At 37.4% G+C, this 123,164-nt stretch overlaps 3 protein-coding genes and 1 pseudogene across 12 annotated transcripts; 3 read left to right on the top strand and 1 right to left on the bottom strand.

Moving 5' to 3' along the window:
- Positions 1-22,910: 22,910 nt before the first annotated feature.
- On the top strand, positions 22,911-29,315 carry LOC306883619 (disks large homolog 3-like; annotated as a pseudogene). The gene is made up of 6 exons (XR_013785922.1): positions 22,911-22,987; positions 23,378-23,428; positions 24,929-25,053; positions 26,881-27,050; positions 27,357-27,493; positions 29,100-29,315. The product of XR_013785922.1 is annotated as a disks large homolog 3-like (transcript).
- Positions 29,316-31,046: 1,731 nt separating this feature from the next.
- Positions 31,047-62,083, top strand: LOC306883403 (disks large homolog 3-like). Of its 5 annotated transcripts, none has more exons than XM_079438629.1 (14): positions 31,047-31,197; positions 40,289-40,445; positions 41,636-41,738; positions 46,804-46,918; positions 49,618-49,794; positions 49,900-49,975; positions 53,128-53,227; positions 54,949-54,990; positions 55,248-55,298; positions 55,929-56,030; positions 56,141-56,313; positions 56,446-56,555; positions 60,194-60,285; positions 60,412-62,082. In XM_079438629.1, exons 1-14 carry the CDS (start codon positions 31,052-31,054, stop codon positions 60,516-60,518), a joined length of 1,551 nt encoding a protein of 516 aa, XP_079294755.1. In that variant the 5' UTR covers positions 31,047-31,051; the 3' UTR covers positions 60,519-62,082. The 5 variants fall into 5 exon arrangements, 4 of the variants coding, with proteins under 4 accessions (XP_079294755.1, XP_079294756.1, XP_079294757.1 ...); XR_013785352.1 differs by having other exon boundaries at positions 31,063-31,197; positions 56,403-56,555; positions 60,412-61,350; XM_079438630.1 differs by lacking the exon at positions 31,047-31,197 and adding an exon at positions 38,045-38,248 and having other exon boundaries at positions 60,412-62,083.
- A 1,243-nt stretch (positions 62,084-63,326) lies between these two features.
- tex11 (testis expressed 11) lies at positions 63,327-74,620 on the bottom strand. Of its 5 annotated transcripts, none has more exons than XM_079438344.1 (29): positions 74,427-74,620; positions 74,102-74,214; positions 73,815-73,899; positions 73,533-73,612; positions 73,322-73,402; positions 72,987-73,106; positions 71,140-71,220; positions 70,930-71,015; positions 70,716-70,773; positions 70,320-70,415; positions 70,113-70,194; positions 69,938-70,016; positions 69,696-69,847; positions 69,531-69,616; positions 68,799-68,936; positions 68,613-68,715; positions 67,889-68,013; positions 67,638-67,723; positions 67,457-67,510; positions 67,333-67,373; positions 67,154-67,240; positions 66,993-67,063; positions 66,740-66,856; positions 65,690-65,762; positions 65,436-65,585; positions 64,815-64,923; positions 64,579-64,684; positions 64,038-64,205; positions 63,327-63,691 (listed from the first exon to the last, which is right to left on the bottom strand). In XM_079438344.1, exons 1-29 carry the CDS (start codon positions 74,452-74,454, stop codon positions 63,620-63,622), a joined length of 2,727 nt encoding a protein of 908 aa, XP_079294470.1. In that variant the 5' UTR covers positions 74,455-74,620; the 3' UTR covers positions 63,327-63,619. The 5 variants fall into 5 exon arrangements, with proteins under 5 accessions (XP_079294470.1, XP_079294469.1, XP_079294472.1 ...); XM_079438343.1 differs by having other exon boundaries at positions 64,579-64,699; XM_079438346.1 differs by lacking the exon at positions 72,987-73,106 and having other exon boundaries at positions 64,579-64,699.
- A 5,267-nt stretch (positions 74,621-79,887) lies between these two features.
- Positions 79,888-120,486, top strand: LOC306883703 (vascular endothelial growth factor receptor kdr-like). Its single transcript, XM_079439114.1, has 30 exons — positions 79,888-80,369; positions 89,495-89,591; positions 90,878-91,074; positions 92,437-92,561; positions 93,499-93,661; positions 93,791-93,927; positions 94,082-94,253; positions 94,353-94,470; positions 94,628-94,797; positions 95,533-95,689; positions 97,328-97,442; positions 100,548-100,656; positions 101,857-102,144; positions 102,839-102,985; positions 103,119-103,244; positions 104,108-104,214; positions 104,642-104,777; positions 105,414-105,518; positions 107,626-107,739; positions 107,846-107,934; positions 108,021-108,174; positions 108,795-108,892; positions 109,386-109,508; positions 109,891-110,002; positions 111,953-112,052; positions 114,591-114,696; positions 115,402-115,523; positions 116,160-116,238; positions 116,344-116,444; positions 118,743-120,486. Exons 1-30 carry the CDS (start codon positions 80,300-80,302, stop codon positions 118,918-118,920), a joined length of 3,915 nt encoding a protein of 1,304 aa, XP_079295240.1. The 5' UTR covers positions 79,888-80,299; the 3' UTR covers positions 118,921-120,486.
- The last annotated feature ends 2,678 nt before the right edge of the window (positions 120,487-123,164 follow it).

The raw sequence follows: 123,164 nt of genomic DNA on the forward strand, positions 1-123,164 counted from the left end.
TTTTACTTTGATAAATCACTATCAAACATTATATACTTAGATCAATATAAATGGATTTGAAAATATATCAAAGTTTGGTAGTATGTATGTAATGTTAATCGTTATGTAAAGTAACTAGATTTGAACATTTTCTGAGACAATGTCCTTCTTCAATAGGGAGATTTTGGGGATTTTTTAAATCCATTTTTATTAGAGGTCGAGAATTGTTTTGAAAAATTGATCACTTAGAAAAGTAATAGCACATCTCTCATCATCAAGCTGCGTGATTTGAAGCATCATTTATGTCTGTAGCGCAAGCGTGTGGGACGAGTTACGCATCAAGTTTAATTACGTAGGGTTACTGGTTCTGTGTTCCTCCTTTGTGAATACCACTATTAATGTTATTATAAAGTGTCACTAATTTATTTTTCATATGCAGCGTTTATTCCACCTTGCCTTATTCGGCTCTCAGATTGGGAGTGTTCAGGCTACATGCGTCCCATAGTGACTCATGTCAGGGCACACTAATGCAATCCAGTTTTTTAATCAGATCTTAGAGGTTAAAGCTGTTATGCTTTTCTAACACATTGCATTGGCTTCATTGGACATTGGCTGGATGGAATAATAATGGTTTGCATGTATACATCCACTTGCACAGAGACTTGCTCACTCACGCTTCCTCTCCAGAGAGATACAAATCAAGCAGAACATCCCTGATATCTGAGAGTCCCAGCTGCCTCAGGCCACAGATACAAGCGGGTTGTGCCGAGCCTGTACAGATAACGTGCTGGATTATCGGCCCGCCGTTACATGGTTTGCAGGCAGCGCGTCTGTGTTTGATTTAACACTTGAGTTTTACGGAGGGGTTGTCTTAATTCATTTACAGCTCAGCTAAGAGCTAAAGGTAGAGTTTTGTATGCAGGTTGATTGCCAATGTACTTTCAAGGAAATGCTTGATCTGATCTTGTTTTTTTCTTATTCTTTTTATTCATGATCCAGTTTGGGACATTGCTACAGTTCATTTAAAATCAAAGCATTTCAAATGAATTCATCTAATTTAAATGATCAACATTAAATGATTTCAATACAACAGTATTTAACATGCATGTATATATCTTACAGTCTGTATGCAGAAACTTGTGACATGTTGGCAAGAAGCTGAGATGCTAAAGCACACACTAGATGCTTCTGCTGTATTTTTGTCTTGCAGACCTAAAAAGCTTTATTATTTTATATTAGTCATCGCAACTTCGTGACAGTGTGGCTGTACTGGGAAACAGAAGAGTAAACAAAACAAAACAAAAAGAAAAGAAAGCACCCATTAAAGCGATTCTAAAGCATTCTTTGCTCTATTAGCTCTGATGTTATATTAATCTTGTTTGATTAGATATAGCATGATTGGTTGTTATACATGTTAAATATAATAAGTATTTGAACTAAACATCATTTAGCATGGCAGTGATATTGATTTTTGACATTTAGATTACCTTCATTTAATAATCAATTAAAAACTGCATTTAACATTTTCATTAAATTGAAATAGGCCTAATGTAATACTGTTACATAAAATCTTTAGTAAATCTCAAAATTAATATACATTTTTCACTTTGTAGTACATTATAATATATATATTTATACTAGATATTATAGCATTTTAAAATCTGCTATTTATTAGTGGCCATTACGTGAAATCTGATATCAGCTAGAATTATTTGTGACATTATTTCAGTGCATTTACAAAGCCATTTTCTTTGTGGGAGCACTTGGCTGTGATTTCAGGTTTATTATTTCAATGTCCCCACAATAATGGTAAAACATGACAAAACTCCACTCACAAAAACACATACGTACATTCATGAACGCTTACGTAAGCTCTTTAGTGCATTGCAGGATAATCTCGTTGCATATTAACCCCCATGGGAATTATTATTATTATTATTATTTAGTCATTTAGCAGACGCTTTTATCCAAAGCGACTTACAAATGAGGACAATAGAAGCAATCAATTGTAGTATTAAAACAAATAAAAACAGATCCAAAACTAAAAGCTACAACTTTATAAATACTACCTATACACATTTTAAAAATAAAGATATTAAATAAAAATGACAAATGCATACAACAAAATTTCAAAACTTAACATTTAAATGAAAAAAATAAATAAAGCTAAAAACAATTCAAAATATTAAAGAACAAAACGTATAAGAGTATAATAATGATTCTAACATAACACTAAGCCAAACACCAAAAAAACAACAACTATATATATGTATATGTACAACCATACATACACACATACATACATATACATACACATTTATAAATTCAATATATATGTATATATATATATATATATATATATATATATGTCATTTCATTTCCATTTAGTTTGTTGAAGTATTAAAATAACTCAAATGAAATAAAACTAAAACTTAATAAAAGACATATACAGACATAATAAATTCAGACATTATTTAACTAAAATTAAAATAGATGACAAATACAAATCACGACAGTATAGTTTATCAGTAATCCTAAGAAATAACACTGAGCCAAACACACATGCTAAAAACAACAACTTACTTACACATAGAAAGAAATGGTTATAAAAACTGAAACAGAAGTGAAACAAGTAGTAGAAAAGAGGAGAAATAAAAAGTGATACTTATATCCTTTGCCGGTGTCTCTGCCCGGTGGAGTCGCACAGTAGAGTCGATGGTCTTTACACTCTTCTGTCTTCACACTAGGAGGCCTTCACATGACAACTGTCGCGGTAAACTAAGCTTTTTATACCCATCTAACAAAATACTAATTGAATTTAGCTGGACACACTTTCCTTATTTTTCCACAACAAATGGCCAAGCAAGCGCAGACACTGACAAGATACGTGAGACAGAACGAGACCAAACGCGAATGCCACTATATTGTGAGTTTGCACTATTTTAGTATACTGACTTACAGGAGTGTGTGGCTTGTGTAACACAGAGAGTCGCCGCGCTTTGAATAGGCTGCTGAAGTCGCTCTAGTAGATCCTGATCAGACAGCTTATAAAACTGAATGTGGGCCCTCAGTGGATTAATATTCCACATTAAAATTCTAATTATATAATCAGCCAAATCCAAGCACTGCATATGTTCATCAGAATCGCTGCAGAACTCATGATGGCGAAGGCCAGCGTTTGAACCTGAGAGAATGACGCAATAGAGGTCTGCTTACCATGAACACTCTAATATCACTTTTGCCATTGGTGTTGGGCTGACTGTGTGTGGTCATTCACAGAACATCCCTCACTGAAGCAGTGACAGCATGCCAAATGTTTAATGCTTTAACCTCAGGGGACGTGAGGCCCCCGTGACATTTTGAAACTCCCGACACCACCCTGAAAAAGAGCAGCACTTTGCATTTTCTATGACTGTTCAGTGTAAGGAAAGGTGATTAATGTCATGAATTATGGGGAATGTATGAACCTCCCAGCATGTGTCTGTTTAAAAAGGCTGATTGCTTGACGGCTCTAAATACAATTTACATCCTCTGAGCATTCTCTCGTCAAACCGTCCACTGAGAATATGGAGTAATGAGCAAGAGTCATTTATGTAATTACTTTTGGTTTATGAGTTATTAAATAAAGCTCAAACCCAAGTAAAAAGACTTTGAACAATGTAGGAGAGTTGCTAGCTTGAATAAAACAGTTTGCCATTGGATCCGTTGAACAAGTGACCTGGGTGCACGTGTAGAATTGAGTCTGATTGTGTTTGATTGGTCTTTTGAGGTATTTGATCTCTGTGGAGATTGTTTTTTATTGTTCATCCCATCTTTCATGATTTACTGTAATAATACGTTTCTAGTCATCTTCTAATGTCCTTCCTTTCCAATCATAAATCCTTTGCCATTTTGATTGGCTTTATTTTAGTGTTTTTTTGTGTGATCCTTGCTTATTTGGTTGTCTAAGGTTGAAAGTTGAATAAATAATTTTAACTGCTTAATACGCTATTCAAAAAGCTGTGTTTTTTTTTTTTTTTGTAAGATATGCTCACCAAAGCTGCATTATTTTATCAAAAATTTTATGCATTATTCCAGTCTTCAGTGTTGCATGATCATTCAAAAATAATTATAATATGTTGATTTGCTGCTCAAGAAACATTTCGTATTATTATCAATGTTAAAAACATGCTGCTTAATATTTTTGTGGAAACTGTGATTTTTTTTCAAGATTCTTTGATAAATAAAAAGTTCAAAAGAACATAATTTATTTGAAATAAATGTTTTGTAATGTTATAAAAATCTTTACTGTGATTTTTTTTTTTTTTCAATTAAATCCATCCGTGCTGAATAAAAGTATTAATTTCTTTTAAAGATTAAAAAATGAAAAATCTTGCTGACTCCAAATATTTAAAGACGCTCATCCAAATTTAGCCCAAAAGTCTTATATCATTACCTATTCAGAGGTTACAAAATTGTGCGAAAAAGTGAAAAGGTGTAAAAGTGCAAAACATTTTCAGGTATTAACCCTTCCTCAGTGCCACGTGCTTCCAAGCAAACACCTGCGCTCATTAAAACATGTATTACCGTAATATACTTAATATTTACAAATAAATACACATATCTCAAAACATATATCCAAATGCAACAAATACATTTACAAATCATCCAAAATGATCCATATTCAACTATATCAAAAACGTATACATAGACAAATATACCAATAAAAATCTCATGACTCCAAACAAAAGTTCTTAGCATCAGTTTTTATATATAATAAGCTAAATTTCTAATTAGTGGGCTAAATTTGGATGAGTGCGGATCTCCTTCGTCTTTATACCTTTTGTATTTTTTGGATCTACGCACCTTATATTATTGGCCTATACTGGACTTTTGGATGAATGTTTGGCGCTACAACCTTTTCTACTTGTTGACTCCAAATATTTGAAAGGAAATGCAATTTCTATAAAATGGGTAGTTCTGGCTGTAAAATACAATTGAATGAAAATACCCAATATATATCTGTGACTGTACATCAGTTTGCATAGTATCTTGACACATTATTTAAAATAAGGAATTTTATATTTTTATTGCCAGGCAAGATGGATTTATTTGTATATTTATTTATTTATTGGAATTTTCTGTGCTGATTTTATTTTGTGATATGCAGCCATTAAACATGTTAAGGCATAAACAAAATATTTTCAGACTTATACACAAGGGAGTTTGTGTGGAAATGTGTGAATGTCGGATGTTCCAATTCTGTGGAAATTTGCAAAGCTTTCTGCTGAGTTTTGTGCTTTCTCCATATGGACCAGGTTATTACATAACAGAAATAGATGGTGAATACTGTAAATGGCTCTGAACAAAATAAAATTGTGTCTCTACATGTATGAAATAGGCTGATATTAGAAGTCCATTCAATTTTAGATCAGTATATACTTTCCTTTTACCTAACCATAACACCCGGCCCACGTCACCTCTCTGATGGACTGAATCGTATTCTCAATGCATCGCACGAACAGTTCCTCCACTTCTGATTGCGAACGGTCAGTGTGTCCTCAGATCAGTGGGCGTGATAAAAATGTGAAAGTCAGTGACGGTCACTCCAATCACAGTGGAGATCTTCGCTATGGGGCTTCAGTTCTGATATTCTGTCTCCTGTCCAAGGTGTGCAAGAGAGACTGCAAATCTGGCCTCTCTGTGGGAGGCAGATTGTTTTGGCAATTCCTGATGTGATACAAACATTTAAAACAAAGCCTCTTTTCACTGCTATTTGGCAGTAAATATACCAGCATATGGACAAACGTCCTCATGAATGCATTCATAATTGCGCACAGAAATTAGTGGCACAGCACTTGTTTTTCTGCTGTCGTTCTTGCCGTTGTCCTACTTACAAGTAATTATTCACTTTCGACACCTACACAAATTGGTCAGTCAAACTGAAGGCAGGCACATGAAGTGAATGGAGCGATGTGGGTGTGATGGAGTTCAGGGATGTAGCCCTGATCCCATAGTTATGACTTGGGAAAGTGTAGAGAGAATAGAAGAGAGTATCATGGAGTCAGAGGTGCCCTTTGTCATCTGTGTTTGTTGTTTTAACACAGCTCTCAAAGGATTTTACTGCGTTCTCCGTGACCCCGGCGCTGCTCCTGTGCGCTCCGGTGCCAACTGTATGTGCTCATCTCTGTGCTGCCTTCAGGTGGCCTGAGCTGCTCGCAGGAAAAGCTTACAGAGACAGTAATGTGTGAGCCTGTGAATCACGTCTGCTGCACTTTTGCCCTCTGCACAGAGCGTTATGGATTGCCAGAGTGACTGCTGGAGATTTAACATGCAGCAAGGTCATGATGTGAGAGGATGAGGCCTGCCAGAGCAAAGCTGATGTCTCATAGACATTCGCTACATGGAAAATTACAGTCAGTATTGCAGTTCATAAAGGAATAAAATTCCCTTGAAAATGAAAATTGTGATTACTCACCTTCATATCTTTTGATACCTGTACACTACAAAAATGTGTACTTAACTTACGAAGTAAACTGTGTAAGAAAATAAGTCTGGTTTAAAGAATTTTGCTGGTTCATTAAGACTTATACGTAAAACTTAAAAAAACTAAAAACTCAATAACTTAATTTAAAATACATTCTTTCAAGTCTTAAAGGGGTCATCGGATACAAAATTCAATTTACAAGTCGTTTGAACATAAATGTGTGTTGGAAGTTTGTGTACACATCCATCATATCATGATAAAAATCCACCCAGTGTTTTTTTTTTAAATCCCTATTTTAAAATCTCCTTTCTCAAATCAGACTGTTCTGAGGTTCCTGTCAGAATAACGTAGTACTGTACAGGTTGCTCCCACGATAGTTGATTGACAAGGCCGTCTTACCTTAGACTCACCCTGAGTGAGCTGAGAGCTGTCCGCCATTGTGTCGACTCCGGGGCAGGGAAAGACAAGATGTCTCAGATTAAGCGACTGAGGTGTTTTGTTGTTTTGAATGTAATAATGAATATAGCAGTCCTCATTAACTCTCGACATCTGAGAAGCTGAAGAGGATTAACGTTACTTTCGTTTTGAAGGGAATGCGCCGATCCCTGATCTGCCTAAATGTGTCTATGTTTGTGCGAATCATTCGTGGTCCAGCTTCATCTACAGAAGAAGTGAGTATAAGGGTTTTTACACTACCACTGAGAAATTTAACCAAAGTATGTTATGGACTTTTCATTAAGACCCTAAAGAATCATATCAACTTGTGGAAAATGGGCATCTGATGACCGCTTTAATGACTGAGGCAAGTTGCTTCGTCAAATGTGTTTGTATTTCACTGGAATATACATAAATAACTTTTTATCATTATTAAATAATTATAATAATTATAGATACATAATTTCTATTTTATATATATATATATATGCACAAGTTAAGTAGGTAAAAGTTATTTGTCCTTTTTAAAGGGGTCATATGATGCTATTTTAAAGATCATTATTTTGTGTATTTGGTGTAACAGAATATGTTGACATGCATTAATGTTCAAAAAACACATTATTTTTCAAATACTGTACATTGTTGTAGTTCCTCTATGCCCCGCCTCTCTCAAACGCGTCGTTTTCTACAAAGCCCAGGGCTCAAATTGAGGGGGGTTACCTGGTCAAAAAAAAGACAAAAAGGATCCCCTCTGTAAAACCACCATCCCCCCTTACCATCCCCTTTGGATTATTAATTTTGTGTTTTACGTAAAATTGATCATGCACATGAAATGTTACAATTCTCTACTTATGATCAATTACGAACTAAATAACGGCGATTGGCCAATCAAAACTTGGTACTGTAACAAGTTGCGCACAAGCAGAGGCAATTTAGTCATTTTTCGGGCAAAATGGTTCAAGCGCAACTTTTGAAGTTCTTTAAAAAGAAGACAACAGAAGGTATGATTTTTCCTTGATTAGAATTTAAAGACATTCAACTGACAATGAATGTGTGACTGTGACCTGACATTATCCAACTTTGAGGGGAAAAAAAAACACGTCTTGAGCGTCCAAAAGCATTCACTGCGCGATGAAGCCCATTAGAATACAGTTAGAATGCCCTTATAATTCCAGCAATGAAACAAAAAATACCCATGTATGAGTTTTTACGTTTTTATAATCATTGCACAAGCAATGTACTTTACTGTATATCAGCACGTGCGTGAGGCCACGAGCACAAATGTGCTATTAGTTTTATACAACAGAGCATAGCAACATGGTGTTTCAATCCGTGAATTAATCAGTTTTTGAACGAATCGCGTGAGCCAGTGATTCAATGGTCCATTCAGATGGTCTCGCTTGTTTTGTTTCTATTGAATCAGCTGTTTTGAACCAATCGTTTGATATGAAGGATTCAGTAAGTCATTTATTAAAACAGGGACTTGCTGCCACTTACTGGGGGTTTTATTGTCATATTTATTTATCCATGACAGACCTAAATCAGCCAAGGTGCCAGCACAAAAACACATTCAGCAAAATATTGTTTCATTATCAATATTGACCAAAATTCCTCTATTTCAGAGATGGTCCTCACTGCAGAACACAAGATCCAGGGGGTGTGGTTGGATCTAGATCCAACTCCTCCCAACGTACATATACCTAAACCTACCCATCTCCACCCCCTGATCCCTAAACCCACCTATCCCCACCCCTAAACCTACCCATCTCCACCCCCTAGATGTGGATCCAACCCCGCCCCCTGGATCTTTGTTCTGCAGTGAGGGGCTACTGCTATTTCAGGCCCCAGAAGGAAAAAAAGCAGCATTACGCAAATATTTCCACATTGTGATGTAGACGTGTGGGCATGTTTGAATGAGCCGTTTTAGGGGGCGTGGATGAGTCTTAACTTTTATAAAGAATATCTCTTTGGGTTTGAGACTTTAGTCTTTGCATCATACTGTATGACCCCTTTAAAGCTTGGCAGTACAATAAATTTGAATGTTATTAATATGAATTTTTATATTATGTTATATTATATACCTGGAATATAGTTAAGTAGGTACTTTTTGGCCTTTTTTAAAGCTTGGCATTACCTGGTCACCTTCCTTTTTCACTGTATGGAAAAGAAAAGCATGGACATTCATCAAAAATGTCTCATTTTTGTTACTTGAAGGAAATTCATTTTTCCTTGGTACAATATGATGGCAGAATTTGCATTTTGTTGTGACATCTCACATTAAAATGCCTGAAGTCACATTTCTCGTAATGACAGCTAGAAAACACAGATTTCAAATAATTAAAAAAAATTCTGATTGAATATATTCCTTGTTTTTGGCACAGGACAGCACGCAGAGGAGTGGGCACAGCTCTCAGCTTAGCAACAAGCGGTAGCAACCATCCAGTAGCAGAGAAGAAATGAGCATTGGACTCAAAACAGCACTTGTTATTCATTTCATTCATTCTATATGAATGTAATGAAGTACGGTAGTATTTTAGTATAAATCTCCACAGCAGACGCAGTGGCGTATCGCATCGCTGCATCAGATTCTCTCTCAGCCTGTTGTGATAGAATGCAGAGCACTCTGACTTCTCATCTCAATGGTGACTGAGGCTGTGTTCACAGTGTAATGATAGAGATGATTACAGCACTGCTGCGGCAGTGGTTCACGTAACCTGGCAACAGTGTGATCAGACAGGGCAGGGTAGATTGAATTATTAACCCGTATTTTGCTGATGTATTCCTCGTCAACCGGCTCCCGCTAGTCAGACTGACGCTGCATAACTCGCCATATATTACACACCGTAGACGCTAAAGGCACACTTGTTTGCACACTCGGGCTAGCTTGGGTTATTTATAGCCCATGTAATATTTAATATCATCATTTAACACTAGTTGAAGGTCAGATTGGTGACCTCGCTGAGGCTCATTTGGAGCTGCTCACCATGACCAAACAGAACACACAGCCAGGACATGCTTTAGTAACTTTGTAGAAAGGATACAGAAAAAAACTGTTTAAGGACCTTTTACAATCACAGTAATTAAATTCATAAAGAGCCCAAAGTGAGGAATCTGTCATTATTTACTCACCCTTGTCGTTCCAAATTTGTGTGCAGCTTTTTTTTTGTGAAATGAAAAATTGACATTCTTCAAGAATTATTACCTGTAGTTCTTGCCATATACTGTACATAAAGATCAATTGCCATATACTGTACATAAAGATAAACAAAGCAAAAATATTTGATATATATATATATATATATATATATATATATATATATATATGTGTGTATGTATATGTATATATTATAAATTATATACAGTAATATTATCGTTTTTTTTTTTTTTTTTTTTTGCTCAATACATACGTATGTTTTGAAGCCCTAGGAAAGGTTTACATGAGAAACAAATCAAAATTAAAGCCATTATCCTCTACCGAGGCATGTATCTAGGCCATATTTGTGTTCAGAGTCCAAAAAATGAATTATGTTCACCATAGTACTTAATATTACTTAACATATCACTATATTGCTATTACTATTTTTATTTATTTATATGTTCCATCAAAAAATAACAGCATACCAGTTTGTAATGACAGTAACAGATGGAGATATATAAATTATGTCCAAACTATACCCTTTATTCAGTTTATTTACAGTCAGCGGTGTTATGGTAACCCCGACTTGATTTCTGCATTTTGCCCTTATGTGTTAAATCACCTGTAACATGTTTCTGCTTGTGCTTGTTTTAGAGTACAAACAAAACAAAAAATCTTTCAGATGTCCATCTCTCCTCTCCATCACATACATTCCTGCGTCTCTGACTTTCCCCTTCTGGTGTCCCTGAGCACCTGTACCCTAGCGCAATGTTGGGTGCATAGTAATTAAGTCTTATTGATTGAATTGCAGCGTGGCTTATAAAACCCACTGAGGCTTAACAAGAGAGTATCTAAGAGTATAGCTACTCCTCTGTCTTAGTTTCCTCTCTACATATTCAGCATAAAATCTCTGCTTTTGCATTAGGACATCAACTAAACCAGCTGTATTCAATTTAGATATAGGAAAAGTTGTACTTGTTTGAATTTAGCATTATTTTATTCTTTTCTGTCTGGAATCAAATCAGAACAGACCTGTGGCCTATTTGTGGGTTCCAACCCACCAGTTGTGAAAATTTAAATTCTACAGAATTACCAAATGACCACTGGAACCAGTTGAGACCTTACAATCTGACTTTGCTGCAGTTGGAATTGAACTGAGGAGAACTGGCCCCCGACTGAGCCTGGTTTCTCCCAAGGTTTTTTTTTTCTCCATTCTGTCTCTGATGGAGTTTTGGTTCCTTGCCGCTGTCGCCTCTGGCTTGCTTAGTTGGGGACAATTCATTTCCAGCGATATCGTCGACCTGATTGCAATTATTATTTTTTTTTTTCATTTTACACTATTGACTATTTACTATTTTTTTGGATATTGTGCAGTTGCTTTGACACAATTTACATTGTTAAAATCGCTATAAAAATAAAGGTGACTTGACTTGACTTGACTAGACCCTCCTAGGTGTGCTGTAGTTTTTAGCTCATGAAGTATGAGTTAGAGGTCTGCATTCCCGCGGCTGTCCCGTGGGAACCGGGAAACCCGACCAGATTTCTTGCGACGCGGGATTAAATTCCCGAATAAAACGTGGCAGCGGTCAGTAACTCTGGTGCAATTTGAACGGGAGCGGGCGGTCTAACAATATCCCGTTCCCGATGTCCTTTCAGAACAGCATATCTGCGCTTTATTCAAGCCTGCACTCGACTGTTATGCACACGCTACAAGGGATGGGCGGATCGATCCTAAAATATCGATACTGATGTTGTATCGAAATGATTGATCCTCACATAAAAATTCTAAAAGTGCTTTTTTTTTTAACCACTAATTTATTTATCAAGAAACTTGGTGCATAAGATAAGCTTCTAATTGGAAAAATAGACTATATTAGCGAATAATTGTGTTGGATAGAGCTATTTCTCCTGCTCATCAGAACACACGCAAATGCTGAACGACAGAACCAATCAATCACAGACCGTGCTCGCTGCTGACGCATGGCTCAGTCACAGTGTTTGTTCAATCTGCGTTTCCCAAAAGCATCAGAAGCATAAGTAGATCTTAAGAAACCATTGCCACATTATTACATTTCTACATCGTTATATATAAAATTAATTCTGAAAGATGCATCACGGTTTCCACACAAATATGAAGCAGCAATAATCAGAAATGTTTCTTGAGCGGCTTTAAAAAATATTAGAAATATTTCTGAAGAATCATGTGACACTCAAGACTGGAGTAATGATGCTGAAAATTCAGCTTTGATCACAGCTGCATTTTAAACTATATTTTAAAATATATTATTAATAGTTATTTTGAATTATAATTCACAATGTTGCTGTTTTTACTGTATTTTTGTTCAAATAAGTGCAGCCTTGGTGAGCATGAGACTAAAAAAATATTACAAAATCTTAATAACCCCAGACTTTTGTGTACATGTAATATTTATTTTAAATAGGCTGGTTTGTGCAAGTCAATTTATTTAAGCTGGTTGGTGAAAGTTCAAATCGATTGTGCTTTGTTTTCTAAGCTGTTAATTATCTGACAGAAAAAAATATGCTAAAGTTTCACCTTTAGGGGTACAACAGCCCCTGTTATTACAGTAACCACAGTTTACCACAGTATTTGTAATAAAACTGCAGTAACCACAAATTTACCATGGTAATAATAATAATAATAATAATACATTTTAGCACTTATGTAACACCATGTTTATTTTTCTTGAGGTACACGTTATCTAAAGCATGCATACTTGTATGGTACTAATATGCTCCCTTTTAGGGGTATAGGTGCACCTTTGAGATTTCTGCCCCAGTAAACAGCTAAAATACAATTTTAGTATATTTATTTCTGACAGTGTAAACAAAAAAAGGCTTATGAAATGTTAAAAAAATCAAGGCTTTAAAATGTAATATTAAGTGAGTATAATTACTGATTATATTGTTTTAATAATTAAAAAAATCTGTTTAGTTTAGCGGTATCGATATCAATGCTACTGGGCTTGAAAATAACGGTATCGGATCGAAAATTAAATAAGAGTTATCACCCATTCCTACGCGCTGCACGCATGAACCAGTGCTTCGTGTTATTCGCGGGTCTGTGTGCAGCATGTGCATAACGATGCTCAGAGCAGCCTAGCCTATCAGTGGTGAATATACGGCCCGCAGACAGAACAGGCAGGTTGTCAATGAGTGACAGAGCAGAATAAAGATGGAGCAAAGTGTGGATGCGCTGTCCTTGAAGAATGTTCAACTCGGTTTTGTTTATATTTTGCTTAGCCTATAATTTTAAATAACAGATGTCGAATTAATGTATTCATTTATTTTTCTTCTGCAACACTTTTCCTGGGCTACTGTGTTTACAGCAAGATGTTAAACGAATTTAATATTTTGACAAGACGATTAAAATTATAATAGGCCATTTTTGTACACCCTACATTTTTTCCCCCTCTGCGACACTTGTTCCTATTGTGTTGTAAAGGTAATTGTATCCTAACAAGACAAATAAAAATAAGGAATACAATTTTTGTATATATTTATTTTCTCTGTGACACTTTTTTTTCCCTACTGTGTTGGCAGCAAAATGTTAATCGAATTTTGTGTCTTAAGACGGTCAGGTCGAGAAGAAAATTTTTCAAAGTAGACAGCGGGTGAACAAAGAGTGAATATATCGCGGGAGCGGGTGGGTGCGGGATATAACCTGGCGGGAGCGGGACTTAAAAAACAATCCCGTGCAGACCTCGGAGTTATTCACACTCCAAATGAATTATATATGCTACTTTTTTGATATATGGTAGGCTATATATATGGATGTGTGTAGTTTGAGTGGTGGAATTGCAACTGTTTTTATTTATGTTCAATAACCAGCACAAAAGTACCAAAGTTTGCACGTACACACACATACACACACATATCCCTTGCGTTGTGCTGAAATTCCTTCACCTACTTTGGTGACTGGCCCTTTAAAAAATTGCTTGTAAATATCTCATTATTATCACTATTATCACCAATCTTGGATTGAATCTTTTTGTCACCTTGTTTTTTTTCAATTAGCACAGTGGTCGCATCGATCTGAGCTTATGCACTTACATTTATGTGTGAAAAAAGCATTATTTGTTGATATTTTTTGTCCGCATAAACTCAGATTAATGAGGCCTATGACCAGTCAGTTCCAAAAGGAAATATAAAAGCAAGTTGACAAAAAGACTAAATCTAATATTTGGCAATAATAATAATAATAATCTAATATTATAATAATTATAATGTTATAAAAAATAATAATATATTATTATTTTTATTATTATTGTATATGCAAGCTTCATGCAGCTTTGATTTTTATTGAATATCCAGGTAGGAGTGTAATATAAAAGTGTATTCAAATTTGTATTATTATTATTTAAAAGAAAAAAACAACAACATTATTTAAATTTTTTATTTTTATTTACATAAAAATGTGTGTGAATGAGGTCAGAAAATAAAAAAAATAAACCAATTAAGTACTGAAAAAACATGTTGTTTTCCCCTATAATTATCCTGTCCCGTGTGCTCTTTATGAAACAAGAGCTTTCATTTATGTAAAGGGTTATGTTTAGAAATTAAATTGATATGGTTTAAAATGTCAAGCACGTGCTGATATGGAGCACGGTCATACCTAAAAACTGTCTGGCACTGAATGCTACAATTGTTGAGGCTTGAGAAACGGTGAGATTGACAATAGCCAGTACCTATGCCGTGCGATTCGAACAGATCCGAATGGGACTGGGTGGGCATGTTAATCCCACTCTAGTTTGTGGCTAGAATGGACCACTGTCATGGCGTCATCGCCAGCGTACGTCCTGAGAGAGATGAACGAGGGAGGGCAGACTCTGCCCGCTCCTTCCAGTCAATGCAGAGGCCAGAGTAGCCGTTGCCATAGGAACACATTGATTATTTAACAGTTTGGATGAAGCGCTTGCCCCGGTGCTTGCCTTGATTCAGTGAGAGCCTTTGTCGGATTGCGGTCCCAAGGGTCTCTGGCCAAGTCCAATTAGGAAAGCCTGACAGGGGCAATTGCGCAGGGAGCTAATGCAAATTCACTCCTCTAATGAGCAAACTGAAGCTACAGCAACAGTTACAATAAATGAGCTGCCTATCCAGAGTATTGACTCGAGATACAGAGACATGTTTATTCATTGATTTTCCTAGGTTGCAACAGATGGAGACAGATCTGGCAGATGAGCCATCAGTGGACACACATGGAGATATTACAATTTGACAGCAGTTCTGTAGATGTTACAGAGGTTTGTTAAGAGAAAGAAAATAATCCAGTGTGAGAAAACCAAAGAAAGAGTTTGAATAAGTAGATGATGAAAGTCAAATTGTGTTTACAGTACTTGGATGTTCAGACACGATGTGCATGTAAGTGTGTGTGTGTGTTGCAGCTAGAGATAACAGTGCAGTGACAGCTGGCTGATAAAAAACAGCCTTTAATGATTAGACTTTGAATTAAAAGGAAATTAAGGGATTTATTGTAATCTAATCCAGATTTGTCTAATCCCTCTCGTACCCTTTAGTCTTTCCCTTCTGCCACATCTGGACACCCTCCAGCCTTGTGCTGTTTGTCACTTTTTCTTCTTACCTTTTCTGTATTCTCACCTCTCTCGAGCCAGTCTTATGTGACTGCAAGCATTTGAGAACTTCTGGAATCCGTCTGGATTCTTGTCTTGGGGCATCACCACTGAAAATATAACATTAAAGGCTTAGTTCACCCAAAAATCTAAATTATGTCATCGTTACAAACCCTCATGTTGTTCTATAGTTTCTTTCTACTGTGGAAAACACACACACACACACACACACACACACAAAATATTTGGAAGAAAGATATTTTGGTTACCAAACTGACTAGTATGGAATATATATACAGTGGTGTGAAAAAGTGTTGGCCCCCTTCCTGATTTTTTATTTTTTTTTGCATGTTTGTCACACTTTAATATATATGTATATGTGTGTGTATTTTGCTAATATATATTTGAATATCTTCGATATTTTTAAAAATATCTTCTTCAGGAGAAAGAAATTCATATAGTTTTGAAATAATATGAGGGTGGAGAGTATTGAGCGACAGATTTTTCTTTTTTGGATGAACCTGCCCCTTTAATATGTAAAAGAGTCCTTTTAAGTGGAACGTTTTGGCTAAATGTGAAATATTTATTATCTAATGAGGTTTGCAACCCATTTTATTTCTGTAATTGGACATATTTCAGAGTGAAACAAGATATTAATGAGATAAATTTATGACAGGACAGGATTTTAACCACCTGTAATTGACTGGATTGAAGTGAGTGTTATGTACTTGAATGGAGCCAGATGTTTGGGGGGCAGGTATAAAAAGTACATTTATATAAAAAAGTAATGAAGATATTTTTTTACATGTGCAATAACATGCACTGATGAATCATGCACAAAATGTGCATTTGGAGAGAAAACATAATTTCTGATTCCATGCCACAATTTGACAGAAAGAAGCAATAAGGAAGCCATTTAATGTTTGTAATTCTTGTATTCTTAAACGGATAGTTCATGAAATGAAAATCATTTACTCTCCCTCAAGTCAACGCAAACCTGAATGGGTTTTTTCCTCTGCTTTGGACATAATTAAGAAAATAAGATAATTTGAAAAATGTGTCAGTGATTTTTATGTTTTGAACATTAATTGAATGCACAAAATAATTGAAACATTTATCAAAATGCCTTCTTTTGTGTTCTGAACATCAGATAGGTTAGGAGCAACATGAGGTTGAGTAAATGATGACAGAACTTTCTCTTTGAACTTTGAGGTGAACGTTAGCTGTATGATTAGCTGTGGCTAGTCTCAGCCAGCTGTGGCACCACTTGCTCACCTGCCCCTGTCACAGCGATTTGGCTGGCTCAGCTGAACCTTCAGACCCGGTCTGCTCAGAGCATTAAGAGACTGTCACTACCGCTGCTCCATCATGCTTTACATAGATGTGCTTTTTTTAAAAACAGAATAACCATTGTATGTACACAGCACCGGGCTGCATGTTGCTTTTGAATGGACAGCAGCGGTTGTCTAGGGTGAAAAATAGATTTAAAAAAAACATTCTGTATGACTTTACCCCAGAAAGCCCAGGGCTGGTGACGCCCCTGTGTGACTCCACCACCTCACCTCTCCGTCATCCCTCTGCTTTTTAATCTGGGTTAGAGAGTTATGAGCAGTGATGGTATAAGCCTCTCTTCAGGACATGGACACTTCAGGTCACGTATCGCTGTCACATAGCTCAGTGATACCGCTGCACATTCATCCACCGGCTCCTCCAAAGACAGCGGCAGCATCCTGGATTACTGTCTGAGATTATCATCCTCTTTTATCTTGTGCTTTTGTTGTATGATAGAAACATAGAGATTAATGCCCATATTCCTTAGACCAGGCAAGTAAGTTTGGCATCGGGCCAAGAAAAAAATCTCACCACTAGATGGCGAGCCAAAACATAATCAATGGATAATTTAAGATATTAATTGATGAAAAATGCAACCAGAATTGCCTGTGACTGACTGTTACAGTGTATTTTGTAACTGGTAGTGAACTGTTACTCTGTGTAAAATCCTGTGACAGTCATTAACAAAAAGCCATGTTTGTGTGGTGGTGTCCGAACAGAGTATGTGAGCGGAGTGGAGCGTCAACAATTCCCCTCCGCGCTCCGAGCATTTAATAATCACTCCGCTCCCGCTCCACTCCGAGCTCACCAGCTGGGTTTCCATCACCCTGTTTTAATGCGCAGTTTGAAGTATTGCATGAGAAACCAGTGATTGAAACGGCAAATTTCTAAAGTTTTTAGCTCGCTTGAGGTGGTTTTTGACTTGTGCGAAAAAGGGTTAATGCGAATAAAGGGTGAATGAAATGCATTTTGCGAATAACTTCCTCCAAGCGCATCAAAAAAGTCATGTGACTTTGCGCTATGAGATGGGATAACTTGACTAGCAGCGGACTAATCTCGTTCCACAGCATCTGAAATGTTGTTATGGTCGTTCTGAAATGCCTGAGCAAAGTCTGTCATCAAAGTATTTCTGTATAATTGTCTTTGACTGTGTTCCCAAACAGCAGCATTCACCTCCGAAAGCAATGACAGCATTTACTATGTTTCGTCTGCTCGCTCTGAGGCGCAATTCATTTTTCATATAGCCTATGAACATTATTATATTCAGTAGCTTATCCTAGTTTTCTATAGGTTATTTAGTGCCAGTTTACCAGGAAGTGACGATTTTGTTCTCTTTGACTCGTTGGATGGAAACGGTGCTCGTTCGCAAATATTTTATGCGATATTCCAATTTTGCGCTAAATTCGCAGCTTTGGATGGAAACCCGGCTACTGGTATCAGAAACACCGCTCTGCGTCTAAAGTATTTCAGTATGTTTGAAATATCACAGTTCTATGCCCGTTTCCGCCACTGAATAAAAAATAAAAAAAGGTTATTGCGACTTTTTAGCTCACAATTCTGACTTTCTTTTCACAGAATTGAGATAAACTCGCAATTGCGAGTTATAATGTCAGAATTGCGAGTTAAAGTCCAGTTTTGAGGGGGGAAAAAGACTTAGTCTTAGAAAAAGACTAAGACTTTTTAACTCGCAATTGCGAGTTTATATCACGCAATTCTTAGAAAAAAAAAGTCAGCTTTCAGCTGAAAATATTCAGAAGGAACAAATAAATTCCTTGAGAACTATAGCTTCCCGCTCATGTCCACTGCAGTCATGGCCTTCACATTCTTTCTGATTTGAGTGGTCCTTTTCTATCTAGCTAGCTAAATATGTTTAACATGTGAATTCTTGCTTAATATGCAGTTATATTACGGGTCGTTGGCATGAATTGTACTTGTGATGGTGGTGGAGTGCGCTTGGAGCGAGTGAAAACCATGACGCTCCGACTTTTAAAAATCCGCTCCTCGCTCCATTCAAAATCACACCGCTCCACTCTGCTCCCATACTCTGATTGTGAGTAACTGTTGCTGTCATGACAGATCTATTTCAGAACCAGCCGCTATCAAAATAATCTGGCTACGGGCACAAGCCAGATATTATTGCTGGCGGGCCGCCTGTTGCCGACCACTGCCTTAGACCATGACGATGGCTTTTTTCTGATGGGTTTAAGGGGACAATAGCGTAGGAGGTCTGTTGTGTTATTACCGCAACACATTTCATGCTTAATTAGCATCTGGAGAGTTAATGGTACTGTATGGCAGGCTGTATATTCACCTGTTTCCTTGCATCACTTTCTCTGTGCTGGAATATCTCCATGGATGAGAGAAAAGGAGGGCACTGATTTTAAAACGCTTCGGCGTTGTCTGTGGCGCCTCTGTGCTCAAACGTGCCAATTTGCGGTGGCATATAAAGTATAATTTATTGTCCAAGATGTTCTTACATGGTGTACAGAAGCATTGTTCATACATTTTGCACTTATGCTTTGCTCTTTTGCAACTATACAAGGGGGTGTATATAATTCACTTGTCACAGAGGCCTTTTCACAAACATATCAAAATTATGTCTGACTGAAAACACAGTGCTGAAGATAAAGTGAGTTAGTTTCTTTTGTTATTGTCATTTTGCTCCCGGTTTATGCTTACAATTACGATTTGTGCATAGGCTGATGCACTCAGGTGTTAGTGCACTGTTTTTCACAGTTCTGTCTATTTTTGTCAAAGGGTTCTCATGTCTGTTTTTAAAACTGGTGAGCCAATTAACAATAGCAAATAGTGAGAAACCTGGACTTATATACGGTGTAGTGTGAAGCAGACTTTAAATGAGTTGATGATGATAGGAAAGATGTTTATAGTGTGAATTTGCTGTTTTATTAGCCCACATACCTACATCTGAGATTTTAAGAATGGACAACTACTAACACCACTCTAATATTTAGCTGTCTGATCGCGGTGTACAATACCATTGATCATTTTGGGTCTGTACGTTTTTAAAAAAAAAGAAATTAATACTTTTTGTAAGCAAAGATTAATAAAAACTGATGGAAGGTGACAGCAAAGATGTATAATGTTTGATCATGTTGTTCTTGAATTTTCTATTGGTCAAAGAATACTGAAATAAAATGAAGGACAATTTCCATTAAAAATATTTAGCAGTGCAGCTGTTTCCAACATTGATAATAATAAGAAATGTTTATTGAGCATCAAATTAAAAAATTCAAATGATTTCTGAAGAATCACTGAAGAATGGAGTAATGATGCTAAAAATTCAGCTTTGATTTCATAGGAATAAATTACATTTTAAATAGACTATATATATATATATATATATATATATATATATAATTGTTAGAACATCATATCATACTTGTTTTTATTACTTTATCTTATAAATGCAGTCTTGGTGAGCATAAGAGACCTTTTTCAAAAGCATAAATCTTACCAACCCAAAACTTTTGAACAGTAGTCTGTGTTATCTCATATAAGATTGAATTGATTGGTTGACTTTCTGTTTTCTGTAGAACACAAAGCCAGATATTTGGAAGAATAAAATAAAATAATAATCCATGATAAACATGAAAAAGCAACTAGTCATTGCATCTAAAATGTAATTTCCTTCAAGTGAAAAAACAAAAAACATTTAATATAAAATGACACTACTCTTATAAAAATCATACTCTCTGGCAGAGTACATCGTGTTTTGTGTACAGTAAGTACAAAGTGTATAGGGAAGCAACTAGAATCAGTCAGCACTCAATATGTAAATCATATTGAATTACTCACTTCTGATTTCCATGCACAAAAATAAGCGATGCAAAAGCACAAGTCTTATAATATTGCATTTGCTCACCAATGAGATTGTTCTAGACTTTAAGAGCAGCTCTTTACCCAGTGTTCAGAGGTCTAGATGGAGTTGCCGCTGCGCTAACCTCTCACGCTAGAGAGCTAGCTGTACCTGAGTGCTGTCTGCACCTGTGAAAACCTGTCACGAGGAAGGAAGAGTCAGGTGAAAATAGAGGTGGTGACGTTGGAAACACTTTTAGAATATGTTCTTGTAACTCAAATGGTCTTTTCAGGTCTTTACTGGCTTAGAGAGGTGCAGAAATTATTCAGGGTCTGCAACCGAATCGCAATCAGCCGCAGCTGCTGTGACAACCACAAGGAAAGTGAGTGGGGTAAATATCTGTGCACTATAGCTGAACGTTATATAAAGCTGTCTGCAGTAGTTCTACCCATTTACACGTTCAAAATTCTGAGCGTTTAAAGCATCAGTGCACGCAATTGACATTTAGCAGTCAAAGTGATCTTAGAAATGTGTGTTTTTTCATGTTATGTGTATGTGGATTATGGCAAGGCTACTAAGAAAGGTAAATTACTTATTTATGATTGAACCAAGCAAGAAAATTATTTGCCAATTGGGTAAAAAAAAAAACTTACTTCAAGATATATTTGTAATCTTACAATATTTTGTTTCTTGAGTGAATTCATCTCATTTAAAAGATGTTTAGATATTTTACTGGAAAACAATGTGTGTGGCGTGATTACAAGAGGTCTATGGGATTTAGTATGAATTGTAGTGATAATCTAGTGCTTCACTCCTTAAGTACTAAAGGGGGTGGAGAGGTAGTGACCATCTCCTCTCTACTAGTCACCCGGCGGCCCTGTCAGCATCACCTCGCCACAGATCAATCTGATCAATACTCACAAACACAACAAGCTTTGCATGTGTAAGGCCATGAATGTCAGTTGGTCCACAGCCTCATTCATCCATATGGTTTGTTAAGAGCATGGACTATTCTATGAACAATACCTAAAATGACAGGAGGACATGAATTTGTACATTCCCACTTCTTTGTTATATATTAAAGGAATGATTTACCAAAAAGTCTGAAATTTTCCCTATGTGGTTTGGCTCCAATTCTATTTTCTTTCTTTTGTGTAACACAAAATAAGATCATTCTGCAGAATGTTCAAGATGCTCTTGTTTATATGAATGTAGATGGTGACTGTCACACTCCCAAAAGTTCTTACGTTTTGGTCTTTTTCCTTAAAGCTATTGTATGACTTGAAATATAGCACACGAGTCAAATGGACTACACTGATGGTGCTTTTTTGGTATTTTGAAACGTTTTAGAGCTTGACAGCTCCTTCTGAATCTCTTGCATTGCTTTATGGAAAAAAAGATTCAGAATTTCTTCTTTTGTTAAAATTAACCCACACTGGAGATATTTTCAGTACAAGACTGAAAAATAAACAAAATAATTTCATCTATTGTATCTAAAATGCAAGACTAAAATGTTACTAATTGTAAAAGCAGTAATAATATGAAATATCATTACAATTTTCAGCAGTCGCTACTTAAATTTGGTACTCAAGAAATATTATTATCATCAATACTGAAAACAGTTAATATTTTAATATTTATAATTATATAATAATTATAATACTTAATATTTTGTGGAAACAGTAATGTTTTTTCAGGATTCTTTAATAAATAGAAAGTTCAAAAGAATAGCATTTATGTGAAGTAGAAATATCTTGTAATATTATAAATGCCTGTCACTTTCAATCAATTTAATGCATCTTTGCTTAATAAAAGTAAAAAAAAAAGTGTAATCATATAGCCATGCTGATATTTATGCAATATTGCTTAAACATGAAAAATTTAACTAGCCGGAGGGCAATAACACACATAGTACTGTCTCTCCTTGGCTCGACTGCAGTTCTCTTTCAACGGCAGACCACAGGCCGCCTGTAATCTTCACACCTCCAGTCCTGTCCTCGCTCTTCCCCCTGAAGCGTCACATCACGGTGATGGTGTACCATGCTCTGTTGAGACCCACTGTTCCCATGGCATGCATTTACTGTCTCCTCATGACAGCGTGTGTGTGTGTGTGTGTGTGTGCATACGTGTGAGCCACCAGCCTCACACACTGAGGTAATGTGCATCTCTTCATCTCACAGGCAAACCCTCCCCCCATCATTGTGAACGCAGACTCACTGGATGCAGGCCCTTATGTAAGTATCTGCTTCATGCTCTCAGCGCCTGCCTGCCTGACTGCCTGCCACGTGGAATTATCCCCCTCAACCCAGTCAAACCTTTTCCAATGTACATGAGATAATAACAATAAAAATATGCACAGATTAAATGACAGCAGATGTGGACTGTAGCTTTAATGCCGAGTGCAATTAGTATTTAACCGTTATAATGAGTTGTCTTTGACTGTTTATCGGCCCTATGCCTTGTACGTGATTCATACCACTCATTCTTATTGCGCTGAGTTTATAGCGTTTCTGCTTTTACATAATTAATTATAGTTGTGACCTTCTTGTGTATAATTTGTTGGCATTACATCACGTCTAATGACTCTGTTTATGAATCTGTTATTTTTCTTTTCTCTATTACAGGTGAATGGGAGTGATGGCATGTATAAATATGAAGAAATCATTTTGGAAAGGGTAAATATCATTCAGCTATTTTATATGTCTGTTTTTTAGGGTCTTGTCAAATTTGCCAATATTCTCCTCCAAACATTGATACCTATGGGGACCTGGACACTAGATGGCAGTAAATGTTGAGCTAATGCCTGAAATTGAACTTTAAGCAATGTAATTTGGTACATTTTCAAAACACTAGTCGATTGGAAATTATATTAAAAATAATTTGGTTTAATCTCCAAAATCATCTTTCAGTATTGTTCATCTAAACATCAGTTAATTTAGTAGTAAAGATTGGTGCTGCTGAATGAAAAATGTTAAAGTATAATGATCACTCATCACAATTAAACTGACATAAAATCCATAATACATGTAACATCTATTCAATATATATTTAAAAGGTGTGTTCACTGGAGATATGATGCTAAAATTAGGCTTTCTGTCAATACTTTGGGGAAAACAGTTGTCAGTACCTTAGAAACACATATAATGGTCACACCATTTGAAAATCTATAGATATACATAATTCTTTGTAGATTAACCATTAAAATCATTATGATTAAATAATAGTTGGATTAAATGATAGTCAAATGTATTGAAATGAATGAAAACATATGCAAATGAAACGAAAGACATGTTTAGACGTGTTATGATTAAGTTGCTTTGTGATTTTGTTCCTTGTATTAAGTCAGTTGAAGATAATAATTAAAAAAACTACTAAAGAGTACTGAAAATGCACCACTTGTCAGATAGTACCGTGCAGTTCATCATGTACAGGTGCTGTTCTTATCGAAATGTTCTTAAGAAGAATTATCATAGGAACTATCATGGTTTTAACATTGCAAGGTCTTTTCATACTTGAAGTTTGTTCAATGCAAATGAATCTAAATCCGTCTGCATAGGCCATTCATTAAACAGCAGTGGATGTTGGATTTGGGTGCATCTCTGAGCTTTCAGCATAATTGCAGGGCTGTTCTCTAAGTGCCATTTCTGCACGCTGAGGCCTAAATAAACTATGTTAAGATCTCACACGTTAAAAGGTCCGTGGGTGTGTTCGCTTCTTTAGTGGGAGCTCTCGCAGTGGCTCTGGAGCAGGAAAGGCACACTGGGATGTCTTAGCTCCACTCTGTACTAATTTGCTGCGACCGTTGATCATTAATTATAGAAAATAATAAAGTGAACTCTTTTCTGAGCTGTCTGCTTTAGGGCCTGTCTTTTGAGATGTGACTGTCAGACAGACCAGCCTGTCTCAGCTTTTTGGCACTGGAATGAAAACAGCAGTGTAAGAAGTGATGATGTACGGAGGGAGGAAATAGGCGGAAACGGATAAGATTTGTGGATTCTTGAAATGCGCACCATTCCTCTATTTAGCAGCAGAAAACTGTTCATGCCTAGATAGTGTTTACAAAGTATTGAGAGCCAGGTGTCTTCCGAAAAGCAGATGCAAACTTTTTTCAAAATCCTTATGAGAAAACTGCATTTCCTCATCTATAATAATCTACTCATGTATGTTGTCAATAGGGCAACTCTGGCCTTGGGTTCAGTATTGCTGGAGGTGTGGATAATCCACACATTCCTGATGATCCAGGAATCTTCATCACCAAGATTATCCCAGGAGGTGCCGCCGCCATGGATGGGAGACTAGGGTGAGTGATACTTCTCTCAGGATCTAATATTTCTTTGTGCAACTCTATCTTTTTTCCAAAACCTACTGAGTTGCTTACATAGGCAGTATTTTAAAGCATCATAGGCGGACTCCCCACTCAATGGCTGTTTCAAAAGTTAGATATCTTAATTATCCTGACTAGTTTGACCAAATTCTAAGGCTGCATCACATGTATCCTTTGGTGGCGGAGGCAATGATGGCAGATAATGGTGAAATATCTATAAAAAAGTTATTTGTAATTAAAAATGTACTGTTTTCAAGCATTTTTATTCTATTAGAGTATCAGCTTAGCAGCTAACTAACAATGTCAGCTTGACAATATGCTAACGCCAAACTATTAAAATTGAAGTTGAGTACCCAGCTCTATATGTTGCATATGGAGTTGCTGTCAATTTTACAGTTGCTTGGAGAAGTTTTAAAGGGCCCCTATTATGCCATTTTAAGGTTCCTAATATTTTTTTTGGGAGTCTCCTAGATAGATATACATGCATGCAAGCAAGGTCAAAAAACATTTTGGTTTTCTCAAAATATGACCTAATTTTCCAACGATTCCCAACGATTCATTCAAAGCAGTTCTAAGATTCAGTCTCTCTAAACCCCTCTTTTCTGTAAGCCTACTCTGCTCTGATTACTCAAATGGCCCAGTCTGTTGTGATTGGTCCACGATGCGCCCTTTGTCATTCTGTATTTTGAACAAGTGTTTTGTGAATCCCACGTTGAACTCCCAAAGATTAGAGAAGCCGGTGTCAGTAGAATGGTGGGAACAAAAGAATTTACTTTCACAGCGTAGGACACAGCATCTTCTTGACTTGATATTAACCACACAAACAGTGTTTGATGGTGGGTCAAGTTATCTGTGGCCGGCCAACGTAGAACATAGATTTGAATTATTGACAACTCATTTAGGCTTTTCAGAGTTTTATTTTGGGAAACAGTAACTTTATTTGTGTACTTTCAATTTTATAACTTTGCAGATCATTTACATTATATACAGCTGCTTTACGCACTGCATGAAAGGCAATATTTGAAATGGCATAATAGGGGCACTTTAAATCCAGTCATTTCAATAGGAGTCCATGCGACTGGGAACTCTGCATAACAGCGGAACATTTCCCCACACGTTCAAGTTTTCATGTGAATTTGGCAAGTTGACCAACAGGGGGAAGTCGTGGCCTAATGGTTAGAGAGTCGGACTTGTAATCCGAAGGTTGCGGGTTCGAGTCTCCGGCCGGCAGGAATTGTAGGTGGGGGGAGTGAATGTCCAGCGCTCTCTCCACCCTCAATACCACGACTGAGGTGCCCTTGAGCAAGGCACCGAACCCCCAACTGCTCCCCGGGCGCCGCAGCATAAATGGCTGCCCACTGCTCCGGGTGTGTGTTCACGGTGTGTGTGTGTGTTCACTGCTGTGTGTGTGCACGTTGGATGGGTTAAATGCAGAGCACGAATTCCGAGTATGGGTCACCATACTTGGCTGAATGTCACTTCACTTTTCACTTTAACAGAATTCTGCTTGGTTTGAAAGTGACTTCTGTGTATATGCTGCTTTAATGCGTCACTACACTATTGACAGTGAACAATGATTTCACGCTAAAAAATTATTTCACTGTTCTGCATGGGGAAATTTACCATGACATAAAATTTTGACAATGTGACTGCAACTTATGGTGAGGTTCTAAGACAGTTGGCAGTTAGGATACTGTCGTAGAAGGAAGCTGCCGATATAGGCCTCAAGGCAGCTCACTACTTTTTTGTGTATATATCCATTACATTGCTTTATTATATTGCTTTATCCTTCTTGTGTCTCAGGGTAAATGACTGTGTTCTGCGGGTGAATGACGTGGACGTGTCGGAGGTTGTGCACAGCAAGGCAGTAGAGGCTTTGAAAGAGGCCGGACCAGTGGTCAGGTTGCTGGTACGCAGAAGACAGGCTCCTCCTGAGACTATTTTGGAGGTCAACCTACTCAAAGGGCCTAAAGGTTAGAGGAGCTAAATGTGCACACCAACACATTTGAGACAGATGCTATTATGTGTGGTATCCCTATTATAGCAGTTCTGAATTATTTTGAACTAGTTCTGAATACGGATTGACCCCCTTTACTTCTTAATGTGCACAATGCATCAGTGCACATTTTTCATAATATTTGTTTTCACTGAATTGCTTCTCATGGAAATATGCAACATTAAGAAAATAAATTGGGTTATGAGTGCCATTTCGTGTTGACTTCAACCTCGTAAGATTTGATTTCCTGGTTAAAAATTTAACTCCATACCATTCACTCAAGGTCTTGGCTTCAGTATTGCTGGCGGTATAGGCAACCAGCACATCCCGGGCGACAACAGTATCTACATCACAAAGATCATCGAAGGTGGGGCGGCACAGAAAGATGGACGTCTGCAGACAGGCGATCGCCTACTGGCTGTAAGATTTCACCTACACACATGCATCTGTGTACTTCACTATATGTAGAGCCACACATTGCATATCTTTGCAAGGCTTTTTTTTCAGTGAATTACTTTATGCTTCAATGAACGCAGACACTGTTGTAGGCTATTATGTTGTATTGTAGACGATATATCTCATGTGTGAAGGTTTATGGGCCACAGTGTGATTGATGTGAAGCTGAGCGCAAACTCAAACAAGGACACAGCTGTGATAAAGAGAAACACTTGCATGGCACGCAAGTGCCAGGGACTGAGCAGGCTTTGACATGGTCATAAATGTCATAATTAAAAGGCTATGCATCAATCATAGCCGCTGTAACTGCAGACATGTAAAGTGTGCCATTACTTCCCTTTCTTTTCTTGAAAATTATGGTTTTAATTCAGTCGGGGACTTTCTGAACAGAATACAGTTGGTCAAATTTTAATTATGTCTCTGTGTAGTCCATCTATAAACCAGAGCAGATCCTGCATCAGATAACACTATTTATCCATTGATTTTATTGGGGATGGTGCATTGCAAGAACATAGGATCTGAAAGTGATGCTCTGTCATGTGCAGGCCAGGGTTGGACAAAATTCTTTTTGAGTTTAAGTATTATCTTCCTATTAACTAATGAGTTGGAATTTGTGATGAATTTAGCTACTTTAGCAATAGCTTCTTAGATGTTCAGTTTGCATCAAACTGTTTTGTTTTTAAAACTTTGGATAAATTAACTAGGGTAAAGAAATTAAATAAAATCTTGCAAAGTTTCTCCACTTGGCTAACTTGCTACTTTACTAAAAAGAATAAATAAATATTTAAATATATATGATTAAATACTCTTAACTGATGCTTTTAATACTTATAATTTCTGGATGTGCAAATATTGATTATTAATATCTTAAATATTATACCATTTATTATACCCATTTTAAAATTTAATATAACTAAATTTTTTAAAATTAAGGATTACCTTATAACACTTTAAAAATAAAGATGTTATTTGCTTTTGTGTATTTTTCTATTTATTTATTTATTTATTTATAAGTAATTATTTTATTGATATATTTTTTTATTTAATTTTAAAATTTGAATATTTATTTAATGTTTCCTGCAGTGCTTGTTAGTTAATATGTCTGTTAGTTAATATATAATATATAATTAATAATAATAATAGTTTTTATTAATAATAAATAGTTATACATATAAAACTCTTCTCTGGTCGTACAACTAAAGGTCGTACAACCAATCCGTTTTCATCTATTGACCTCCAATGAGAGTTTCATAGAGACGTGTTCGGTTGCGAGTCCACATCCTCAGAACAAATCCGACACATTTTTACCCATCAAACACTCTGTAGTGTGTAGGTGCCCCTACAAAGGAAAAAGCAATACGCCTTTCCAGCTTCCCCTCCCTCTCGTCCTTCCTTTTGTGACCGGACGGCTGAGAGCCGGAGAATGGAGCGTCGCCGCCGAGTGTGGGGCCATCCGGCCTCCGTTCCAGTCGCTTCCTTCCCACATCTTCAAATGTGCTGTCGTGAACATTCTGAGTCACGCTTCAGAGACCAGCCGATGTAACATGCGTGTGTGTGTCTGCCTTCGCAGGTGAATAACATTATACTTCAGGATGTGCGTCATGAGGAGGCTGTGGCCGCCCTGAAGAACACTTCAGACATGGTCTATCTGAAAGTGGCCAAGCCGGGACCAGTACATCTCAACGACATGTACGCCCCACCAGACTACTCTAGCAGTACGTACCTTCTTTTGCTGATCTTCATCCACCTTATGCCCTTATACGAGCTTAAAATCTGTCCATTTTAAAGCTCTAGCATATGACTATTTTTACTGCATTGATAAACGTGAAAGGGACTTGGTGTTTGTGTCAATTCAAATATAACCTGCGTCCCTATCTGCTTTTATCTTTAACCCTGTAATGAAAGCGAGTGGTGCAGTGCCTGCGAGTGCTGTAGAGTTTTGTAACAGTAGTGTGGTGTAGCAGTGGGCGCTGTTTTCAGACACCCACACACACTGCACTGCTGCTCCTATCACAGCACCAATCCCTCCCTCCCACTGAGAGACGAGGCTTTCACACAATCCACCTGCACAAATGCACACAGCGGCCAAAATTAACTTTTTGCTACACCTGCCAATGGTGGCTGAATATCTCTTATTGGCCATATTTAATTAAAATATTTTATATATTTTGGTCAATTGAAAAGATAAGATAAGCCAATCTCTTAATGAAAGTCTCTGAATGAAAGTACACCTATGATATTGTTTCTCATACGGTATTCTTAATGGTTTCATCCAGGAATATTGTACATACAGTAAATTGCCCTCCAAAACGCTAAGTGGAATTATGGCCAATATCAGCATGAATCCTTTTCAGACATAAATGCATTAAAGTAACCTGAAATTATAATTGAAAGCAAGCTATAATGATTTTCTCTTTTGATTAGATAATAAAGGACATGCACTACCGTTCAAAAGAGTTTTTTAATGAATACTTTTATTCAGCAAGGACACATTAAATTGATCAAAAGTGACAGTAAAAACATTTACTATATTATGTTGCAAAAGATTTCTATTTCAAATGAATGCTGTTATTTTGGTCAAAGATCCTGAAAAAATGGTTTATTGTTACCTCATAAATATTGAGCAGCACAACTGTTTTCAACACTGATAATAAGAAATGTTTCTTGAGAATCAAAACAGCATATTAGAATGATTTCTGAAGGATCATGTGACACTGAAGACTGGAGTAATGGCTTCTGAAAATTCAGCTTTACCAATAAATACATTTCATTTTAACTATAATTTTAAAACAGGAAACAATAAGGAATAAATATTAAATACAGGAATAAATATTTCACAATATTATGTTTTTTTTTTTTTTATCAAATAAGTTTTCTATATTTTGTATTGATAGGTTTCTGTATTAATCAGTGCATCTTTGGTGACCATTAAAGACTTCTTTCAGAAACATAAAAAATCTTACCAACCCAAAACTATTTAGTAGTGCACATCACAATCAGACATGCTTTTTAGCATCTGTGATGCCTGATAACTGGATTACATTTGACCGAGGTTTCTTAAATATTATATTTGTATTTTATGAATTTGTATTTTTTATATATCGATAACATGTTTTCACAGTTTTGTAGTTCATAATATTGTCCCTTATCAATCAAAAACAAAAAGGACTTATGCAGACAATGTCTGAAAGCCTTACTTGGGTATTATATATTAATTTGAGCTGATAAAATGTAAAAACTGTAACTTGAATGCAATGTAAGTCGCTTTGGATAAAAGCGTCTGCTAAATGCGTAAATGTAAATGTAATTTAGAATGCTACATTCTTTAGAATAATTTTTGTTTGATTTTTAGTTGTGCATTAACTTTTAGAATTAAACTATGTATGATGACGCTGCTGTATTACACACATCTACAGTCCCAACCACATCTTAGAGATAATCTGGTCCTTTGTAACTGCCTGGTTAAATCATCTGCCTTTTTTTCCCTTTACTGGTCTCGGCCTCCCTCCAGCCTTCCCCACCATGGTGGACAACCACGTCGGACACAACTCCAGCATGGCCTACATGGGAGGCATGGAGCCTAAACCAGTGTACCCGCCACCCCAGGTCACCCCCTCGAGGTACTCCCCAGTCCCACGCCACATGCTGGGGGAGGAGGACTTCACCAGGTCAGAGTCATGGACTTACTCATCTATTCACTCACAATCACTCACTTCTTCACTCCAGGGTTCCCACGACCATGGAAAATCTGGAAATATCAAGGAATTTTAACATTTCCAGGCCTGGAAAGTCCTGCAAAAGGAACGGCTAATATAGTTTTTTTTTTTTAATACTTCAGCTCTAAAATATTTAATGAGTGAGAAATTGTGACCAAGTCAATTGTAAATCAAATTCTCATGGAAACCGACTAGAAATGTATTGGTCAAAATGGGGGAACCCTGTCACTCACTCAAATGCCACTTTTCAAATGCACTCATGCACAAATAACAAAAAACACTTGCATGTCCATATATATATTTGATTTAAAAAGAACATTGTTTTCCCACAATCTGCGCTACAGTTCTTCAGCTTTAGTTGTTTAATTTCTTTTTGGCGATACTGTTCACAATTTCTGATGTAACTGGGCAAAGACAGAACAAATAAAAGTGATTTTAAGTAGGTGTCGAGTGTGGGCTGAAGAACGTCTACGAGGTGTGTAATGCCTCTCTGTGGTGGTGTGTTTGTGAACATTGCTTTAACGAAACATGACTGGGTGTATAAAGACTTCAACACGAATCCCAACACGGCAAACAAACACTCTGGGTATAAGAGATGCTTCTGGCATGGGGTCAAATATTTTGAAGTCACGGCCACTGTTGCCTGGAGGTGAGATGGGTTTCCCTGGACCCTGTGAGTCAGTCCGGGCCCCAGAGCTGACTCGTCCCTCTCTAGCCATCCAGCTGAATGCATCCTCACTTCTGCATGTGTGTGTTTGTCTCCGTCTGTGTGCATGTGTGTGCCGTACATGTCTTCACAAAGTATGTCTCTGTGTCTGCTGTCTCTGTGTGTCTGAACGCGCCCCATTTACTGTGTGATTTCTGTACCTCCAATAGGGCCGAGCCCATTTACAGTGCCATCCACAAACCTCATGGGGACACCAGCCCTCCCTCACCCCATCTGTGCAGCAGGGGGTCTGGGGATGTGGGCTGCAGCCCCGTCCCTCCTGCTCTGTGTCAAAGCCTGGTCCCGTACACCGGCAGGTACTAACCACTGCTTCTCGCTCTGCCTGGCTTAGTTTAGCATAGTCTAGTTAACCTGACAGTTAGCCCCCGCCCCGCACGGCCACCCTCCTTTCCCCTACCTCAGCGCAACCTGCAGCTGAGGTAGGGGTTAAGGCCTTGAGGCGAAACCGCTCCCTGCCTCGAGCCATGTATTCCTTTACACTGTGGAGGAGGATGGAGCACATTGTTAGCTTGTGGTATTAAAATCCTTAAGGCCTGTTCACACCGACACGAATGTTTGGCAGAGAAATTAGGTCTGAATTGTCAGTTCAGACCAATGTGTAAAGGACAGGAGATGGGTTAAATGCAAATGCAGATTCACTTTCTAACAGTAGGTGCCACATTTAGAAAAGCAGAAATACCCTGGTTATTCTGAGACACAATGCGCTATGAAACGGTACATGGATTCATCTATTCACTCAATCACTTCTTCAGTCCTGGAAAAAACCTGGAAATATCAGGGTATTTTTTAACATTTCCAGACCTGTAAAAAATCATACAAAAGGAAATTTTTACAACAAATTTAGTCTTTTTTAAATACATTGGCTCTGAAATACCAGCTAGAAATTATGAGTACAATCTATAAAATAATCAACATTTCCTGGAAAACAACTGAAAAATAATCATGGAGATTGATTCAAAAAGTGTGGGAACCCTGTCACTCACTCAGATGTCACTTTTCAAGTGCACTCATGTACAAATTACAGAAAAATCCTATTGGATGGCCAGTTTTATTCACTGTAAGATGAAATGTAAATCAAATTAGTCGCATTGATGTCATGCAAATGTTGGTGGCGGTCTGAACAGACACATTAACATTCATTCAATTTAAAATGTTTATCGCACCGAATATTCACACCGGATATTTGTCTTGGTGTAAACAGACCTTTAGGCACCTTTAGAGTCAAAAAAGTCACAAATGAATGAGGGCTTTCAACTTTTTACCCTGGTCTAGCCGTGTCTGTCGCATTCTCAGTGTGCAAATTATTCAGGAGGGTACTTTTGGAACACAGATAGTTCAGGTTTAAAGGGATAGTTTCAAGAGATTGTATTCAAAAAGGAAATTTCTGTCAGAATTTCCTCACCCTCATGTCCTTTCAAACCTGTATGACTTGTCACTATGAAGATATTTTAAAAAAATGACCTATACAGTGAAAGTCTTTTAATATATATTTTTTTTGCGTTCCACAGATGAAAGAAAGTCATACATTTTTTTTAGACTGTCTCTTTAATCTTGCCCAACCTAAAGTAAATAGTCTTTTGCTGCTCCTACAGTAGCATCTTAAAGACATTTTATTCAGAAGAGTTAATTTTGTGACATGTATATCCACAATAAAGTGATAAATATTGCCACTAATTAAACAAAGGTATCATTCCATACTGATCCCAAAGAAAGCGCTCAAGTAGTCCACTATTGTTTTCTCTTTAGAAAATGCAACTATAAACAGCCTTTTGTTTTGACTTTATTTGACAAGTCAATAGCATACAATTTGTAAAAAGCACTATATAAATAATGAATAGAGCTCAGCACCCCAAACTTCCCCTAATTCGTACCCTGCCCCTTTTGTACATATGTATAATCCCAGATAGTATGTGAGTCTAAGCCATCCTCCTTTACCAGCCCATATAATGTCCTGGTGTTTTGCGTGTGCTCTTTGAAGCAGTCTTAGTCTGAGTGATGTACTGTGACTGGCTGTCTGGGATGGGTTTCGTCCACTTTACGTACCACTATGTGTCATTGCTTGTTGTGCAGTCCTTGCATACATACTGTACTGTAGTACAGATTCTACAATATACCAGGCTAATCATTCAATTTATTTTTCAACAGCCCTCACTCAACATATTAACCTTTAGCACATAACTCATCAGCAGCTGATCATGCAGTTTATTGAAAAGTATGCACAATTAGCAGATAAACCTACAATTTATGTCTGGTAGAATCCATATGCTTACATTGAAATACTAGAGCCATTTAGAGACCATCAGAGACACTATGCTTTTTTTTTGACCCAGAGATCACTTGCAGTACCCATACAAGTGCATAGAAATGTGCTAAAAAAAACCTAGAACAACATTCAACACAATAGGAAGGATACTTGTTTATATGCAGAGCTATTCTTCCACAAGGATGTGTGTGTGTGTGTATGATCATACATGTATATAACAGTACTGTCCTCCTGCACGTGTATGTTTGTATGCTCATCATCGGCGTGTATAGTTGGTGAGACTTGATGTATTTCATAACTAAAAAGTGCCACATGCACAACAGGGTGAATATGAAGCCGAATAAATACAGGTTGGGAATTTTGGGAAAGAAAAAAAATTATTAGATGGAACTGTTTGCACAGAAAGTGCTGAAGGGTAGAGGTGCACCAACCATTTGTAGGGTCTTTATTTTGGAGTTAAAGTCCACACTAGGGGCTTAGTAACCTTTATTAGTCACCTAGTTTACCTCAATTAATAAGCAGTCTTTAAATTTGTAAGCAGATGTAGAGACGAAAGGCTGTGCATTGCAGTTTATCTGGTTATGGTTGATGTTGCAAACTATAATAGATATATAAATTAAATAACGCAATACATAAAAGGTTATTCAATAAAATTATTTGTATATTTCTTTTTCAATAAAAAATTATTTGTATATTATTATTTACATTATATAAAATGTAAATAATAAGTGTTAAAGAATGGATGATTCAAAGATTTTGACAGTTTTAAAATGTAATAATATTTTAATAAAATTTTATAATTACATTGTTTTGTCTTGCATACACAAGTGAAGTATGGGCACCATGGGAACATTCATTGTTAAGATCAGTTTCATGCAGGAGAGCAGCTGTGAACTTATTTATTCACTTAATATTCTCTCTATAATATATAATGGACCGGTTTCACAGACAGTGCTTAGCTTAAGCTAGGACTAGGCTATAGTTAAATTAAGATATTTAAGCAGCTTTTATAAAAATGTCATAGAAGAAAACGTTACAGGTGTGCATCTTGAAACAGAGCAATGACACTGACATATTTTAAGACATGTCAGAGCAAGATATTTTTAGTTGAGAGCTCAAACATGCATTTTAATCTAGGACTAGCCTTAAGCCTTGTCTGTGATATGCACAAGTGTGTGTGTGTGTGGGGGGGTGATATACACAATTCAAATATTTAGGTTACATTACATTACATTACATTTATTCATTTAGCTGACGCTTTTATCCAAAGCGACTTACAATTGCTATATATGTCAGAGGTCGCACGCCTCTGGAGCAACTATGGGGGTTAAGTGTCTTGCTCAGGGACACATTGGTGTCTCACAGTGGATTCGAACCCGGGTCTCTCACACCAACGGCATGTGTCTTATCCACTGCGCCATCACCACCACCCAATTAATTAGGTTAATTGAGAATAGATTTTTTAAAGAAATTAATACTTTTATTCAGTAAGAATGCACTGAATTGATCAAAAGGCATTTATAGTGTTACAAAAAGAGTTCAAATAAATGCAGTGTTTTTAAACCTTTCTATTAAAGGACCTGAAGGAAATGGCATGGTTTCCACAAAAAAACAAAAAGCATATTTATGAGCAGATTATCATATAAAAATTATTTATGGATTTTTTTTTTTTACATTTTGAAAAATATTCACATAGAAAAGTTGTTTTAAATTGTAGTCATATTTGACAACATTGCTGTTTTACTGTATATTTGATATTTACTTTACTTACTTACTTTACTTTTGTCATTTAGCAGACGCTTTTGTCCAAAGCGACTTACAAATAAGAAAAAGTAACTAAAACTAAAAAGTTACAACTCTATAAATACTATCTACCCACATATTTAAGAAAATAAAGAAATTAAATAAAATTAACACATGCATATAACAACAACATTTCAATAATAAACATATCAATGAAAAAATTAAATAAAAAGCTACTACTATCCCTTGCCGGTGTCCCTGACCGGTGGAGTCGCACGGTAGAGTCGATGGTCTTTACACTCTTTACTTTTTTACTTTTGTCATTTAGCAGACGCTTTTGTCCAAAGCGACTTACAAATAAGAAAAAGTAACTAAAACTAAAAAGTTACAACTCTATAAATACTATCTACCTATCTATCTATATTTGATCAAATAATGTTGCATTGGTGAGCGTAAGAGACAAAAAAAACAAAAAAAACATATGGAGCCCAAACTTTTGAAGGGTGAATTTATGTCATTTCATCTGTCTGCCATGTAATTTCAACCATTATTCCTAGTTAGAGGTTTTGGTAAATTTGGTTTATATGTATGGTTATGTTTAAAATACTTAGTAGTACATAAATTTGCACTCATTTAAGCTACCAGGGTAACTTACAGCTGAAGCAACCTTTCCCATAGTTAAGCTTCTATTTCTCAGTATTGACAATTCAGAATCTAAATCTTTACAACATCGTAAAAGCAATATCATAATTTCATAATTTGTCATTAGATTTAGTTTATACTGTGCAAATAACAGGCAGGATTCAATATGATTGAACAGGGGTACTTATTGTAAACCTGATTGTAAACCGTTGACACGCTTGGTTTATTCTTAGCTGCTTGGAGAGGCTGGAAATATCTTGAACGTCTCTTGGCGTGAAGTCAAATGGGACTGAAGTAGTGTGTTCTGAGGAAGAGATCGGTGGTTTTACCCAGAGTTTTGAAAACATGGAGAAAAGAGGAAGAGAGAGCAGCCCATAGCAGCCATGAAAGCCATGAGCCTGTGATCCTGCCAAAGAGAACATGTTTTCCATTGAGAATTATGTCTCTGCGTGTTTCCGGAGAACATTATCCACTGTGTCCACCATTAATCACCCAACCAGAGCCAATTACTTAGAGCGGAAAGAGAAGCAGACAGACTGCACAGGGGCATTGCAACCCTGTAAACCTCTGAGCCTTGTGGTCATCCTTCAATGAGGTCGGGAAATTTCATCCTGTGGCACAAAGTTGGGGTGGTGGTGTGGTGTGGGGCACATATGCCATAGAGATTATTGGAGAAGAAGTGACAACAATAAACACTCTACAAAAGTTGATATCCACCATATCCACCTTGTTCTTAACATAAGAACAGGCATGGTCATTTGTGACTTGAATCTTCTAGTGTCTTCTAGTGTCAATTGCTCTTAGTTATTTTTAGCTGTACAAAATAGCTCGTTATGCTGCTTGATATTGCAAACAGGTATTTCTTTTATTATTCTAATGTATTTTCATAATGCAGACACCCTTTTTTCGCACAGCCCAACAGTTTTAATGTTCATTCACAGAAAATAGGTTACCCTCCACGTTGCAAAATAAGGTGGATGAGACAACATATATACAAAAGAGACAACTTTTACTCTTAATGCACATTTCGGTCTTATACTAACCGATTCATTTTTGCTAGTTATTGCAAAGAAAAACAACAGTCTTTTTAATCTTTAATTACAAAAAAAGTAACTTGCTTTCTTCTCTGAAGCAACTTTCCTTGTGCCCTGGCATCACTTAGGCCACATGGACTAATGTTGACCAAATAAATAGCTTTTTAGACTTTTACTTCACATGCATATACAATTACTCATTTACGAATAAGCTTTTCATGATCCAATCAATTCCTGATCGATAACTTCAAAATCAAGGATGTGTTATTGTGTTGGACGGTGGATGGTTGGAGTATGTTGATGTGGCTTGGTAAGAGTCAAGTCTTACCCTGTTGCTGCAGGGGTGACAGCGTGACAGGCGATGTGGTGCAGTTTCCCATCACTCCCCCTACACTTAGAGAAAGCACACATACACATACTGCACTTTACCGCTGGTCTGGACTGAGATACAGAGTCCTGGGATAATTTTCTTCATAACTCTGCCGGGTAGCTAGCGGCAGGCACCATGTTCAATGTTAGCATCTCATCTTCCTTGCCAATGGTAAAGTTCAATGTAGAGAGACGAGGCCGGACAAGCATCACCCTCATGAACAGGTACAGTAGGTCCAGGTAGTGGTTTGAGTGAGTGACTGTTTGCATTTGATAACTGCTTTATCTTGTTGTGCACCAGGAAGCTGTGAACTGTACAGCTCTGCAATAGCAACATATTTGCTGTTCATTTCTTATTTGCTTTGGTATAAAAGGAATGATTTATAAATAAATTCTTAGTACTAACCTCCCATCTTTTTAACAAAAGCATATGTTCACTTAATTTAGTACAAACTTTTATTACTAGACCTAATAAGTGTTTGATCTAGACATTAATAATAATTGCCTTTAATGAACTCAGTTAACATAAAATCAGTTTCATATGCCTCTGTTTTCATTCATTTTATTACTTCTGATTATTATTTAATCAGCCTGATCTTAGTGTATAATCAACAAAGCATTTGGTATCCAGGTTGTTTGCCATTCAGAAATGAATTAAATTTAAATTGAGGTAGCAAACATAGAATTGTAATTTGAATTTAAGGAAACTCAAAGAAATTCACATGACTTATTTTATAGCAAGAATGTATAGAATAGAATGCTTTATAGAAGCAATATTGGCTTGACAAAGTTTTCTTGAAAAGGGTTTGGATGCCTGATTGCCAAATGCATTTAAATTCATCTTCAATTCATTTCAGCTTTCTGTGGAAATTCGATTTCTTGAATTACAAGGGTGCAAACATGTTCAGTTTTGAATTATTCACAACCCTGTCTGGTATTTCTTAAGGGTTTTAACAGGTTTAATTATAATGTTTGTTAAGTATCAACCTCTACATTGCATGTTCAAAACAGGATAACCAAACTAAAGTCATTCTTGTTCCAGTATTTCCAGTCAATCAATCACAGATGTTTAGCATACATGGTCAAAATGAGTATGTGTGTGAGAGCATTTTCAATTTGTCATCTTACAGCAGGGATAAGACTACAATAGAGAGGAACTAAAAAATAACATTGTGTACAAGAGATCCATTAGAGAGGCAGAATGCAGGGAGCTGTTGTGCAGGCCATGGTTTTACAGTGTGTCATGTAATAAATAGAGGTAAAAAAAAAAGGTGATTAAAATCTGTTTACCACCTTCATTACATTTATGGACATAAGATTCTCAGTAAATTGATTCACACTCCAATACACCACATTCAGTTTGTATGTTCACTATGTATGTTTCATATATGGACAAAACACTTTTAACTCATCCGCTCCTATTAAAGTGCTGTTTTCATCATCATAAAGCTGTACCATGGGCAACGGAGGTGGAATGGCTCATGTCGAGAGCCAGCCGAGTTCTGTGGTAGTACAGAATTCTAATGAGAAACATGCATACTGCACTGCTGAAAGCTGGGAGTCACTACAAACGTGGATGTGTGTTGCATTTTAGGGAACTGGTTTTCGTGCGTTTCTGCAGTACATTCGGAAAGGGTTTTTGACAAATGTAGTCGAGTCTTGCTGTTGTGCCAGATCTGGGCAGTCTGGAATGCCTCTCTGCCTGCAGATGAATCACGGCTGCTAAAATAGTACCGCAGTCCTGCACGAGGCAGGGATGAGCTCAATGTGTGAGCGCATTTTTGCCTGAGTGAGAAAGTGTGTTAGTTATCGGTGTGTATGTGTTAGTGCTCATTTCTGGAACAAATCTGGAGCACTTGCTGTTTAGCTTTGTTTTGAATGAAAGTTTGCCAGTCTCCTCTAGTCGTGACTAGAGCGTTGTGTGCTCTCATGAATCTGTTCATCTCAATTTCCGCTCTCTGTAAACGACAGGAGGAAAACGAAATGCAAAATAATAATTTACCTTCTGGCTAGACTGAAACATTATTTTTGTTCCTTTGCCCTCTGAATTCTCATTCTTTCGTGCTCCAGTCTGGGATGAATGGAGCTTTGTGAATACTTTTGAAACATGTCTAAAAACCACCCCACTCTCAAACTTCTTAATGTGGTTTTTGCACTATATATTTTTTTTTTTATTGCACATACGTGTCTGTCTTTCGTCCTCTCCCTGCTGCTGTGGTGATCCGAGTCCATCCTGATCTTGGACACTATCGTTTTGCTTTGCAGGGAGCCACGGAAGATCCTGCTGCACAAGGGTTCCACAGGTTTGGGATTCAACATTGTGGGCGGGGAGGACGGAGAGGGAATATTCGTGTCTTTCATCTTGGCAGGTGGGCCAGCCGACTTGAGCGGAGAGCTGAGGAGAGGAGACCGCATCCTGTCGGTCAGTAATTGTCCGTGACACTCGCGTTCAATAGTGAAGATAGACAGCATTAAAATGACAAGATATGTCTTGTAAAATGTCTAATATGGTAGCCAGTTTCCGCCATGGAATAAAAAAATTTAAAGGGTAATTGCAATATTTGATCTCCTAATTCTGACTTTTTTCTTTTTTATGCCGAGGCGGAAAGCAGCTTCTATAGTTTTATGTTCACCAAGGCTGCATTTATTTAATCAAACATACTGTAAAAACAGAAATATTGCGAAATATTATTAAATAATATATTAGTTTTTAATTTTAATATATTTTATACATATGTGACCATTGGACCACAAAACCAGTCATAAGCATAATTTTTTAAAATGTATACATCATCTGAAAGCTGAATAAGTAAGCTTTCCACGATGTATGGTTTGTTAGGATAGGACTAACTATTTAAAAATCTGAGGGTGTAAAAAAAAAATCAAGATATTGAGAAAATCACCTTTAAAGTTGTCCAAATGAAGTCCTGAGCAATGCATATTACTAATCAAAAATTATGTTTTGATATATTTACAGTAGGAAATTTACAAAATATCTTCATGGAACATGATCTTTACTTAATATCCTAACGATTTTTGGCATAAAATAAAAATTTATTATTTTGACCTATGCTACAAATATACCTGTGATACTTATGACTGGTTTTGTGGTCCAGTGTCACATATTTCATAAAATGTAATTATACCTGTGATTGCAAAGCTCCAGTCTCCAGTGTCATATGATCCTTCAGAAATCATTCTAATATGCTGATTTGCTTTTAAGAACTATTTGTTATTATAACTGCTGTCAACAAATGTGTTGCTTAATATTTTTGTGGAAACTTAAAAAATTTTCAGGATTCTTTGATGAATAGAAAGAACAGTATTGATTTACTCCCACTTTCAATCTATAATGCATCCTTGGTGAATAAAAGTATTCATTTCTTTTAAATTGTACTGACCCCAAACATACAGGTCTATACAGGTCTTTAGTGTATATTATATGAAAAGAAAGAGGAATTGATTTTTTTCATGATTCCTAATACAATCTGCTCTTTAAATTGGTATGAAGTTTTAGAGCTAACATTGCATCATGTTTTAGAGCTAACATTGCACATTTGCGTGAGTGTGTGGGGGTTGTTGTTTTAATCCGTTACCATGGTATTGTCCCAGGTGAATGGTGTAAACCTGCGCAATGCTACCCATGAACAGGCTGCTGCTGCACTGAAGAGGGCTGGACAGACGGTGACCATTATTGCCCAGTACAGACCAGAAGGTAGAGTGGCTCTTTCAGTTTGTATCCATGATGTTTGTCACTGCAAAAGAAACTGTGCTCCCTAGAGGACAATGCATGAGATTAACAATGACAAGAGATTTGAGCTGATGCATGCAAGTTAGCTTTTTATAGGGTCTTAAAATATGCAATGATTCATTTAAGAGCAATAAATCACTTAAAGTGTGATTCTAAGAAAAGATCACCTTTGTACTTAGAAATATTATGTGAGATTATTGCATCAAGACCCCAAACCGCTCACTTTCTTCACACACCCATGTGTGCCTGTTGTGTCTTGCCTGCTTCTGTAATCACTCCAACACAGCGGCATACTACTTACTGCATGTCCCTTTAAGAAAGGTGAACTACTTAGCCTCACCTAGTTTTACGATAAAGAATCCTTATTTGCAAATGAGGACATTCAGTAACTGATGATTAGTTGGCTTTTGTAGAATTAAGGGGTCAGATTTTTGTTTGACATGCTCTGCTCAGTGAAGTGTTCAATAATAAAGCTCTATCCAGAACTATGCATGGAAACAGCGTGACTGCGTTGAAGTTTCTTGGAATTCACTGGAATGAATCCTAATTTGAGTCGAATCTTTTTAAAGAATGGTTCACTATGATATTTAGCAAATGATATTTAGATTCTAAATATCTTTTTATAAGAGGAATCACTGCTGTAACTTTTGAAGTAGGAGTCTTGGATTTTGGAAAAGTATTTATAGCCTATTATTACTTTTATTAACGAAACTAATCGGAAATAGGCCTGTGTGTGGCTTGATCGCCATAAAAGAATCACTGAATCCGGTTCTTCGAAACGAACTGTTCAAAAGAACCGATTCACGGAAATGATTCGCACTTCCCAACACTAGTTCATTCGCTTGAATGAAAGTACTGGGATGAAACTGTGCCGAAGTGGGAGGGATCAACCTGAGAGAAAAAAAAGAGGGGGGAAAAAACTAAATGGACTAAAAACAATAGCGTGAAGGAAGAGCCTGACTTTACCGTATCTGAAAGCTTATTGTCGGCGCAGAGTCAGGTTTTGATCTACTGAATCACAAGAGAGTCTCTCTGACGGGAGATAAGGAACAAGTGCGCGCTGGTCGCGTGAGCGGGACGGATTGAAATACAGCGTCTCGAGCGCGAATGGGACTCGGTTTTAAAAGAAGGTGCCGCTGTTGGAATGGGAGGAGCGAAGCAGGACAGACCGAAACATTTTCATTAAACTCTTTACTATTTATTTACCTTTCTTATTGATTCGAAACTTAAGAAAACTACATTTTCCTCCTCACGCCGATGTGCGGCATTCGTTAGTTTATTCTTCATTGTTTGACTCGTTTTATCTTAACGTTAGCCTAAAATGTTTTTGGAGTGAGCTGGACATCGAGAGGTTGAGCTGAACACACGCCGGGTAAGATCACCTCAACTTCTATTCATAGAGTATTTTCAGGAAATATCTGTGTAAATTATGGTAAATACAGTGTGGTTTTATTATACGTTAAAGTGGCAGTATAATTGCTTTATGTGCTTCAATATGCTGTGCTGAAAAGGGAAAGCGTCGCTGTTTGTGTTCACAATGTATTTCTGTTGTCTCGAGTTACATGTTCAGCATAGTGTAGTGCGTTTAAAGATGAATAAAAGTCATGAAAACAACTTATGAAGCTGCTCAGCCGTTGGGCTGACGCCATGAAGGTTGTTTATGTTTAATTAGTCAGTGAAGGTTTGTGTTGCTGCGCGACGGAGGTAAACTGTTTGCTCGAGGATTTCGCGAGAAATGCTTTATATACAAACCATAAACACGACAAAAGACAGCAGCAAGTGCTTCATATCTTATATTATCAAAAGCAATATGGTGCTTTCATTCTGTAAGAAGAGTAGGGTAGTTCACCTTTGAACTAAACTTCAGTTCTGTCAGATCCGGCATGATTGCACTTTGAGGCCTGACGCTTCTTCGTTATGTTTGTTCAATGCGTTATTATATGGAGCTTGCTGCAGAGATCAGGTGCAGGGAAGGGCCCATTCAGGAAGTCACTTCACCTATGAATGCTAAATATTACTGTCAATTTGTAGCTCAGTGGGAACTACAACACAAAACTATTGTTTATCTTATTTATGTTAAATGTGTTGCTGCTGCTTATTATCATTTGACACTTTCAAATAATTTCTCTAGACCAATAACATCATGTGTCAAAGATGGTGTTAACTATCTGTAAACACTAATCAGAAAACGTGGATGGATTTGACTGGCACTGAGGATAGGAAATCAATTATAATCCTTGACAAGGTTTGAAGTGCATTAATAGCCACTGTAACTAATATTTAGTATGTCAGTGCATAGTTCATTTTCTGGTGTCTATGTGAGCAATGACAGGAATGTTGCCGTGTAAGTTATCTGTTTCGGCACGCTCTCTCCCATATTCCTCCTTAGTCAGACGTTCCTGGAGTATAAATGTCCTGCCTCTCCCTCCCAAGGGCTGTTACGTCTACATAGAAAAAGAAGTGACACATTAATTTGTGCCAGAATAGCTCATTGAATTAGGTGGGAACCAGCACTATGAGAAACAGTAGAAACAGTGTGCTTCTGTTAAAATTTGACTTCCTCTTTTCATACATTAACTTAGGGGACAGTGATTGAACTTGAACTGTGAAGCATTTGTTTCTAGCAGGGACAAACGTTCACAACATATTTTCTTATTTGTCCTTGCATTCCACGTTAAGCACATAAATGACACCTTATATATTTTTTAAACCAAATGGAAATTTGCCCTATATTTGTTCAAATTTCATGCTATTGATCTAATTACAAACTTATTGCTAATTTAAAATAGTTTTTTGACCTTGTACTTTTTAATGAATATCATAAATCAATCTGGCGGTGAAATGACAAACTTCTCCAGTCATTTCCTCCACTTAACGCTGCCCCTTTCTTACAGTCAGCTGTAACCTCATCTAATCAACAACCAATGAGAAGATTGAAGTCCCCAGTCTGCATTTGTTTTTCTTTTCGATAATTAATTTAACTTTTAATGTACGTAACGATGCAGAAAAGATTGTCACTACTTCAGGTTGCATCTTTTTTATTTAATCGATACATAATGCACTGGAACACTAAGAGCAACCAAAACTTGTTAATTTGCAAAATAGCTGTTATAGCTCCATGAAAAGAAAAACATTAAATAATCTGGACACCAAAATAAGGATGAAAGCTCTAAACAATGAAGGCACTTTTTCAAACAAGTTTTAGTATCGTGCAGTTTAGTTATTTTTTTAGGGATATTATTTTTATTTATTTATCTTTAGATATGTATAGTATAATTTTTTTTTAGGGATGAATAGTATGTCTGAACTATACTGGCTGCTGACTGATATTATTTATTTACTTTTTATGAATATTGATTGTATATCAACCGATAGTGATTGGCTTTGCTGTCATCTAATGCTCACTTAAAGTAATCTTCAAAAACGAATAATTTAATGACAGTCTTAAATCTAGTCTTTAGCAAATCACAAAATGAATATGCATTTTCTTTTTCACACTGTACATCATTATAATAAAATGTCTTTTCGCATGGAATTGTGAGATGTTACACATTGCTCATTAATTCAGAAATCTGACTAAATAATCAGAACTCAGTATAGAAAATCTGTCTGTGGTGCTAACTTGCCTGTTAAGAGGGCTGTACTAATCATAACCTAGTCCCTTTCACGTTGAAAGCACATGGCTGCAATATTATATAACTGCATTGACAAAGAAGCAGCCTGCAGCCAATCCCCACTCCCCAGAAATAAAAGCCCTGAACATAACGAAGGCAAGTGAGGCCATGTGAGTGTGAGGCAGAGCTGGCCCAGATTCTCCCCAGATCTTGTGTTGAAGGGTCACACTTAACGAAGACCTTGCGCTTTAGCATTAGCCTTTGAATGTTGTGAACTGTGTGTCTGACAGGCTGAGAGGACCCAGCTGTCTGTGTCGTCTGTCATATGTGTATTGTATTACCCGTAGAGTGTCTGACCAGTGGGGTGAATTTACTGTTTGCTTTATTCTTTATCAGAGGAGTGCAGTGGATTTGAAGCTATTGATGTCTAATTAGAATACTAAGCTTTATTATTGCAAACAAGGTTCTCTCTAATGCAGTACATTTAGCTTCTCTTTTTTTTTTTTCTATAATTGTTTTTTCAAGAAGTTTATCAAGCCATTTCCTTCCACCTCTGCTGGGGTGTTCCCCTGGTTACAGGCAGGTGGTGTCCGGTTACTTTACCTTGCCCTGTCATTCCAGCATGTTGTTAACCCGTTTGTGATAGACAGGGCGTTTACAGAAGAGCTCCCTGCAGGTGCAGTTTCTGCTGACAATGAAGTCCAAGTTTCGACTTTGCGTTGACTTTAGAATTGGAGTTACTGCCATTAAGTTTTCACGTTCTCATATTCTCATAAAAATTTGAATTCCTGCCTCAGGATCTGTTTTTTGGAAGATCCTTGATCCTTGGATACAAGGTTACGGAGCAGGTTAAAATCATAAAGTCTTTGTTATGGATGATCTATATTGGACTTACAAGGTAAATCCCACTGCTTAAGAAAACAATAGTCTTTCCTTGGCTATGTGTTATCATTGTTTGCTCGTGCATTTCAGTGTGTAATTCGGTTGCTAAACTTGTGAGTTGCCTGACCACACTGCAGCAGAGGTGTACTCGTTTAATTAAAAGCCCGCCGAACAATCGGCCATCATGCTTCAGTGCTGCTCCCTAAAACGAGAGCCTTGTTCACTGTGAAAAATTATTATGGGCCCGACGTTTGTTGGAGGTTTTCATTCCTTTATACTGAATAGTGCATGTTCTACTTAATTAATATGCATAATTAATTATCTGGCAGGAGATATTAGCGTATAGCTCATACAGATACATGATTAATATCCATCTGTTCTCCAGGTCATTAATCAGTTCTCAATAAGCTGCTGAGCTTTCCTTCTCTGCCCTGCGCTACAAGCACCTCCACTCATAAAACTTGGAGCAAAGCCCGGAATATCACTGTAAATATAGGTGTTGCTGACGGATTGTGTGCCTTGTCTCTTTCCAGAATACAGTCGCTTTGAGTCCAAGATCCACGACTTGAGGGAGCAGATGATGAACAGCAGCATGAGCTCTGGCTCCGGCTCCCTCCGCACCAGTGAGAAACGCTCCCTCTACGTCAGGTATCCTCTTCATCTGTGAATAATTTCATTCAGTTCTACTGATATTTGATAGATACCTCAATTTATAAGAGTGCTTTTTCATTCAGAGGAATCTTCATGTCGATCAAACAGTCAGTACAAGTAAAATTCTAGTCAAAATAATCAAGGCATGTTTTCAGCAGTTGAGTATCATTGTTTTTGCATTTAATACCAATGAGGCAACATTTATTGCTAAAAAGAGTTCATTTATAAATTTTTGTCATCAACACATGCAGTTTTGTTTGCAGTGGAATTTGAAGCTTTGGAAAGAACATACATTTTTGTTGTACAAAGATATCCTAAAATGCCTGGATTATATTATTGGTATTTCTGGGAGAGATTTTATTTGATAATTGTACCATAAATAATTTCACCATTGTTTACAACTTTATGGTAAGTATTCCATACTTATTCAGCCAGATTAAATTAAGAGAAGTGCGGTAAAGTTTAGGGTTTATGGGACTGTAACATTCAGCCCTGTGTTGGAGATCTGTAACCAAGTCATAAGTCCTGAGTTCTCCAGCAGGATAATTACCCCAAACAGGCCTCAATAAACACTTAAGAATGTTTGAAAATAAAATTCTGGCGCGTTCTGAAGTGGCCTTATGAGTTTGAATCCAATTGAACGTCTGAAACTAACAGCTGGGAGAAGCACCCATCAAACCTGAGAGAATGGAGCAATTTGCCCACAATGAATGGGCAAAACTACCAGCTATTGATTAGGTTTAATGACAAGATCTCATATTAAAAAGCAGTTGACACTTTGATATCTTCTAAAGAAATTGTCAATGTCTGATAATAGTTTTAACTTTGCATATTACATAGTAAGTATAGTTATGTTCATAAGAAATATATAATTCACCTAATGAATGTGTGGCCTCCTGATGATGGCTTGCACCTAAGGAGAGCTTTGCTTAACGCTGCATTCAGCTGCTGCGGGTTCGTGAGTAAGCTGACCACATGTGTTAATGTTAAGTGTGAGATCTCAAGGTGTTTTCACATTCCTGCGAATGCAGTGATGAGATAAAAGTGTGTCAGATTGGTACAGACGTGTCAGTCAGTGCTGATCCCACCCTGTGCTGCTTCATCTTAAAGGGGTCATATGATGTGATTTCTATTTTTCCTTTTCTTTAGTGTGTTATGTAGCTGTTTGTGCATGTATGTAGCTGTTTGTACATGTTTGTGCTCTGTTTCCCTCTTGGGCTTGAACTGATGGTAAAACTAAGGACATTATTAACTTTCTTTATATTTATTTTGAAAGCTGATGCTCGTGATTATGGAAAGGGGCGTTACATTTCCGATGCGTGCTTGTGGTGTTTGGCCAATCAATGCACTGGGTCAGCTGGTCAATCAGAGCAGACTGCGCTTGTCGGAAGGAGGGGCTATGTAGTTTGAGAGAGGCGGGGCATAGAGGAACTACAATAATGCACAGTATTTGAAAAGATTTTGATCATTAAAGCTTGTCAACATATTCTGTTACACCAAATACACAAAATAATGATCTTTAAAAAAGCATAATTTGACCCCTTTAAAACAGAGGCCTGATGCTGTCCTCAATTTAGCTGTGTAGCAAACTATGTGTGTGTCTCAGTGGGCTTGTAATTAGTGTGTCTTAAGAGAAAGGTATGTAGAAAAACAGGAAGAGTTGCTCCACTGGTTTTCCTCCTTTCATTTGGATTTACCTGTCTGACAAGGTAAAAACATTCAGCTTAGAACACAATGCCTGACTGTGTTTCTGTACTCAATGTCATCTGCCATCTGGTTTCTCTCTCATGATTTTATGTGGATCTTCCATCACTATTGTGCCCTTCTGTGCTTAACCCCAGGTTGATCTGGGGGACTGACTGTGCAGGGATGTAGCAATGATAAGAAAAATAGGGGGAACATTTGGCCAATAGATTTACTTTTATTCAACAAGGACAAGAAGTTGATCAAGAGATAGAAAAATATTTTAAAAATGTTACAAAATAACATTTATAATGCTACAAAATATAAAAATGTCAAATAAATACTCTTCTTTTGTACTTTCTATTAATCAAAGAATCATATAAAATGTATCACTGTTTCCACAAAAATATTAGGCATCACAACTGCTTTCAACTTTGATAATCAGAAATGTTTCTTAAGCATGAAATCAGTACATTAGAATGTTTTCTGAAGGATCATTTGATGCTGAAGACTGAGTAGTGGCACTGGCTGCTGAAAATTCAGTTTTGCCATCATAAATTGCATTATAAAAATATAAAAATAGTTATTATTTTAAATTGTGATACAATGTGACAGTATTACTGTTTTACTGTTTTTTTTTCTCAATTAAATGCATCCTTGGTGAGCATAAGAGACTTTAAAAACAATTAAATAATTGACCCCAAACTTTTGAACAGTGCTGTAAATTTAAATGTAATCTTGCAAAATGTGGGAGGATGTACATATATTTCTAAAGTGGTTGCTATTGCTTTGGTAGGAAGTGTATTGTAAGTTGCTTTTAGTGAGAAAGCATATGCTAAACAAATTTAAACAACAAAAAGGTGCAGATGTCCAATGATGTACTGTTGTCTGTGTATGTGTATTTCCACACCCGTCCTTTAATCAAACACAATGGATGTTTTACAATGAAACCTGAATACCCACTCTTCTAGCGCACTGTTGATGTATGTATTGTTTCGTTTTGGTTTTCCCAGGGCTCTTTTTGACTACGACAGGACCAGGGACAGTTGCCTCCCTAGCCAGGGCCTGAGTTTCTCCTATGGGGACATCCTGCATGTCATCAATGCCTCCGATGATGAGTGGTGGCAAGCACGGCTGGTTACACCCCATGGGGAGAGTGAGCAAATTGGGGTCATACCAAGCAAGAAAAGGTACAGTACTGCCAACAAGCCCAGACAGAATTACAGCATTTCCCCTATAGTAATGGAGTGTGTTCATTGCCAAACATACAATTTTTTTTTTTTTTTTATCCACAGGGTGGAAAAGAAAGAGCGTGCACGGTTAAAAACAGTCAAGTTCCACGCAAGGACGGGCATGATTGAGTCCAACAGGGTGAGTGAGTCATCCTCCTCCTCCTGTGAACGACTCATGGGAGCTGCCCCCCTGAGTGTGGGAATTGGTGGCTTCTCATAGTATCCTGGAGGCTCCTGTTACTGAGAATCTCATTTCTCACAGCCACACAAACAAAAGCGTACAATTACAAACATGCACTGTGCCATCATAATCAGCTATGATGGTCAGATAAATTCTTCTCATTTCTGGTCCTGGAGGCCCCCCAATACTTCAATGAAGTAGCCAGTCTTAACAGTTTATGTGATCCGGCTGTTGATTTTATTTATTTTTATTTCTTTGCCGGGAGGGGGAAAAAAGAAATGTGCACAGTAGTAAGAGCGTCTACGGTAGGGGCGTGAATTGTCACTGGTTTCATAATTCGATCCGATTATGATTATCACGTCAACTATTAGATTCAATTCAATATCACGATGCATCATGACTATATAACATTTATTTTGGGTATTTTTATTAAATTATAGAAGCAGGCTACTTTTTAAAATAATAAAATTACTAGTGATAAACAAAAAGTAATTTCTGTATATGAGAGTGCTTCAAGTAGGGTTGTAACGGTATGAGATTTTCACGGTATGATAATCGTCTTAGAAAATATCACAGTTTCACGGTATATATTAAACAATAATTCTTATCAGTAACAATGACTCTTATAAGAATAAGAACAAGTTATTTGAGTGAACAAATCCTTTATTGCAACAAACTTGAAATCATTTTAATGAAAGTAAGCCTTTCTTCTGAGGAAAAAAAACAAAAACAAAAAACACTTACAAAATAAAGCCATACGCCTTATGTATATCTATATCACACTTTAACATTTTAATTAATGTTTTAAAATGTTAGCAAATGAAAATTTAACAACTTTTATTTTTGGCAAAGTGTTGCACAACAGAGGTATTCTAAGTTAAAACATGGACAAACATGATATTCCTTAAAAATGTTTAAATTAATTATTATAAAGAATATTATTATTGTTGTCATAACTTTTAAGTACATTGTACAATGCTAATTTATTTCTGTCAGGACTTCAAGTGAAATTGAACTTTTATTTTGACGGGTTGTAGCAGACCTTTGAGTTTAGTATATTTGACAATGGTTTTTCTTACATAAAACTGGTTTTCTCTCAGAGCAGCTCTGCTGATGTTCATGTTTATGTAGACGCTGAAAACACCATTAGTGTCATGCATGCATACTTCAGTATGTAGTGGATAAAACGGCGCCACTCATATCTACTTTTGATTTATCCATCCATCAAATTGCACGTTTTAAGTGACAACCTCGTTAACGTTATACTGTAAATCCCATGTTCACGACTGTACCGGGATTCCCTCTGCATCATGGAAATTATACGGCCTTATAACTTGTTATAAATGCGACATACCTTTATCTACAAGGAGGGATGATGTCCGTGAATATGAGCGAACATGTTGGATGTATTGCCTGCTTTTGCAGCCACTTTGCGTCCACATTTTTTGCAAATTGGATTCGTCCTCAAGGACAACCCCACATTCGTGTTTTTTTTTTTAATATCCAAAGTATTCCCATACTGCAAATTTAAACTTTTTTTCGGCGGGGGATGGAGATTAGATACAATCTCTGTCTCTGTCATTTCAGCAGAGTGAAGCAGCTGAAATAAATTGCATATGCGCGGGTGAGATTATTATATATATTTTTTTCATAATTTATTTTTTAAACCGTAGATATGCAAATGTTTACAATATGATAACCGCGTACGTTCAAACTGCGATAGACCATCATACCGGTATATCGTTACAACCTTAGCTTCAAGTATCCGAAAGTTTACAGACAATCATAGTTGCAGGTTTTTCTTTTTTCCTCCGCATTATTGCTGTTTGATTACTGATGAGACATTATTTTTATTATTATTATTATTATGAGATCATAGACAGTGGCAGCTTTAGGCTAATAGGCTGCATTCACACTAATGCAAGATCTATTTCGACATATCAGATGTTTTGTCCTGTTCTGAAAACAAATTGTCGACAATCACAGGCATTCGCATTCGGACAGGATTAGTTTTCTCAGAGGACCACAGAGTTATGACCTGAATTGACTGTTGGGGGCTCTCTAGAACCAGGATTGAGAAACACTTTATTGTATCTTAAAAGGGTAGTTCACCCGAAAATAACAGTTGTCATTTATTTACCTTCATGGTATTACAAACATGTGTAATTTTCTTTCTTTCATTAAACACAAAAGGAGATGTTTGGCAGAATGAACGACATAAGGGTGAGTAAATAATGACCAGATTTTATTTTTGGGTGAACTAAACTTTTAAGGGTGAAGTGTGTAATGGACGGGTCAGGATGCTCAAACAAACGGCAATGTTTTGAATGTATGCAGTGTACTTTCTTTTAAAAAATAAAAAAAGTCTCCATATGGCTACTTGTACACTGCCAATCAAAAATACAAGGTCAGTATGATTTATTTCTTTTTTTCAAATAAATTAATACTTTTAGGACACATTAAATTGATCAAAAGTGGAAGCTAAGACATTTATAATGTTGTAAAAGATTTCCATTTCAAATAAATGCTGTTCTTTTAAACTTTCTATTCAAATAATCCTGAAAAACATTATCATCATTTTCACAGCTGTATTCGGCATTGATGATAATAACAAATGATTCTTGAGCACCAAATCAGCATATTCGAATGATTTCTGAAGGATTGTGAAAAATCTTTCCGAGCCCAAACTTTTGAATGGTGGTGTAGTTGACTCTGCACATTTAACCGGAAGACAAAAAAGTATTTTAACAAAAAAAACAATTGCACACTTCACTTTTACTTTCACTTTTTTTTTTTGCCGGTGACACCCATGATTTTCGTCTCCAATTTGTGCAATGAAGATATTTCACATCTTTTATTGTTCTGCTATGTATTCCCACTGTTACATTCACAATTAAAATGTCAAAACTTAAAATGAACATTTTTTTTCTGAATGTAGCATCCCAAGTTGTTTAAATTCATTATCCCCACTTGTTTGTGCGACCATGTCATCTTTGGTTTTATTTTTGCATGCGTGGTGTGAATTACATTGAAACCCATTCTTGTGTTTTTTTTTGTGTTTGTTTCATTCCTCATCTCCATTCCCCCACCATCGGCTCGTCTCCACGCAGCCAGTCAAAGTGAAGCGCAAAAAAAGCTTCAACCTATCACGCAAGTTCCCGTTTTACAAGAGCAAGGAGAATATAGTGCAGGAGTTGGTGGAGACTGAACGTGAGTATGAGCGTGTGACGAGGGCTCTGACTCTGTCCGTCATGCTTCATCCTGTCACTGTCACTCACCCTGGAGACGGCTTCTGATTGGCTCTTGACCTTTCTGTGAGGAAACAGAGCAAATCAGGGCCTCTCTGGCCTTTATCTTGCTCTTGGGGGGACCTCAGCACTTCTCACAGGTGTGAGGCTGCACTAACACTCAAAACGCTGTGCTAGAACATCCATCAGTGTCAGAGCTGTTTAGAGCTGCACCCTTCTGCATTTGAACTTATAATTTTGTTACTGATGAATCTGCATGGGAAGCCCCTTAAATTACAAACGGACAACCCAGATCTTTCATTGCACAGCAAGGTGATGTTAGTATTGCTTCCCTCGAGAGTGCAACACCTCTCTTCTCCCACCTTTCACTAACCTCTTTCTTCTTCCTTTCTGCTCTCTCTCTTTGTTCTTGCTTTCACCTGTCGGGACGCTCAGGACTTCCCAGGGTTAAGCGATGACTTTTATGGATCAAAGAGTTTGAGTAAGTGTGTGGTTCCTTTCGTCAATCAGCTGTTCCCTGAGCTAACTGAACCGGCTGTGCCACACACCACACACATATTATTCTTTCTTTCTGTTTCTCTCTCTCTCTCTCTTTCTCACTGAATCTCCTCTCTACCTTAATAGCCATCTGCTTTTTGAAAGTACATGTTATTTGCAGTTCGCAACTCATTTTAGTGACACATTTCAGAGTGAAACAAGATGTTTAGCATCTAAAATGTAGGACTTGATTATATCCATCATGTCTATTAGAAGGTGAAAAGTGGGTGTAACGTACCAATATAGAACCAGGCCTAATGCGAGTTTGTTACAATTTGGTTAACTTTATCCAATAATCTGTATGGCCTACGTGAAAACAAAGCTATTACAGAGGAAGTAAAAATGATTACATTTTGAAAGATGTAACCTTGTAAACAGTTTGAGCCTGTATGACGATGTATGCCGGTTTAGGTCAAGTAAACCTAAGTTGATTCTATTCAGTAAATGTTCATCTTGAAAAATTACTAACAATGTAACAGTTATTCTTACGTTTACTTTATATAAATCAGTAAAGAATTCACAGCAAGAGACTCACAAACCATGACCTGAAGGGGACCATTTTTAAACACATAAATCATTCACACATAAATATTCTTAAATCAAAGATCTGATCTTGCCATATGATACACTGAAGGGAGAGTGAATCCACGGCAGACCTCTTGAAATCTCATAGTGTCTTCAAAGTCAGCTCATGCTGGGCAGGATTGAGTGTTTAATGTTTTAATCATGTTGCCACTGTATCTAAGGGATGTTTGTAATTTGATTCCTGTAAGGAATCCAACACTGGCTTGTTTACTTTGGCATGAGAAGCAGTATCACTGTCTGATGAACCGAACACTGGCAAGGTCATAGGAAACGCTCCGCACGGAATCTAAGAACACTAGGGTCGTAGGAAAAGGAAATACTTAATTTCCTATTGCTGCCTCATCCTACCATTTCCCTTCTAAGGAAACGGCAACCATTTAAGTGCCCAAATTTCTTTCTGTTTGTTTTCCTCTCTTCACTCAGCCTTTTCTATTCTTGGCATGATGGTACGGGAGGGTGTATAGTTTCATTCCGAGCTGTGCTGGATATACTATTAATCTTACATGGGGGCGAAAATGTGCATTGTGACATTTCTAAACTTCACTCATCTTATATCCACAGAATGCTTGACATCCAACACCAGTGACAGTGAAAGCAGCTCCAGTAAGTGCCTCTAAACATCCATTTTGTGCTTACTGCATTCAATCTGTACCAATGTATTCTGCAGAGGTGCAGCATTCCCTTTGATCAGTGTCATGCTATTAACCTTTAAATGCTTAAAAAATTATTCATAGCTATGGTCATGTCACCTACAAGTTAATTCCAGTGGTGTTTCAAGTGGATTGCTTTTGTACTGAATGATGATAAATGAAACCTTCATATTTCATATGGATTTTTTTTAATCTTTTCTCACCATGCAGAGGGTCAGGAAGACACAATTCTATCATATGAGCCAGTAATTCGACAGGAGAGTAAGTATTCAGAATTTTATATTTTTTACAAGTTTGTAATTTAGTTTTACATTACCAATTCCCAGTCTCACTCTGACTCTTAATCCTGGTTTTCACTGCCCACATGCCAACACAACAAATTCCAACGGTTATGTTTCTTGGATTAGTTGCTGCAATTTACATGCGCGGTTATGATCTAGTTCGGTCAAGCTACAATCTACTTTTCTCTGCTCCAGTATACATGACACAAGTTGGGTGTGTTTGTGTTTGTTCTAGCAGTGTGAACTATCACAGTTAAACAGACTGTTTTTGCGTTAGGATTTCTATATGTAAATAACCTCTTTTATGATGCCTTTATTTCTTAACGTGAAGTTTATGTGCCATAGTTAAAGCTGTTTTTCATTTGGGTGGGTCAAGGTGTTGAACAAACAATAGTTGATATGCAAATATGAACATCATCCGATAATGTGACCATTTGTAAATGATGTGTTTGCAGTTTAGTTTTCTTAAGTGGTCTGTGTGGACTGGGGAAGGAGCTCGTATTTAAAAAAAGAAAGAAAAATCCTGTTTTCCATAGGTCCTCCATGAGGAAAGCCAAGAAATTATTCTCAAGGCTGGAAGTGACCAACATTGTTTTGGCTTTCTTTTCAGTCCATTACACAAGGCCTGTGATTATCCTGGGTCCAATGAAGGACAGAGTAAACGATGACTTGATCTCAGAGTTTCCCCACAAGTTTGGATCCTGCGTCCCACGTGAGTGTAATAAGAAAAGGCCATGCTGGCTGCATGTAGAACATCTTTATCATCAGATGTTTTAGCGGTACTTGTAAAAGTAACACAAGACATGCACATGTTTTTTTCAGATACAACTCGTCCTCGACGAGAGAATGAGATGGACGGGCAGGACTACCACTTTGTGGCTTCAAGGGAGCAAATGGAGAAGGACATTCAGGACAACAAATTTATAGAGGCCGGCCAGTTCAATGAGAATCTGTACGGGACCAGCATCCTGTCTGTCCGGGCAGTGGCTGAAAGGGTCAGTGACTCCTTAGTGTAAACATGCCAGAGGATCTGAACTCCTGTTTAATCCTTAAATATTTTCCCTGTGGCAATTACTGTGTGCAGTGAAATGACATGGGATGAAAAGGTTCCTGTAATCTTCTTGTAGGGAAAACACTGTATCCTGGATGTGTCTGGGAACGCCATAAAGCGACTGCAGCAAGCACAGCTCTATCCAATCGCCATTTTCATCAAGCCAAAATCTGTGGAGGCCCTAATGTAAGTTTAAGATTTTGTAAATTATGTATAAACTACCGTTCACAAGTTTGGTGTCATGTAAGGAAAGGGAAGTGGTGTGTGTGGCCAAGTATGGTGACCCATACTCAGAATTTGTGCTCTGCATTTAACCCATCCAAGTATACACACAGTAGTGAACATACACCCGGAGCAGTGGGCAGCCAATGCTGCGGCACCCAGGGAGCAGTTGGGGGGTTCGGTGCCTTGCTCAAGGGTCTCACCTCAGTCGTGGTATTGAGGGTGGAGAGAGTGTTGGTTATTCACTCCCCCCACCGACAATCCCTGCTGGACCTGAGACTCGAACCTAGGGATGCAACGATACCATTTCTTCAGAACCGATCCGATCCTGAAAATTCGGAGTATCTGCCGATACCGATCCAATCCGATACCAGTGCAGTTTTTTTTTTAAATCGATGTAGAATTTCTATACTTCTGTGTGTGTTACTCTTTTGTGTGTTAAACACAATCTACTACATATAGATTAATTTAATTATTAATGAAAAATAACAAATGAAAAAATATGTAATCATAATCTATGACAAAAATACTATTATAAACTTGGTTTATAATACAGCAAAATATACTCTAGAAAAATCATGGGTGCACAATAATTTTATAAAACCTAGTGAAACATTTTTATTTACAAATAAAAGTGAATAAGTGTAGGACTAAATCTGGTGAAATTATACACATTGCTCTTTGAATTGTTGTAAAATACATTCATGAAAAAACAAGCAAATACATTTATATATAAATATATAGGCTACTATAAAATTAAAATACATTTCTTTTAAATCTATAGCACGCTAATGAAGGCAGCAACATATGATAGATAGGACAGAACAAGAAAGACTGTTAATAATCGTTCATTGCGCAAAAGTATTATAATAAGTAAGACTCCAATATAGAGCAGCAGAAAGCGCTTATGCGCATCCCGTACACAGAATGATGCGCTTGAAGCGACACAGAGTCACAGCGCGCAGCGCTCTGAGTCCGCATAGAAACGTTCAAAGTACAAAAGGAAGAGATATTGATGCGTAGTGTATTAAATCTGTGCGTACGTTTATTAATCCTTTTCTTTTAACAGTTTTAAACCTCAGTCACTGTGTGCTCTTGAAGAGAGTTTGACTGTAGTAACCGAACGTGACACGTAGTTTGATTGCTGAATGGAGGATGACAGACAGCCGCGGCGGAGAGAAGAGTTTACCTGAACTTGAATTTAAAGACTTAAATATTCATCTGTACCTCAGATTAAACTATGGAACAGCTTCAGAACACTTGAAATATAGTGCACGAAAACTTTATGGTGCTTTCTAATGTTTTTGTGCTTTCGTGGGGCTTAACAATAACACGGAATAGTATACGCACAATATCGGATTTGGATCGGTCTCGTCTGACCGATACCCGATCCGCAGAAAATGACCGTATCGGAGCCGATACCAATCCGGAGTATTGGATCGATGCATCCCTACTCGAACTCACGACCTTCGGGTTACAAGTCCAACTCCCTATCCATTAGGCCACGACTGCCCCTCGTATATCATGTATATCATGTTCGGTGTTTTTCTTAGTTTTTTTTGCATTGAGGATGCGTTAAATTTGAAGGAGGTATATTTACAGGGGTACAGTCATGAAAAACCTAGAAAAGTCATGGAATTTTAAAACAGCAATTTCCAGGCCTGGAAAAGTTTTGGAAAAATAAATAAACCCAGAAAGTTTTTGAAAAGTCATGGAAATCTATTTCACAAAACTCTGTATAACAGAATTTTAATCAGGTCCTGAATTTTGGTGCGGGATTGCGCATAGGCTATATCACGTATATTATAGATCACATAGATTTACTCGCATAGTTTTTGACTTTAAAATGATGGATATTCACACATTTATTCAATAGCATGTAGGTTTGATGAGTAAATAAATCCACACAGACTATCAGATCAAATCAGTGCATGGCTATGCACACGCGTGCTGATGTTGATGAGCGCAGGAAACTGCCTCTGAAGCGCGCGTGTGCATAGCCACCTTGCGAGTACCAAATTGAGTTTGGTACCAAACAATCTCAATAGAACCCTGCACGGACCTCAAACATAAGCCCTAGTCCAGCCCTTGTCCGGCATGATTATCAGAATTACCGGCCCGAGTCCGACTGGAGCCCATGTCTTTTTTCTCTCTCTCACTTCCCCATTACACAGCTGCTGTTGTAACCATTTAAATAGTTCAGTTTATTTTTAATGGCAAAGTGGTAATATTTATTTTCGTTTCTTTAAGTTAATTTAGAAATATGTTTGGAACATTTTTTTTTGTTGTTAAATTCAAGTTTTTGTTTTTTAAAAGTAACAACCAAGTGGCCAGCGGCAGACAGTGAGTTTATCATAGCCTATGTTTGATCAATTTAGCCTTCTCAAATCATCACCACTTGACTAAAATAAAATCTATATATAAAATACTTAAAGCATTTCGCATGTTAGTTTATATGGTTAACCTAGATAAATGTGTTATTAGTCACGTATCCAATCGTTTGTGTGGAGAGTGGAAGCTAAAGCGCGCTCTGCAGGACTTGGAGTCACCAGCACGATCAATCACTTGATTTTTTTTTTTTTCTTATAACAGTGGAAACAACCGTAATTTTTGCTCATAAAGGTAAGACTAATACGTCATTTGGGACTGTTAAGGGTCTACTTTTATTTGTGTGCCCTCACAATATCAACAAAACGCTGTGCTTTTATAAAATAAAGAAAACAAAAATGATGCGCTTTCTGCCATCTCGGTCTTGAGCAGAAGCGCTTCACAAAAATGAAGCGAATATTCTATTTCCCCTGGCCCTGACACATTCATCATGGTAATTACTTGCTAGGGTTTGCAGCAAGCTTTATTGCGTGCGCTTTAATGCAAAACTCTTCTAGCACTTGCTGCTGTTGGACACTAAACACCATCTGAGCCGCTCTTGACAGTCACGGTAGCACGGCAAATCTTTTTCATCACCATAATAATCGATGAATATCTAAAATAAAAAAAATGACGAAGCCTAAAACAAGCCCGATGCACAGCCCGCATCTGAGCTGTGAAGTGAAAATTGTCCCGAAGCTGTAAATAAGTCGGGGCCCGTCGGGCTCGGGCTGAAATGTAGGGCTCTAAAGCACAGTTTGTTGCGTTTAAGCGGCAAAAATACACAAATGACGACAAAATGGCCATCCTGTCGAGTATCCTCATAAGCACTTTTCTAAAGTGAATGTAAACAGTTGCGAAAGCGAAAAATTTCCAAAATGAAATTCAGATCCTGAGTTTAACGAAGTTAAATAAATGATAATATTCAGTGATGTGACGTCTGGTGCAGTTGCAGCTTGTATTTATTACTAAAACAAGAAAGCAAACAAGTAGCATTAATAGTCATTCATTTTAGTTAACATGCTATGATAATTGAAACGGAGTTTTATTCTTATTGTAAAATAAGGGAACATTAGATCATGAATATTGTCTCAAAAGTCATGGACATTTATTGGTAAAAATGTGTACGAAAAGTTTTAAACTTTTAAATGGTAGTTATCTTCATTTTGTCTCATAATTCTATGCATGTGCTTATGCAATGTGAAATAAGTAATGCACTACTTTGTGTTTAACAGGGAATTGAATAAGAGGCAGACATATGAGCAAGCCAGTAAAGTCTTTGATAAGGCAATGAAGCTCGAACAAGAGTTTGGAGAATATTTCACAGGTAACCCCCACCATCATGTGATTTTCTTTTATCAGTATCCAGAGGGAATCTTTTAGTCCAGCCCCTCTGTTACTGTTTAACAGTGTGCTGTAGTATGACTGTTGCTCTCTCTCTCTGTCTCCACAGCCATAGTCCAGGGTGACTCACTAGATGAGATCTATAATAAAATCAAGCTGATCATAGAGGAGCAGTCAGGCCCTTACATCTGGATCCCGTCCGCAGAGAAGCTCTGAGCTCGCCGCCTCCATGGAGCCCCCACCTGAACCCCGCACCCACTCCCACTTGACACCTTTCCTTCCCTTTCAGTGATGTTTCATATCAAGTTTTAGTGTCATCATTATGTTACCCTCAACTGAAAGACGTCTTATCACCATTACTGTGACTGTGCATACCCCTGCATGAGTTTCTCAGCAATTCCATTCAAGATTGGAAATGCCATTCCTAAAGAAATTTTTTTGTCATGTAAAACAAAAAAGGGAAACCTGAGCGAATCCTTTTGTGCGTTTCGGACGGTCTTGAAGATGAGAATGTCTCAACGAAGCGAGAACGGGGAGCCGGGGATTTGGAGATGGTGGCACGAGCGGGAACCTTGTATTTGTTCATTTGATTTCATGGAAAAAAGACGTTCAAGGATGCTGTGCGAGGTTTTTTACGAGGACTAGAAACAGTTCAAACCTGCTGATGGTACCGTTACTGCTCGTGTTTCTAACGGATAAACTTCAAAACAGAACTCACAAACCAGCTCGCTTTACTCGATCGGCTGCCTGGCCGTTTGTTCGGAGGCAGAACAAAATGGAAAACGGGGTTTGAGTCTATACATTTATATTACTGAAATCACATGGAAAATAAAAACCCTACGGAGAGATTTTACTACATAATACGGTACACATTTTACACCTCACTAGAATTGTCTACTCGGAGGGCTGTTAGATTTCATTTACTTGTCTTTTTGTGTTCTTTCTTTCTTGTGGTTTTAGCTGCTCTGTATTAAAGATGGGGGTAGAGCGGTGTAACTGGGCTCTCTGCAGACCACCAAACTGCCTTACGATGAATAAATGCTTCTGTCAAATTCCTGTCAATTGTGGGGGGGAGAGGGAACGACACAATATTCAACCTATCAGTGCTTAGAGGGAGACTCGATTTTAGTGCTATTTGTGAGTTTTCCGTCATCCTATTGGAGGCCTAACTTGTGAGTGCAATAGACTTAAGTGTCTTACCTCTGTGAAATCCTTTTTTTACAAAGCTTTTTTTTGTCTTAAGCAAAATCCAATTTCGGCCGCCATTGGAGTTGTTGAAAAGCAGACAGCCCACTTGCACTTCCTCTGCCTTCCATGACCATATTCTCTTCAGACTGAACGGTAACAAGGTACTGTCCTGTTAGCTGCCCAGGAACGCAGCCTTAAAACGGGTAGAATCAAGACAATAATTGTATTGGATGTCCTTCTTGATATTAAAGCGTTAGTGGAGCCTGAAATTGACCGTTTTCCCCAGAACTCGACGATGGTTTGATTAAATCTGTTCTTTGTAATGACAGCTTTTAAACTATTTTTTTTTTCTTCTGCTCCTTCATTTCTGGGCTGATGTTTACTCCACTGTGTTGAGCCTTGTGCCGGGGCGAGCTGGGTGAGCTCAGGAATCTGATGGATAATTCCTACAATTGTTTTTTTTTTTTTTTTTTCACACAACTAAAGGGCCGTGATCATATTGTGATGGAATAGAGAGAGTATGAACTCAAATGGATGATTTTCTCTCTAATTGAACACCCAGACATGCTGATATATTATACTTGTGTATTCTAAATATTTAGTCCTCCTTTTTTTTATTTGAAACACTTTGTAAGCACTATGTCTGTGGTCACTCTTGGGTTCAGCCGGAGAGAGCGGGATCACGATGGAACGGGATACAGAAGTACAGTACTTCCTTTGATCTATTTCTTTCTGTATCAAGACGTCTGGATCCCGCAGGAAGCGAGGGAAGTTCCTGGGCCCACTCTCTTCCCCCTCCCCGCAGGCATTTTCTAAACAGGTGCGCTCACCTGCCAAGCATCTCTGCGAAATCAGCTGTCATACCTGTGTCAAAACCAGAGTTCAGGGAATAATCGAAGGGAACAGAGCCATTTATAAACTGCTTACAGACTGTTTTAATGGGTATGATAGCTGTAAAGTGTAAATATCCCCCTCACTTGTGCTTCATGCATGTGTGATACAACTGGGACAAACATGTTTTATAAATCACAAATGTCAGGTAAGTAAACTTTGAATTTATTCTGAGATTAATTTCCATACAAATGTGCCGTAACGTTGGTATTTCTCTATAGAAAAAATTTTCTTCAGCTGCCTATCAGAACATTTTTTTTAGTGAGTCGGGAAACAGCTTCCCTACAATACGGCCTGTCTACTTGTGATATCTTGTGGAACTTGTCTGAGTGTATAGATGAAAAACAAATGTAAAAATATATATAAATATACATATATATATATGAAAAGACATGTGGACAGCAACCCATAGAGTGATATTAAACTAAACCAGGAGCTTAATGACTAATTTTAGCATAGATCTGGTCCTCTGAGGTGACGAGCAGAAAAGCAGCTGACTGTTCGCACTGTTGATGCCGGTCAGCCGTGTTGAAGCAGCCCAAAGAATTTTGATTCATTGTACTATATTTCTAATGAAGTGGATTGAATCAGTGCAGCTCTGGTGTACTAATGAGGGTCTCTGCTCCGGAAGTCACGAGCGTGAAATGGGGAGGGAATGGGTCTGATTTGTCTTTTTGAGTGATTATGAGTTTTTGACGTGACAGCACACCTGTGCAGTAAGTGCTTGCAAATATGAACCCTTTGATTGTACAGTAGTGTCCTCCCCATGATTACAGGTGGTACAACCCATCAGGACACAAGGAAAACTGCTCTTTTATATCCTGGTCAGGAGGGAACACAGTCCTACCGATTATAATTATTAGTTTTGTTTTTGTTTCATTTTGTTTTTCTTTTTTTGGACTGGACAAGAGTTTATTTGTTTGGAAATAAACTATGTGACTCTGTTACGATTTCAATGCATGCATTTTTATTTGTTTTGTATCGCAATACAGATGTTTTGAACTAGTCAACCGAGAACAGCTCAAACAGATAACCGGATTACAGGTAATAAAATAATACTGCCAAAAAATATTTCAGATTAAATTAATATATGAACCATTGCATAACCGCACGAACAAACCCCTCGGATGCATTTTACATCTCTTAGCTTCTCAAAAACATGCACAGAAATTCACACTACATATTAAACACGTGCCGTTAGACCTGAGATCTCCATCTGCGACTGAAGCCGCCATCATTCACTCCTCAATAATGAGATTCTTCTTTGCTTTATCCAGCCTGTCCAACACCTCACTGTACAGACCCGCCATCTGGGGAGACACATTTCATGTATTTTATTCACACCTTGCCACGTTTTCTTTTCCCAAACAACATGAACAAAATGTTTTTATTGAATATTATCTTGTGAATTCTTGAATTCATTCTTGCCAAATGACACATTTAAGCTACTAGCTGAACTACTGTATGTTGCTTTAACTACCGACCCACATAGCTGTAACCAACCCTGCTGCTTTAATTAAACCTCCTACTGAGGTGACGAAAAAAGCAGCTCACGCAGCTGATTTGAGGCAAGGAGAACATGAAAATGAAATCCAGCACCTTGGGTCGAGCGCTCAAACAGCTGTAGAGTGGCCCGTCCGCCTCCTGCTGCGTTACCTGAGAATGATAGCTGTCCTGCAGGGAGCCCAGGTGCTTCAGGAAGCTCATTCCCAGCCCACACCATCTCTCGGCCTCAGGATACTGGGCCAGACTGTAGAGCAGGATTCCCGTATTCCACGCTCGGGTCAGCAGCCACAGGATCTCCAGTTCTGGAAAGTCCTCGGGCTGTGTGAGAAAGCAAGACATCCGTTGGTGATCTCATGGAGGGAATGGATCAGATGCTATAATAATAATAGCTGCGGAATTATATAATGCAATTTCATATCGATGGTGTCATGAAGGTCACAAACTCAGAATAGCACCCTGATGCTTATGCAAGTTTTCTGCAATGCTAGTTCAAGATAAAGGACACAGGCGAGATTTCAAATTAGCATCCAAATTGGCAGGAAGAAGCTGGTGAATGGAGCATCTGCTAACTGAGGCATAACTAAAAGCCCATTGACAGAAACAGGAGATTCTTTCAAAGATGGGGATAATTGCGGGGCTGAGCTGCAGAGGGTCGTGTGTGACGGCTGCTGAGTCACAGTAACCAACTCACTGCGGTTGCTATGATGGAAAGAGCTTCCTCATAGTAGCCCCACACTTCCTCCAGCACGCAGGGCTGCACCTCAGACACACCACTTGGCAGGGTCAGCTGAATCAGGCTGTGTAAACAGTTACTGTGACACACACATGTATGAGGTGTGTGTCATATGAGGAACAGTTTGGTGTCTTTTGTTATCTATCAGTGTGGTAAATTCATTGTGTAAGTAAGTAGCGCTCGGCTAGTCAGACCTGCAGTGCGCGAGGTCGACCTGTGGCTGTTTTCTGTGCAGGGACAAGGCGATCCTCAGTGCTTTCCTACACAGAACAGGGAAATGGGCCGGTGGTTCCATCGCCAGGACTGTAGACACAAAGTACAGGACCATCAGAGCTTATAATGTCATTTCATACATTTCCAAAGTTTAGGGTCAGTAAGATTTTTTATTTGTTCAATATAAGTAAAAAATATTGTAAAGGATTATTACAATTTTAAATAATTGTTTTATATATATATATATATATATATATATATATATATATACATATATTAAAATGTAATTTATTTGTGATGACAAAGGTGAATTATCAGCAGCCATTACCTAAGAAACATTATTATCAATGTTGAAAACAATCACGTTGCTTAATATTTTTATGGAAACTGATATTTTTTCAGGATTCTTTGATGAATAAGGTCAAAAAGTCCTTACTGTCAGTTTTGATCAATGTATTGCACCCTTGATGAATAAAAGTATTCAGTTCTTTCAAAAAAAAATAAAAATCTTGACCCCAAACTTTTCACACATTCAGTCACCATCCATAAATTTTTTAAATATGTAATTCTTTAAAATTAAGATCATGGTTCTAGAATCTGACCTGCGATCATTTCTAGCAGCTTGGTCTCAATGTAATCCAGTTCCAAAACTGATTCGAGCACAGATTCAAGCTTTGGATCATTTAATTTGGCCCGGGCTTCAAACTCGTAGAGCAGCAATAATGTTTCTGTTTTGTCTTTAGAGGAAGTACCTAATGAGGAAAGAATGTGCCAGAAAGACGATTAAGATCCTTGTCATTCTGGGCAAACAGGTAGAATCTGATATTTGTAAAAGAATGAAAATTGTAGGTGACACCTGATGCTTTGATGGTTGTCCAGATCTCTTTACAGAGTTGAATGTGCTCCAGAGTCTGGGTCAGGAGTTCAGTCTGAAAGCACAGCAGATATTATACACTGCGCCCTCTGCTGGGTAGTCCAAGTAACAAGGGAAAACTGAGATAAGAGAACATGTGGAGTAATGTTCCTCAAAACTTTCCAGCTTCAAGGTCTCCCATTGTCAAAAACAATATTGGAGAACCCTCTACATGGGCTTTGATATTTGCTTTTGTACTTCTGCTGGAAATGATGCTTGTTTTCATTAACAAATTGAAGGGCTGTCAGTGTATTAAAATAATCAAGAATAATTTTTTAGACGTATAAATAAATGTAAATGAATATTAATATTTAATAATTGTATTTTTATGTAAATATTGAATATATAAAAATATTTAAATTTTGGTCAGGCAAACTTCCAAGGGGGCACAATTTGACTTAAAATCTTTAAAAGGAGTTTTTTTTTCTCTGTTGAACACAAAGATGTTTTGAAGAATGTTGGTAAACAAACAGTTGCTGGTAGCCATTAACTACCACAATATGGAAATAAAAAAAAAAACATGGAAGTCGATTGCTATCAGCAACTGTTTGGTTACCAACATTCTTCAAAATATCTTCTTTTGTGTTTATATATTTTTGGGTGAACTATCCCTTTAAGAATGTTCAACTTCTGGAATCCAGAAATTTCATTTATAGAGTATTGAGCCTCCGAATAGTGTTGTGGACAAAGGGAGGCCTTGGACTCAGCAATGTTGAGAAAATAGAGGCCCACTAGTGAGACACTGCACCTGGCTGAAGACCACTGATGTGGAGAGTTTGTAGCTTAAGAAAGCAAAAAGGAATTTCACTTAGAAAACCCTTGAAATGATCATGCCTTTAAACATACAACTTCAATCCATATTCAGAATTTGTACAGTGTCAAGTTTCAAGGCTCCACCTTGTCTTTAAAAAGCAAGCAAAACGCCTCTTGCCTCCTGGTTACTGTTTAATCAGGTGGAAGTGATGAACTGCTAAAAACAAGTGAGCTACCCACCTGTTGCTCAGTGTGATCAGAGCTCCTGCAGATCTCCAGAGATGCAGCAGCAGTCATCAGCAGACACGTCTTCTGCCCCATCAACACACCTCGGTCTGGGGCGCACAGCTGCGACAGCTGCCCAGCCAGACAGCACATCACACATCTTGCTTTAACTACACTTAACTACAGCTACGGTATCAACATGTGGGTTTGTGTTAATGTGATTATGAACTAGCCTATAGCTACAAAGAGGAACTGTGCTTGAATGTACCTGGAAGGAGAGAAGAAAGAAATCCCTCATTCTCACAGGACTGTGCTCACACTGCAGGGCTGAGTTCCACGCTGACAGAGACAACACACTCACACAATGAATCAAACACAACCAACAAATATATAAATGTCTCAAAAGCTGGAGGTTTAGGAATAAAGCACCGATTCTCCTGAACCAGTTGGCATCTTCTGAATGCTGCTGTGCTCCATGGCTATGAATATGGCTGATTTGTGATAACTTCTCAAGAGCTGTAAATTCAGTATGCATACAGTAAATCAGTGTGAAGAAATATGACTGATTAAAACAACAAAGTGTAATGAAATATTATGGGTAAATGTACCTCTTTTTAGGTATGACAAGAGGATATCCAAGTTGGCATTCCTGTTTTAATAACAGATAGTGTGTGATAGAGATAGAGATCCAGCTTTGCTGAATTTGCGCCACTGCACCACTGACCTACTAACCTGTTTTCTTCACTGATGTTTTCCATTGTTGTAAGAACAAGTCGTACTAAGCACCTGACAAAGAAAGATGAGGAAATTATGTTTCTATAGCAGAGGTACTTGATGTGCTCCTGTTTGCTGCTGATATAAGCATTATGGGCTGAAGCTCAGGGTCAAAGGTCAAAATGAATATGTGACTGACCTCCAGGCAGTGAGGATTTGAGTAACATCTTGTGAGTGTTCACAGAGACTCTCTAGGGCTTTGATAGCGGTTTCCTGCTGCTCATGCTGTGGTGAAAAATGCTGCTGAAATACTTCCGAGGTACCGACAATTGTGGCTTATTAACCCAACAAAAAAGCCCAGTGACTGCTGTCTTATAATATTACTGTGTTGAAATATACAGGATAAATGGTGAGAGAAAAGTTATAAGAATCTGATATAGTATGGCCAACCTCGAGGGCGATCTGTGCGGCCAGGCTGAGGAGGTTTGCAGCAGCATTCTCAGTCACTAGCAGTCTGTCCTCACTGGTGACTGGATTCTGAGCGAGAGCGCCAATCTCTCTCAGAGCCACGGCAGCTTATTAACACATTAAAGACAAACATTCACATCAGTTTTTTTTTTTTTTTTAATTATAGTGATTTCTGCAGCTGATTTCCATTTGTACCATTCAAAAATGTGGGGTTGGCAGATTTGTTGTCTTATTTTCACAAAGGCAGCATTAATTTGATCAAAATACAGTGAAAATACTACTGTTTTACAATTTAAAACAATTGCTATCTATTTTAATACAATTCAAATTGTAAAATATTCCTGTGATGGCAAAACTGAATTTTGAGCAGTCAATACTCCTGCCTTCAGTGTCACATGGTCCTTCAAGACTTTTGTGGAAACTATGGTACTTTTTTCAGGATTCTTCAAGACATAGAAAATTCAGCATTTATTTGAAATATAAACTTTTGTAATTTAGCTTAATGCTTCCTTAAAGTATCCAAAGTGGTTACACAAATCAAAGATCAATTTGTAGCCAAGCCAATATGTTTTATTAATTTCCATGAATCTTCCTGGCGACTGTAAAATTCCCTGATGTTTCTACGTAGGTTTTGCATGATCATTTGACCCCTGGTTATATTACAGACACCTGAGACACTTGTGTGACTTTACATTCTCTCCATTACCTTTCTCTGCATTGTTTTCCAGTACAGCAATCTTGTAAATGTTGAACTGTGTGAAAATGTTGCTTGGATCAATCCTTGCTGCCTTTTCTACAGCCTCTTTGGCCTTCAACAAGAATTGAACAATGTGGCAACTTTCACAACAGACGTGTATGTATGAAAACTTGTGTCCATGTAATGAGATGCTACCTTCTCAAGTTGATGCAGGTGCAGGAAACAAGTGGATCGGTTTCTTTGCAGTTTAGCAAGATTTTGATCCAACTCACCTGCTCTGTAGAAGCTCAGTGAGTAGTTATACCACTCCAGAGCTTCAGAATAGTTCTTGGCCTGTGCAAGACAACAAACATGACAGCTGCCTCACTGAACTCAAACTAACAAGCTCTACTTGATTCATGCTGCAACTATACAGTACTATAAAAAGAAAAACATACCCACACAAAATCACACATGGAAATCTCTTTATACACACTACTGGTCAAAAGTTTGGGGGAAGTATTATTTTTATTCATCAAGGATGCATTAAACTGACCAAAAAGTGACAGCAAAATATTTCTATTTCAAATAAATGCTGTTCTTTTTAACTTCCTATCAAAGAATCCTGAGAAAAATGTATCATGTATATGTTTGTATTCCACAAAATATTAAAATACAGTTGTTTTAAACTGTAATTTGATATTTCACAAAATTGCTGTTTTAACCATATTTTTGATCAAACAAATGCAGCCTTGGTGAAAATAAGACACTTCTTTCAAAAACATCTTGCTGACCCAAAACTTTTGAGGTAGGGTATGATAAAATGTTTCCACATGGAGGTAATAGTACTCTCATTTGTATTTGAATGATTATTCAATCCAAAGTATTTATTGCATTTCTAAAAATGGTTTTAAAATATATTTTAAACATATAAAACTGATGTAGTACTTCAAAGTTTTTGGAAGCTCTATCCCACAGAAGAAGGTGGAGAGATGATTGAGTCTGAGGTGCTAGTTGTTTTCCGGTGTAATGGCCTAGAAGACAATTATTAAACACACAATTCAGTAATGACATGAAACACATTCTCGGTTACTAACATTGAATGAAAATGACCTGTGATAGCATCCTCAATCTTCTGCTTGGCCAGCAGCTCTTTGTCCCGCTGCAGCAGCAGCTCTATATGCATGAGCAGAGCAGAGCCCAGTTCAGGAGACGATTCAAAGTGCTGACACACCCTCTTCAGGAAATCAAAGGCCAGAGCCTCCCTGAAACAACAACATGTACCTGGCCTATTCAACCACAGATTTCAAGTGTTCAGATTTTTTGTGCCTGTTTAGAGAGATGAGAGATCATACCTGTTCTCTTCCATGAGCAGTTTTACTGTGCTCAAGCACACCTCCAGAGGAACCTCACAGTCCAGTAGCTCTGACAGCCCTGACGTGGGAAGGAACATGTTAAGAAGGGACACATTTGTGGGGTAGAAAACATACTATGCACAAACTGCAGTTTCAGCAGAGATACCGGGCTCACCAGACTTTATTGCCTCATCTGGGCTGCAGCTTTTAATTAGGATATGAATCTTCAGATACAGGCCTGACAACTGCATATGCTCCTGAAAAGAAAACAATGAAACGGCCAAATATAAAATAATAATTAAAAAAAAAACATGGTGTGTGTGCTACAGCCCAATCGGATGGTCTGCTTTGTCAAGATCTGGTTGCACTAGGAACGCTTTACCTTATTAGCCAAGCTCACAGCATTAAGAGCTTTCTCCAGGTACTTCTGACAGTCCCAATCTAAATAAACTTTTGCAAGAAGTCTCAAAACTTTGGCCTGAAGGAATGGGAAGCAAGATTACAACGCATTCAGGTAATGCAAAAAAGTCTGAGACCGCACTGAAAATCTGGGATTCAATTTAGACATGGAAATAAACAGTTTGGACTTTGACAATAAATGTCATTGTTTGTGAATGAACATTACTTTTTAACTATATATATTATCCATATTTAATCATTTGATACATTTATATAAAAGACAATAATTTATAATGACCAAAAATTTTAATTGGTGGTCAAATATTTGATCCCACTGTATATCTAGCTGTTAATTTCAGTGTTGACTAATATTTCTTACTTGCATCTCTGATCCTGGTGAGTACTTCACATTCATCTTGCCTATATCATAACTTTGGCTGAAATGCAGAAAAAGTTTACATTTAAGAAAAAGTGTAAATACTTAATTATAGTATTACCAATTATATTGTAGTAACAAAAGTTAAATGAAAATTTTAGATATATTAAAATACAAAACAGTTGTATACACAATACATATTACAGATACATATTACCTTAGCCAAAATGTGCTCTCTTCATGCTTTCCCTGACTGAAAGTTTCAACCCCAAAGTTGTAACAGATGAGAGAGAGATAGCCAGTCTAAAGGAAATTTCACAAAAGAATGTTGTTATTTTCTTAATAGTTTGTATTTTCTAAATCTCTCTCTCAAATCAAAATAAGCAATGCCACCACTTGACAAGCCGATGACAACAGTTTTTTCCACCTCTTTAGGGAGACGCAGAAGCATTTCTTTACATCGCTGTATGCATGACACTCCCTCTTGATGTTGTTCTTGAGAAACTGCCTATTGAGACAACAGAAAATAATTTCACTCTGAAAAAAAAACTTTTTCAAAAACATAAATATACAGTGGTGTGAAAAAGTGTTGGCCCCCTTCTTGATTTTTTATTTTTTTTGCATGTTTGTCACACTTGTTGTTTCAGATCATCAAACAAATTTAAATATTAATCAAAGATAACACAAGTAAACACAACATGCAGTTTTTGAATGAAGGGTTTTTTTTATGAAGGGAAAACAAAATCCAAAACCACATGGCCCTGTGTGAAAAAGTGTTTGCCCCCTCCTCCCTGTTAAAACATAACTGTGGTTTATCACACATGTGAGTTCAGTTTCTCTAGCCACACCCAGGCCTGATTACTGCCACACCTGTTCGCAATCAAGAAATCACTTAAATAGGACCTGCCTGACAAAGTGAAGTAGACCAAAAGATCCTCAAAAGCCACACATCATGTTGAGATCCAAAGAAATTCAGGAACAAATGAGAAAGAAAGTAATTGAGATCTATCAGTCTGGAAAAGGTTATAAAGCCATTTCTAAAGCTTTGGGACTCCAAAGAACCACAGTGAGAGCCGTTATCCACAAATGGCGAAAACATGGAACAGTGGTGAACCTTCCCAGGAGTGGCCGGCCGACCAAAATTCAAGAGGTCACAAAAGACCCCACAACAACATCTAAAGAACTGCAGGCCTCACTTGCCTCAGTTAAGGTCAGTGTTCATGACTCCACCATAAGAAAGAGACTGGGCAAAAATGGTCTGCATGGCAAAGTTCCAAGACGAAAACCACTGCTGAGCAAAAGGAACATAAAGGCTCATCTCAGTTTTGCCAGAAAACATCTTGATGATCCCCAAGACTTTTGGGAAAATACTGTGTGGACTGACAAGACAAAAGTTGAACTTTTTGGAAGGTGTGTGTCCCATTACATCTGGTGTAAAAGTAAAACCGCATTTCAGAAAAAGAGCATCATACCAACAGTAAAATATGGTGGTGGTAGTGTGATGGTCTGGGGCTGTTTTGCTGCTTCAGGACCTGGAAGACTTGCTGTGATAAAAGAAACCATGAATTCAGCTGTCTACCAAAAAATCCTGAAGGACAATGTCCAGCCATCTGTTCGTGACCTCAAGCTGAAGCGAACTTGGGTTCTGCAGCAGGGCAATGATCCAAAACACACCAGCAAATCCACCTCTGAACGGCTGAAGAAAAACAAAATGAAGACATTGGAGTGGCCTTGTCAAAGTCCTGACCTGAATCCTATTGAGATGCTGTGGCATGACCTTAAAAAGGCGGTTCATGCTCGAAAACCCTCCAATGTGGCTGAATTACAACAATTCTGCCAAGATGAGTGGGCTAAAATTCCTCCACAGCGCTGTAACAGACTCATTGCAAGTTATCGCAAACGCTTGATTGCAGTTGTTGCTGCTAAGGGTGGCCCAACCAGTTATTAGGTTTAGGGGGCAAACACTTTTTCACACAGGGCCATGTGGGTTTGGATTTTGTTTTCCCTTCATAATAAAAACTTCATTCAAAAACTGCATGTTGTGTTTACCTGTGTTATCTTTGATTAATATTTAAATTAGTTTGATGATCTGAAACATTAAAGTGTGACAAACATGCAAAAAAATAAAAAATCAGGAAGGGGGCCAACACTTTTTCACACTACTGTATTTGTGTATATAAAGCCATTACAATAATCTGCTAAATCTAAATATACACATTAAATATGCACATTTGATCCAGTGGTTTTAGAGTATTTAGTACAATCTCAGCTCACAGATTCAGCTTGATATGACAAAACCCGCAGCAGGTCTTTCTCTATGTCTCCCTTTGGTGTGTTTATATCTTCTGCACAATCTCCATGGGAAGTGAGTCTGCTGTAAAGAGTCTCCAGGCTCTGTGAAAGTATCATTCTTAGTTTCTTATTCTCAGAGTCACTAAATTAGAATAATAATCATTAGTATTTTCAATGTTCCAATTATTGATGTATTATGAACAATATATTCAATGTTCCAAAGTGGCTGCATGTATAGTATACTATATTTTATTTTTGCATGCAAGTCTATTTTTATTGACTTAGTAATAGTGAGATTGCATTCATACTGTACGTACATTCACAGCAAGGCTCAAAAAATCATCAGCAACTTTGGGTTTTTTGCAATCAAGCCATGTTCTTCCCGTTTTACTTGCCATCTGAGGAAGATATTTCAGAGTTACAGTAATAAAATAGGCCAGAAACAATGCAAAAAGATTGAAATTAACAAATCTACTGTTGGAATTTATACAAGCTAAATAGATAAAAACAAAAACAGATTTCACAAACCAGTATCTGCTTGCGAACAATATTCTCTGATGGGTTCTCAGGCCCGCATAAATACAGAAGTCTGCATGCCACATGACGCACTGAAACATGTGCAGTGAGTTAAACAAATTTGTAGTTTATCAGATAATTTACATCTGTGCAAACATCTGGAGATAGACTTTGAAACTTTATTTTGTTGGTACAAGAAAAAATATCTATATGACAAAACAGAAAGACAGGTGATTGGCAGATACACAGATATATTAATAGACAGATACAATAATAGAGAAAAATGACTAAGACCTTTGGCCTTTTGCTCTTCTGTAATAGTTGAGCCAACACGTTTGGTCACTGCCCAGTTCCACAGCTGTATGGCGATTTCCTCCAACTACAAAAAACAATTGCATTATTTATTAAAGATTAAACCATAATTACCTCATTTTTAAGAAGCCTTGTGTTACTTAAAAAAATAAGTTATGTCAAGATAACGAGAAAGTACTAGAAAAGACCTGATAGCGACAAAACAAGAGAAAAAAAGCCACACATGATCTCTTGTGGCCTAGACTTGAACTGAGGTGGGCATAGCACACCTGTGAATCCTGTAGTTTTGCTGCAGCATCTATAGTTGAAATCGCGTTGAAGAGAGTCTCAATCACCTCCAAATTTGAATCGATTTGTCTGTGGAGAAGTTTCTCTGACAGGTCTGCGAAAGAGACAGAGTCAGTCTTCAAACACAAAACAGCTTCACGAGCTGTGCTAAATCACTTCATGACAAGGTAAGCTGATATAATTACAACATATAGTGCTAAAATGACCAATAATATCCATAAGAGATCAGTTATTTTATAAACGAGCGTAATAGCTAATCCCCGACAGAGCTAACTGCCACATATCTTCCACAAAATAGATTCTTACTTTTTATATCGACAACAAACTGCTCCATATTACGGTCAGGTTTGTGTATTTTAATACACAAGTCGAGTAACGTAATTTAAAACGGTGGAATATATTTTATCAGTATTTTCTGTGTGTCAGTGAGAGAAACACGACCCCTCGCGACCGTCCGCCGCCAAAAACACGCACACGCACGCGCACGCACGCACTGCAGTACGGATGTAATTCTACTGTATGGCCACAAGGTGGTATCTCACACACGTTTATGTATTTACTCTCATTCACCTCTCCCTCACATATTTCACATTTAGATTTAAGCAAATTTATTTGTGGTAAAATCTTATCATTGCTACAAATACATTATAAAATACAGTAAAATACAATTATTTGTGACCATGTACCACAAAACCAGTCGAGTCAGTTTTTTTTATTATTATTAAGATTTATACATCTTGTTTTATGTATACATACATTTATACAGCTGAAAGCTGAATAAATAAGCTTTCTATTGATGTATGGTTTGTTAGGATCGGACAATATTTGGCCTGAAAATCTGGAATCTGAGGGTGCAAAAAAAATCTAAATATTGAGAAAATCCCCTTTAAAGTTGTCCAAATGAAGTCGTTAGCAATGCATATTACTAATCAAAAATTATTTTTTGATATATTTACAGTTGGAAATTGACAAAATATCTTCATGGAGCATGATCTTTACTTAATATCCTAATGATTTTTGGCATAAAAGAAAAATCGATCATTTTGACCCATACAATGTGTTATTGCTACAAATATACCTGTGCAACTTCAGACTGGGTTTGTGGTCCAGGGTCACATTTTACTAACTTTTTAGTAACATATGAGATTAAAATGTACATTGTTTAAAATATCTAATTATATGAATACTATTAGGCTATATAAAATATATCAGCTAAAGGACAGATGTAAGTCAAAAATAAGCATTTAGGTTAAATGTAGAACTACTCTTTTCATGCATACGCGACTGGAGTATATTCAGAATTGCCAACTCTGTCCTGTTGAAAGATTTGGGCATTATGGTATAATAGCATTGTTTAAGCATAATATTCATCACCTTCTGGTAGTTAGAACCTCATTCACTCCCAAGAAAGTATGTGTTGATAACGCTGGAGTTTTTGATTTAACAGGGGAGGTCATTGTTGAGCTGAAGGAAGGAGCTCAAGCTGCGTACACAGAATCGGTTGTGGACTCTCTTATTGTGTTCACGGCACTAAATTCAAAAATAAGATGTCTTAAAAGCCCACTCCTCTCTGTGGTCGGCTTCCAGCAATTGTTTCTGCCTGAGTCTTATCTAGCCACCGTGCTGGCCTGAGGGAAATCAGTTCAGAGGGCTTGATTGCAAAGGAGAAAGAAAAAACAACATGATCTCTATGACATGCAGTCAGAGAGATGCACACAAGATTTCCTAAAGTCTGCTACATAAATAATATAAAAATAATAATAAACAGGCATATTTATACATTTGAGCCCAATTTAAAAATACTTCACCTCACAGTACTACTTTGGGATACAAGTTGCTAGCCCAATATTAGATTTAAGAAATACCTAAGTTAGATCTCTGCTGCCAAACCAGAAAACATGACCAGAAATGTCTTAGCTAAGTAGATTTAAAAAAAAAAAAAAAAAAAAAAAATATATATATATATATATATATAAATATACAGTGCCCTCCATAAATATTGGAACAGTAAAGACAAAATTCCTCTGTTGGCTGTGAAGTCAAGACATTTACAAATATGATTAAAAGATGAATATGAGCCAAACTGCAGAATGTCACATAGGGCTGGGCGATATGGCCAAAAAAAATATCGCAATAATTTTTTTCATATCAGTCGATATCGATAATTATCACGATAAATGTAAAATCTTTATTTTTTCAAGCTTAAAGCCAGATTTTTGCTCCAAAGTGAAAGTTGTAGAAACCAGACCATTAATTTTCCTTAACAAAATAAATATCTAAAATGTATTTCTTAATTTTTGCATGTTCTAATGAGTGATAGTGTTTCAAATCAAGAAACAGGTTTGGGTTGCCTGATAATATTAATAATAATAAAATCACTTTTTTTTGTCTCTTAGAAATGCACATTTGATAGTAGCTTGAGTTAGGATGCAGAGGTAAAGTTTTGTTCATTATCAAAATCAGTAACATCAGTAAAAATTGTAGCAAGTGTTTTTTTTTTTAAGCATTGGTCTCCCATAGTAGCATACATTTAAATCATGATAAACACAATTATAGCACCTCAATGCCATGGTAAAAATATAACTATATGGTTTTTAGGTAGCCTATTTGTATGAAAAACAGTAGTCTAAAACATTCAGTATAAATGCACACTTGCTATAGCTTAATCACAAATACATACACTATAATTATACACCATTACTCCTGTAATAAAATTCAGTGTGAATATCCCACATTTCTGCCACAATACCATGGTGCAGTGAGTGTTACTATAGTAAATCTATGGTAAATGATGGCAATGTGTAGATTGAAAAGCCTTCTGTCTTGTTGCACACAATGTTTCTGTTTTAAACTAACACAGAGTCGTTTGTGTTCATCGCTGAATTCATAAACATTATATCGAACATTTATCGAACTCTTCATATCGTTTTATCGAGGAAAATTATATCGCGATAATTATCGTTATCGAATTATCGTCCAGCTCTAATGTCACATTTTATTATTAGCCGTTTCAACACATATATGTTTTACCAAATAAAAAGAACAGCACTTTTAGAGTTCATCCCACTCATTGATGTGAGCATAAGTATTGGGGCAGTTGAGCATAAGGCAGATATAAAAGATTAAAAGCTATTATTTAGTTGCAGATCCCTTGCGCACAATCACAGCAGTGAGTCTGTGATCCATAGACATCACCAGACTCTTGGTCTCATCCTTTGAAATACTTTTCCCAGCCTTTAATTGTTGCTTGTTTTGGGGAGTTTCTGCCTTTATTCTCCTCTCCAGCTGGTGAAATTCATGTTCAATCGGATTTAAATCTGGAGATTGACTTGGGCATCTAAGACTTTCCATTTATTTGCCCTTATAAATTCCTTGACTGAACTGGCAGGGTGTTTTGGGTTATTGTCCTGATGCAATATGAAGCACTTCCCAATGAATCTGGTGGCATTTTGAATATTGGTAGGCAAGATGGTTTTGTATCCTTCCAAATTCATTCTGCTACTGTCATCATACATTAAGTCATCAGTAAAGTTGAGAGGGCCTGTTCCAGAGGCAGCCATGCATGCCCATGCCATGACAACACCTCCACCATGCTTTACAGACGACGCTGTATGCTTGGGATCATTGCAGTTCCCTTTTTTTCTCCACATTTTTGCTTTGTCTCATCTGTCCATAAACACAGTTCCAAAACTCTTCAGGCTCACCTTTGTGCTTTTTTGCAAACTCTAATCTCGCCTTTCTATTTTTGGTGCTGGTCAGAGGTTTGCATCTTGCTGTGTAGCATCTGTAATTCTGTGTCAAAGTCTCCTGAGGACAGTAGATTGTCAGAGCATCACCCCAGCTTTCTGGAAGTTATTGGTGATTTTACAGACACGTCTTTTAGGGTTCATTTTTACAGCTTTTATGATTTGTCTGTCATCAACTACTGTTGTTTTCTCAGCCGATCAGGTCGTTGTTGGTTGCTGGTGGTTTCCAAACTCTTGATTTCTCCATGCCCTTTTTTTTTTGCTATAGCTCTAACTGACTTCCTCTTTTACATTTATTCATTTAGCTGACGTTTTCTTTTCTTTTAGCATCCAAATTGCTTGCGTTTCTCTCAAAGTCAGCTCCCTTGTCTTCATCCTGGTTTGTGTGTCATCATGCAAGATTCAGAATACAGAAGTAATGGAAATAACTGAAACGACACATTCCCTGCTTTTAATATCTGAAGAATTAATGCAACAGGACACAGCTGATCACTTAGAAAGACCTATGAGGCAACTGTCCCAATACTTATGCTCACATCAGATAGAGGGATGAAACTCTAAAAGTGCTGAACTTCTTAGCTGGTAAAACATCTATGTGCTGAATCACATATATATATATGTGTGTGTGTTTGTGTAGCAAATTACAAAAATATTTAATTAAATTTACGCTAATGCAAGGGTGTTTCTAATGCAGTGTCTATGGGAGGGACGGTAAATTTGGCATCGTTCTCTCTTCTGACTGCTGATTCCTCCTTTTTTTGAAAGTCGTGAAAACACTATTGTGGAGTTTTTCTTGTGCTATTTGAGCAAACGGGAATGCAAAAAAATGTATTTGTGGTACTCTCCCATTCACCCAACTATGACGACTTTCACTGCTGAGAAACCCAGAAATGTGAAAAAAGTCTATAATAATAATACAGTTATTAATTTTTAATTACATAATAATATATTATATGTTTATAAATATAAAAATAAAAACATTGTGAAACAAAATACGATCAAATTACATCACACCACATCAAAAATAGGTTTCAAAAATATTTTCCCCCCAAAAAAGTTAAAAAATAAAAATTAAAAAGTTTGCATAAACATTGTAGAATAAAATATTATTTATGAAATATAAGTGACATCCTCTTCATCAAAAGTAGGTTGAAATAACTAAATCCTTAACATTATCAGCTACCTTCATTTTTTTGAGTCACAGAAGTAAATAAACTGGTAAACAGTTATCAGCTTAGCCTATACATTTGATTATCAGTAGCCCTTACTTTATCACAGTAATCACATTATCCTCCAATCATTGGGAAGAAAACCTCATGTCTCATTAACAATACCTCATCAGTGACCAACTGTATTAAACTGTACTGTATTTTTTTTTTTTTTTTAACGATTTAACATCCTGTGCATTTGAAATAATATAGATGGAAGGACATGAATGGACAATGCGATGCCGCATGTTGTGGGTAGCCTGTCCCCATTCATAACATCAAAAAGACAAACGGTCGGTGGTGCATCCACACACCATGTGGTGTTGGAAGGTGAAAAGAAGCCCCATGATTATTTACTTTGATATAAAATTAGCTGCACATCCTGTTGCTAAAGTTAAAAATAAACCCTGTAAATATTTTTCCAAGTTATTTTAACTGATATGTTATCAGACAATGCCTGTTTACCTTTGCACCTGGATATTTTAGGGACTGCTGGGGTTTGAAAGATTTTAGTTTAAAACAAGGGTGAAAGCCTCTTCACATTCATAGAAGCATTAGGGTGGGATTTTTCACAGAGATAAAATAAATCTCTAATTTAATCAGACAGAAATAGCACAAACATTTAATTAATTTTGATTAATACTAAAAAAATATATAAAAAAATTAAAAAATCTTTATAGATATCTGTAGGTGAGTTTCGTAGGGAAAGTGCGCGTGGAGAACTGGAGTATGGCTGCTGGGTTACTATGGAGACGTTGCGTCCTTCCGTCCCTGCTTCACTCATATAAAGCCTCCGAGAGGGAAAACCCCAGCAGAAAAGCCAAAGGCAGTGGTGTGCTGTATCATTCGGTTAGCATTAGTTCTTTTCATCGTTATATTATTGTTAGGCCTTCTTTATAGAGTCTAGTTTTCGAAATTTCATTCTCTCAGTTTTAGGAAGGAAGAGCAAACGTCGCACCTGCCCTTGGGAGTAGTTTGGTGCACCGGGGCAGGCGATACCTTTACAGTCACTGAGAGACTACGAGAGGTGTTTTCACTACAGAGGCATCACTGAGAGAACAGTCTCTGTCATATCAACGGGAACTATACGCATTTATACAACACAGGATAACGGGAACTATTTAACCATACGAGAAATAACAGAACTTGGACTGTTACAGCCTCATCCAAATAGGCTATAAAGTGACAGCTGATTACACGGAATATCCTTATTTTAACGGACGAAATGACCTCTGTTCAAGCCTCAGTCAAAGGCTTCTTCACTTTTCAGCTGCTTCTCAGTTTCTTCTCCTGTGGTAAGTGCGTTTTTTGTCATTTTTCTGCGTAAAGCGAAGCTGCAGGCGATCTTTGGCTTTCTATGGGCTGCTGTTGTACAGTTCAGCTGTTAACTTTATGGGCATTAACTGATCTTTATGTAAATGGATGAAAACAAATGTTGATGTAATGATGAAAACATTTTAGGATTGTGCTAGAATAATATTACATCTGATGCCATTGAATTACTAGTCAACTCTTTATTGATAGTTCTGATGATAGGGTATTTTTATTCTAGAAAATAATTACAATATGTTTGGTTGTCATGAGTTTAATGCACTTTTCGAACTATTTTGACTTTAATTAGTGAAGAAGAGACCATTATAAAAATTAGTGTGACAAATTAAATGAATGGGAACAAATATGTTGATAAAAGGATGTCTTTTGATGCAGTGATGACATTTTATGGCGACTTTGTGCTATAAAAAAATATACATTATAACTTATCTGAAAGCATTACATTTTGTATAATGATCATTTCATAAAAATATTAAAATACACTTTTTTTCTCTCAGTCTTTAAAGGTAACCTACTTTGATGTCATTGGCTATGTTTCTCAAAACCGAATGCGCTGCCTATGCCTATACACATTTGTTTGGTACTACATTTTGAGGATTATATGTGCCAAATGCATTGTTAGAACCCATTTTGGGGTCCAAGATTTTGTCTAGGTAGGCAGCTCACTGGGTTTTGAGAGCCAGTTATCAGTGGTCTGTACTCTGGCACTAAATGAAAAGCTCAATTAGAAAGCAGGAGGTGACCTCTCCCTGCTGGGGCTTAAATCCTTTTACTGACGTTTGCTCATTTTTCTGGGGATCCCAATCATTCCAGAGACCCCCAGTCGCCACCACAGCTAATGATGTAAGAACAGTAGGGCAGTGGGCACTTCTTGCATTCCTCCATCGTCTGGGACTAGTTCATTATTATAAGTGATTATTTACTAGTTATTCCAAGAATGAACACACATTGTGTTTGAAATATCACATGTGTTTTTGATAACTTTCAAAACAGTTTATTGTGAATGGGCACATCTCCAGTTCCAGTGTTGTTCTCAAGTTTGACAAGAGATATGTGTTTATGAGACAAAGTATTTTGTTGTCTTTGGCTGCTTGGACTTCTGGCTGCATCTCCTTATAAACAAGATGGATAGTAAAAGATGGATGCCATTGTTCATTGTGACATAGTAGTTGTACAGATACAGGTCTTCCTCCTGCTGTCCAAACAAACAGCAGAACTTACTCTGATCCAATCAGAGGAAATACTGCTCCCCCAATGACTTTTTGGGTCTTCAAGCTTTGTCGCCAAGGTCTCCAAGTAGATTTCCTTCGCTATCCTCACGCCGAGCGTGGGAAAGACACATGAAGGAAGCGGATGGAGAGGCAGGAGGCACCCTGGAATTGTTCTGGCCGTAGAGGTCACGGAAATGTGACACGCTACCTGAGTAAAGATTCCTTCCCCAGACTTCTTGCTTGCTCCGCTACTCCAAATGTGTGTCAGTCGCCCCACCTCAAGACAATAGTAGAGCGGAAGAGCATGCCATTATATTTTATAAGTTAGGATTGTATGGTTAATCCATTAGAAAAAAATAGGCCATGAAGACATTAGCCGTATCCCATTTTTGGTGGTTACACTGTGATTATTACATTTAAGACCAATTTTGTAAGCTGAATTGTGTTCATTTATCCATGTGGTGCAACTATATAATGTGTTGTGATTTCTTAGAAATTAAAAATTCATTTGAAACTGTTACATTGAAACTACTGAAGTGAAACACATTTTGACTCGCCTGTTAGAAGTTACTTTTAAGGATTAAGTATAAGGTCTGTTTTAAGTAAGAGAAATATCCAATAATGCTGCTCTGTAGAGAGATATAAGACATCTTGAAATGATCCAGATAATGCCCAGGGCTCTGTTTTCAAATTTTGCTGAACCATTTAAAGGTTAAAATACTCCAGGAATTTTACACAGCTGAGACCCCTCTGCATTGCATTACTTTCCAGAACTCACTGAATACGTGCCAGGCAACTCGTACTTGCTCCTTTAACATCACAACTTTGCAGTAATACAACATTTTATTACTGACTTGACAAATTTGGTCTGTTTCACATTGTATGCATTTAAGAAGCACGTAAGCGGAGCATAACTGCAGGCTCTCTTCGTGCTTTAAATCTAGAAGTATATATGCTGCATAACAGAGATATGGCTGTATACAGAAAATAAAATGATGTCTGATATCTTGATAGCAGACATAAATTTGAAAATGGTTATCAGGAGTTGGCCATTGAAAACTATTGTACTGGCTTCATATCCAGCAAGCTAAACACTTCTACTCAATAAACGGACTTGACACCAGGAAGTCGCAGTTCAGATGATTTACTGAGTAAAATGTGTAAAACTGGAAATAAAACTGAATAACACAAATTTAAGCGGAAGAATACAAAAAGACCAGTAAAACAGGCAGAGCCAGAACAAATATTACAAACTTAAAAGTTGTTATATTTTATTTGCATGAGGAAATTGAACCACATTTTAATTCAAATGATAATGGATCTATACGGAATATCAATATCAATATCAATATCAATAATAATTTTATTCCAATCCTCACAAACAAATTTCCACAAAATAAATAAAATACATTGTTACTGAAAAAGGAGTAGGCAGAAGCCTTGCTTATTATGCCTACCCTTTATACATAATAACTTAAATAAATGTTTAATTTAAATAAATTGTGTTATTTAAAAGGGGTAAATCCATAGATTTACCCCTTTAACAGATAAACACCTACTTTTTGCATTATATACAATAACATATACAATCCTCTTAAATTATACTGACTTTGTCTTATTTTGAACAGCCTCTGAATGCAATTTGGAAGTAAATTATTATAAACTTTGTACATTAACTGTAAAGTATATAGATCAACTAAATCGAGAAATTTTAATGCATGTAAATTAATAAACAATTTATTTGTTGGTTCGTAATAATCAACCTTTTTAACAATCCTAATAGCTTTCTTTTGTAACATATATTGAATTTAAGTTGGTTTTATATGTGTGACTCCACACAACAAGTAATGTATGGAACTATGAGCGCACAATACAATATATATAAAGTTTTTTCATTCAAAATATGTTTTATTCTATTTAATATTGCAATGGATTTAGACATTTTTATTTTTACATGATTAATATGTGATTTCCAACATAATTTATGATCAATTATAACACCCAAAAATTAAATTTTTCTTTCTATTTCCTCATTATTAATCATTAGTGTCACTTTATTGTTACTTTGTCGATTACTAAATATTATAAACTTTGTTTTACTTAAATTCAGTGAAAGTCTGTTATCATCAAACCATTTTTTATTCTATTTCCACGGTATTCAGAAGCTGTTTTCCCAGAACAATATAAATTAGTATCATCAGCAAACAAAACCTTTTTTAATACAACCTAAACTGAAGCTGTGTACAGCTAGCAGCATGTGCATTAAGCTTAACACCCATTTTTCTCAAACAGTGTTATTTATGTTGCTTAATAAAAGCCTACTGTATATTGCAGTTGATTTAATTAGTTCAGTGCACTATGTATGGTCAAAATAGCTACAGTGCTGAATCTGTACTTGTACCTTGCTATACAGAACTTACTCAAGCAGTGTAAATACAGTAAGCTATTGATATGGGTGACAAATATAGTTGTTTGAACATGTTCTACACAAAATCGTGCCTGGTTTAAACTTGCTCAGTGTGATTTCTTTCTGGATTACATTTTATTTTCCAGGCTCAGGAAGAACCATAATGTTCCTTCTGAACAGCCGTTCAACAGCAGTGCATGTTGGGAGGAATACAGTAGGTAGGGGTCAGCCAAGTACAATTCAAGCTCATCCACTCAGCGGTGGGGTGGCGTGCAAGTACAGACTGTGCACAGACGTCCTTCTTTCTCTCTTTCATGATTTCTGGCTTGCTTGCTTTCTACGCATTTGCAGTCTTCTCCATTTTCTCCCTTAATTAAACATAAAAACATTATAGAGATATAACAATTACTATATTTCAGCACCTACACCAATGAAATAGTAATGTTTTGTTTTTTAAGCGCACACTCCAGTTATGTCATCTGCCACTTTAAATGCTTTTAATTGGCTGTCTAAAATAAAAATATATTTTTTAAACTTTTTTTTTTAAAGAACCTCAGATGGTGTGCTTTGAAGACCATGTTTTTAGTCATGGGTTATTTCCTCTTAAGTTGTCTTTTCTCTTTGACACACTAGTTCACTCTTTGCAAGCAATGATGGCTGTTCATGGGGCGTTATATTGCAATTTCAAGGAGAATCTCCAGCATGGAGTATAGCACAATGCCCTGAGCTCCAAAACATATTGTGGAAGCTTATGGGATTCAAGTCCACTTATGGAGACTGTTTCCAGGGTTCTTCATATTCCATGGTTTCAATATTTGGTCAAATATGACCAAAATTACCATGCAGCCAGCTGTTCTTTGTTTAATTTACCATCTCATTTCATTTTTCATACAAGTTGTGTTTATGTGTTGGGTTTTCGACCATCCAAAGACCAATCCAGGAACTAATAAAATCTGCATTCTCCATTGCTGTTGTCTTAACCTTACGGCTTGGCAGGAAGCAGTAGTTGTAGCAAAGGGACTTGCAACAAGAGAACACTTCAATGAATAAGAAGGCAGGCAGCACAGTTGGAGGTGTAGTAGCAACTTTTTTGGAGGGTGATCTCTAATTTGTTTAAGAGTTTACCCTTCAGTCTGCCATCAGCTCCTTGAACATCTCGTGAATTTGTTTTACTGTTGTTTGTGTAGCAGACAGGACCATCATTAAATGCCATTAATTATGTAAAAGCTGTATAACTAGAAGCTGAATAACCACCATCGAACTACCACATGAATTGCAGTAAATGTACAAGCAGACATATTATTACAGTTTGTTATATAGGTCTAGCTCTCGGGAATGATTGATTTTAATTGGCCACTTGTGTATTGTTATGGTCAAATACTTTTGATTATCCTACATGTGCTCATTTCAGGCTTGTATAACTGTCCTATCTCTCTCTTCTCGTAATGTAACAATGGTCCCACTTTATATTAAGTGGCTTTAACTACTATGTATTCACATTTAAATTAATTATTTGGTGCAGTGCATTTATTATGTACATACATGTTTTTACATTGTACGTATTTAAAAAAAAAACATAATTATTTAATGTAATCACATTTATAGTTACAATGGTGACCCATCCCTTACACCTTAACCCACCCTTAAACCATAACACTAAACCTGTCCCTAACCTTACCAATATCTCACCTCAATAGCAGTTAATAGTAGTTAAGGCCACTTAATATAAAGTGGGTCCAACTATAAGTCGTCGTAAAATGTACAGATGCTCTTTTTTTGGGGTAATAACGAACAGTTTACTGTACATTACCAGACATATTACATGATTTATGATATAAAGTATATAGATGACATAATGAGGGAAAATGTATAGTCACAGTATCTCTTGTCATAATATGTCAGCTTATAGAGCCAAATATCCACATAAAATTTGAGCAAAATCTGGCAAAATTTGAGTATTTAGAGTTTTACAAGTCCCAGAAGGGTACTTTTTGGACTTCCGAAAAAGACAGGAAAGAAATTGTGCGATTGGTCGCGTGCAACAATTGCCTGACGTTTTGGTTCTGTGCCCATGGACACGCTTACTATTGTTTTACGTTATTTTTATTTATTAAGAAGCCTTCGTTGCTTGTAAAGCTTTGAAATCACAATGTATACTGTGGCAAGGTTAAATGATTAATATATTTCTATTGTTGAGTAAGCCCAAAGAGATTACCCCTGCTCCGTCCTAAGAGACTGCTTTACCGGCATCACATGGGTGGACAGGAAGCACAGGCAGTCATGTACCAGCCACAGAGTAGGGAATTCCGCATATTATGACCAACGCTTACTGGGCAGCGACAGGATTTCCTCTCTACAAAAGACAGTGCACAAGTAAATTGAATTGCATCTGTAAAAAAAAAAAAACATCAAACTCAAGCATCATCTGACTTCATAAGTTCCAGCTTTTTAACACCCACTCGGGACCAGTGACACATGATGATTGCTGAACAGTTTTGGGTTAAAATTTTTGCAACACAATGCTGATATTATTTAGAGTTCTCCGGAGGTCAGCTTTCCGTGAAAGCCCACACATAATTTCAGATTAATTTCAGAGTGTTTTTGTTTTTCATCTCATTCAACATTTAAACCTATCATCTTTGTGAAGGCTTCTCTGCTCTTCTGGCCATGAACCTTCTCTTGTTCTTCCTCACAAAACTGCAAACATCAATTAGGATGCTTTATTGACTGATTGCATGATTGTAGGAGGTTAGGAGGAGCGCAGCCTTTGACAGTGACATGTCTTTTATATGTTCCCATGAGAGACATGTAGACTAATCATGCTGAATATGGCAACCCACGTAGCATCAGTGCTGTGTTTTTTCCATTCATCCATGGTTGTCGTTTATTTTTAATAGGCTTTAATGGAAACCAGGTCCCAGGCCCCTTGAAGCACCACAACAAGCCTCATTTTTGCCATTTTTCAGTCTTTGTGCTGGAGGAATACAGTACACAGTTGGCGGAGAGGGGGGCGAGGTGCCGCACTGAGGTCAGCACTGGGCGAGACATCAGGGGCAGGTGGGGGTCTGTGTGCTGTGGGAATACGTGGGTGTACAGGGACAGAGACACAAGGTTTTTATGAGAAAGTACTCTTCTTAAGTGGGCCGCTAGGGGCCCCTGCTGAACAGGGCAGCTGTGAAGACAGCGAGAGTTGTTGGGTTTTACAGGATGTGATTCACCGCTCATGTTTGCATGCAGGTGTACATCTGTGAACGAGGCTTCAAAGGAAAATAGGAATATGTGGATGTCAGCAGGAATCAATAATTCTCATAAAAACGTATTTGGTATCAGACCAAAGCTTCTGTGTGGTAAGCACGCATTTCAGAGCAGTCAAATCCAGTTTGACTCACTCTGACTAATATCTCTCTGTTGTACATTGTCAACAGCATTTTCTTGTAACTCTGATGTAATGGATTAAGATGTACAGTGTTTCTAAAACATCCTCATCAGAATGTGTGATGACTCATAAAGCATGCGGACACAATGTTCAACATAAGAGCTTTCATGAGTAGTGTTTGTCTGAGACGGGAGGTGGACCTGCAAAGTTACTGTCTTTGACAAAGTTTGGTCTGCGGCTTTTTACCATGATTTATTAAAGACACCAACATCACAGCAAATACATTTTTAATGTGTGTTTTATTTCATGTTTAAATGTAAATGTACAAATCAAATCTGTCTAAATATCTACAGGACAGATTTGTAGTGTAATAAGAGTGTCACCATAGGGGAGGGTATTTTTTTTGAGTAGGACATCTGTGGTTATGTCTGGTTATGTCTCATCTGGTCAGAGGGTAGTATCAAGCTGATAGAGGTGTGTACTTTGCGTGAAAAGCTCCAGTTACATCCGCTCCCCTTAACTAACCTTGGACTGTGAAACAACAATGATGTTGAAGCATACTGAGAGGAAGTTCATATTAAGTGGCAGTGTTGGTGTAGTTGGTGTGTTTTTTAGTCATATGGGGGCGAAACTACATGAGTAATAGAATATGACTTTCATTATAATTAGTAAGTGTGTTTTATCAGAAAGAGAGAGAAAGTAATATGGGTGTTCATGAGAAGAAAATAAACATTGTATGATACTGCTATCATCCTGATAATAATCCTTTTTAGCTTTGTTTTGGACACAGACGCCATATTACAGAACTTTATGATCTTAAATGTTAAGTTAAAATCTGACTCAAATAGTTACCAGAACTATTATGGGTTGTTCACACTTCTTTTAACTTGAGATGGTGACATGTGTGAGGCTCAGAAAAAGTGAGGATGTCTGCAAATGAAGAAAAACAATGAAAAAAGTGAACCTGTCCACACAAAACATGTTTTTGCATTCCACTTTAACTCTTTTTTTTTTTTTATGTGCACTAGATGGATGTCTTTCATATTTGCATCACTTTTTTAGTGTCTCACTCATGAGCGTTGTGCTTTTAGGACTGAAAAACTAGTGATCTGCATTGCGATGCTGGTCCATTAGTTAAACCAGCTTGGACCAGAATCAAAGTTCATGCTGATCTAAGATTGTGTTTTTCACTGGGGAGATTTCTCAGAAGGCTGCTCTTATAACAAAAAAAATTCAAAATAATACAGTTTTTGCTTGGCAACACAAATAACCTGCATTACAATGCCACAACAGAAAGCGTTCAGGGAGTAAGTTCAAAAGAAGGAAATCACTTATGAGACAAATGTCACCCGTCCTGGGCAGCAGAGGGAATGATACCGCTTCCTGTCCCGAGAGTACTCATGGCTCCTATCGTCAGCTTTACCTGGCCCCAGACCAGCAGTGAACCTTCACTGTAATAATAGCACACAGAAGAGATCTCAGGAGATCCAAGTAAAAATGAAGCTCTTCATCAGAGTATAAAAAGGTGGCATTATACAGAGGGCAGAAAATAGGGACTGATTGATGTGAAGGATGTGTTTAAGGACATCTGATTCATCTGGGTCTGGCTTGTTCTCTCACACACGTGCTGACAGAGGTGACCCCTCCGTGGGGGGCACAGCTGTACCCCTGGCCTCCCTCCTCTGATCTAGAATGTATACACATGCTCAAACGCACTGTTTCCACATCTCTGCCGGCTCAAACCTGTCCAGCACAGACAGTCCAGCTCAACATGAAAGCGGAAAGGCTATTGCTTAACATTCTGAATCAGAGTCTCCAAATTACACTGTAATGATCTTGTACTTCCTAGAATGTTCCATTTGCAGTTTGCTTAACCACAGTTTAGCATTGTGCTTGCATTACAATTCACCACAAATAACTTTAATGCGCATCTTCAAAAAGTTGACAGTCACTTGGAACCCTGGAAACTTGTTGCGGTGTTGTGTTACTATATTATAAGGCTGTCAGTTTGACCACATTGTGGCTTTTGTGGGATGTACTTGCGATGTTAGTGTGTCACTGATTGTGTGTTTTGCTATATTGTGTTTTCTGTAGGGTTGGTAGAGGGATTTCATCTGCCTGATCCACAGCTGCATCCTACTGTAGACACACACCTTCAGCATGTTGGTGACACGCTCACACTCAGCTGCAGGTACTGTGTCCATCTCACACAAACACTAAATATAGAATATGCAAATGTTATTGATATTATACAATCAAGCATTCCAGTATTTAGACAGAATAAATTTAAACTCAGTTTAGAATAATATAAAACTACCAAATTATTTTAAATAGCCCTTTTAAAACCATCTTATCAGAAATATCTTCTTTTATGTTTCACAGAAGAAAGTCGTACAGGTTTTGAACATAGTAAATGACAAAATGTTTATTTTTGTGTAAACTATCCCTTTAATTCTGTATAAGCACTTGGGTGACAGCTGGTGTGTGTCCATGCACACTGATCTCACACCATAACTCTTCAAAACAAAACTCATTTGCTTTTGCTTTGACGTGGGATGAGAGGCTATCGGAAAGCAATATAGTCCCCAAAAAAGCTATGTCATCCAAATGTAGCGGAAAGAGAAGGGGACGGGGGACTTCTGAAACATACACATTTAGAATCTGAGAGAGCATTCGATGCTATTGCAGTCATGCCAGGAATGCTGACCCCGAAGAATCTTAACTAATGTAACGCTTCCCTAGAAGGCCGTGTGAGCCAGAAGCAGATACTGCCTTTGGCTCTGGACAGAGATTTGAGGCTGAGGTTGCATGACCCATCAGTCTAGAGGCAGCAGCAGTATGTGAGATATGTCTGATTCTCCACTGGGGTCCTTAAAATGTGCCCTTTTAAAAAACAAACAATGTTTGAAACATTTGAACACATCCATTAAATGAATACCTGTTCCCATGTGAAAGTGGGACACTAGCAAACTTTAAAACTTTCCAAAATAAACCCACTGAAAATATGGATGAAGAATCTGACATGCTCTCAGAGTAAAAACTCATTTTCAGTAATTCAGAAAGAGTTCTTGTAACATTTAAAACAAATGTAATCAGGAACCGCAGAAGCATCAGTCAATGAAGGATTTGTTTTAAACTGGTCTTTCTATAAACTCTTCTTATGCTTAATACTAAAGTTATGCTCAGGATGCCAATCAAAAGCATCTGCTGTTGATTCATTTCAGTTACTTTTAGGATTACGTTTGTAATGTCAGAGTAAACTAAAAGAGGCTGCAGAATGTGTTTGTATGTGGTTGGTTGTGTAATTTTCCTGATTTTGTTTTTAAGTTCTGTAATATATGACATTAATAGCTAAAAATCAAATGTTGTAGCAGTAGACACTCTGCAATGATTATTTAATCTGGCATAAGTCTACTTGGCTATGAAATTGTCCTTATTGTTGCTGATGTTTTGTTTATTTGGTGTGACTTACATTAGAGGATCAACTTCCCTGCACTGGAAGCTGGCTAATAGAGATGTGTCATCGGTATGGATTGAACCGTGTGAGGAGAGAATGCACAAGCACTGCAGCAAGCTGGTCATACACAACCTGATGCACAATGACACAGGGTTCTACACATGCAGTCACCAAAAGTCTAGCAATCATGAGGTGTCCACATATGTTTTCGTTAAAGGTAAGATAATTAGAATACTTATTAATGTTTTTAGCATTGACCCAGAGATTTTACAAAATTGGTTTAGTAAAATAAAACATCTCTTTGGATAATTTTTTTACATTTATTTTTTACTTGAGTACATCGCTATTTTTGGTTACAAATAATCCCTACTGGATAAACCAAGGAACTCGGCCCTTTCCTTCCAATTAATTACCACAAGAGATTTTGAGGTCTCTCTGTGTAAAACAGGACCTGGAAAAGCTCCAAGCCGTTAGAAAAGCTTGAGATTTAAAAAAAAAAAAAAATGAAGTAATGAGAAACTTCGCCTCATTGTAGACTTGACTGAAACTAGAAAAAAAGCCATAAACCTGTTAGCTGGGCAATTGAGCTAGTGACTATGCAGCTATGACTGCTCACTTTGAATCACTGACAAGTGGACCGTATCTGCAAAACAGAACCTAGCTGTCATAAGACTAGGAAATAGAAAATCAGTGGCACAAAAAGGAAGGATTTTATATTAAGCTGGATGTCTTTAGAGATGGAAACAGAGTTTGATTGTTCTGGAAACCTGGTTTTTGATAATTTCCTGTTTGGCTTCTGCTTAGAGTCTTCCTGTGCCTCCCGACAACTGCGTAAGCTGTTAACGTTTTAAGCAAGAGTTTTTTAAATGTCCCTCAAAAGAGATTGTAATTATGAACTTATCTATGAACTTATGAACTTAATTAAAAAACGTATCGACCCTAAACTTTTGAACGGTAGGGTATGTCCAAAACAGCTGATCTGCATTTCATCTATAGCAAAATACAGTGATAACTTTAGCTGTGAAAATGACAACAAAGCTCACCAAGTCTCTGGCTCACCAACTGTTTTGTTTAGCAGACCTCTACCACTGCGGCCTGCTGCATGTATAGCCAATTTATTACCTGATAGTCCCCTGGTTCATCTCACTATGTAATTCCACTGTTTATGTTAGCTAAGTTTATTTAAAATATATATTTTATTACATGAACACTGTCAGCACACAGAAGATCTTGTTTGTTTAATCACGCCAATCTCACAGCATAGCTGAACAGTAACATTCGCTGCTTCCAAACTGTTTCTGTTTCGTTATCCAGCAGCCTGTGTGGCAGTTTGCTGTTTAAAGAGAAATATTATCTGACTTTATCTGGAATATTTAATTGCTCCTTTAGGCTGGATGTCTAGGCATTGCCTGATGTCTGAGAATTCACTGATAAAATATTAAATACTTTTAAAAATGCCATTTAAAATCATAAGTGAATTAATGAATTATGGTGTTTGTGATCGGTAAATTAGCTTTGTGCTAAGCAAACTGTTATTATTTTGTGCTTACTGTATTATTTTATTGATTTTAAATCATAGATCACAATCATCCATTTGTGGAGGCTCACAGTATAGCACAACCGCTTTATGCATATCGGGAGGAACCTTTTTTAGTGGTCCCATGCAGAACAACATCTCCGAATCAACATGTTATCCTTGAGACTGTGAGTATTTTTTTTATGTTTTCAAACCCACTTAATGTGAAAATATTCACATATAATTTACAGCCACATGCTGAGGAGGTGAATGTTTTACCTGCTTTCTATGCCTCAAAAGCCTTGAATATGAAAAAAAGAGGATGTGTTTTGTATGATCTGACATTGAAAAATGCCTTGGACCATGGGCATCTCAGAGTTTCTCACACCCATCAAAGCCCTGAGCATGTGTATACAGATAGAGACAGTGTGCCATATGCTCAGGGAAGCGCAAGGAGGCCTAAGGAGTCACTCTGTCTGCTTCCTGTAAGAACAGGAAGGTAGTGTTGTACTGTTGTTTTTCATTCAAAATAGAAACTCAGGCTATAAATAAAACACCTTTTTTTAACGCATCATGTCCATGAAGACTAGGTTAGGAAAACTTCTGTTTATTCATTTAATTAATTTTTTTTATTTAATGTTTAATTTAATTTAATTAGATTTTATGTTTACTAGTAAGCAACTTCTTACATAGTATGTGAAGGTAGATTCGGTCCTCTAAACTGCACTGGCAGCGAATAACTTCAACAGTAGTGTTTTTTCTACAATGGCCATGTAGTGGGTAATGGTCATTTCTCACAGTTCTTTGCTATGGAAAAACACTTCTAAGCCAGATGGCACAGATAGTAATGTAACCTTCCTGCCATTGGAAGATCTGTGGCATTCGTCCTTCCTGTTTCCTTCTTTCCCTTCTTTCCTAGCAGGGCACTTGGACGCCGAACAAACAAAAGAAGCAAAATTGGGTATAGAACTCAACCATGATCAGTTTCTCACAGCTCAGCCCTGTTTTCCTCATTACTGGATGGGCTACTAATCATAGGCTGTAAAAGCTGGTTTCCTTCTTCACTTAAAGAACTGTCACTTGTAAGAAAATTTGTTAAATTAATTCTCTCCTCTTGCTCTTCAGATGAATAATCCTATGACAGATCATGTGAAAAGTAGGATGGAGTGGGATCCAAAGAGGGGTTTCAAGATTCCCTTGGACCCTTATGACAGCTACCAAATGATTACGTGTATGACCAGTGTGGATGACAAACAATTTTCATCAATCTACATGCTCTTAAGGATAAGTGAGTCATTTTAACTGAGAAAATCCCAGTTACGCAATTACCTTTTGAAATCTGTCATTGAAAATTACAAAAGCTTTTTTCATAACATAACCTGGATTCATGTTGGTACCTCCTGTTCTCTGTGCCTAGCGGGGGAGCTGAAAAACATTGCCATCAAACCAGAACGACCAAAAGTAGTGGTCGGTGACACCCTGATCCTCAACTGCTCTGCAGAGACCACTTACAATGGCGTAATTGATTTTGAGTGGCAGTTCCCTAAGGGTCGGGTGAGTTATCAGGAGATGATAAGATGCTGGAGTTTTACCTAAAGCCATTCAGTATTAGATTAATGCTAACCATTCAGATCTGCAACCCTGATTTGAACTGCCATTATGTAAAACTGGACCTGACATCCTCTGAACTTCCTGTCTGTGCTTTCAGATTAATCACACTCAAGAAATTAAAAAGAATAAGGTCACAACTGGTGAAACCATCATGATGAGTAACGCATTAATCATGCCTAGTGTGACAATGGAGGACAAGGGCACGTATGAGTGCATAGCATCAAATAAAGAAAAAAAGCTTCATTATTCAACTAAAGTAACTGTATACGGTGAGGATGTAATGCTGTGCCACTACCTTAACACACTTGTGCTTTTGTTGAAAAGTTTAATACATTTCTTGGATTTTGTTTTTCTGTTTGTCTCTACAGAGCATCCATTCCTCAATGTGACCCATAATAAACGCAAATTCATCTCTACCATAGAGGGTAGAAAGGTGCAGTTTGAGCCACGCGTCAATGCTCTGCCGGCACCAGACAAAGTGTTGTGGTAAATTCATGCTTTCCATTTAAAAAAAAAAAAAGAAAAGAAATGTGACTCAAATGCCATGAGAGGAATTTAATGTGTAGCAACCATGTAAAAGTATTCCACTAGTAATGAATTTATTGTATGATTATTGCATTGGTGGGGTATTATTTTCGGATAGGTACAAAGATGGAGTTGCCATTTCAGAAAATTCCACATGTTATGAGACAGCAGGCTACAGCCTCACCATAAAACAAGTGAGGCAGAAGGATGCTGGGATCTTCACTATTGCTCTGTCAAACCAGGAGAGGGGTCTCTACAGAAACCTCAGCTACAGGCTGGACGTCAGAGGTAATGCAGAAAGCCTGTAATACGATCATCTGAAGGTTTTCTTTTCTTCAAGCAATACTGGACCAAATAGTGCTGTCACATCTAAACACAAAACACTAATATAAATAGCTAACAGCACAAAATGAAATAATTTTATTTGCATTTTAATTAGATATCAATGAAGCTAAACAGATTTTTTTAGCTAATTTTGAATGTGTTGGGGAGAAATCAAAGTAAGCAGATGAATTGATATACTCATCTCAGAAAGTTCTGGAATGTGCTGTCAGAGCTGAGATTTTGATAATGTGCTGCCCAGATTCCCAATGATTGCCTTCTTTGGCCTAATATAAAATATTTATTTTAATGTGTCTCTGTCCTCAACCTGAACCGAAGTATATGACATCATTACAGACCCAAAAGCAAAACCAAGGTCAAAAACAATGGAAACAGTATTAGGAGATTTCTGGTTGCAATTGTTTTTAGGCATCATTCATCAAATCCTGAAAATCTGCCTGATGCTAAATCTTCATGCATGCTGTTTTTCTCCGTCATGAGCACAGATGCACTTCAATGAGATCCATAAAGGCAATATTGCTCCCTGAATATTATATAAGCCTGAATATTCTTACTCTTCTATTTTGGAGTTATGAGGTGAAAGGTATTTTAGTGTTAGCCAGTGATCTGCAAATGATCTGTATTTTTTTCTCAGACTGACCAGTTAAATGACTGATGATCTGTATGTCCATATGCACACAGTGAAGCCAAAGATCTTTGAGGAGGATGTGGCTCCAGGGGGCCCACAAGCTTACAAATATAACGAGGGGCACCAGCTCACCTGCACTGCATTTGGGATTCCCATGCCAAACATTACCTGGTTTTGGCAGCCGTGTGACCCCCGCCCTGATCTTACAGAGTAAGTCAATAGTACACAAAAAAAAAATATATATATTGATTCTTGTTACTGTTCATATTCAAATTTACTTTGAATCAACAGGTCTTCTGTTTAGTATTTCACGTCAGATAAAGATTGCATTACTTATAATAACATTTCATTGTGTCAAAAATTGTGACAAGGGCTGGTTTTTCTTGTTATTTTCACAAATTTTGGTTTGTGGCTTGCATTGTGCTGAAAGCAAGAGCATTGCAGTGCAAATGCCAGCCTTTAAGTGAACCCTTATAAACACTACGGATGTCCACTGAACTTAGTTGGTATGTCATGACAAGATTTTCTAGTAATTTAGAGTAATTATTTGTCAAGGGGTACTGCCAAATTTGCGACAAAAATACTTTGGGCTTTGTACCACAGTGCCAAAATTCCTCTTTGCCTATTCTAAATATAATCAGCAATGGCAGTAAACACAACAGCTCATAATATAGATGTGAGAAGACTTGATTTTCAACATCTAATGAGAGAGGTACATTGGAGGGTAATTGCAATGCCCTAGTTGGAAGAAAAACAGAACCATTCTTCTCTTATTTTCAGTAAAATTAATTTATTTCTTGAGCAGTGACCAAAAAGAAAAAGTAGCCACGTTCACACTGCCAGATTTTGGAGTTGTGGGAGTGAATCCTCTACATGATTTTTTTTAGTTTTGTTTTTCATTTAAATGTTAAGTTTTGAAATTTGGTTGTATGCATTTGTCATTTTTATTTAATTTCTTTATTTTTAAAATGTGTATAGGTAGTATTTATAAAGTTGTAGCTTTTAGTTTTGGATCTGTTTTTAGTTGTTTTAATACTACAATTGATTGCTTCTGTTGTCCTCATTTGTAAGTCGCTTTGGATAAAAGCGTCTGCTAAATGACTAAATAATAATAATAATAAATAATAATGATCATATTTATATATAGTTGTGATGTGCCATTAAGTGTCCATAAAATCAGTGTTTTCAAGGGTCCCATGTTAGAGATATTATTATTACGCTCATGAAGATCTCTCAGAAGTCTTCTTAATCAAGGGGCTGTGAGAAGTTATCAGTGGTCCCTTGTTGACCATGGAGGTCTGGGATCAGCCTTATCTCAGCCGGCCAGAGAGTGGGGGTGTTTCCTTTGAACAGTGACGCATGACTCAGCCCTTCCTGTCACGCTGTGGTTTCCTCTCTGACTTCGACTCTCATTAATCCGACTGTTCCTCCACTCAGACTGATGCAAAACAGGTCTTTGGTCTCCTGCCGGTTCAAGGCATAAAACACATGACTTGATACATGGCCCTCAAATTCAGAAAAAAAAAACTTCAATTCATCAGGTTCCATGAAACCTTGTGTTTAACTGCAGAAGATAAATGTATTTGAAAGGCGTTAGCTAAAAAAGGTTATTTGCCCAACAGTTTTCCTCTTTTTTTAAGGGAAGACCTGTTTTCTGTTTCACTTTCACTGAAAGTAGAGAGTATTCACTGTAATCTTATGACTGTATGCCTTGGTATTTCCTTGTGTACATACTGCTTTGATGTCAAAAGACAAAATCTTCCTCTGTAAGCTCCAGAGCAGAAATATTCTTTATTACAAATGTTGGTTCAATTGATTTCTCTAAATGTGTGTGTTTTTGTCTGATAGGTGCAACCCTTACACTGACCCTCTGCCTGTTGGAGATGAATCACACAGCCATAATCCTCATAATCTGATTGAGGATGTCAGGAACAAGGTTGAATTATTAAAAAATAAAAACAAGGTATGGATTACAGTATGTGCAAAAAAGTTTTTTTCCTTCAAAGATGTACTTCTTTTTGTTCCCTTAATTAGGTTTTATGCATAAAGAACTGAGTATATATATATTTTTTAAATGTTCAGATAAAAAGTAGCTGTTTTATTTTACATGGAGCAGGTCTCGTCATATTTAGATGACATGACCAGACGAAGTGTTACTTATTTTATCTTGGTAATAACTCTCTCATAATGCTCTCATAATGGAAATGCTGTATTGCTTCAGTGATATAGGTAACTGAACATTTTGCATGATTCTACACTACACCCACATAGCTTGGTGTCAGCATATTGTCATACTGTGTTGATGACAGAAATATTGCTAACATAAAAAAAATACTGAGAGTACCTTTAAAAATGATTACCTTAATTTGTTCATTAAAAATATGCATTCTGTTGGCACTGATAGCCTCGTGGTTAGTGTGCCGACATATAGCGCAGTTGTGCTCACAGCGACCTGAGTTCGATGCTCGTTTCGAGGTCCTTTGCTGATCCCATTCCCCTCTCTCTTCCCAATGCTTTCCTGTCATCTCTCTACTGTCCTGTCCATTTAAGGCATAAAAGCCTGAAAATGTAACTTTAAAAAAATTAAATATGCATTCTGACTGTAAATGGCATAATTAATTGTAAATATATTAGTTTAAATGTCTAACTTTTAAAACCAAAGCTTTTACATAATGCAGAAACTGGGTTGCTAATCCAGATTAATGATACTTTCAGCTTCGTTTTGGCCTAAAATAATTGACCTCAAAATACAGCAGTTTTATGTTCATGGAAAAATGATGATTTAGAAGTGAACAGGAAGAATCCAAATCTGATGTACAGCATACATCTGTCTTCCATTTAAAACTCATAAAGTCTATTGAACATTCACATCACTAAATTGCCCTTTTAGAAATCATTTTGAGAAAATAGGTCTCAATATAATAAAGAAACCACAAAAAAGCAACAATCTGCATTATGTTTCTAGACAGCGCAATCCGCTTCAGTAGTCTTATTTGGCTGAAGTATCAATAGATTAGTGAAGAATGACATTCAGTGTATGTGAATGACTATGTGTGTTCTCCTCTAATGGAACTGATAGCTGAGGCTCATTTAGCTCTGAATGCTGTGAATTATGCTACGCTTCAGTCACCTTCAGTGGGGAACAGAGGCCAGTAAACAGGGCAGTTGCTGCTTTGAATGTTGCCCCAGGACAGAGAGTTTATACCGATATATCAGTCCATCTTACGGAGCGCACTGAGGCCAGTAAAATCCTCATAAACAGAAGTTTCTCCCAGGACTATTCATGCACTGAATGTTGATTGTTTCAGGCCTGTTTTCAAACACATGAGATGACTTTAAATGCTATTTATGTACAGGGCAGTCATTGTGGTCCCTCCAATGTGTTGAAATCACATAAAAATGTGTGAAACACCAGAGTGAGCTTTGAGGACACCGTAGAGTTCACAATGTCCCTGTTTTATTTAATCTAGACTGCTACAGTATCCAAAGTTGTTTGCTTAGACAGATCTCCTATGTCTGTAACTCTATCATCCTTTGCGTGTGCTGCCAAATGTTACAGTGAACACTGCAGACATTATGGAAAACATCCCAGGAGGCCTTATTACCAAAACTACTCACCCAAAACTTAATGAAGAACAGGTTTTCATTTGTAGCATTCCTCTACACTTCAATGTGACTGTACATAGAGCTGCTGTAACCTACCAGGTCAAGCATGTATTCAACTGCAAATCATCAGCTAAAAGCTCTGAATGATTTTTAAGCTCACAGCAAGATTTTCCTCACAGCAAGACAGTATATTCTCACAGTAGGAATGTCATTTAAAACCAATCATGCCTGCTCTCCCTTGTGCTAGGAGGTTCGTTCTCACTATGGAATAGGTGTAAATTTTGAGGTTAGCTGTATTTAAAGGCTTTTGTGACAAATAGATGATGCTTTGCAGGGATGAAGCACAGCAGTCAGTGATAACAAGGCCCCATTTAACAGGGTGGGATTTGTTTAGGGTGAATTCCTTTCTGTCACCTCATATAAATTTTCCAGCACTGTGAATAACAGCCTGGTAAGAGTCCATCTCTGATGGTTCCTTGTAACCCCAAAATAAGAAAGGGCTGTCACAGCAACTAAAAGACAAAATAGAAAGGTCACTCTGAATTTCTGACTACATCATCAGCATGAATAATGTGCATTCTATAATGAAATTACTTAACATAGAATAGAGGTATGTTTACGCTGAAAAGTATGCCAATTATTCGTCTTGTTTTTCAGGTATATTTTAGTGCAATGTACCAATTAAAATCAGCTAAATGTAAGACTAAACAGCGACATTACAACAAGTCCACAGATTTACATTAAATGAGCTCTACACCTCATTTCTGTCTGTACAGCACCGTAATGTTGTGTACAAAAGAAATCCTAACCTTGTAAAAATTATTTTGCATTAAATATTACTGTTCTACATCTTTACAAACTAAAACAGACAAAAAATTTAAATAAGTGTTGTTCAGAACCAAAGCCATGCTTCTTATGTTTCAAATACGTCTTATAAACAGTCTGTGAACCCCAGGAAGTAAGCTGAAAAATTAGTATATTGCTCCAGAAATACACCCGGAGTGTTTCATACCTTTGATGTGAAGGCCAGGAAAACAGATGTTGTTTGAAACTGAAAACAGAGCTCTGGAATCTGTTTTTTTGCCAAAAATCTGCATTATTATTATGTCTACATAGGCTATTAATGAGTTCCACTTGAATGGTGACAGTATTTAGCCTGGCATTTTAAATGTGTATCAGGAAATGACATGGAACAGAGGTACACCTTCTGTGCTGTTCTATGGGCTGCATTTGGCCTTAAAACTCCAGATGTAGTCTAAATGTGTGAGGCTGAGGAGTGTAAAAAGGTCCAGTTGTACAGTAAATTAGTCATGTGACCCATCTGCTTACAGGAAATAAATGCTCAAAGTTTAATGTCATAGGTACTGAGAGACATGATTGTGTTATTCCTGTTAAAAGAATATTGTGTTATGTTTTCAAATTACTGGTTTACATTCCTAATGATTTTCATCCATTTCCTTAGACTGTAAGCATTCTGATGGTGGAAACAGCTACTGTGTCAGGAATCTACTCCTGTACAGCAAAGAATGAACTTGGGAACCGGACCATGAGAATCCCTTTCTATGTGTATAGTAAGTGGAGCATTTTCATTAACTGAAAGATTTGTGGCAACTTGTTTCTATTGATTTGAATTAAATTTTGACAGTTTTCGTTCATTTGATTCTACCACAGTACATATCCAAAATACCAGGGTAGTACCATTACTTTTTCTACCTTTTTTGTAAATGTACCCAGATTTTATCTTCATATATAAAAAAATACGGTACAACATTTTTGGTTATCCTCACACTCATAATCATGCAGTATGTCATTAATCTTCACAGATCATTTTGTATTTTTAAATGATCTTATAATATTTCACAAATTCCATCTTTGTTTTAGTCCGACTGCTAATAGTCTATTAACACTGTGTTTTATTACATAGTGAATTCTGGCTGATTTGTAACTGTACTGCAGTTAACGGGTTATTCTTATGATAAAGCAGTATTGGAACAATTTTGCAGTGAAAAAGCTCTGGGGTCAAAATGTGTCTGAAATGAGAAACCCATTCACTGAGTTATGTAATGAAGAGTGTGTCGACAGTCAAGAGTGTTCAAAGCTGCCTAAATTAGAATGATGAGAAAAAACGAGCTGGAATCAATGGGAAGGCTCAGGAAGCGTGAAAAATGAGAACTGTGCAATAAAAATGGAGACAGAAGATAAAATGGAGGATGTCAAGTGGCATGTCTCCAGAACAGAACAGAAAGCCCCAGAGAGTATGCTGTGCTATGCAAGAGGTGAAGATGACTTTGTGCACAGGAATGCTGGTCAGAGGGATGAAATAGTAATAACAGCTGTCTCCTCTGGTGGGACGTATATTGCTATGAATAAGCAAGTGTTTTGCTGGCTCCCTGGAGGCCTGGCCTTAGCCTGGTTCCAATTGTAATACTTCAGGTCAGCCATCGCTGCTGCCATTCGCCAGCAACATGCTTCCAATTAGGAGTGATGAAACAGGAAATAACTGCAAATTTGACATTCCTGGCATGGCAGCGTACAGCTTTGTGTTTGTAGTGCAGGCCAGAGTACGGCGATCTCTTTCAAAAGTACATCTATATTGCAGTTTCAGGTCCCTCATGAGCCATATATTTTGTGAGTTAGTCACGCTTTCTCTGATTGTCGATTTACATATTATGCATGAAAAGCAGTAAATGCATCATATTGACTGACAAGTTCAATTAATTTTTCTTTTCCATTCTGCTTCTTAATGTCTTATTTTGTTTTACCTTCACTAGAGCAGACACAGCCGTTTGAGATTGGGCCCTCGACAGCTGTTGCAGGAGATGACGTTACATTGACCTGCAGAGGCACAAGATACCTCTACAATAGGTTGCATTGGTATGGTCCACAGGGCCACATAGTGCCCAAAGGCCAAACCACTCTTCGGATCGAGCTCTACACCATATCTTTGTCCATCAACTTGCCCAATGTCTCTAGAAACCACACACTGGGCTATGAATGCCAGGCTTTAAACATCAACTCCAATAAAGTGGTCAATACAACATCTCTTTTGACTATTAATGGTGAGTTTGAACTACCAAAGAATTTTGTCTTTATGAAAGCATCAGCGTACATCATATGATGTAATGTAAGACCCAGCTTATGTTACTAATCAGTAAGAAACAAATGGCACTGGTGCGTGAATCGCAGGAAGAGGGGTTGTTGTCGTCATACTTGCAGTTTTATGATTAGTAGCCTGTATGGTTGTTTAACAATTAGTGTAATTAAATGCAATACAATACAATAAATTCTATTATAGTATAATGTATAAATACATTTATAATCAAATATACATTTATTAAAAAAATTACATGAAATAAATATTATTAATATTGAGCATTAAGGGAATTACTGTTTTCGTGACAATAAGGCACTTCTCGTTTTCATTAATATACTTTGCGAAAATAATTTAGAATCAAATTATTACATTTATCTATTAAATTAATGTTATGTTTTACGCATTTATTTAATTAATACATTATTTTTTAACGCAGTAGTAAGAATAGGAGGTTTTTTTTCATTAATGTAGACTTCTGAGAATTGGGATTAAAGTGTCATCAGAACAGAGCCATGATGTTGATGTGAAAGATCTTGGCAGTATTCTTATAATTCACCCTTGTGCATGAATTGCTTATATTGATATCTTTAATCAAATAATTTTATAGAAGTGTGGCATGTTAATGAGAAAAATGTGTAACTCTATTTTGTCTGACACAGAGAGGCAAAGGCCCACACTGATGCAGAATCTGACCAATCAGGATGTGAACAGCAGCAGCACCCTGACTCTGGTCTGCTTGGCTGAGGGTGTGCCAGAACCCGATATCAAATGGTACAAAGACAAGACTCCTGTCACAGAGGGACCAGGTGAGAACGCACTAAATGGATTTATGTGCAGTCACAAGTGACATCAGCTATTTTACGGTGACTTCAAATGTAGATCCTTCTATCAGGGATCTGAATCTGTTTTATATGTTGCATCTTTCAATAATGCTTTCAGGTATCACTCTAAAAGATGGCGTTCTGATCATTGAGAGGGTGAAGGAGGATGATGAGGGCATTTATGAATGTCTTGCCAGCAATGATAGAGGGGAAGCAAAAACCAGTGCGGTCATTACTGTAGTGGGTGAGTACCAACTCTTCACCTGCCTTTATTTCTTTATTCATCATTCATATTATCTCAAATGTGCAAATTGTCATGTTTTAGAACTTTTACTTACTTTGTGAAGATGATTCAAAATCACGTAAGCACCGTTTTTCCATATAGTAATGTAAACAGGACAAATGGCCAAACTTTGAATAACTATTGAATGAGAATGACAGACTGAGACTGCCAGGAATACCATGCAAATTCCAAACTATTATGATGGGGATCTGGGAGTTAGTCAGGGTCCTCTCAGAAGGGAGTTGACCTCTTCATAGACTTTGAGGATATTCATTAATGACCAATGAGAAATGTCTTTAAAGAAGCAGGGGGTTTAATATGAACAAAGTTCTTGTCTCATCTCAGTAGTGCAATTCAGTTACACTGTATATCCTGTAAAAACTGGCTTGACATGATTCAACAAACCCAAGCCAAACACATTCATTCAAGGAGAGTGTGCTTTGAATTCTTTCTCCTTCCTCTGTTGGAAATCAAAATTCCTTTTGCTACAAGTAGTATATGAACACTTGAGTACATGATAAATGAGAACGAGTGAGCCGGATCCTATCCAGTGGAATACTGCACAAACATTGTAGATCAGATCAGACTCAAATTTAGTGCAAAGGCAGAAAGCAGCACTGCATGAAAAACCCAGTTACATGTTGTCAAATGTAGTTTTGTATTTGGTACACTTGGTCTGTGGTTACATGTACAAATGTTATTAAAAACATGATTATCTGTGCAGATAAAATTAGTTTGAGAAAAACATTGTAATGTCTAGTATTTCTGAATACAGATGAATACAGATGGTTCTCTCATTGAAAACATACTGTTTCTGCACACAGGAGAAGACGGTAAACCAAATATTGAGGTGATCATCTTGGTGTCTACTGGAGCAGCAGCAACGTTTCTTTGGATAATGCTCATTCTCTTTATCCGAAAATTAAGAAAGGTAAAGACTTACGTGACTAGAGTAACTATACGTGAACTGTACCTGAACTACCGTAAGATGTTTTTAAAGTTTTTGAAATAAGTAAATACTCTTACAATTAAAATAACTGATTCCTATTTATTTTGTTTTTTAAATGTAATTTATTCCTTTGATGGCAAAGCTGAATTTTTAGTAGCCGTTACTTCAGTTACCTCTACTCAGAAAAAAATTATTTTAGTGTGCACACTAATGCTTATGTAACTTACAGTGATTTGTGGTTTTATTTCTGTTACTTAGTCATGGTTTTCTCTCAAAACTCTTAATGATATGTCTGAAATGATCTAATCAGAGCCCCAACAGTCCTGCACCTACATAGGAAGAATGACAGAACCCTGTTCTATTTTGTCTGAATATTATGTTTTATGAACTATTTATTTATTTCTACCAGCCAAGTTCAGCAGATTTAAAGACGGGGTACCTGTCCATCATTATGGATCCCGACCAGATCCCCCTTGATGAGCAGTGTGATCGTCTGCCCTATGACAGCAACAAATGGGAGTTCCCCAGAGACCGTCTCAGGCTCGGTGAGTTCAAAGATTTTTTTCAGTCAGTTTTACTAGCTAAAATTTTTTATTTTCCTCTGAGAGCAAAGCATCTGATATAAACAGGAATGAACTCAAGTCCTTCCTAATTCAAAAGTTAGATATCATGCTTCGTTTAAGTAGTAACTTTTTCAATATTTTTTATATTTTTCTATATTCAATCAATATAGATGGCATTGCTCATGTGACTTAGTTTTGGAAGAATTTCATTTAAAATGATTGATTCATATTGAAGTCTCTTTCTTGTGGTACTGAACATGTAAAGAGCCATAAAATACAAAGACAAACATCCATACACAGCTCAACACAATTGGCTCTTTCTGCTCCTTAATTGCCTTAATCCTCAGGCCTATTGTTTGAGAACGGTGGGCCATCAGGGTTGTGTCTAAGTTTTCAAAAGAAAATATTATGCTTTTATATATCAGCAAGCCGCTTCTGTCGTTCAGTCTTAACTGCTCCATGAATTCTCAGTGGAGGGTCAGTCAAGCAGTTCCAACCTCAGCAGGCTGTTTTAATTACAGCCTCACATCTTTCCTGACAGGGCATCCTGCCTGATTTATGAGCCCCCAGGGCACGGCTAGCTCATGTAAACGCTCTCTCTCTTTCTCTCTGTAACAGGTAAAACTTTGGGCCATGGAGCATTTGGAAAAGTTGTAGAGGCCTCTGCATTTGGCATAGACAAGATTTCTACTTGCAAAACGGTGGCAGTGAAAATGCTGAAAGGTAACTGCAATATGTTATGTTTTAATGGGCTCCAAAGCCATTACAAATTACAATTTGAAAATTGACTTAATATTTTTCTTTTATGACATCAGCTGGATGAACTGCAAACCTTATGATAATGTTCTCCAGCATGATTTGGAGAGTGATCCAGTGAGCATCTTGTGCTTCAGTGGAAGAAAAAATATATTTACACAAATGTACTTATTCGATTAGTGACAGAAATGTAAAGCCTTTCTTATGGCCACATTGAATACACTGATCTAGTATATTGAATGCAAATGTAAATCAGATATTGAAAACAGAAGTCCATAGTGGATCTTTTGGTATTCGTGCATGTTTCTTGAGTGCATATGAAGATAATTAGCAAATGTTCAGGGTATTGCATGCTGCATGTGATAGTCCACAGATATAAAACCTTGGACAACAATATACGTAAGTGAACTGAATGTGCAAATACTCACATAGCATTTATCACTGACCCATGAACAGATGTTTCTTAGATCACACCAAACCAGAACCAGTATGCTTCAAGTAATTGGTCAGTGTTTGCTATTTTATTGCTTATTTCCAAAATGTCCACTGTAATACAACAATATCGAGTCAACACAGGGAATTTGTGTTATGCATTCAAGTAGAACAAATATTTTGTGCTAGTAGGACTGTATCCTCTTGCGGTTGTATTTGTTTAAACTTTGCCCGTCTGGTCAACTGTCTGCAGCGTTTGTTTAGTGATGGTGCGTTCTTGCAGAGTGATGAGCGCCGCTCTGGTGGTGGTGGTGTTTTGCCTGCTCTTGATGATGATAAATCTCTCGACTCATTAGATATACGTTCCCACTAGTGTTATTATAATAGTCTTCGCTGTGCATTAAACATAGACCTAGAGGCAAGACTGATGCCTCCTTATGCACCACATGTCACCTCTTAATAAAAAGCAGTTCCCTTCATTTAAATCCATTCTAATTATCAAATCTACTACCTACATATATTTTATTTCTAGAGAATGATGTAGGCTTGCTAGATAAGCAGTCACTGTTTTATTACTTGCATGTATTTTATCATCCAAAACTTGAAAAATCTAAAATGCAAAGGAAACATTTGTCTGCCCCCAGTATGACATCATGAATAGTCTTCATGCTGGTTTCATTCCTTCCTCTACTTTGAAACAAGGAGCACCAATATTCCTCTCAGTAAAAGTCACTGTGAGGTGTCTTTGGTATGAATCATGTACGAATTACTGCTCAACGCTGAACATAGCTCTCCTGTGTCATTTTGATGGGTCTAAACCACAGGAAACCTGACGTGTTTAAACAACAGCCCCTCAGTCTGACTTCATGACCTCAGAAGGTCATTAGGATAGTGTTCCTGACCACATATTTTCCTAGAATGATGTACAAACTACCAAGAAACTTAAAAAGTGCTGTTTCTCTCCTTTAGACAGCTTATAACAATGTTGCCGCCAGATGTTGATCTGTCCACTATAATTTATGGCATGCATTATTTTGTCTGTTTAAGGTACCTTTAAACACAATGACAGGCTTTGACCTTTAATTTTATACTTTTATATAATTTTATAAATTTTATATAATTTCTATAATTTTAATTTTATTCCATGTGTGAACTTGTTTATCCTGATTATCAAAGCACTGATCAAATTGTTTTTGGTGGCATGATTTCATTTTTACCCTTTTTTATTTATAGGACAATTATAAATAATATATATAATATAATACAAACTTATGTATCTGTATATAGATAGAGAGAGAGAGAGAGAGAGAGAGAGAGAGAGAGATCAATTATTGTATATATATTTATATAGCTAAATTATATTTTTATTTACTTAAAACATTTTAGCATTTTAAATTTTAAGCCACAATTGTCAAGATATTGAAAGAACATCTCATATCCATTTGAAATAACAGTAACAGTAACTGAAAGCTCAGCCTTTTGACAGGAGACCTGAAATACAACAGCATTCTTGAGACCACCGCAACATAATCATAAATTTTACAAACATTCCAAACAAAACATCCTTTCTGACCATGTAAGACATTCCTATAATTAGTTTTTTCCTCTTATCCTCTCCTCCAACTTCCTCTACACTCAACAGCCGGAGCTACAAATAACGAGTGGAGAGCTTTAATGTCTGAACTGAAGATTCTGATCCATATTGGTCATCATCTCAACGTAGTCAATCTGCTAGGAGCCTGCACAAAGCGTGGAGGTAAGAGGAAGCTGATGGAGAGAATTCAACCATGGCGATATGAGAAATTTGTAAAATTTTTGAAACTTTTTCCTTTCTGTTTTTCATTCGTTTGGTGTACGCTCAGGTCCACTAATGATAATCGTGGAATACTGCAAGTATGGAAACCTTTCCAACTACTTGAGAAGTAGGAGGGGTGACTTTGTGGTTTACAAGGTAAACAGAACATCTCTTGTACATTTATGCAATGATTTAACATGACGTATTATATTGACTGGAATGTGTGCTGATATCATCCACAGTCTCAGGACGGTAAAGCTCTGCGTTCCAGCTCCGGGTGTGATCTGAGCGAGCTCATCAAGCGCAGGTTGGAGAGCGTGGCCAGCACCGGAAGTTCAGCCAGCTCCGGCTTCATTGAAGATAAGAGCTACTGCGACTCGGAAGAAGAGGAGGAAGGTAGCGACTGAGTGTCTTCCTTCCCTTCTCCCCTCCTCCCTCTCAACCCCTGCCTCACCTCCACCCCACCCTCTATGCTCTCAAGGCTCCGCTGATTGTTTTTTCCCCCTCAATCTGATAAGTGGCTTCCTCAGGGATTCATAAATACAACTGATATTTTGAATGAGCCACTGTCACCCACTGCGCGCAGAGCTTTTTCTAATTTCCTTCCCCCAGACCAGAGCTAGTCCACTGTACATTGTACATTGGGTCGTGCTGTCCCATGCCGGTTATTTCTGGTTTGATCAACTGTTTACTCAGGTGGATGATTCACCCACAATCCCCTCACTTGAGTATCATTGACAAAGTGCACGTCGCACTCCACATCTAAAAAAGAAGCCACGTTTCATTGTGTCTCCCTATCGGATGTGTCTGTAGTAAACAGGAGAATTATGAAGGCAAAAATATTACAACTTTATTAAGGGACCGAGAGAGGATCCAAACTTTACAGATTTGTAGACAGCACAGATTGGTAACAAAAGAGATTCTTGGAAATTCTGTTTCTTTTTTTGCCTGCCAAAACTTGCATAACAAAACAATGGTTTTGATTTAACTAATAGCCTGTTACCCTTTTCTTGCAGAGCAAGAGGATTTGTATAAGAAAGTGCTCACACTAGAAGACTTGATTTGCTACAGCTTTCAAGTGGCTAAAGGCATGGAGTTCTTGGCTTCAAGAAAAGTAAGAGTCTCAAGATTTCATGAAAAATATCTCTAAACCTTGTAATGAATGGTTGTATTCTTAATTTGTTATGGCAGACCATTTTAATACTAATTTCCTTTTTAAGTAATTTTGGCTTGTAATGTTTTACGGTAATAATCAATCTCTGTATTTTGGCAGCACTGTAACACAACTCCAGAATATGAAAACCCAATTTACTTCATTGATCCAACACACTCATTCACACACATTCAACAGATGAGATTAATTGCCACAGTTTCCCTGATGGTAGTTCCATGTGTTTTACATTATCACAGCTTTCCATCATGAGCTTCATCTGACAGCATAATGCCACACATGGTTCAAATAAGACACAAAACGCATCTTCACTACAGTCCCTTTCCCTGGTCAAGACACTGAGAGTAGAAAGAACATACAGTTATATCCTGCTATTACAATAAACTGAAGTATGGTAGAACATAATGTAATAGGATCTCTCTTTTACTTCTCCAAGTGTATTCATCGTGATCTGGCCGCACGTAACATCCTGTTGTCTGAAAACAACGTTGTGAAGATTTGCGATTTTGGACTTGCAAGAGATGTATACAAGGACCCAGACTATATCCGCAAAGGAGACGTAAGTGTGGAAGATTATCTGATTACTTCATGATGCAGTTAGGCTGTATAAGGCAAACAGTGTTTCAAAACTACTTAGTGTGATGGATGCAAATGATAACGGTCCAAAAACCACCGACACTGTGAATGTTCATCTGGAAAAAGATCAAATGTTTCTGTTAATGCCAAGAGTCTTTGGTGTGCTGTTAGTCATTTTATAAGCCCTGATAATATTATTCTGGTCAAAGGATGTTTTCTTGTGGTCAAGTGTGAGCCAAGACGTCATACAGATTGTATTATCAAATAGATAGCGGTTTATAAGCTACACGTTGTTGAATGTAAATCAATATTGGGAGTTGTCCCTTAACAGGTGAGAGTAACATGGTCCGCTTATCTTTTTATAGGCCAGACTTCCTTTAAAGTGGATGGCTCCAGAGGCGATATTTGACAAGATCTATACCACTCAGAGTGACGTGTGGTCTTTTGGAGTGCTTATGTGGGAGATCTTCTCTCTTGGTAAATAGCATCACTGTCCTAAGAGCATAACTCACATTTCCTTTATTCACCTATTCAATGGAGACACACACAGCACTGTAGCAACAGTTCAGGAACTTGTAGCAATTAAAAGATTTTAAAACACTCTCTAATGTTTTATTTTATTTTGACAGATATCACACACAATCTTGATTCAATATTTTGGAGAGATTCGATTATGATCAAAGAATAATTTCAAGCTTTTATAATTTCAGGCGTTCAGTTCTTGGAACAGTGTTTTCAACAATGTGTCGGCTTTTCCTTCCTTTCTTCTATAGAGACGTCTCTTAGACTTTTGTTTGTTTGCTTTACTGGTTTGGAGCATTTTACACCAAAGCAAAAAGCCCAGACAGGATTCAGCACCCATTTCAAAGTTAAACACATGAAGTAGGAAGGCAGCTCAGCACATGCTGTGCTTCATCCAAATAGAAATAAAATGAACTCGAGGGTCCTCAATCAAAGACACCTGGCACAAACCAGGCTGCTCATGAGGTGCCCTGCGCTATCAACCTCCTCCAGATGTGGAGGGCTATAACTGTCAGCTGCTGTTAAATTTTCCTTTGGGAACAAAAAGGATTGCTTTGCCAGCTTGAAAAAAAAAAACATTTTCATTCCACTAGTGCAATCTGTGAACTTCAACAGTGTGTTTTTTATTCATAAATAGAGGTCGTAAAATAGGAGAATCATCTTCCATTTGATCAGGTTTCATTCCCAGCTGGAAATGTAAACCCACAGTTACCAGGCAGCATTTAATGTAAATATCTGCCCCCCTCCGTAAATGTATAACTTTTAATGGTGTATTGTACAGTGTCGCTTTGGCCCCTTTGTCATTAAAGGCTCTGAGCAAACAATTGTAATGTCACCATTCATATATGTATGTATGTATATATATATATATTTTTTGTTTTTTGATTTTTAAAGATTTTTTAGATAACACAATGCACGGTTTTTAACAATACTAAGGAACCACTAAATTGCATATTTAAATCCCTAAAATTCTAGATTATTAATGTGGTTTCAGACTTTTGAATATTTTTAAAGATTTGCCTTGTAAATGCATAACGAATAAACTACAAACAACAGTAAAATTCCCCCAAATCTACATTCACACTGGGTGCAATGAACTCTGTGGGAAAATAGTAGGCCGTTATTTCGCACGTTAAAATAAAGCAACATTTATACGAAAACACAATATAAATAATCCATTATCAGTGATACAGAAGGAATAGGATCTTAACTGATGACTCTGAGCTGTCACAACCACTGGGCTGCACTGATTTAAGTTGGTGTCAAATAGAATAGCACGAAAAGTTTAGAAAAATTATTATTGCTACTTGATAGTGTCCATGGGAGAAAAGTTTGCACCGCACCCAGAGTACACGCTCATATTTTGTTTTGTGGTATTGAATTTCTTGTCCCTGTTTTTCTAGGCACTCCACATCTACTGCACTCTATTCCCAAAGTTGCAGGAGATTTCAAGCGCTGTTAATGTATTTGTTTTTAATGACTACCTAATCTATGTCAGAAGGGGGTTTAGATCATAGTTTAATGAAAGATTGACCTTTTCCAAGCTTCATTGTTATGATCTGCATATTTTAGTGGTTATCAGATATTATTAAAAGGATTTCACTTAAGTAAAGGAAAATATTGTTTCATGTTTTTGCAAGTGTGCAGCAAAGCCTCAACAGTCTGCAAATTCACACTGTCTTAATAATTTAGTGTTTCTGGAGAAAACAGCTTTGCATAGAGTTTCCAAGTTCAGTCAAATCGGCCCCGCTGATGCTGATTGTGCAGAGGTCTTTCCATTGATCTCTCTGTGCTCCCAACCCACTTCACAGTTTAGTGAGTTTCTTGTCAGGCCCTTTGAAGTGGCCAGAGCTCTATTTCATGGAAAAGTCTTGATAACCCCATTATTCTCTTTCTTCTCCCCAGGTGCCTCCCCTTACCCTGGCTTACACATTGATGATGAATTCTGCTGCCGACTGAAGGAGGGCACCAGGATGAAAGCTCCTGAATACTCGTCCTCAGAAATGTAAGAGTTGCTCTGCTTGTGTCACTAATGTCAGGCAATTCTGATTTTAAAGCTCTTTGTCAACTATACATGCAATTGTTGTCTAACAATTGTCATATTGAGTACTGAGTGTTTTTATAAATACTTTTTGAAGCTTTAGTGGCACAAATTATTTATTTTTGTTGTGAGAAATAAGTTAGATAATATGTTAGATAAACTGTTATATAACACAAAATTAATCTAGTATAAACACATTTTATATTTTATATTTGCATGCCTGTTACCTATTCTAGAACATGCCACTGTACCCAAAGTATGCATGGAAATCTTTCAAGGTATTGTATTTTTTTTCAATGTCTCTTAGTAAGTTCCGTCTGTGTGATCCCAGGACTTTTAAACAAACTTGAAGTGAGCCCAAAACAAACTTCACCTCTCTCTGTAACCCCCTACAAAACTCTTAAGGGTTATTAGCTGAAATCTGCACTCTGGGGAAAGAAACTCTTCTCCTATCGATACAGTTGAAACAAGCAGAAATATCTCATTTCATTGCTTTGACACAAGACTGAAGCCTTAAATGGAAACAGATCAATTATTCACAGAGTAAAAGAAAAAGAGCAGCTTCTGATTGGCAGCTAGTTTATAGTGCAGTTGATGTGTGCTAGGGATCCATTACTAACTTACACCAATGCAGCTGAAACTCAAGCTCACATTAAAGGCTTCGGTCTACCTAAGCAGCAAGGGGTGGCCAAACACAGTGGCAGGGCCCCTTGGCATCAGACAGGGAAACCCACCGGCAAGATACTCCCATTGTGGTTACAGGGTTAGAGAGCAAGCCTAACCAAAATGTGAAAGTTTTCAGATGTAACAAGATATGAGAGAAGAGGTCATGGTATCAGTTTTAAATGTGGAAAGGAAGTGAGCGGACAACTTCAGATTAGTGTTGCTTTTAAATAGGTGCACAGAACTGAATCGCCTCATTCTGAGAAAGAATATTCACAACCTATTCTCAATAACAACCCCTACTGCTGTCAAAGAAGTGCTCTACTCAGTCTCAGTTTGAAAGTATGGGCCAGTTCAGGATGGTAATTTTTTATATCTGATATTCTGTAACTATCATACCCACTTGGAAACCTTAACTGAGCACTTATATTTAAAACATAGCACGTAATGCGAGTTGTCTCACATTTACAATCACATACGCCAACTGAACATAACAAGAGGTCATGAAAGATGGTGATTGGAGATGACCTACAAAATGCAGTCCAGACCTCAGACCTAAATTGAATTTGACCCTCATAAATACAGCCTTTCTGATGCCAAGTCCTCAAAACCCAAAAGTCTTTCCATTCAGCTTCAAAGAAATTGTCAACTAGCATTGCAGATAAGGGTCAATTTAATATACTGTATCAACTTTAGCACTGATAACACTGTTCATCAACAGAGAAGAGACGCTGATCAAGTTATGTGCTTGCCTCAAGGTTAAACATTACTTTATTTCCGACCCTGGGAGTGACCCTGACCAAACTTTTTTTTAAGTTTAAACTTTTATTGTAAGTGATGAGAAGAAAGCAGCTCAGAATTTAAAAATTTGACCCATCTGTCGACTGATTCACCCATTTAATGATGAACTGGTTCCCACTGTCCCACAGGCTCATAACTATTCAATACACTGAACTTAACGCTATTGGCTGTCATTAATGCATTTTCCATTGACATTTCCATAAGTGTGAGCACAACTTGAGAGGATATAGAACATCCTGGTGTATCGTTGATTTTAGAGGAACCACCATTTGCCATTTTTCTGAACTTCCTGTTAGTTTAAGGAGTTTCTCCATCTGGATTCATTAAAATAACCATTTTACAGTCCTGCTTCCTCCTGCTAATCTCCTACACAGCCCACAAGAAAAATACCTCCTCTCTGATCACTACCTAATTCAAACCCAGATGGATATATTAGTTGATTAGTGTAAGGAAGTAATGAGTCATCAACTAGTACAGTCATTTTTCCATACTCCAAATTGCCCAGTGTTGTGCTAATCAGACGGGATCAGAGAGTTTCATGGGTAACAGGCTTTATTTATATAAGGACCTGTGAGTGCAACACCGTAGTATAAACAGGATACAGCTCAATCATCGCCAGTGATCATTTACTCAAATGCTTGGTCAGTTCATTAATGCCCCAGTGTTTCACAACTGAAACTTAGCCTTCAGATAAACTTAACCATTATAGGCCACTGCAAAATCAAATAAAGGACCCCAGACGTCCCTTGTGGGAAGAGATGCTGACAGCTCGTGTAAAGCAGGAGGAAGTTCCTCTCAACACAAACTCTCACCCTGAGAACGGTGCAATGAAAACACTCAGCCTCACTCCTCGTGTCACGCACTGAATATTATTGATGACTGTGAATAATTGGATAAACCGGATTTGCCGACTAACCTAGAGGTCAAGGCAAAGGGTGTAATTCATGAGGGTTTGAGTAGCTGCTGAAGAATTACAATTTATGATTATGGTGTATTTTCAAAGGACTTTCTTTAACATGTGCCTGTGTCTCTCCATAGATATCAAACCATGTTAGACTGCTGGCATGGAGAACCATCCAACAGGCCCACTTTCACAGTGCTGGTAGAGAGGCTAGGAGATCTGCTACAAGCTAGTGTGCAGCAGGTAAGAGAGTCTCATGCACTTCATTGCATTGCATGGGTTTCCCACAGACTTTATTTAAATGTTTACAACTCTGACCACAACAAAACCACAAGGATTTGATGGGATACGAGATGCACTGCCATAACACAGGCAAAACCATGTTAGACTGTCACTGCAAACTGTGTTTAACAACTAGTCATAGATGAAAGGTGAATATTTGATGAATTTGATGAATGGAAAGATTTAAAGTGAGTATGGAGTGACTGTAAAGAAATGGTAAGACAAGCAAAGTCAACAAAAATGTATTTACATACACAAATCCTGTATTCTCAATTACAAAGATATCCAAAGATGAACATTTGATGGCACAATATGTTCTGATACATTTTTCTTAGTTCAAGAAGAAAGTAAGGAATGAATCTGATTTATAATATGGCTTGAAGAGAAGATATGGTCTCAGTAAAAGACTACACTACACAGCATACAGATCAAAACATATTCCAAGTCATCTGAACTGAAAGCCATCCAAACTCCCTCTTTCTCACATAAGGAATCAAGCATAGTGTACTGCCTGGACTGCTCCTAATAACACCATCTCCATAAAACATATTCACACATTCCCTTGCAGATTTATGTACAGATTTCTCCAGAATCCTATAAAACTATATGCAGGGTGATGTCACAGTGTAAAATGAGCTGAATGTTTAAACACCTTGTCTCTTTTAGGAGGGAAAACACTACATCCCAATCAACACGGCCCTGTTGACCAAAGCAGACCCCTCAAACCTGAGCCCCACAGAGGAGACCTCCACCAGACCTGTCTCTCTTAGAGACTCCGGGACGGCTTGGTAAGATAGCTTTATCTTATCCATTTAACGAATATATGCTCAGACTGATTTGTTTTTGTAATTCAGATGTTATGACTCACTCAGAATGACAATATTCAGGAGAACTATTTTAGAAATTTGTTTTTTGTAGATAAAGTTCTACCATCTATTTTCTGGTTTCCATACTTTTTCCTGTTTCAAACATGCACTACACGTCATCCCAACAGCCTTGAATGCTTGAATGGTTTAAAAGTGAAGGAAAGCACTAATTGGTTCTTGATAAGAAACGGTCCTCATAGGCCCCTCAAGGAATTTCCTCTTTTGCCACAAATGCAGTTTCAGGATTTATGCCTACATATTTATCCAACCCTTGTGTTTTCGTAGGTCCTTCAAGTATATTTGTAGAGAACAGTATCAAAATGCTGCAATCCCTTTTATCCCTTAAACTGAATTTAAAAGATATCGCTTTACCCTGCTGCGCAAAATTAAATTAAAAATATTTTATCCAACACAGTATGGAACTTTTACTTGGAAACGGTGATACCGAACACATCCCTCTCACTGTAATGTGTTTCGTGTATTTGTTTTGATCTGCCAGACATGATGTCATGAGAAACCTTCCACAGTGATCTGATATGGAGTATTTCATGCTTTCAGGAACATCAAGATCCGCCCAGCGAGTGTGAAGACCTTTGATGAAGTAATCATGGAGAATGGAACCAATAAGATCCACGAGGTGAAGAGCTGGTTTTTCACACTCCCTCCTTCATAAGAAAAGGCACATTATGAAATAATGCAAATATATTGTATCTGTGGTTAAATCATGTTTGGTTGTTCACAGGGAGGCCAGTCAGACAGCGGAATAGGTCTATCTTCAGACGACCTGAAGACACTGAAGCGTCTGGAGTCGCTGGCCAGACCCCGGAGTTTCTTGGCCCGAGTGTGAGTATAGTGCATTCACTCCTATTTAGACTTTTTGCCTGGACCACAGGAATGGTTAGGTCTGCCGGCGTATGCCCTGGAGACCCTCCCACTGGGCTGGAATGTAGATGCCACAATTGTCAGTTTCTCCCCCTCATCTCCACACGACTCCAGCTACTACCCCTTTTCTTTGAGAGACGTGCCTGCGCGAGAGTCTCTCAGACAATGGCACAGTGGAGAGATATTGCCTAAGGTGACAATCTCAACAGCCAGACAACAAAAGCAGGGCTGGGCGTGTGACTTGTTAAAGCTGGCTGTAAGGTCTGGTGACTAGCATCTTTGTTTGTACCGCCTGGGTCATAATGGCCTCTGACTCCATCGCTGAAACATGCTACAGATATGGCACATGGCCATCTCATACAATAATATGCCTTTATTTTATTTAGGAAGTATTTGAGAGGATGAGTGTTTAATACTGTTAGTGATTACAATATATTCCATTTAGGGTTCTATTATTTGTGCTACAGAATATAAGCTGTGAATACAACTTAAATATATTGAATGCTTAATAACAATTTAGACGATCCCTTAAAAACAGTCAGTTCTTGGCTGAGACCAGCCTAATAATTTATTAACCACAGACTAAAGTTTGCTGGGGTCTGAGACATCATTACTTGTTCATAAATGGGCCCCAGGGCAAATGGCGCTGAAAACTAAAGTGAAGGTGGCCTTTTAAGTTATTAATGACAGGCCATTGGGCTGGATTAGCCTTGGTTTTGTTAAAGCGTTTGAGATCTGAGACGACGTTTATGGTCTTCCAATGCAGCAAAGGCCAGGGTTAATCTACAAAGGTTATCCTCTAAATTGCATTCAAGGCCTTGTGGACTATACGGCATCCTAATATTTGAGGGCAGTGGTTTGGACCACCAATTGCAGCTAGATAAATAATGATCATCTCTTTCTGATTAGAGGTTTATGACTCAGACCTGGAGAGGCAAAGTGGTTAACTGACTAATCATGGTCATGCTGTTCAGTCTAAATATGTGAAGGGCAGCTGAGTGCAACAGTGGCTACACCACAATGCCAGTGCTATATTATATGATCTTTATCTATAAAAGGATCTTATTTTATGGTCTTGTAAAAAAAAAAAGAAAAAAAAAATATATATATACTACCACTCAAAAGTTTGGGGTCAGCACGATTTTTTAAAAACAAATTAATACTTTAATTCAGCAAAGAAGCATTAAACTGCTGAAAAGTGACCGTAAAGACATTTGCATTTACATAAAAAGAAGTAATGGAAAATCTGCAAAATCCAATAAATTAATACATTAATAAATATATTATAAATTATTGGAAAAAAATAATAATAAAAAAATTTTCAGCAGTAGTGTATAGATCAAGTATTTTTTTTGAAGTAAAGATGTCATTATCAAAAAATAATCCCCAACATAGAGCAATTACTTTATAAGAAAAGAAATGTCCACTGCAGTGTACAAATATGACTGTGAGTGAGTCCACAGCATGATACAAAAAAGACATGAAAGCAGCGCCGAACATCTGACCACTGAATGCTGCGATCAACCAATCAGATTCAAGTGTTCCAGAGAGCTGTGTAACATGTTTTAATAACACCACACCACACTTCCACCATTTTTAAATTCCTCTAACTGCTATGATTGATGAGCCAAGTTTGATTACAAATGAACGTAGTCAAAAGGTTTTGATTAAAAACACTCTGTCTGGCCTCTGTCAGCACTCCCCAAACTTTCCATGTCTAGTGCCCTCCTCATCCCAACCCAATATGATGAAAAGCTGGGCACAGCCTGCAACCAGCTGGCAAATCCATGCACAAGTTGCCATGGTCACAAGCATGGGGAAAAAAGCCACTCGGAGCATGTAGAGAATGATGTATATATTGTAAAGAGGCGGCCCCTGCCGAGGACCCACTCAATCATTGTCACCTTTGACCTTCTACAGCTTTACTGCTACGTCCAAGATTCTCCCTCCACATTGTGCCTTTGGATTCCACCTGGTACTCCCACATTTAGTATGCACATATGTGAAGTGCTTGGCACTGATAGCTCTGCTTCACACTGTGTACAAATCCCAATACATGCCATTTCGCATAGGCATTTACTGCAAATTATCACCTCTTGAGAGACTATAGACTAAAAGCAAAGTGAACTCACAGACTCCCTCCAGGGTGTCTGACCCGTTGACCCCAGATGAAGAGTTATAGCAACACACAGAGCAATGTACAACACAATAATTATATTTCAATTGGAACTCATTCTAATTGGTTTGCCTCTTCCACAGGATGAAGAGCAAAAGTAAGGAGTCAGTTCTGCTGGAGGGCGAGAATGAAAAATACCCACCGCTTGTTCCCTCACTGGACTTGAGTCTGGAGGACTCCTCTCTCGACCCAGAGCTGGAATGTCATAGCCCACCTCCAGACTATAACTATGTGGTCCGTTACTCCACACCACCCGTCTGAGTTCATCTGCACTCCTTAGCCGCCTCAAGTCTCACTCAGTTTTGGAGGATCTGATTGGTTGGGTCCATTTTGTCTCTGCATATTAGAGCTCGTTTATTTTCCACCACTTTTTTCCACTTTATCTTGTACTGGACTGGTCATTCAGAGTTTCACGTTTTCTCTTTCTGTGCACTTTTCAAGGTAGTGTGTGAGTACAGTGGGCTGCCACTCATATCATTGTGGCAGTCTGACATACAAATGGACCACCTCAGGTATTCCTGCAGTCTACTGTGAACACAACTAGCACATTTTATTACAATAACGGCATTGTTTTTCCCAGCGAAATATATTTTTCATACAGAACGGTGGCTAATTATGAAATCTTTGTTCAGTGGTTAGAACGAGAGGACAAAGGCAATTCTTATTTTATTTCTAGATAAATATTTTATTGTAATGAAAACTGGAATTTTGGTTATATGGTATTCTATTTTTATTTTGCTAAAATTATTTCGGAGCTCACTAAAGCTCTTTTTTTTGTTTTAGGAAAATATTTTTCTTTAGAATAAATTTCACTCATATTTTACTCTGTCAGACGCAAATGTCAAACAAAGACCACAGATCATGAATATTTGAATGTGCGGTCTGAAATTCCTTCCCCAGAACTCAATCTGAAATTGCAGGACACATTGATCAACACTATGGATGTACATTGTATTTCCAGGTTCTGTTGCTTCAGTCTGAGGGCCGTTTTCCTGAGTCTTGCTCAATGAAGCTAAAATTAATCACTTTTGTTCCCACATATAATATTTTTATCATCATAGCTTTTAATCTGGATCATTTTAAAGACATTAGTCAAGCTTAATGTCTTACACATGTCAGGACTCAGTTATCATTCAGTCTATCACTGTGAAAAAGGGTTCTAAAAGCCTTAACTCATGCACATTTAATAGAAAACATTCTGTTAATTATCGTTCAAATTTGGACCACAATAAAATGGCCTTGCTCTGTTCAAAAATAGTTACACTGCCTTGTGTACTTTTCATATTATGTTGTTTACACTACTGTATACATAACAGCATGTAATATGTTGTGCAGCTATTAACCAGAGGAACGTATTCTGTTACTGATTCAGTAGACTTTCGTGCTAAAATACTACTAAAGCTGGCAAGTCAGGCTATAATATTGTCAACAGGCTGGTCACTATATAAATTGTCATGATAATTATAGTAAAAGCATGTGCACACCTGTATGTGCTATCAGTATTAACCCCTTAACATGATGGAATGGGTTGGAAATCATTGCATTGGTTAAATCAGATTATATATTGACAGTTGTAAAAGCAGTTAGGCCCCTTATTCCTAATTATTGTTTTAAGTCTAAGTACTACATTCATAGTTGATGGACTGTTTTCCAAATAATGAAATGTATATACTGCCAAATGATGCTTTCAATAATGCTATTTTGACTGACTGGTATTTGTGAAGTAATATTGTATGCACTGATATTTTCTACACATATTGTTTTGTATTATAATTGTATTTTAACATTAACCAAGTATAAATAAAGATCTATATATTTATACATAGCACCTTTTCAGAGTCATGATTGCATTTGTACTAGTGCATAACAATGACAATTGTTTGCCTTTCAAGTACTGCATTCTTCTGCACATACCATGATTTCTGATAAGTCTATACATATTTCCAGTAAGGTTAGGCTGACTATTATAAGATTCTTGGTGGAGATGGTTAGGCTGTGTGTCATCTGTGCACTCTTCCTCCTGCTCCTTGGCCGCAGAGACACATTTCCTGAACGGGGCGGGGTGACGGCAGTCTGTCTGTCACCAGGACAATACCTCTGTGAGCAAGAAAAGGAAGGGCTTCTCCATCATTCCCATTATAACAGAGCTCCAAACACAAAACTTCCCAAGGGCCAACAGTGCCTCCCAGCTTTGGCGCTAAAACGCTAAATGTGAAAAAGGTGCATATTGCTGCCGTTTCTGCTTGTCATATAAAAGATAAACAGTGTGTGCTTTGTAAAAGTTCACTTGACTTATTGAGGATTGGCGGTGCGTTATTGGCTTGTTATGAAGGTTGTGAGACATGTAAACTGATTCAGGAATATGAGCTATAAACAAACAAGGGAAGGATGTTGGGAGGGTTAGGGTTCATCATATTCTGGCTACAAGCGCAAATGTGGCATTCACGCACACCTCATAATTTTCCAAGCTCACAGGAAGTACATAAAGTCTCTGAGCTCTGCAGTTAATCAGAGTTCTAAACTTCCCTTGCTCCAAATGAATATGAATATTATGTGATCATGCATCATTTCCTAAATGTTTTCCAGTTACCAGTAAACCAAGAAAAAGTACTAAACAAAAAATATCTATCTGTTTGTCTGTCTGTCTGTCTGTCTATCTATCTTTGCTGTGGTATAATTAATAATTAAACATATAATTTATATACAGCTACAATTATATATATATACACACAAATATATATTTATACGGTGCCCTCCATAAGTATTGGGACAGTTGAACATAAGGCAGATATAAAAGATTAAAAGCTATTATTTAGTTTCAGATCCCTTGCGCACAATCACAGCAGTGAGTCTGTGACCCATAGACATCACCAGACTCTTGGACTCATCCTTTGAAATGCTTTTCCCAGCCTTTAATTGTTGCTTGTTTTGGGGAGTTTCTGCCTTTATTCTCCTCTCCAGCTGGTGAAATTCATGTTCAATCAGATTTAAATCTGGAGATTGACTTGGGCAATCTAAGACTTCCCATTTCTTTGCCCTTATAAACTCCTTGACTGAACTGGCAGGGTGTTTTGGGTTATTGTCCTGATGCAATATGAAGCACTTTCCAATGAATCTGGTGGCATTTTCTTGAATATTGGTAGGCAAGATGGTTTTGTACCCTTTCAAATTCATTCTGCTACTGTCATCATACATCAAGTCATCAGTAAAGTTGAGGGGGCCTGTTCCAGAGGCAGCCATGCATGCCCATGTCATGACACCACCTCCACCATGCTTTACAGATGAGGCTGTATGCTTGGGATCATTGCAGTTCCCTTTTTTTCTCCACATTTTTGCTTTCCCATCACTTAGATAAAGGTTCATCTTTGTCTCATCGGTCCATAAACACAGTTCCAAAACTCTTCTGGCTCACCTTTGAGCTTTTTTTGCAAACTCTAATCTTGCCTTTCTATTTTTGGTGCTGGTCAGAGGTTTGCATCTTGCTGTGTAGCATCTGTAATTCTGTGTCAAAGTCTCCTGAGGACAGTAGATTGTCAGAGCATCACCCCAGCTTTCTGGAAGTTATTGGTGATTTTACAGACACGTCTTTTAGGGATCATTTTCACAGCTTTTATGATTTGTCTGTCATCAACTACTGCTGTTTTCTCAGCCGATCAGGTCGTTGTTGGTTGCTGGTGGTTTCCAAACTCTTGATTTCTCCATGCCCTTTGTTTTTGCTAGAGCTCTAGCTGACTTCCTCTTTTCTTTTAGCATCCAAATTGCTTGCTTTTCTCTCAAAGTCAGCTCCCTCGTCTTCATCCTGGTTTGTGTATCATCATCGAATGCAAGATTCAGAATGCAGAAGTAATGGATATAACTGATACGACACATTCCCTGCTTTTAATATCTGAAGAATTAATGCAACAGCTGATCACTTAGAAAGACCTGTGAGGCATCTGTCCCAATACTTATGCTCACATCAGATAGAGGGATGAAACTCTAAAAGTGCTGAACTTCTTAGCTGGTAAAACATCTATGTGTTGAATCACCCAATAATAAAATGTGAGATTCTGTATTTTTGTCTCATATTCATCTTTTAATCATATTTGTAAATGTCTCGACTCCACAGCCAACAGAGCAATTTTGTCTTTACTGTTCCAATTCTTTTGGAGGGCACTGTATATATATACCAGAGGATTTTTGGCCTTTTATATTATATGGATTGTGAATTGCAGTCTTCGTCTTAATTGTTAATAGTTTATAATGGAATCTTCTAAAATTATCTTTGAGAAAAACATCACGTATGCTTCTAATTAAAGGCTCTCTCCTATAGGGACCGTTTTGTTTTTCTTGTTCAACAATGTCTAAATCCCTGCGTTGCCACTTCCAGTGTCCCTTCCCAAGGAATATAGCCCCCCCGGTGGCAAGATACTTTATTAATCACTAAAACAGAGGTGGTATTTTGCGGCCTTTGGGAGTCTGCCAAAACTCATTCCTGTAATCAGTGACAAAACAGAATGCCTTGA

Source organism: Barbus barbus (genome assembly GCF_936440315.1).
Source record: "Barbus barbus genome assembly, chromosome: 17".
Taxonomy (NCBI): Eukaryota; Metazoa; Chordata; class Actinopteri; order Cypriniformes; family Cyprinidae; genus Barbus; species Barbus barbus.

What these genes read in the sequence shown, in the direction of transcription:
- tex11 (XM_079438342.1), bottom strand. Translation starts at nt 74,454, where the DNA reads ATGGAGCAGTTTGTTGTCGATATAAAAA. An exon ending in GTTTGTTGTCGATATAAAAA is followed by an intron (nt 74,215 to 74,426) that starts GTAAGAATCTAT and finishes TCTCTTTCGCAG; the next exon opens with ACCTGTCAGAGAAACTTCTC. An exon ending in CTGCTCATGGAAGAGAACAG is followed by an intron (nt 69,848 to 69,937) that starts GTATGATCTCTC and finishes TTGTTGTTTCAG; the next exon opens with GGAGGCTCTGGCCTTTGATT.
- LOC306883703 (XM_079439114.1), top strand. Translation starts at nt 80,300, where the DNA reads ATGACCTCTGTTCAAGCCTCAGTCAAAGGCTTCTTCACTTTTCAGCTG. An exon ending in TCTCAGTTTCTTCTCCTGTG is followed by an intron (nt 80,370 to 89,494) that starts GTAAGTGCGTTT and finishes TGTTTTCTGTAG; the next exon opens with GGTTGGTAGAGGGATTTCAT. An exon ending in GAATACTCGTCCTCAGAAAT is followed by an intron (nt 112,053 to 114,590) that starts GTAAGAGTTGCT and finishes GTCTCTCCATAG; the next exon opens with ATATCAAACCATGTTAGACT.
- LOC306883403 (XM_079438629.1), top strand. Translation starts at nt 31,052, where the DNA reads ATGGTGGACAACCACGTCGGACACAACTCCAGCATGGCCTACATGGGA. An exon ending in GGGGAGGAGGACTTCACCAG is followed by an intron (nt 31,198 to 40,288) that starts GTCAGAGTCATG and finishes TTTGCTTTGCAG; the next exon opens with GGAGCCACGGAAGATCCTGC. An exon ending in TGACAGTGAAAGCAGCTCCA is followed by an intron (nt 54,991 to 55,247) that starts GTAAGTGCCTCT and finishes CTCACCATGCAG; the next exon opens with AGGGTCAGGAAGACACAATT.